General features: G+C 42.3%; 2 protein-coding genes, 2 long non-coding RNA genes and 1 gene segment (V, D, J or C); 1 reads left to right on the forward strand and 4 right to left on the reverse strand.

Annotated features, from left to right (window-relative positions):
• Positions 1–3,445, reverse strand: part of LOC143736250 (Ig kappa chain V-III region PC 3741/TEPC 111-like) — a 4,273-nt gene extending 828 nt beyond the window's left edge. Inside the window, 4 exon segments of the V gene segment in view lie at positions 179–276; positions 411–494; positions 591–920; positions 992–3,445. Coding sequence covers positions 215–276; positions 411–494; positions 591–920; positions 992–1,061 — 546 coding nt within the window.
• A 36,401-nt stretch (positions 3,446–39,846) lies between these two features.
• LOC143736247 (uncharacterized) lies at positions 39,847–108,486 on the reverse strand. Its single transcript, XM_077226969.1, has 5 exons — positions 108,413–108,486; positions 107,999–108,331; positions 41,074–41,184; positions 40,845–40,939; positions 39,847–40,380 (listed from the first exon to the last, which is right to left on the reverse strand). The coding sequence occupies exons 1-5, from the start codon at positions 108,471–108,473 to the stop codon at positions 40,285–40,287; spliced, it is 696 nt and encodes a 231-aa protein (XP_077083084.1). The 5' UTR covers positions 108,474–108,486; the 3' UTR covers positions 39,847–40,284.
• LOC143736251 (CD276 antigen homolog) lies at positions 43,189–48,912 on the reverse strand. The gene is made up of 4 exons (XM_077226973.1): positions 48,550–48,912; positions 45,352–45,392; positions 44,909–45,247; positions 43,189–44,681 (listed from the first exon to the last, which is right to left on the reverse strand). Exons 1-4 carry the CDS (start codon positions 48,612–48,614, stop codon positions 44,542–44,544), a joined length of 585 nt encoding a protein of 194 aa, XP_077083088.1. The 5' UTR covers positions 48,615–48,912; the 3' UTR covers positions 43,189–44,541.
• Positions 99,288–100,499, forward strand: LOC143735638 (uncharacterized). Its single transcript, XR_013203269.1, has 3 exons — positions 99,288–99,308; positions 100,134–100,181; positions 100,392–100,499. It is a non-coding gene; the product is annotated as an uncharacterized LOC143735638 (long non-coding RNA).
• A 33,645-nt stretch (positions 108,487–142,131) lies between the features above and the next one.
• Positions 142,132–142,960, reverse strand: LOC143735639 (uncharacterized). Its single transcript, XR_013203270.1, has 3 exons — positions 142,866–142,960; positions 142,436–142,500; positions 142,132–142,247 (listed from the first exon to the last, which is right to left on the reverse strand). It is a non-coding gene; the product is annotated as an uncharacterized LOC143735639 (long non-coding RNA).
• Between the last annotated feature and the right edge of the window lie 1,219 nt (positions 142,961–144,179).

The following is a 144,179-nucleotide window of genomic DNA, read 5'->3' on the forward strand; positions in this document are numbered from 1 at the left end:
ATTTAATGTAATACACTATCTGAAGTTGAAAAGATTTAAGTAGATTTACCACTACTTAAAGTTAACTATCATATCACGATACTAACCTTAGAGCATAGTGTAATAATAATGTGGGCAGGTTAAACTTAAATAAATTATCTTAATTATTTTTAATATATTATTTTAAGAAGTATCTTACCTGAGGATCATTTGTGTTTTGAGTTGCAGTTGTACTTTAAGGTTTCTTTGAAGTATTTTTAGATCTTCTAGTTGTGTCAATGCAGCTCTTTACTAAACCTGAAACAACAGTGAATACACATCACTGAGACACTTCTCGACAGTTTAAACTAAGAGCAGATATGATATGGCTGAATTTGTGTATTGATTAAGAGTTTGTCTCGATGTAGTTAATTCAATGAAATTTTACACACCTATCACTGCAATGGTCAGAAGCACATTCAGTAGTACAGATATGATGGTCATATTTCTCCATGGTATCTGGTGTTGTGGAGCGTCTGTAAAAAGGTTTAAGGTTTGTAAAAGGTTTGTAGTTCAATCTTTATTCAGTCTTTAACAGAATAAAAGACATATGTTATAATAAAATAACTTACCGCTGATGTAGATTTTGGTGCCGTTGTTGATCTTTAGTGGGTTAGTTTTTACACAAAAATAAACTCCTAATTCATCAATGGTAATATTTTTGATGAACAAACGACTGTTATTTTTAGAGTATATGTGTTTAGAGATGCTTTTTTCATGTTTACCTCGTCCTTCATTTGTGTTGATGTAAGAGTGTAAGATCAACACTGGAGGATCCGGTAATTTCTGTTTATACCAGTAAATCTCCTTTATACCAAGATCACAGGTTATATTCACATCAGATCCTAAAGTTACTGATATGTTTGTTAGACTCTCTGTGGCTTGATACAAGATGAACAGATCTATGACAGAAAGAAAAACACATTTATTAAGATGTAAATCAAAATAAATCTGACTCAATCAAGAAACTCACAGATCTGCAGCTCTATGATCTTCATGATCTGATCCAGATGTAGAATATCTGCTATACTGTATGTGATCATTCAAACGTCTCGTACTGTGAGCGGAAACCTCGACCACACAGACTAAAGGGGATGTCAGAGCTGGGCTTCTGTCACAGGCAGGGGCGCAAACCACCACTCGTTTCTATACTACCCTGAGGAGCAAACCGTATCCCCACAAAGAAGTCAGAACTCAACGGTTAGCTTCAAAACATTTATTTTTATTCAATTATTAAAAGAGACTTAAGGTGGGAATTGCTCCCAGGAGGACCAAACCCTCAAATGCTAGTCAATGTCAGCCCAGCAGTTCCTCAGTTAATCCAGCAGGGGGATTGGACAATGGAAAGCTAGTTAGCGTAGCAGTTTCTCGTTCTCTCCAACAGGGGGCTCTGACGAAGGAAAGCTAGTTAACATCAGTGCAGCGGGTTCTCGTTCTCTCCAGCAAAGCGGTTTAGCAGTGGAAAGCTAGTTAGCATCAGTGCAGCAGATTCTCGTTCCCTCCAGCAGGGGTCTCTCACAATGGACAGCTAGTTAGCATCAGCACAGCAAGTTCTCGTTCTCTCCAGCAGGGGTCTCTGATCATGGAAAGCTAGTTAGCATCAGCACAGCAAGTTCTCGGTCTCTCCAGCAGGGCGGTTTGACAATGGAAAGCTAGTTAGCATCAGTGCAGCAGGTTCTCGTTCTCTCCAGCAGGGGTCTCTGACAATGGAAAGCTAGTTAACATCAGCACAGCAAGTTCTCGTTCTCTCCAGCAGGGGTCTCTGACAATGGAAAGCTAGTTAGCATCAGCACAACAAGTTCTCGTTCTCTCCAGCAGGGGTCTCTGACAATGGAAAGCTAGTTAGCATCAGTGCATCAAGTTCTCATTCTCTCCAACAGGGGTCTTGGACAATGAAAGGTAGTTAGCATCAACACAGCAAGTTCTCGTTCTCTCCAGCTGGGGCTCTGGCAATGGAAAGCTAGTTAGCATCAACACAGCAACTTCTTGTTCTCTCCAACAGGGGGCTCTAGCAATGGAAAGCTAGTTAGCATCAGGTTCTCGTTCTCTCCATCAGGGATCTTGGGCAGTGGAAGGCTAGTTAGCATCAGCGCAGCAAGTTCTCGTTCTCTCCAGCAGGGAGCTCTGGCAATGGAAAGCTAGTTAGCATCCAGGCAGCCACCGTTTATAATACTCAGGGTTAACTCAAGTTATCAAAATAGCCCACCCAGGTCATAGGTGACTGATTTTCCCGGAACTGTCGTGGCCTAGGTGCAGACCAAACAATACAAAACCCGTCAAAGCACTTGTGTACACTTCAAACAAGAGACTTCCCAATGTGAACACTTCAAGGGACAAGAAACTTCAAAACTCACTGTGACCAAGGGAAACGAACTTTATCCAGGCAAACGTCTCCCTGCAGTTGGGCTGGTTAGTTGCTGTGTTGAAAGAGCAGAAGAGCAATCGAGCCAAGGGAACACCTGAGAAAGCTTTGGTTTAATTTGTTTTTACTGACGGAGAGAGTGAGGCAGAGAAAATACAATATGAGGGAAGCTCACAATGACGTGAAGATCATAGGAGTCACAAGCAGTCAATCACCTCACCACATTGAACTATGTAGTAGACATAACAACACTTAACTTGACAGGATTGGGGCTGTGTTTCCACATCAGCGGCAGCTGTGGAGATCGCGAAATCCCCTTCCGTCAGAATGCCGGTTTCGTTTTAAATCCTCATCGGCTGCACGCAAACGGGTTTGTCAGATCACCGGCCAAATGCCTTTCTTTCATGCTTTTTTCATGTTTACCTCGTCCTTCATTTGTGTTGATGTAAGAGTGTAAGATCAACACTGGAGGATCCGGTAATTTCTGTTTATACCAGTAAATCTCCTTTATATCAAGATCACAGGTTATATTCACATCAGATCCTAAAGTTACTGATATGTTTGTTAGACTCTCTGTGGCTTGATACAAGATGAACAGATCTATGACAGAAAGAAAAACACATTTATTAAGATGTAAATCAAAATAAATCTGACTCACACAAGAAACTCACAGATCTGCAGCTCTATGATCTTCATGATCTGATCCAGATGAATAATATCTGCTATACTGTATGTGATCATTCAAACATCATCTGTGGAGATCGCGAAATCCCCTTCCGTCAGAATGCCGGTTTCGTTTTAAATCCTCATCGGCTGCACGCAAACGGGTTTGTCAGATCACCGGCCAAATGCCTTTCTTTCCGGGTGCCGTCTTCTCCCCCGAATCTGCTGTGTTATACTGCCGACACCATTCTACATATAAAGCACTCCCGCCCAACACATGGGCCAATCACCAGCCTAGTTTCTTCCCGCCGAACACCTGGAGCTAGTTTGTCTAATAGATCGCTAGATTGACAACTGTTTACATCTAGACACAGGAGGCGGCCATTCCGCTGAGTGTCACATTAAAAACATTCCGATCCCATCCGATCATACAGGCGCTTGTTCTTGGCGGTGGCAGTACTTAAATGGTCAGTGACCCTTCGGTAGGTAGAAAATAAACCCCTAATGAGTTTTTTTCTTTGCCTTTATTAACAGGACAGCAGATTTATAACAGAAAATAGCAGTGAGAGACAGGGAAGTTGGATTGAAACACAAGTCAGACTATGACTTCCCTGAGCCAACCGATCTTGCATGTGTACAATCCTACACCACAACTCTGACCATGGAAACTGATGATTAAAAAGATTCATAAGGTACATTTTTAATTATTTTAAAACAATACTTCTGATTGATTACCCAAAGCAAAATTATTCCGGGTGAGGGGTCAGACTAAGAATGGTTCATAAAAGACCTTATGAAAAAGCGAGGAAGAGGAGGAGAGCCCCTGCCCCGGAGGAAGCCTGAGGCCCCCCGTCTGGAGCCAGGCTCAGAGGGAGGGCTCGCTGGCGAGCGCCTGGTGGCCAGATTTGCCACAGAGCCCGGCCGAAACAGCAACTTCGCACCCCCTTCTCCATCCTTTGGACCCACCATCCATAGGAAGATCCACGTCTGGTGCACTGCCACATGGGTTGCAGTGAAGGTCAGGGGGCTCAATGGACCAGACCCAGGCAGCAAAGGCTGGCTCTGGGGACGTAGAACGTCACCTCTCTGTGGGGGAAGGAGCCGGAACTTGTGCGGAAGATGGAGCGCTACCAGTTAGATCTGGTGGGGCTGATCTCCACACACAGTCTCGGTTCTGGAACCGTACTCCTGGATAGGGGATGGACTATTCTTCTCTGGAGTTGCCCAGGATGTGAGGCGCCGGGCGGGTGTGGGGATACTCACAAGCCCCCGGCTGAGCACCACTACGTTGGAGTTTACTCCGGTGAATGAGAGGGTCGCCTCCCTACGCCTTCGGGTTGTGGGGAGGAAAACTCTGACTGTTGTTTGTTTTCTGCTCTGAGCTCTATGAATACAAAACAAAAAATAATTTGCATACTTTTGGAAACTGTAAAAATACATTTAGCAGACATTTTCATTCAATCCAGTTTGCAAATGAAGGACACGACCAGCAAGTTATTATAAGAATACTTGTGTACATACATGTTTTTACAGTTATGTACAGTGTGTATATATTTGCACATATGTTGCTGTTCTTTTTCTAGTTAATCAGGCTGTAACAACATACCAAAAAATAATGTAGAAAAAAAATAAAACCCTGACAAAGCTTGATGGCTATCAACATGGTAACACATATCATGAGTTTTGTGCTGTGCACAACTTAACTTATCTGTCAGCTTCTTGAAACTATAAGAACTTTATACTGTCACAATTTGAAAAAGGACCCAAAAGCGAAAGCTGGTTAACAAAGGTTATTGGATAACAGAATATACGTAAACACAGGCTGTCTGCCGGTCACTGGCCGTCTCGGCGGACGCAGAACATGATAACAAAACCCAAGGACCAGGCTGTAACGAGGCAGGATGAAAGGCACAGGTAGTTGTAGTCAGGGATTGCGCCCTGGTAAGGTCGAGCACAGGCTCAAGGCAGAAACTGCAGCACAGACAATTAGGCTTGACACAGGATAGCAAAACAATAGCAAACAATAAACCGACAAAGATTCTCGGCGACGCACAGCATTCACGGGCTGATCTGAGATACAGAAAGGCCTGATGGATTTGCTGCATTACATTAAATAGACCAAATCTTTTTCACATGGAAACATGTGCTGACAATGGTAAATTACATTCGGAGGTCACACCTTTTGTGAGTAGACGACCATTTGCCTGAAAGTCACCCCCTTCTGTGTGCAAGATATTTTTAAACTCTTAAGAACTTTATTACCTTTTGGTTTACTTCTTTGGGAATGAGACATTTGTACCAGTCACACTGAGACATTTAAAATGATACCAAACATGTATAAAACTGCATGATAAGTGTTCACATTAAAACCATAAGATTCTTTTGTGAGTTTGGGTGATCTCACCCAGATTGGGAGGGAGTGGGGGTCGAGGGAAAGAGATGTAGATTAGAATGATTCTAAGGTGAGACTTGCGTCTCGAACGGTGCACGAGTGAGTTCAAATGGTAATTTCCTTTCTTTTCCCAGAGAGTAGCCCTCTCCTTCAGTTCTTCCAGTTTTTCCAGTCTTACAATATCATAAACATTTGTTCCTTGTTCATATCTCCAAAACACATAAATCTCCTCTGTCTTTAGCTTTCTTTCTTTGTATGAACATGGCAAGACGACAGAGCCTCCAACAACACCCCTGACTGGATCAGGGTCCTGCAGAGACACTGCAGACAAGAGTAACAACTTTAATAAGCAAACCATAAACAAACTGCACAGAATGTGTCACATGAACATTGGAAAACAAATTGCATCCCAGAAAGATGAGAGAATTGTTCTTTAGCCAAGTATGCATTACTTCCTGAGGAATATCTCGTGATCAACTCTTTCTAATCGTGAGAATCTGCTGTCAATAAAGATGTTTGATACACTTCGGGTTTAAGGGGATAAATAATGCCGCCTCGATAGTCATTTCCCTTTAATGCATCAGGTGGGGTTGCGAAGCACCAATTTTTTTTAAACAGCTGTTGCAAGCTTTGGATACTTCATGATGTTCAAAGCTTCAAACGTCATCAATCATGATGTCATGACAATCATACAGTGTGTGTGTAATAAGGTTCAGAGTAGTGTGGTGGGAAGAAGAAGACGGGGTCGGCGAAACTGGAACTCGTACGGCTTTTATTATTCAGAAACTTTACAAAACAAACAACAAAAAAAGGCACGCACACAGCGCATTCACCGTAGCGTGACTACAGCACAACTCAGTCCACAAAATTCTCTACACGTCGGTATCGATCAGCTTCTCTCCTGAACAGCTCTCGCACGAGTTCTAGTCCCTTCTCTCTCTCTGGCATTCTCCCACTATGTGGCTTTTATCGGTCTCCCCACGCCAATCACTGCAATCAGACACAGGTGTTCATCATCTGCACTTGACCTACTTACTCACCGCACAGCTCATTGACTCGTCTCTCACTACAGACGCCGCGAAAACCACGCCCCCCTCACCACATACCCCCACCGCCCGACTCAGGCCGGGCTCCCCGTGGCACTGTTCCGTCCACTGGACCGTATCTGGAGCGCCCTTTTTAGTTAGATCAGTCAGCGGGCTAGCGAGGTCCGAATAATTAGGCACAAACCTCCTATAATATCCCGCTAGCCCCAGGAACTGTCTAACCCCCTTCTTGGTCTTAGGACTCGGACAGGTTGCAACGGCTGCTGTCTTATCAATTTGGGGACGCACCTGTCCGTGTCCAAAGTGGAAGCCCAGATACTTTACCTCCACCCGCCCAATTGCGCACTTCTTCGGGTTGGCCGTGAGCCCTGCTCTTCTCAGCGTCTTTAGGACAGCACACAAATACTGCATATGCCTCTGCCAATCATTGCTATAGATGATAATGTCATCCAGATAAGCAGCGGCATATGCAGCATGCGGCCGGTGAATTCTGTCCATCAGACGCTGAAAAGTCGCAGGTGCCCCGAACAAACCGAAAGGAAGAGTGACGAACTGGTGTAATCCGAACGGCGTGGTGAAAGCTGTTTTTTCTTTGGACATTGGAGATAAGGGGATCTGCCAATACCCCTTCGTTAAGTCCAGTGTCGAATAAAAGCGAGCAGAACCAAGCCGATCAAGCAATACGTCAATCCTCGGCATTGGATAAGCATCGAATTTAGACACCGCGTTCACCTTCCTATAGTCCACACAGAAACGAATCGAGCCGTCAGGTTTAGGAACTAAAACTATCGGGCTCGCCCAGTCACTGTTGGACTCTTCTATTACCCCCATGTCGAGCATTGTCTCTAATTCGGTCTGAACCGTTTTCTTTTTGTGTTCAGGTAAACGATATGGGCGGCAACGCACAACGACCCCCGGATCCATCTCAACATGGTGCTGAATGAGATTCGTTCGACCAGGCAGGGGCGAGAACACATCTGCAAATTCTGCTTGTAACTTCTTAATGTCAGTGAGCTGGGAGGGTGAGGGGTGATCTCCAGCAGGAGCCAGAGCGAGTGATTGAGGTTTTATATTCGCTTCTGGCCCGAGATCCTACTCTCCGCTCACGACCGTCGCCAGCATCACTGCCTCAGCCTCAACCCATTTTTTAAGAAGGTTGATGTGATAAATCTGACGTCCCCCGCCCCGATCTGTTCGAATTACCTCATAGTTGAGATCACCAACCTGCCGTTGGACCTCAAAGGGCCCTTGCCACTTTGCGAGTAATTTCGAGCTGGACGTGGGGAGTAATACAAGTACCTTATCTCCCGGTGAGAATTGACGAAGTCTAGCCCCCCTATTATACTGCTGTCTCTGTCTGTCCTGGGCCTGTAACAAATTCTCCAAGGATAGCCGCCCCAATGTGTGGAGTTTTGTTCTCAGGTCCAGGACATACTGAATTTCATTTTTACTAGCGGACGGTCCGTCCTCCCAAGTCTCCCTCAGTACGTCTAACACCCCGCGGGGCTGACGACCGAAGAGAAGCTCGAAGGGGGAAAACCCCGTGGAGGCTTGGGGGACCTCGCGTACAGCAAACAACAGGGGTTCTAGCCATTTATCCCAATTTTTGGCGTCTTCATGAACGAACTTACGAATCATGGCTTTTAACGTACGATTAAACCGTTCCACCAGTCCGTCCGTTTGTGGGTGATAGACGCTGGTGCGAATCGATTTAATGCCCAGTAACTCATAAAGTTCGCGAACTGTTCGTGACATAAACGCGTGCCTTGGTCGGTGAGGATCTCCTTAGGGATCCCCACCCGGGAGATTAATGAAAACAGTGGGCTTGCCACACTCTTAGCCGAGATATTGCGAAGCGGGACTGCTTACGGGTATCGTGTTGCGTAATCCACTAAGACTAACGCAAAACGATGCCCTCGTGCCGACCGTTCTAATGGCCCGATGAGGTCCATGCCAATTCGTTCGAAGGGGACCTGCATCAGCGGAAGGGGGCACAAAGGTGCTTTTGGGTTGGCCGGTGGATTAACCAACTGACATTCACGACAAGACGTGCACCACCTGCGCACATTCTCGTGAATGCCCGGCCAAAAGAATCGGGCCATGAGACGGTTTAGTGTCGCCGTTTGCCCTAAATGTCCAGACATTGGATTACAATGAGCCGCCTGAAAAAGCATTTCCCGGCGGCTCTTAGGAACTAACAACTGTGTTGTATCTTCTTTTGACTGGGCGTCTTGGGTCACCCGATACAACCTGTCTTTAATCACGCAAAAATAGGGGTAAGAGAGCGGTTCACACCCTGTGAACACACCGAACCTTAACCATGCGGCTTTTATCCAATGCCCCAGACTGAATCATGCTTTGATGAATGGAGGTTTGGTTACACCCTGAATCCACCAAAGCCTGATAAGTACCCCCCTTGACACTCACAGGTATCTGGTACAGGCCAGCTTGATCGGGGGCGGCCCGTGGCGCGTCGGGGACCCGAACTAGTGTCCCCACCTCCTTCACTGGACACCAGTCAATAAAATGTCCGGGGTCTCCACAGCGCCAACAGGCCGGCCCAGGCGGGAAGCGGGCCAAGGGATTGACGTGGGGAGAGCGGCACCACCGGAGCCAGGGTGGAAAAATCCCCAGCAGGCATCCCCCTCGGAGCGGCCCTCCCGGGGGAACTGGTATCCGCTGACCATCCGGACCTCCACCTCGGCGCTGGTCTGGGCGCCAGACCTCCTCGAGACCTGGGAAGGGGAACAGGTTTGGCAGAGGGGGAAGAGAGAGAGGACGGAGATAGAGAGGGAGAGAGAGAGACAGCTGGTAGGGGCTTGCCGACCCCAGAGCACGCCACCATGTGATCTTCCGCCAGCTGGATGGCCTGGTCCAGCGACTTCGGGCGGTGGCACTGGACCCATTGTGCAGTCTTCTTGGGCAGCTTTCCAATGAACTGCTCCAGTACCACCTGGTCGATAATCTTCTCGACCTCGCTTCCCATGGCCATCTGCCATCTGAGGCAGGAGTCCCGGAGCTGTTGCGCCATCACGAAGGGCCGACCGGACTCCTCTAGGGTCAAGGACCTGAAGCGTTGCCGGTGCTGTTCAGGGGTCCGGCCGACCCGCTGAAGAATGGCGCGCCGTAGATCTTGATAGACCAGGAGTTTCGAGACTGGCAGTTGGTGGGCTGCAATCTGCGCCTCACTGGATAGCAGTGGGATGAGACGCAGGGGCCAGTCTCCTTTGGGTCACCCCCGGGCCTCGGCCGACCTTTCAAAGAGGTCCAGGAACGCCTCCGGTTCGTCTTGTGGACCCATCTTCCCCAGTGTGAGCGGCGGGGGCCGAGGCCGACTCGTGAGAGGGGGTGGCTGGAATCTCCCGGTCTAAACAGCTCCGGAACAACTCGCGGTCTTCCTGCTGGCCTTGGAGCAGCATCCGAAAGCGCTGCTCGTGCTCGTCCTTTACGCTCAGCAGGGCTTGATGTTGTTCCCTTTGAAGAGCCGCGAGTGATTGGATGATCTCCGCAAATGGCGATGCTGACGGGTTCTGCATGGCGGCGGCAGTCTCCTTCTTCCCGGGTTTTGGTACCAGTGTAATAAGGTTCAGAGTAGTGTGGTGGGAAGAAGAAGACGGGGTCGGCGAAACTGGAACTCGTACGGCTTTTATTATTCAGAAACTAAAGACACTCGTCAGCTGTGTGACTGTCTGTACTGCTTATGCTCATCACTTACCTCTTTGAAGATCTTCCAGATCGCTACAAAACTTTAAATAAAGCACTGTTACGTTAACCTCTGTGTCTCATCTCCTGTTTCTTGGCAGAAGACTAGACCGCAATAGACAACACCCACCATGGACCTTCTATTATGTTATCCAGTGAATCAGCTCTTATCCATTTTTCAAGATGGTTGTCCAATCGAGGTGTACATTGAAAAATGTCTTGAGCCCTCAAATCTGGTTCTATGGAATGATGATACCATTAAGATCATGTTTTGGTGTGGATTAGATGACCATCTTTATCACCAGATACCAGCATCAGCTATCACTTGTCCCCTTTTAGAGCTAAATTGATTTTGCTTTGGCTAAGTGGTTTATCCATCACTGTTGGCGAGGTTGAAGAAGACGATAGTTTCACTCAGTGGCTTCCTCCCCAGTCCACTCCAGCCATCCTGGGACCAAAGTCCGCTCCAGTTTGTGAGTCTAATCCAGACTCTGTTTAGGCCCCTGTTTAAGTCCCTGAGTAAAGTAGCTGTGTTTACTTGGACCCTTATAATCGGATTGAAGGCTCAATCGGATTGAAAAGCCTTCATGTAAATACCTTAATTGATCCGATTGAGCTTGATACGATTGGAATTTCAATTGGATTGAAAGAAGTGGTTTATTCCTTTTCTAATCCGATCGAGAGAACATGTAAACACTTAATCGCACTGAAAACCAAACCTGAAAGGAATGCGCATGTGCAATGACGTAGAAATGAAGTAATGACTTATGACGCACAGTTGTTGTTGAAGGGAAGATGGCTTGTGGGGAGTGAGGAGGATTTTGTCTTTCAGATCGTGCTTTCCCAGCGACTTACCATCAAATGCATCGTGATGTGCGGTGATAGCTGCAACATAAACTTTAAGGGTGGAGGGAGACAGCCTTCGCTTCAACCCATCTTGCAGGAAGGCAAGCACGGCTCTGATCGAGCAAGTTCGGGGGTTCTCCTCGTGAGAAGAACACCAGTCAATGAACAGGTTCCACTTCAACGCATAGAGGCGCCTCGTTGAGCGGGCTCTAGCGGAAGTGATGGTGTCAACTACCGCTGGAGGTAGGTCACCTAGAACCTCCGCGTCCCGTCCGGGGACCAGACATGGTCTGGAGGTCTGGACGCGGGTGCCACAGGGTGCCCCGTCTCTGAGAGAGCAGGTCCTCTCTCAGAGGAATGGGCCAGGGAGGGGCTGTCGCGAGGAGCACTAGTTCCGGGAACCAGGTCTGGTTGGGCCAATACGGCACAACTAACAAGACCTGCTCCTTGTTAGGGATGGGCGATAAATCGATTTTATCGATTAACTCGAATGTGTAGTTTACGCCGATTTTTTTGTATGAAAATCGGTTTTCTCTTTAACAACCGCCGACGCTCCCATCTGGGCTCCCGTAGTTCCGACCGGGCTCAGCGCTTGCCGTGATAGAGATACACAAACAACATGGCAAATGAGCAAGACCGCGGCAGCAGAAGCACACCCGTCGAAAACATTTAGGCTACAAGCTGAATCTGCAGGGCTGCCAACTCTCACGAGTTCACTGTGAGAGACGCAATTCTGTCACTTTTTACACGCTCTCACGCCACACATCCATTTTCGCACGCAGAGAAAAATAGCGAAGCAAAGAGGACACTGACACCGACAGACAAGACAGAGCAGCTTACTATCGATATGAAACAGATTCTCAGCTCTCAGATTCTGTCAATTTTATGACAAAATTCAAACAATAAACACCGTTTGGCGCTTGTAAATGTGACGTGAAAAACGCTGGCAGATCTCAGTTCAAGCGGCACGTGAACCAAACATCTGTTACTCTTTACTACAAACTTACTGAGATGTAATAAAATCGATCGATCAGTGTTTTTCAACCGCGGAAAGATGTCCATAAAACAGCTGGAGAACAACATATGTCACATACCGTTACATTTACCTCAGAATGCCTTTTAATGACCCATAGCACGCATGTTAGTTAGACGCATTATAAAATAAAAAAAACGCATTACATTTAATTTGAGTTGGTTTTAACCTTTAATAATACCAGCTCACAGGGCTTTCTGTATGTTTGTAGCATTAGGTGATTTTTTTAATTTATTTTTTTGGGAGAACAATTAACACATTAACGTATCTACTGTACCTATTTATCCAAAGGAATTTATATTGAATCAAGATCAGAATCAAATCATAAGAATTGAACTGAAATTGTGAAATTGGTGTTAAGCAATAATAAAAACAGTAGCATTAGTTACCAAATAATTTGACAATCACAATACACTTATTGTGATGCAAGTTTTTTGTTTTTTTACACATCCCCCCAATCCCAATCCACCCATTTTATTTTATGTTACATTTCCATTGTTTTCAAAGACCGGGCCTGTCCTCTTGTCTTTTTGGCTTGTTGTTTCTGATTGCACTTTAATCGAGATCAAATCCCAGAACGGAATATTAAAACAAAATAAAGTTAAAACTTGTTTTGAACACTTTTTTTGTCATCTGCACATTGATTTTAAGTAGGGAGAGAAAAAAATCGATTTAAATCGTAAATCGGATTTTTTGTGAAAAAATCTGGATTTTTTTTTTTTAGGCCATATCGCCCAGCCCTACTCCTTGTCCTCCCTGACCTTGTACAAGGTTTGTGCAAGAAGGCTCACTGGGGGAAACGTATACTTGCGTAGGCCCGGGGGCCAGCTGTGTGCCAGGGCATCCGTGCCGAGGGTCCCCTCAGTCAGGGAATAGAACAACTGGTAGTGAGACGTGTCCGGGGCGGCAAACAGATCTACCTTTGTGGTCCCGAAGCGCCTGAAAATCAGCTGGACCACTAGGGCACCCGCTGCCGTGAGAGCTCGTCGGCTGCACGGTTGAGCAGGCCCAGAATATAAATGGCACGAAGCGACCTCAGATGCTTCCGACTCCAAAGGAGGAGATGGCGGGCGAGTTGTGACATGCGGGCGGGAGTGTAGACCATCCTGACGGTTGATGTATGCAACAGTCGCAGTGCTGTCCATACGGACGAGTACATGGTTGCTTAGTAGCGGCATTTTGAAGCGCAAGATGTACTGCTAACAACTCGAGGCAGTTGATGTGCCAATGCAGTTGAGGCCCCGGCCACAGACCTGAAGCTGCATGCCCTTTGTACGTGGCCTCCCAGCCGGTGGCAGAGGCATCCGTGGTGACCACAGAGTGCCTGGACACTTGTTCTAGGGGGACACCTGCCCGCAGTAACAAAGGGTCCTACCACAAGCTGAGAGTTTGGCGACAGTGCGGGGTTACTTGGGCCCGGCACGAGCCACTCTGCCACGCCCATCTCGGGATTCGATCGTGGAGTCAGTGTTGGAGCGACCTCATAAGAAAAAATCCGAATGGCGTTACCGTGGCTGCAGATGCCATATGCCCCAGGAGCCTCTGAAACAGTTTAATTGGTGCCGCTGTTCTGAGTCCATCAAATAAAAATGCTGGAAAGGGCTTAAAAGTGGGTACTACAAGGTGAAATCCCAAAACAACAAAAGTGGCGAATCCCCGGCTAATTTTCCATTCTATGCCATCATGGATCAAATAATGGGAAAAACCTGGTAGGTTGTGATAATTTTAACGCAACATAACACATGCAGAGATGTACACACAAACACTACATGTACACTTATTGGTCATAGAGCTATAATTCATAATGATTTTGATATGTAGATATTGAGAGCAACTTTGAGGAAGCTGGAATGAGCAGCACTGTACACCCAGAAGAGGAGACAGCTGAAGGCAATGCCCATGCTCTATCAAGCGCTGCAAAAAAGAGTAAGTTTCATGCCAAATCATTCATTATGAGAAAAATGACTTGACTACAGTGCATTTAACTTGCTTTCATTATATGGATACGGATTTATGCATTTGACAAATGCCCTTATTAATGCATTATTAATTATTAATTCCTGTGTTGCCCAGCACCAAATCCTTAACCTTTGGCATTGCTAGAACCATGGCATTTTATAATCGAACAACAGGAACATTGAAAGGAACACGCCGACTTTTGGGGATTTTAGCTTATTCACCGTATCCCCCAGAGTTAGATAAGTCCATACATACCTTTTTCATCTCCGTGCGAGCTGTAACTCTGTTTGATGCACCCACCGCTAGCCTAGCTTAGCACAAAGACTGGATGTAAATGGCTACAGCTAGCATACTAATTCCAATAAGTGACAAAATAACGCAAACATTTTCCTATTTAAATGTTGTGATTTGTATAGTCACAGAGTATACAAATAACAAGGTCATATGAGACACAGACATCTTTTAACCGTATAAATACTGGGAACTATATTCTCAGAAGGCGAAGCACTGCTACTTGGGCGGAGTGATAACCGCAGCACCTGAGAGACGCACCGTTGTTTCTAAAGTCAACAAAACCAACGTGACTAAGTTTACCTCTAGCTCCGCTCATTTGTTACTGGGGCGATAGAGCGCGTTCGTGACAACACAATACTAACATTACAGGGGATACATGGAGCCCGGGAACAACTGAAATAGTAGTTACAACCCTATTCATATAATAGTGTCACTAACGTTACATTAGATCTAGCTAATGGCATTGTTACAGTAGGTTAGTCATCTAAAAACATAACGGAACACTTACCGCAGCCACAGGTGATCCACTTTATCCCGTCTGTGCTATCAATGGGATGGCCGTATTCTTCAGCACACGTTTCATGGTCCGTGTGGCAAATTCCATTTTCTCAAAATAGTCGTCCTCAGTGAAATGTACTGAGCAAGCACGATGGTCCTTGATGATCTCTTCAGGTGTGTTTGAAGTTTATGCCAAACCAATTTTACAATAGGCCAGTCCACTATTCTGCTAACAGTCTAACAGACCACAGTCTGCATGACCTAGGTTAGATAAGAATAAAAATTAGAAAACCTAAAAATTATATGATATGATCACAAACTTTTATGTTAGATGCAATTCACTGATTTGACAGCACTAAATAAAACAAAGACAGTCTTAGTTGTGTAGAGACAGTTGTTTAAGCTAGTTGTAAAGAAAGTAATGTAAGCCATTTTTTTGAGTTTAACAGTTTTTTTATTTTTATTTTTAAGTGTCACTTCAGTGAAGGGTTTAAGTTTAACAAAATTGTATTTGCAACTTCTCTTTTTTATTGCACTTGTTAACATTAACATTTTTGTTAAAACTCTTGCAATAAGTATTGCAATGGCACTTTTAAGAGCTACCTTGTATTTGTATGTGTGAAACTGTTTCTCATTAAAGGTAAATTTTCATCTCAGAGGTGTTTTTTAAAGGCTGCATTTAGTGGAAATGTCCTGTACGAAAGGGGGAAGTGGGTGGACATGTAACTGGTCAGAGCTATTCTTGCATTGCTACCAGTGGCATTACACTCCATATTCACTGAGTGGTTAGGTTGAGGATAGATAGCATTGAGGTCACAAGCCTCTTCCAACCACTTGCTGTTGGCATTGTCCTCCTCGGTCTGGAAAAAGTTATGTAGTTCACAGCAGGTAGCAATCACAGTTGGTGTGAAGGTGAAGTGAAAATCACTTCTTTTTAGCAGCACCCTCCACCTTGACTTCAAAACCCCGAAAGTGTTCTCAACTCCCACCCGTAATGAGCTCAGGTAGTCTTGATTAGGGGTCAAATGTGCAGAATTTATGTATCCTTTCTAGCCAATCAAGGAGGGGTATGCAGGGTCCCCAACTATTAGAAGCCTAGTGCCTTGTCCCTCGATGTTCTTAACACCCTAAAAAAAAGAATTACATAGTATTATTTAATTAATATCCCCTCACCTTTGGTAACTGGTGGGATCTTTGGAAGAGGTCAGACTGGCATGGAACATTGGCATCATGAGCACTGCCAGGCATTTTACAGCTGATGCTGATGATATATATATATTAAATCCACTTAAAGTATGTGTAGCGTTGTGGCGTACGAGAAAGAGTCTCAAGGGAACTAGGGTTTTACCACATTTCTAACAGAAATGACAATATAATACGATCGACTACGCCACCCCAGAAAACCAGGGAAATAGCCCTAAGGGCACACAGGTTTGTTTTGCGTGGAAAGACATGAGTCGTATAGAATAGAAATGTTTATTTTTGTTTGTCAAGAGAGACACCATTAATCAGCACCACATACACCTACACACACACACATTTAATTTAAAGAAACAAATTAACCAAGAGCGGGGGTGTCTGGAGGTATGGGTCAGCTGCCAAATTGGAAGACAAACCCCCCACAATAGTCCACTACAAATACCCACTACACACGTGAAGGTTAAATGCCAGAAGACACACAACACTCGATGTGAGCACACCATACAGTTGGCAGATTCACCTTCGCCCTCCAGAAACCCCCCAGCTCTTGCAACAAGAAAAATAAATAAACACAAAATAACATACACAAGTCACTGTAATCCAAGGTCAGATATTTTAAGGCTTCAACTCACTTGACCGGGTAATGACCCTCACAATACCACATAAAAGTAAATTAATCATATAAACAATTAAACTTACTTCAGTTGATAGTGATCACATAAGAAAATAAACCACAATGAACAAAGAGAAAAAAAGAAAAGAAAAAAAAGAAAAAGAAAAACAAATAATCAATCAAACATCCACACTTATGGATGAATGGGATTCATGGCAACAGCCAGTTTACACAAAGCTCGCCAAAATGCTTAAACGCACCCGTTAGTTCCAATCGGCGACGACCAGCAGAAACAGGCCTTCCACAAAGTCAAACGAATGCACAATCTTCTCAAATAGCATGCGAGAGGATTACAACAGTAGAAAGGTTACCATCATTTAGGTCGAGGCAAAACAGCGACGCAGTTGTAATTATACGCGATCACGAGTCATCAGTGATACACGGTTCCCATGATTAGCCCAAGAGACTCAGTCATGCAGGGGGGCCTGCCGAGCAGAAAGATAATGTTAGACAACAACAGCAAGTTATTAATACCCAAAACCATAATCTTACATACCACGGGGAGATACTACTCACAAACTGCTTCGTAGTCGCAGACTATAATATAATACAGCTTCTCACTCCAGTACATATAGATGACATCCTATCGTTGCTGCAGATATTAAATCACAAGTTGTCAACCGCAGCCAATTTCTTCCCATTGAACGAAAAGGCTACACATACCTGAGAGAAGTGGGCAGCAAACACACAGCAGCGGGAACAAAACAGCCTACCGTCGCAACCTGACAGCAAGAAAAATTCATATAAACCACCCGCACAAGACGAGAAAGCGCGAGTTTCCCCATACAATCACATACCTGCGGCAGCCACAGATGACGTCAAGTGGGCGATACCAAGGCGCATACAAGGTGGCCACCACACATCTCATATAGGACAAGGGGCGGGGGTGATAACAAACCCTGCTACATATGCATATAGTTTATAAAATTGTCTACATAATTGCTTACATTTATAACTATTTTAAATAATTCATGCTAAAAAATTTGGCTTACCATAATTTGTGTTCAACAACAGCTTGCAAAACGTAAGAAGGCCAGCCTTTACGGTTGACAAAATCTTTGTATCCGTCTGAAGGTGGAAGGATGGGAATATGTGTTCCGTCTATGATTCCCATTATTTGAGGGATGTTGTGCATCTTCTGAAACCTCTTGGTGATCTCCAGTGCTTCCTCCTCATTTGGCACCTGGATCAGCTGTTTTATCGGACCTCTCACCATGCCTTTGCAGAACATGTAAATTAATTTCTTGACTGTGCTTTTATGGACGCCAAATTGATTGGAGATGACATGGTATTCTGCACAGCTGGCGAGTTTATACAGTACGATTGCAACTCGCAGTGTCAATGGTATTGATGCTCTCACCGTAACTTTATCAGGTGCCATGTACCCCTCTATCATTGAATATAATGTCATAAATGACTGTCGTGTCATCCTAAAATTTTCCTTCCACTCCTCGTCCGTGAAGTGGTACAAGACAACGTTGTCCCATCAGTCCTTGCTTCGGACTTTCATCCACAAACACCTTGTTCTGGGCTCTGGCAGAGGCATTTTAAGTTTGTGAGAGAGCTTGTGACAAAGCTTGTGACATGTAAACGCCCACAGCAGCCCGATTACTTTACTTATCGTCCAAGTAAACACTGTGTTCGGATTCATTATTCGGATTGATTTCATTCCGATTGAACCATGTAAACGCATTCCTATTCTTCTGGGCAGAGACTTGGAATTAAATCTATGAAGGTATATTTGGTGCAAAACAACTGAACGCCTGTGACAGTGAAATTTGTAGTTGTAGAGAATAGCCACACATGTGTATCAGTAAATTTGAAGTCACAGAGAGAAATGTTTTAAGAGTTGCAAACTTGTAGACTTTTTTTCTCTTCCACAAACACAACACAACACATCAGTTACACCTTCTCAAATTCTTCATTGCAGGGGCACACATCCTATTCTACAAATCACAAATTAAGAAACTCATGCGCTCACATTTTTGCTACAGTTGCTGCAGTGAATATGGTGCAAAACGCATTTAAACACCCACATCAAAAAATGTGGTGTCACAGAGAAATTTTGCTTACAAATATCTTACATATTTTCTGCATAATTTACATAACTACAGCTGCTTGAATCTGCTGCAACAAATCTCAAACACTGTTTTTCGCGTTCAACTGGCAAGTTGACACCCTTTTACCCTTTTAAGTTTTTCCCTTTTACACCGTGAAATGTGGAGCAAAAGTGAGTTGTGCATCTGTAGAGGCAGTGGGCGGAGCCTACATGAATATTCACTTCGTGTAGGCCCATATAAAGCGCAGCAATATTCAACTATTCGTATAAATTGCACCTTGCAAATCTTTAAAACTGTGTCTTTTACTAATTGTTATCATTTGTTGATTGCAATAAATGCAATAAACCCTCAGAAATGTATCTGTGGGCTAACACTTTTTTTTACAAATATATCATGGTGTGATTGTTCTTAAATTCTTGTTCATTTAAATAAGCCAAATCATTTAAGACCACACACAAGCATGAATGTGTTTGGTACAACTAGGTTAGTGTAAATGAGGGGAAAAAAACACTTAAAGAGTAACTAAACACTAAAACAACTTTTTTTAGTTAATGATCTGTAAGAATGGAGCTTCATAAATGCTGTTCATTGATTCCAGTAATTTTTTGACATTTGGGTTTAAAGTGTTTTAATTCTACAATATATGGTTTAAAAACGTCTGAGTGCTGCCCCCTTCAGGTTGAAGGGTTGCTACTGCAGTTGAATTTTCCTATTGGATGTTTGCGGTGGTTCGTGACGTAGCGGTTGCAGGTGACGTAGTCAGGTTCCATACAAAGAGATGCATCTCAGGTGCACGCCCCCCTCCGCTGGGCTCTGCCCACTTTTCCAGCATTTTTCAAATATTGCCAGCAGTGTTTGGAATGACGGCGTTTAAAATAACGCCGTTAGGTAAAAACGTTGTTTTTTCAGCAAACGGGGTAATCTAATGAATTACTTTTCCCGTCGTTACAACGCTGTTAACGTTACTGGCCGTTAAATGCGGTGCGTTACCACAGGCGTCAGCTTGGTTTGAAATGTGTTGGGGACAGAGACGCATTCGGAAGTGCATTTTGAGAAGTGCTGGGTACAAACTTGTCAAACTGTGCAGCCTGTTTGCTCAACCCGTAAATAAATCCATCGATCCGCAAATTTAGTAAAGAAAAAAGTAATTCAGAAAGCATCTTAACCCTTAAAAGAGGTCTTAAGGTCAAAATTGTTAGGAGTACGGACGAGGACTTTTAAGAGGCTTAAGAGTTTCTTTATCAGAGGAGAAAATGGCAGAAAGACGAATAGGGAGAAGAAATTAGTTGCAGACAATGGATGACAGTCAGTTAATAAGACGCTATAGATTGACACCCGGCCCGAATTTTCCTTTAAGGATGGCCTTGTGTTCATCCACTAAATGGGCTAACAGTAAACACTGTTCCTCTGTCCAGTTGGGCTTTCTCGTCCTTCTTGGTCTTGATTCCATGTTTGTTACATTAAAACCAACATTCAAACCACTACTTAAATAGACATGCCAGCAATCAGTGTAATTGGAAAGAGTGGAACAATTTTTATCATTCTAAGCCAATCAAATACCTTATAGGAAATTAACAGCATGGTAAATAAAAAAAAGGATTTATATACACATATATAATGTGTGTGTGTGTGTGTGTGTGTGTGTGTGTGTGTGTGTGTGTGTGTGTGTGTGTGTGTGTGTGTGTGTGTGTGTGTGTGTGTGTGTGTGTGTGTGTGTGTGTGTGTGTGAGAATGGTCAAATAGGAAAAATTACGCATGTAATTTCAAAGTGAAGGCTTAGAATAGACCATATACTTAAAATCACTCTTTTTTCCCTTCTTGGACAACTAACCAATCACAGTCTTCAAAAGATTGTGTCATACATAGCAACGGGGTCAACCCCGCCTCCTCACTAAGATAAAAGTTTTTGTCTTTTCCTTTCTCAGAGTTGCTCTCAGATCGGTCCCGAATCACTCTTAAGCTAAGACTCCTACGTAAAAGATTTTAAGCTAAATTAAGAGTTTTCTGAGAGGATTCTTAGAATATTTATGAATACAGGCCCAGGGGTTTAGTTACCCTTTAACATTCTTTTATGGAATATAATAAGCAACCAATTCGATGTTCTAAAAAAAATAATATTTAAAAATATACATACTGGCAAAATAATGTAACACAATTTTTTTATGTTTTGTTTGCAAGGTGTGCTTGTTCTGGTTTTGATATAATAATATATACACTACTGTTCAAAAGTTTGGTATTAGTAAGGTTCTAGATAAGGTACCAAGACTACATTTATCTGAAAAACAGTAATATTGTGAAATATTTTTATCAACTGTTTTCTATTTTAATGTTTAAAAAAATATATTGTGATGGCAGAGCTCATTACTCTAGATTTCAGTGTCACACGACCCTTCAGAAATCATTCTAATACTGATTTGCTGCCCAAGAAACATTTCTGATTATGATCACAGTTGAAAATGGTTGTGCTGCTAAATGAAGTGTGGAAATCATTATGGAGCATATGTTTTCAGGATTGTTTATGAATAGCAAGTACAAAAGAACAAAATTTCTTTAAAATTATATATAAAAGTGTAATTTTTTTTTTAAATCATAGTGATTCCAAACTTTCGTCATGCAAATCTTATGATGAGAATGTCATGTTTTAACATCGATCCAGCAAAGTTTAAAGGTTTCATTTTTCAAGAGTTCAAGTCAGAAGTGCCTCTAATTGAAACCCAATTAAGAACACACATGTTTATGGAACTTAATGACTTTTAAAACATGTTGAATTAGTGTTTGTTGTGCAAAAACATCATGCATTTGTATCAATGATCATCATTGTGTATCATCCAGGCACACAGTGCAACACATAAGGTCAAAGAAAGAACATGACAAAGAGAAACATCAGTGTAGGGTGCAAAATGTTTATTAGGACACTGATGGTTGTGGAGTTATTTCCCAGAGATTATTGCCAGAGATGACACAGTTTTAAAGCTTCATAAGGTAAGGTATCAGAAGAGCTTAGCAATAAATAAATTAAATGGTAATGGTTCATGTAATTAGGAATATTCTATATCTGCTCTTCTTTTTGAAAGAAGTGTTGCTGTAAATTCCCGCTGAAACTATATTTACCTTTTTTGAAATAATCCATTAAACCTGATGAGAAACGAGGAGCGTGAACTAAAATGATCAGTTCCACACGCATACCCAGGAAACTCTTGAATATTCATGTTGGCTCCGCCCACTGCCAATACAGATGCACAACTCACTTTTGCTCCACATTTCACGGTGTAAAAGGGAGAGCGCGCGAAACTTGTCAGTTGAAAGCGGAAAACAGTGTTTGAGATTCATCGAAAAAGATTCAAGCAGTTGTAGTTATGTACTTGTGTTTGTGGTAAAACAATATACAAGATATTTGTTAGAAAATATTCTACAAGTGTGCAACTCTCATTGGATGAATTCACATACTGATTTGCGGACGAGCAAAATTTCTCCGTGACTTCACATTTTTTGATGCGGGTGTGTAAATGCGTTTTGCACCATATTCACTGCAGCAACTGTAGCAAAAATGTGAGCATACAAGTTTTTTAATTTGTGATTTGTAGAATAGGATGTGTGCCCCTGCAATGAAGAATTTGAGAAGGTGTAACTGATGTGTTGTGTTGTGTTTGTGGAAGAGAAAAAAAGTCTACAAGTTTGCAAGTCTTAAAACATTTCTCTCTGTGACTTCAAATTTACTGATACACATGTGTGGCTATTCTCTACTACTACAAATTTCACTGTCACAGGCGTTCAGTTGTTTTGCACCAAATATACCTTCATATAAATCGCACTTAAGTCGCAAGATCAAGTCGCAAGATCACGTTGCGACTTAAGTTGGTCTCGTGAACAACCGACTCGAGACTTGACATGGACTTGAAGACAGACTCGTGAAAAACATAAGCTATTTTGGTACGGCATTTCCGATTTCGTTCTCTCTTTACTACCCCTCACATTACAGCATGAAACGCAACATTTTATTATTAATTTTTACTTAATTCATTCTATATCAACATGTGCTGCCGCAAACACACCAAGCCAGTGTAATATATCGCCAAGTCTTACCTTGTGATAATCAAGTCATTTAAATGAAAAGCAATCAATTAATCCAAAGGGGAGCTGTGGTGTTGCACAGGTTCTTTGTGTTGTTTACTGTCTGTAACGCTTGTTTATACACGGGTTTTGTTACCGCCGGGGCTCACTGGACCCTCACATTACCCATCACTGCTTGAGTACTACAGCAAACTACGGCAACTCAAATAGCTCAAAGAGAAGGGAGGAGTTCTCGCAGCGTTGCTACACAATGTAGAGTTACCGCTCTCAAAAGGGAACTGATCTGTTGAGACTATCTCATCTAATAGAAAGAGAGAAAAAAAAACATTTGTGGACCTCAAGGAACAAATAATTAAATATAAAAGTAAGAAACAAACCCTTGGAATTAAACAGACTGCTTTTCCAGCTGAGCCTGTTATAAGAGAATCATGTTTGTTCAGTTTAATTTACTATAGACCATATGTGCCAAAGAAACGAGCGTTCAGCCATCTTTCGAAATTTGTATTTGAACTTCAGTTTTTGCGGTAGCTCTGTATATTTCTTTGGCATCACTGTCAAACAGTAATAAGCTGGTGAAATGGATTTACTTATTGTACAGTTAATGAAAGTTATCATGAGCTTTCTAATGTTTGAATGACGGATGTCATAACATATGTCAGTAGACCTGGATTTCACTCAAAAATCTGGAAGTTCTTACTTTCATGTTGTGGAAATACACACCGGAAGACACATCGAGCGCAGCGCTGAAAAGAAGCGGGGCTACATAAATTTGCTTGCTAAGAACAGTGATTTTACTGATAATAAACCTATACAAGACATTTTCAACGCAGTAAAATTTTACTGATAATAAACCTATACAAGACATTTTCAACGCAGTAAAATATTTCCTAAATTTAGGAAATAGACAAAGTCCACATCCTCAGATTTAGTCCTTGCACAGTACCTTGTGTTTTTAAAGCACACGCAGTGAACAAACGAAGGTTCACAACAGAACGGAATGGCAAATTTCTTTTAATTTGTACATTTATAGAGAAAGACAAATTGTTTTGCTTTATATTTTCATGTAACATTTCAGTGTTTGTGTTGAGTCTTGAGGTTGTTCGAAATTCATATCTTGAAGATTTTGTAGGTCTGTATCTTGAAACTGTTAAAAGTCGTCTCCGTTTCTTGCATGAACAAACACATTTAAAGGGGCATTCGGCAACTATTTCAGCTTAATAAAACCGTTTAGAATCATTTGGAGGGTTTAATAACCTGTTCTGGTGAGAATGGTGATTTTCCCCACTCCCCCCAACGTTCCTAGGCGGAAAACCAACCTTGCAACATGAGGATTAACGTCCAGGTATATTAGAGAAAAGAAGTCTTGTGAGAAGCGAGAACGAGCGAGAAACACAAACTGCTTTATGGCAATTCGACATAAACACACACGCAGCCCTCAATGTGTATAATGTATAACCCACCTCGGTAGACATAGCTCCACACGATAAAGTTAGCCGGCTCCGATAATAACATATATAAAATATAAAAATATATATTTATCTCTAATTCACTGCCAGCAAAATTATCCAGGACACTGAGAACAGCCCATTCTAGCCAATGATTATTAACTCATAAGTTTAGATGAGGTTTATGGTTTCTCAGCCACAAATTCACCACCATAAACAATATTTATCCTTGAGGCAAGTGAGAATGTATTTTAACTAATCTGGACTGAGTTTCTTTTTGCCTAGTACACCCTCTTTTAACTAGAAAAGAATAGGAAGTGTGAAACTTATTTCTCATATTTGTTATACAATTTATTAATCTTTGTTAAAGGTGCAAAACGCAAGTCTCTGAGTTTTTGCAGAACTACGCCCCCTCTGGCGACAAGCGAAACTGCAACCATAGTTGTGCACGCTCATGGACGAGCACGAGCTGTTCATAACTAAAGGAGCATCTGCCGCACAGATCTTTGGTGTACAGCCAAAATGTCTTCAGTGGTAATAAAGTTATAAATCTGCAAGTCATTTCAAAAATATGGAAGGAAAGACATTTGAGTAAATTACTCTTATGTGTGAGGGGAAAAATGGGGGTAGTAGAAAACTTTGTTTATGTTTTTACTGTATCCACCTATGATTGTATTGTTATGAAAACACGTTCATGAACAATATAATTGATTACTTCGCAAAAGCTCAAAATAATAATCATACCATACACAGTTGGTCAACAACGTTCACTCAAATGTCTCAAGGTAATAAACAATCAAATGTCACCATGACGTTTTCATAAAAGCCAAACAGGCTAATCCGCCGAAGACTTGCGGGGTTCAGCCTGTTATTGATCTGCTAAGTAGAATATTCCAATAAAAATACATCCTTTTTCTGTTATAATTTACTCAAAATTTCTGTCTAATTATCGGTCATTTTATCAGCATGTTATATCACACTCAAGAATCTTGAACTGTTTTGCTAATCACTAAACTACATGTAGCGCTGATTTATTTAGTAGATATTTTGACAGGGACAATACACACTGACAAACATTAATGTGAAATGTGTCAATACTTTTAGTAAATAGTTAGTCTGCTAAACAGTATGAGTAAAGTAAAAATATTTACCCCTTTACCATTGTATTTACCTTCCTGCAATGTTCAGAATAAAACATGTATTTTATCACAATACCAAAATATTTTACGTTTTCCTCGTTTTGATAGAATACGAGCTCCCACATACCTCATATATACTACATACAAAATGTACCACATTCACGGGAACAATTTACTATTTTTACCGAAAAATACAATATAGCCAATGCAACGGCGTTCTTCCTTGTTGGTCAATGACATGAACACCTTAGCATGTTAGCAATGGACACAAGGCTAACGTTACCGGTAGGCCATACACAAAAACATAGTTAGCATCTTTTATTGGATATGTTTTATGTTGTACTATTCTTCCGAATACAATTCCTAGTTTATGAAACTGTTCACTAACAATGGTAGTAAAACCAATTCTGATTGTACATGTATCTAGCTTACGCTAAAGCATTACACATTTTACGCATCGTCATTTGTTGTCATACATAGATTGGCCGTATCAAACATTAGAGACTGGGCTATATCTTACCGTTTTATCAAGAAAAAAGCCAACTTAGGATCCCGTTTGAGACCAAGAGCAGACCGGAGATCTCTCCATTTGTTGAATGCCTTCCCGAGGTAGACTCTCGTCTTACTCCGACGCCTGTCTGACTCCAATTTGGACCTTTTGGTGGCACTAGACAAAACATCTCTTTTCTTTACTTTACGTGGAGTTTGCGTTGGGGTTTGGAATGGACTACAAGCCGGTCTCTTTGAATCCATCTTCTACCTTTGACGCACGAGTTGTCTTCGCTGATGCGGAGAATGGCGGCGCCGGCGAAAACACAAACCTGCGAGACATAGCCTGGTGAGCGTGAACGCGCATGACGTCACGCCCAGTCTCAAATTCGAACCCGAATCCCTCTTATTTATTTTACTGTACAGGATTATAGAGGCAATTGCAGTGATCAGAGAAGGGCTCATTCAGTCCATCAGGCAATTGTTTATGCATGTATGGGTTAGAAAACGTGTATTTTTAACATGAATTGTTGCGCAATGCACCTTTAATGTTAGTAAAAAAAAAAACTAACATGAGAAGGGAGGGTTCGAGAAAACGAGACAAACAGCACTGTAAGGGGTGGCCGGATATAAGAAGGTTTTGAGAAGTCAGGTGACTGGTTGAGGCTTGGCCCCACTCCCGAACCTCCGTTAACTAGTCAACTCCATTTCATGTGCAAAGTCCAAGCCACAACCATAAATGTTGTAAATTATTTATTGAAGAGAGTTGGGGATGAATAGGGGAAGGATGAAGTAGAGGGGGGAAAAGGGAGGTTGATCTGGGCGTCTGGTGTTGGAGGCCTGGAGACTCAGAAGGGGGGCATCATCTCAGTTAAATGTAGGCCGAGTGATTAGGACCCCCAAAGATTGGGAAGAGCTGAGGTAAGCTTGGCTTGACAAAGGTCGTTGAGATTGTTACGAATGTAAGATCTGAAGATCAACAGCCAAGGAGTCGGATCGTCTCGTCTGAGATACCTTGTCTGGCCACTGAGGTTGTTGCTCCAATGCAGAAGGAATGTATTGAGTAGTGTTCTGAGATATGCCGGTGATACAGAAGATTGATAGAAGTGCTCGCTGAACCAGAGTCTTGTGGACAGTTTTCGGTTTCTGTGAGAAAGAGCGGATCTTGGAAGTTGCTCTGGCAATATGCCTGGAGTAAACGTATTCAGAATTAGGTTTGAATGGGCTGAGAAAGGAGTTTAAATGGAAGACATAAATAGGGTATGAAGCTCCGAATTGGTCCGTTTTGCCTCTCCGCAAAGATTGAATATGACTGTGTCTGGAATGTACATAGAAATTACAGAGATGCAGGAATGGATGTAGAGATCGAAGGTGGATGAAAATAGGGGTACATTTTTGAATGCCGTAGGAAGCCAAAAGGCAACCAGGAACATGGACTATAGGTTCAGGCGATGGCGGGGATTAAATGGGTTTATAGATAAAAATTTAATGCACACTTCTTATACTGTGTTTATTCAGCTCTTACAGTGATGTTCTGGAGTAAAACTGACGCTTTATCTTTTGTGTGATGTACAATAAACTTCATTAAACTCATCAGTATATTTTTGGCCATCATTCGGATGGGGTCCGCTATAGCAGGCTTGTATTAATAGTGGATAAAAGCAGATGACAAATAAGTTATAACCGTAATTAAACTATACCTGTTCCATCTCCATACAGTGTTTATTCTCTGGCTCTGTATACATTATTGTCCGACTCCGATCGAAATGAACACAACTACTGAGAGTTTCTGTTTTGATATTATTCTGTGAGATGAGATTTTCCTGACACTGAGCGCGAGTTAGTGAGGCTCTGCCTCCTGGGCTGGTAGCAGCAGCAGGTCATTTGCATTTAAAGGGATACACACTAAAATGGCATGTGTTTTTCTCAGCCCCAAAAAGTGACAATTTAAACATGCTGTAAAAAATGACCTGTTGGGCATTTTGAGCTTAAACTTCACATACCCACTCTGGTGACATCAGAGACTTATTTTACATCTTGTGATTTGTGGCATATTATGTGCCCTTAAAGGCTGCTTCTGCAACTGAGGGTGAGGTGTAGTAGGCGCTCTTCCAGGGGACTTCAAAGAAGCACCAGAAATCTGGGTGGATAAGCACATTTAAGATATCAGAGTAACCAGGAGCCGTATTGATCTGAACAGCAGCTAAATTTGTGAGAGTATCTGCTAAAAAGGAAGAAGGATGATGGGCAGCTGAAGCTGGCTGGGTGGCTGGCTCTGCTGTGGCTAAAGTATGGGACGTTGCTGGATGGTAGGATGTAAGGGTGTTTAGTGACAGCCCCGGTAAAACCCGAGATTTCCATGTTAAAGAACCCGTTTAAACAGTACAATTTGTATATTGTTTAATGTCATAAGTCATGATAATCAGGTATGCTGTTATTATTATTAATATCTAATATGGTGTACAGAATTTTATACAGAAACTGAAATCAAGAAGCCTAAATGCTCTCTAGACACTAACGCTACAGTAGAAATAGTATTGTAATTCTACAGTAGGAAAACATCTAACACTGGATCGCGATAGATGAGCTCATAATTATAGCTTCTTTGATAAACATTTGCCCCTCGAATCGGATTGGAGATTAAAGGGGAAAATACTCGATAATATCTCTATTTTTAATACTTTGGACTCCACCCTGACTGCTGGGGGCCTGAAATGTAGCATGACTGAACTTGTGGCCTACGTTCTTGTTCTTTCAGTAGTTCTACAGATAGCCTACTGTAAATAAACATTTTTTTTACAATGTTACAATGCTAGTTTTATTAATATTATTATTTTAAAAAATGATCATACATTCTTAGAACAAGCCAGTCACATTATAGGCTATCAAACTTGTGTGATTTGTATAGCCATTGTCATTTTAAAGGTACAATATGTAAGATTTTTTTTTTTAAATATCCCAAAAAAACTTGCACAGTGTTATATATTTTGTTCAATTGTGTACTTACAATATCCTAAATGTTTACAAGAATTTGTAAAGTCAGAGAAATTCACAATTTTAAATAGTGCCCGTCCCAAGTCACTTGTCCCCTGTCAATGACGTAATATCTGCGTTATCCCTGGTTTCCGTTTGTACATACCAGTAACATTAGGATCTGATGTGATTATAACCTGTTATCTTGATATAGAGGAGATTTACTGGTACAAACTGAATCCGGATTCAATTACTGGATCCTCCAGTGTTGATCTTAGGCTCTTACAGCAGCACATATGAAGGACCTAAAAATGAAAAAAGCATCTCTAAACAAAGTGAAAACTCTGTCCATCAAAAATATCACCATTGATGAATTAGGAGTTTATTATTGTGTGAAAACTAGTGAACCACTACAATTCAAAAACGGCACCAAAATCTACATCAGCGGTAAGTTATTTTATTATATCATGTCTTTATAAACCACATGATGGATTCCATATTGAATATACTGTATGAAGAACTAATAATAGTTTTATTGTTCTGTTAAAGACTGAAATTGAAGGATTGAACTACAAACCTTTTACAGACTTTGTCCAGAAGAATATTACAGACGCTCCACAACACCAGATATCATGGAGAAATATGACCATCATCATATCTGTCCTGCTAAATGTGCTTCTGATCATTGCATTAATAGGTTTGTAAACTTTAATTGAATTAACTATGGAATTTTTGTATTCTCGCTGGAAATGACACAAAGAGGTGACAAAATAAAGTAAGACGTTGTGTTAGAGATATTAATGAAGAATATTAGCTATTCTCCTTATTTTTTACATTTTGACAAAACATTACATGTCCACAATTACTCATACCCTTTCTCAATAATCAAAGGCAAAGTCTTTATTTTTCATCACAGCGGTCAAATGGTTTTTGTAATTGATGACAAGCTTTTTGTACATTTCCATTGGGATTTTGCACCACTCCTCTTTTGCATAGATTTCCATGTCCTTGAGTTGCTTTTACAATAATGCAAAACTGTTATTGACCACCAGAGAGTACTGACCCGCCGTATGACATTTAAATAAAAAATGTATATATATATATATATATATATATATATATATATATATATATATATATATATATTTATTATTATTTTTTGTGCCAAATGTGATGTTTTAAGAGACTCGACCAATTACATCTTTCCCTTGACTGATATGGAATATTAACAGATCCTTTATCTTTGTGAGGGGAGGAACTGTACCGTCGGAAACACAAGGAAGTGATACCTATACAAACTACGATTTGATCGACCTCTTCCCTACAGAAAGGGTTTAGCGCGGGATCTGACATGTAGGAATAGATTCCAGTGGAGGTTCGGTATGTAACAAGTCTTCACTTGTTTTATGGTTTTATATTTTAAAATATAATGTAATATTTCTAGTTATCTCCATTTTGTGTGCAGTATTAGGCTACATATGCTGTTGTATATTAGGTGGGTGGAAAATGTAAATTTTGTAGACTTGTGGAAACCTTTGAAGTGAAAAATTATGACATTAAGCTGTTTTGGGTTTGCTTCCTTTTTTTGTTATTTATTATGTTAGTGGTGCAGTTAATGAGTCAGTATTTATGACTTTGTGTGCTGTTTGGATTCAATCCATGTAATATGTATAGTGTTCTCTAGAGAATAAATGAAGACATGCAAACTTACATACCGAACCTCCACTGAGCTATTCCTTCATGTCAGATCCCGCGCTAAACACTTTCTGTAGGGAAGAGGTCGATCAAATCATAGTTTGTATTTCCACAGGTAGCCTATCACTTCCTTGTGTTTCCGACTGTACAGTTCCTCCCCTCACGAAGATAAGGGATCTGTTTACATTCCATATCAGTCAAGGGACTTTAGACTGACAGTGGAAAGATATATTAGGTTGAGTCTCTTAAAACATCACATTTGGCGCATAAAAAAAAAACTCTTTTTTTATTTAAATGTTAAACAAATAAATATGGTAGTATTTTGTACTGCATTTAATTAATGCTGATTTAAATCAGAAATAGGCCTATATTTTCTTTTATTTTGGGACACTTAATTGTATAACAAATATTTGCATTAGATGATAAACTATCAAGCCAAATGAGATTTAACGTTAAAACGGGGGAAAAGGAGGAAAACAGAAGAACTGATCGGTAAGTCGTATTTATTTGTCATACGGCGGGTCAGTGCTGTCCTCTGGTGGTCAATAACAGTTTTGCATTATTGTAAAAGCAACTCAAGGACCTATGCAAAAGAGGAGTGGTGCAAAATCCCAGTGGAAATGTGCAAAAAAAAACTATTATAAAAATCGTTTGACAGCTGTGATGAAAAATAAAGACTTTGCCATTGATTATTCAGAAAGGGTATAAGTAATTGTGGACATGTAGGCTAATGTTTTGTCAAAATGTAAAAAATAAGGAGAATAGCTAATATTCTTCATTAATATGTCTAACACTTTCTTTTGTCACCTCTTTGTGTCATTTCCAGCCAGAATGTCTATTTTTTTTAAATACAATTTCTTCATATTAAAAAATTTGGCCAGGCTACGAATAATTTTGAGCACAACATGTAAATGTATTGTCATTAGTTTTGTGTGAGGAATAGAGTTAAACAGACCGAAACTAAAGTTGTCCTCCGTAGCTCTTAAAGTTCATTTACACCTGTATTGAGTTCACAACCAACAATGCAAACAGACATGTGAGAACCAGTGGTGTCCATATGTTTGCCTTTAGCTAGCTAACAGTAATACTAGCTAACAATATATTTTGCTTAACAAGATTATATTGTTTACATTTGTGACTCTAACATTGTGCCTTTAACCTCAGATAACGATTCATTATTTTACAGTTACCTTGAATTGAACACACTTTATTTTTTTCATTCGTTTTCAAATAAAATAAAATTAAATATTAATAAACTGTCTATATACAATTCTAAATTAAGTCTGTTTTTTTATTCATCATTTATAATAGATTCTGACTATTAGCCTAAAACAAAAATAAAAATGGTGACTTTATAACATCAATTGTTGCTTTATATACAGTTGTAATTATTCAGACTTTCAGCTGGTTTCCCCAAATTCAACTGAAAATGCAACTTTTAATGACTTGTGCAGCCTCAAAATTAGTCAACCCCTTCATGACAAGCTTATTTAGTACTTAGTAGAACATCCAGCAAACAAGATGTATAACCAGACACCAGCTTCTGACAGTGTTCATTGAAATGAATTGAATTATGCCTGACACACACTACAGGAGCTTTAAAATCCTACCCGATTGTGAAATCTGGTTGCAGCACACACTTAAGCAGAATCTTTGCAGATTTTCTTCCCTCAAATATTTAACATGTACAAACTACAAGATTAGAAAATTGCAGCGCATCACACACTACAAAATGTTATTAAGATTATTGTGCCAGAGGAGGCGCCTCACATGATCTCATGCAGCAGATTGGATGAGGAAATGCGAATGTAAACAAAATAATAATAATAATAATTTGTTACATTTATATAGCGTTTTATATAGATATATAAATTAGGAGGCCATGATGGATAGAGGCCAAGGGGCAAATTTGGCCAGGATGCCGGGGTTAAACCCCTACTCTTTTTCGAAGGACATCCTGGGATTTTTAATGACCACAAAGAGTCAGGACCTCGGTTTAACGTCTCATCCGAAGGACGGTGCTCTTTGACAGTATAGTGTCCCCGTCACTACACTGGGGCGTTAGGACCAACACAGACCACAGGGTGAGCGCCCCCTGCTAGCCTCACTAACACCTCTTCCAGCACCAACCTGGTTTTCTCAGGAGGTCTCCCATCCAGGTACTAACCAGGCTCAGCCTTGCTTAGCTTCAGTGGGCAACCAGTCTTGGGCTAAAGGGTCATATGGATACTGTAACACAACAACTTGCTGTATCAATAATTATTGTTTGTTGTGAGAAAAAAACAAAAGCCGAAGATTAAACAAGTATGAATAAGAAAATGGTTGGGGAGACAGGGTCAACATGAACATTGTCAGTTCTTCAGCGAGAATTGGAGGTAAGAATTTAATTGCCCGAATTACTATCTGGTAGTGTGCTAGAATTTTTTTACCGTTATAACGCTAATGGCTGGCTAGTCGCTCCTCCATCTCCAAAGTCCGTGCTGCAGGTTTTGCGGTCGCCATTTCAAAATGTCTGTCACTTCTGTCTCCTTGTAGACTTGTTTCTAATTGGCTATTGTGACAGTACTGACGTTATCACAGTCTTGCTTATCCCGATTTAAAATCCTAAATATCAAACGTGTTTGATATGATCGGGGCGGCCTCAATTTGGGTGAGAGCAGATCAGGAGGTGCAAGATTCGATCTGTGAACGCCTCACATTAACAGATAATATTCAACCGGAACCGATCAAGGTCCTCGAAAAGATTTTTTCTCTGATTCTCTGGAGGGGAAAATCGGGGTTAAATCAGCCTAAAACTCCTGTAGTGTGAGTCAGGCATTAAGGAAAACTTTCCCACACAATTAAGTTCATACAACAAGACTGCAACAAGTCCATTTAAACAAATAATAGTTTGTTGAACAAACTTAATTATTTTAAGTTCTTGTGTCAGTAAAAATATTTGTTGAGTGAACTTAATTAAATTAAGGAAAACCTTTCCATGAAATTGAATTACATTTTTCCAATGAAAAATTATTACAGTAGGCAACATTTGAAGTGGATCAAAAAAGTTCAAAGTTGTCCTAAGACAAGAATGGGTTTTGTTTAAAATTCATGTATAACAGCGATGAAAGGTTTTGATCCACTTCAAATGTTGAATACTGTAGTTTGGACTGATTTATTAGTTTTAAATTCATTAGACAAATAGTCAGGGTGAAGCCGAAGGCCTGGAGGGCCGTGGTGGAGCTGCTGGAAAGGTGGAGGCGTGGTTTGCAGAACGGTGTGGAGACGGTGGGAGTGGGACAGTGGTGAGGGAAGCAGGAGCCCAGCAGAGCCAGAGGATGGAGGGTCAAGGCACAGCAGCTGACTCGAGAGTCTGAGGTAGAGCCAGAGAGACAATAGATCAAGGTGAAGCCAGAGAAATGAGGGAGCCCGGAGGAACCTGAGGGATGACAGTGAACGACGGAACCGAGGGAGCGTTGAGGCAAGGTGGACCCGATGTGTTAGGGGGCCGAGGTTGAGTCTTGGGTTTGGAGGCTTGAAGTGGAGCTGAGGGATTAAAGAGCCAAGGCGTAGCTGATGACTGGGAAGCACCAGGCGGATCCTTGAAGCAGAGTGAAACCACTGGAAGAGCTGAAAGGCTAAAGGGAGACAGAGAAGACGATGAACTAGGTGGCGTTGACAGTGGAGGAGGGAGAGGGAGGCTGAGCGGGACCATATACAACAAAGGACATTTGGTGCTGGACGACAAAGATGACTTGGAGCTGGGCTTAACCAGGGACAACTTGGATTACTTGGAACTGAACTCATCCTGCGATGACTTGCAATTGGATAGGACCATCTGAGAAGCAAACACCTCCTCACAAAGCTCATCACACATTAACTCAGACAACCAGCTTTGTTTATGTTCCTCAGCGAGAGTGTGGGCGGGGCTCCAATCCATCCCGGCAAACTCCACCAATATGACGACGGACGCTGTTGCCAGTTGCCAGATTTCACGTTGGGCTCAGGCTCCAGGATGAAATTGGCCTCTGGCAATCACTCTGGCTCTGTTTTAATGGTAGGTTCGGGCTCTGGGTCAGCGGTGGGCTCTGGCTTTTCTGCTGTGTGTATGGCTGACAGCAGGCTGGCCTCTGGGTCTGGAGTGGGGCTAACGATGTCCTCATCAGTGAGATATATGGTAACATGCGAGTCATTTCTAACCAGAACCCACTCCACATACTAACCAAAGCTCCCTCGTGGACCATCCCCGGGCAGGAGTGCATTCGAGGTTGTGCCATTGAACACCATTTTAGTGGTGCTGTGCTCTGTCAGGGGTTGCTTGTATAACAATCCATAACAAAGAATGGATAATGCATGGCGCAGAATGAACGAGAGTTATATAGTAATAGAATATAGTAATATAGAGCAAGAATATAATACACAATTAATGTAACATTAACACAAGACAAAAAACAGAGGATAACTGAAGGCTTAAATACACAGAGGTTGGTAAACTTTGGGTTTTCAGGCACCCAAAATGCTGTTGTCGTGTAAAAGAACGGCCAAAACGCATAAAAAGTTTTACGTTTTTAGTTGAAAACGGTGTTGTGAAAAAAGCCCCTCAGACTTAATGCCAGATTTACTAACAGCGCAAACCCCCTTTTGGTGTTAATAGAACACTGAGTTCCACCAGTGATGTTAGATTCATTGTGATGTTAGGGGGAAGTTTCATAGACCTTTGTTGGGATGGTGAGTTTGCTGGATTATTCATTAAATATAAGGAATAATTAGTGTGTGTCTGATTGGTCCAGACGCTACATTGGTAATCAAAGGAATAGGGAACAGGTGTGACACCAGTCAGAGACCATGGCAACTAATCTATGACTAAACTCAGACAAATGATGACAAAGAAAACTAATTACACGTTTACACGACAACAATATGCTTAAAACGGAGAAGTTTTTCCTTTGAATTTTCCACGTACAGACGACACCATAGTCAAAACGATCCCCATGGGGATTGGGGGGTTAGCGAGAGGGGAAAAATAGTATTTCAGTTTTTGATGGGTTGATAAGGAGGTATTGGCATGCCATCCAAGATTGGATAGCAGTCAAGCAAGCAGTTATTCGGGCAGAAAGGTCAGGAGTGAAGGAAGGGAAGGAAAAGAAAATCTGGGTATCGTCTGCAAAGAAATGGTGGGGAAAATTAAATGAAGAGATTATGGCTTCAAGAGGTGAGATGTACAGAGAAAATAGCAAGGGGCCAAGGACAGAGCCCTGGGGAACACCAACAGTCAGAGGGGAAGGGGGAGAAGTGTAGCTGTCGAAAGCAACAGCAGAGGTGAGGGAAGAAAGGTATGAGTGCAGCCAGCTAAGGGGTGTTCCAGAAATGTCAAGATTAGAAAGGGTAGAGAGTAGAATGGGATGATCGACTGTGTTAAAGGCAGAGGAAAGATCGAGTAGAATGAGAATTGAAGAGAGGCCAGCGTGAGAGGTGTTGGCCAGAGGATTCTGAACAGTGAGGAGAGCAGTCTCCGTAGAATGAGAAGGACGGAAACCAGATTGGAATCGGGGATAGAGGGAGTTGGCAGATATGTATTGTGATAGGCGTACATGAACTAGACGCCCAAGCAGTTTTGAAAAATACGGGAGAAGAGAGATTGGGCGGTAGTTGGCAGGGCAGGCAGGATCAAGAATGTTTTTTTTCAACAGAGGAATGATGATAGCTGATTTAAAAGCAGCAGGGCAGATACCGGTGGACAGGTAGGAGTTGAAGAGGGAAACTAGACAGGGGAGGATAAGAGATAGGGGAGGATACGAGGGAGTAAAGGGGGTAGGAGGGAAGTAGGGATGGGATCCAGGGGGGAAGTAGTTGGGTGGGCCTTTGAAATGATGGAGGAAAGTTCAGAATAAGATGTGGGTGGAAAGTCAGTAATGGGGGCATTAGGAGCAAGCAACGTTGGAATGGTAAGCTGGGGATGGCGGCTAGTCTGGGGGAGAGTCTGGAGGTGTAAGCAAATAGTGCTGTTTTTGTTTGCGAAGTAAAGTGAAAAATCACTCGCAGTGAGAGTTGGGAGAACTGAAGATTGCGGTAAAGAAGAAGGACGAAGTAGTTTATTTAGAGTTAAAAAAAGCTGACAGGGATGGGGAGCAAGAGCAGTGATAAGAGTTTGGAAGTAGTTATGTTTGGCTAGTTCCAAAGCAGAGATGAAATTAGAAAGTAGGGAATGATAGGTTTGGAGGGGCAGAGTCGAGGGAGATGACTTCCAGACTCGCTCCGCCCGGCGCGAAGGAGTGAGCCATGGTTGAGAAGGCCTATGTGAAGGAAAATAAGGACATAAGGGGGCTAGGGAGTTGAGGGAAGAGGATAGTGCACTAGATAGAATGATAGAGGCTAAGTCCGGGTGAAGGGGAGAGAAATCAGAAATGGAGGGAAGCAGCGAAGAGGAAAGGGAGATCAGGGAACTGGTGTCTAGAGTATGGAGGTTACGACGGAGGACAGGGAGCAAAGATAGAGGAGTGGAGGGAGAGGGGGAGGGTAGGGAGAGGGTAAGGGAAAGAAGGAAATGATCAGAGGGGGGACGGGGGCAGTTATGGTGGATGATGTTGCCTTACAGTCAGAGAGGAAGACAAGGTTGAGGGTATTACCATAGGTTTGTGTAGGGGGCGAAGGGAGAAGCGAGAGGTTAAAAGAATTGGTGAGGGGGAGAAGGGCAGAAGCAATGGGGGAGCAATGTAGATGGAGGTTGAAGTCTCCTAGGAGAATGAATGGGTGAGGGAGGGGTAAGAGGGAGGAGAGAAGGCAGTCAAGATGGTCAAAGAATGCAGAGGGAGGGCCAGAGGAACGATAGATGACAAGGAAGGTAATGTGGTGAGGGGAGGTGAAGGAGGTAAGTTGGTACTCGAAAGAGGGAAAGGTGGAAATAGTTGGGGGAGAAGGTGCAGGGGTCCAGGAACAGGGAGTAAGAAGGCCAATACCGCCACCTTTACCAACTGGGCGAGGGGTATGGTAAAAAGTCGTGACTGGGGAGGTGAGTGCAGCAGGAGTGGCCGTGTTAAGTGGTGAGATCCAAGTTTCAGTGAGCGCAAAGACATCAAGGTGGAGGGAAATGAAGGCATCTAAGGTTGCTGCGGATTTGTTGCAGACTGAACGTGCGTTCCAGAGGCCCAGTTTAAATAAGGTGGGATGGAGGGGAGGTTCAGGGATTAGAGAGGTCGGGTAATAAGGAAGGGGAGGTTTTGCTGAAGTGGAAAGGTGAATCAGGTTGGAGGGAATGGAGCGACGGAGGTTGATCACTTTGTAGCGGGGAGAGATTGGAAGGAGAGGGATGTGGAATGTAAGGAGGGTATTGGAAGGCATGAAGGGGTCTGAGGTAAGGACAGAGGAGGAGGAGTGATCAGAGTGACTCGGGTTGCCAGGGGCAGGGAAAGGTAGAACGAGGAGTAGAATGGTAAGGAAGAGGGGAGGGGAAAAGGGGTTGGGGAGGGACATGGGTGAAGGACTCGCTCTCACAGAGCCCAATAAAGTGATGAATTCCTGAATACTCTCACTTACCCTGGGGGGGGGGGGGGGGTTCAGGGAGGAGAAGTGGTGAGCCAGACTCACTCACACGGAGTCTGGGCATTGACTACAAGTTCTACACTGAAGCAAGGGGAGTAAATAAGTGAATTTATTAAACTAAAGAAATAGTCACGCATTCACTAATTTGCCCTGTTTAGTAAATATGCCCTTAAAACTAAACAAGACGATGAAATGAATATAACTGTGACAGGTGAGGAGTGAAGCTTGCGCTTAGGTTTTGGGAAGCTGTTAGTCTGACATGGCTGTACACAGAAAGCAGAAACTGCATATGGAGAAGAGCAGCACTGTTATCAACTAATCTTACTTCAAAATACAACTAATAGCTAACATGACACATGTTCATTCTTAATGTAACTTTCTAGAGAAAGTGAAGATTATGAACAAGAAGTCACTTGTCACTGCACTGATGCCAGCATAGCTACATAATGGCTCAATGATAAAAGCAACATACGTGATATTCTTAATGTTGACCCCCACAGACCCACGAGCAGTCATAACCACAACTAAGGGAAGTTGAAGTTAAATTTTCTCTGAACACACAAGCAGTTTTCTATTCCATTTGATCATATCCTGAACTAGTTATATATAATCTTTAATTGATAAGTTTTTAGAGAGCATTCAGCTAAAAGCATAATTTGAGCATGTTTTATACAGTTGTTGTCTTTTTTACTGCTGTGTGTAAATTAGTGCAGTGTTTCTGCACTGGTTTACTTCTCCACTGAGTGCAAATAGTCCCTCTTGTTGACAGAGGCTTTACTAACTCTGACCTCCATTGTGTCATTGAGTCAGACAAATTACAAATAATGCTACCGATACGAGTTTGAAGCTGCCATTTACCAAACTCAGTCTTTTCCCATCGCATATCAGCTCAGAGAGGTGTTTATTTTAAATAAAAATTAAGACATTTTTCCAAAAGTGGAAATAAAGTGCCAATAGTGGGGATACTGTGTTTAATGGGTCGGGTTAGTGGTAGGTGTAGAGCATGGATTTCCCAACCACATTCCTGGAGCCCCAAACACTGCAAGTTTTGCATGTTTGGCCGCTCCAGGATCGTGTAGAGAAGTTATGTCAACTACAAGTAATATCCCAATAAAGCAGCATCTATTTATAATTTTAATAAATATATTCATATACACTTAATACGTTGTTATTATTGTTTTATGAGGATGAATAGCATCTAAGTGCAAAGAAAATAGTGCCATTTTCACTTAGTGTAAATAAGATCTATCTCTATTTTCAGTTAGTGTAAATAGCATCTATTGCTAAGAAAATGCAGCATTGTTTTTACAGGTTTGCCTGAAATATATGGCCTATTTTTTGCATCGTAATCCAATATATTTCAGCTCAGAAGTTGCTAGAAGAATAATATCATAAATTGAATGTCATTTTCAGCAAAGCTGTCAAGTCTGTACTTCCTGATTCTACAACACAAGGGTTTGTTGGTTTTGCTGAGCTTTTCGAAATAGTCACGAGAAACTGAGTAATTAAAGGGGTTCAAGTAAAATCTGTTTATAGTGTTTTGTTTCCAGCATAAAGTAATCCACACGTCTTCACTTGATAAATGTTTAAACCACCTGTCTATATGGAAAGTTTTATGTTTGTTTCATTTATCAACTGACCAAACTAGTGGAACATTTCATTTGCACGAAACCACACTGTATGTTAACCACAGACACAGAGCAGAAGTCACCAGTTTAAGTATGTAAGAACCAAATTATTTAGAACAATTAATATGCAAGCAAAAACTATATAAATAAGATAAAAATATATATTTATTAAGCGTCGTTCATGTGATTTGCACTCTAGCTCTATATGCCAATTTCTTTAACATACAAATACACATACATAAAGTAGCTTGAATTTTCATTTGTAAAAAGTTGCTCTAATGCACAGAAACCACATTGGCCTCTGGTTTACTGCAAGCATGAACATCTCAGAGCAGCGGCAAGAAAAAAAGGAGATAAAAAGGTCTATAGAGACAATTATATCAGAGAATAGCACTGTATTAATATATACAACACTGTATATTTACATGAAACACCAGAAAAAAACACTAATTTTGTTCATTAATGGGATCTTGCTTTACATTGACATTGATTTGAGAAGCATTAAAAGTATAACAAAAACAATATATTTTAATTTTGTAAAGAAATTCGTATGCAATTTAGATTTATAATGGATAATACTTCATACAGCTTTTACGGGCTGAAGAAAAGAGTAGGTGGTCTGATCATGGCAAGGCCGGTTTCGTCTCGAGCGCTTGGCGAAATCAACTTCAGCATACTGGAAGAGGAAGATCATACAAATGAATATCCATTACAGTGTGTAAGACATAATGTACAGTCAGCCGATAGCAAAATAAACCCTAACGAAATGAAGCATAAGGGTCTTGTATCATCCTGAAGGACCAATAGAAACAGATGAAGGATGATGTGAGAGACATAAAACTAACACAATGATCAAATATAAGATTTAGCACTAATTATAAGAAAGATATTTGACCAGAATTTTGCAACTAACCAATCAGAATTGAGTATCCCAGACAGCATTTGTAATTTTCTAAAACACATTTCATATCATTAATTTAATGTAATACTGAAGTTGAAAGGATTTAAGTAGATTAACCACTTAAAGATAACTATCACATCACTAACCTTAGAGCATAGTGCAAAAATAATGTGGGCTGGTTAAGCTTTAAAATAATATATTAAAAATAATTAAGATAATTTATTTAAGAAGTATCTTACCTGCGGATCATTTGTGTTTTGAGTTGCAGTATTTTGAGGTTTCTTTGAAGTATTTTTAGATCTTCTAGTTGCATCAATGCAGCTCTTTACTAAACCTGAAACAACAGTGAATACACATCACTGAGACACTTCTCGACAGTTTAAACTAAGAGCAGATATGATATGGCTGAATTTGTGTATTGATTAAGAGTTTGTCTCTATGTAGTAAATTCAATTAAATTTTACACACCTATCACTGCAATGATCAGAAGCACATTCAGCAGAACAGATATGATGATGGTCATATTTCTCCATGATATCTGGTGTTGTGGAGCGTCTGTAATATTCTTTTGGACAAAGTCTGTAAAAGGTTTGTAGTTCAATCTTTATTCAGTTTCAGTCTTTAACAGAACAATGAAACTATTATTAGTTCTTCATACAGTATATTCAATATGGAATCCATCATGTGGTTTATAAAGACATGATATAATAAAATAACTTACCGCTGATGTAGATTTTGGTGCCGTTGTTGAATTTTAGTGGTTCACTAGTTTTCACACAATAATAAACTCCTAATTCATCAATGGTGATATTTTTGATGAACAGACGACTGTTAGTTTTCACTGAGTATTTGTGTTTAGAGATGCTGTTTTCATGTTTACCTCGTCCTTCATATGTGTTGCTGAAAGTGCGTAAGATCAACACTGGAGGATCTGGTAATTTCTGTTTATACCAGTAAATCTCCTCTATATCAAGATCACAGGTTATATTCACATCAGATCCTAAAGTTACTGGTATGTTTGTTAGACTCTCTGTGGCTTGATACAACATGAACAGATCTATGACAGAAAGAAAAACACATTTATTAAGATATAAAATCAAAATAAATCTGACTCAATCCAATGTGACATGAGAAACTCACAGATCTGCAGCTGTATGATCTTCATGATCTGATCCAGATGAATAATATCTGCTATGATCATTAAAACATCTCGTACTGTGAGTGGAAACACAAACCTCGACCACACAGACTAAAGGGGAAGTCAGAGCTGAGACCATGATAATTCGTACAATTTTGTTAAATCAACATATGTTGAAGTAAGTAATAGTTTTGTATAATATGTGTATTGTAACTATGCCAAAGCTACAAATCTTATTTCAGATTAATATTTAAGATGGCAATCTGCACAGTGTCCATTTTAAAAGCCATTTTTTAGCATGTGTGATGTCACATCCAAACCACCATAGGTGGTTAAACTGTTCAACCTCTACTGTATCTCTTTATCCCTCTCTTATTCCAGGAGATCCAGTCAGGCAAAACATATATTCTTTTCAGTTATATTAGATCTAAGGAACACTTTTATTTTCCAAGTTATTAATGTATTTGTTGTAGTTTACATAATGGAAAAAAAAACACCATTTTCCATTGGATTTAAAATAAAATTGCGTTGCAACCTTCACAAGGATATATTAATTAAAGGGGTCATATAGTGGTACATGCTTTTTTACAAGTTGACAAGTTGATTGTACTGAAATGTGTGTTGGCAGTGCCTGTACACAGCCATCATATAATGATAAAAATCCATCCAGTGTTTTTGTTTTAATCTCCTTATATGTTTATATAACAGATGTGTCCTCAGAGACTACCGCTGCCATTCTTTCTCCAAAATATACCCTCAACTGTTGTCAAGGGAACACTCCAAGTGTGTTGTGTCAAAATGCCCCACAGAAAAGAGGGGCAGAGTGAGCAAAGCTCATTATCATTTAAAGACACATGCACTTAAATGGCGTGCTGAAACAGAGCTGTTTTTGACCAGGTAAAATGAGTGTTTTCGTACAATACTAATGAGAATTTTTAATTAAAGTATATTAAAAACTTTTCATTTAGACCCTAAAGAATCATATTAACTTGTATAAAAATGGCATTATATGATCCCTTTAAACAATACTTTCCATGTATTTATTTAGTAAATACAGAGTAATAAGAATACACAGTGTGTATGTGATTGTTGTTTATTTAGTGAATCAAAGGGATTTAAATGGCATGCATCAGAGGGCTACACACTCATATTTTAACATATTTTCACTGGTGTGTGATGCTGTGAAATCTATTCCTGTGGGTTGATAGTAAGTTCTGGGTTGTAAACTGGTGACTTATATTTCACAACAGCACTTAAGCTAATTTGTATAAATATCAACCACTAAAAGATTTTTTTTTTTTTTTGCGTTTATTAAAAGGACAGCAGATATATAACAGAAAATAGCAAGAAAATAAAAATAGTGAAAAGCAAGAGAGAAAATAGTGAGAGCGAGGAGTTGGATTGAGATATGAGAAATTTTAATCAATTGAAAACAAAACTTCTGATTGATTACATCAGAATGCTGCACAATCACTTTATTTATCAGGCTTAATTTATACAGTGTAGAAAAAGGTGACTGCATGCTCTGAGCTCTATGATTACAAATCAGAAACTAATCTGCATACTTTTGAAACTATAAATATACATATAGCAGATATTTTTATCCAATCCAGCAAGCTTGCAAATGAAGGACATATCCAACAAGTTACCATGAGAACACTTGTGTACATACATGTTTTTACTGTGTGTGTATATATATAAATATATATATTTCTTTTTTTTTTTTATACATATGTTGCTGTTCTTTTTATAGTTAATCAGGCTGTAACAAAAACATACCAGAAAATAACGTAGAAAAAATAAAACCTGGACAAAGCTTGACGGCTATCAACAGATTCTGACAAATCCCCCTCGCAAGAGTTTTTTGATATACGAATACGCATGACATCAGAGCAAGGTCAATTTTGCTCAAGATCAAACACATTTCTAAGCGGCATGCATCTCGGGGTGATCGGTTCTGCACAGATTTTGCTCATCTCAAACGACTCTAGCATGTTTTAACACGTGCTCTCAAAATGGCATACATGAAACAGATAATAAAAATATTATTCTTTAAAATCTAGATTTATTTTGAAAATCACTGGTAACCAAACTATGGACAGCACCCATTGACTTCCCTAGTATGAAAAAAAAAAAAGAAGTCATTGGAAACCAGAAGCTATTGGGTTACCAACATTCTTCAAAATACCTTCTTTTGACTTCAGAAAAAAAGTAACTCATTCAGGTTTGGAACAACTTGAGGAAAGTAAATGATGACAGAATTTTAATTTTAGGGTGAACTATCCCACAAACAAACATACCAGAAAATAATGAAGAAAAATTAGAACCTGGACAAAGCTTGACGGCTATCAACATGGTAACACAGAGTTTTGTGCTGTGCACACCTTCACTTATCAGTCAGCTTCTTGAAACTATAATAACTATATACTGACTTGTGTGAAAATAATGATTATACTGATGATCTAAAGACATCAACAGAAATTCAAAGTGTACAGCTAGCAAATATTTTAAGTGCCTTCTAACTACATGAACTGCCCTTGTGTGCACTCTCAGTGCAGTGTGTCATTTCCCCATGTTACAGACCTTACCAATAAACTCAAGAATGACCTGTTCTGCTAGCAGTGTCCATAATGGCTTAAAATATGGTTCAAACTTCAAATAAATTAAAAATAATATCAAACATCCATATGCAATAATAATTTTGGACACAGTTTCATACAGCAGTCAGAACATTTTGGGTCCAGGTACAAACGATTGTAACTATCCGTTAAAGAAAGGCACTACAGCAATACAGCAGTCTAGCAAATTACTCTGATATAGTGCAAAATACAAAACAGGAAAGTTACAATCCCTTCTGGCTGTGCTCTCATGGAAGAGCTTCTTGTATTCACTGTTGATGTTGGAGTAGACATTGTAGTACGTGTTGTTGTTGGGATTGCTGTTAGACAAAAAAAAAAAAATCACAAATATGGAAACATACAGTATACTATTGAGACGAATTGTCTAAAAATGAAATAAAAGGCATACAATGCACATGCTGGATGATATTTATGGCAAAAAAGAATTTGCTAAAGCTTAAAGCTAAAATTATTTTGATGAGGCATTGCACATCCTTAAATCAAATGACTCAAACTGCCTATGTGAGTAATGACTGTTTCCACATACCTCTGACTAACAACGTTAGTTCGTGTTTGTGTTCCTTTTCCACATCTAGGATATCACAGGAGAACAGTCCTCCGTCAGTGAGTCTCAGATCGGAGAGTCTGAGAGAGAAGTTTCCATCCGCATACTCTGAGGGAAAACCTTCTATTCGACCTTTAAACATTTGATCCTGTTTTTCTGTTAAGGGCTTGCCCTTTTCAATATCATACACTTTAGTTTTTTGTTCGTATCTCCAAAACACATTCATTTCCTCCATCTTTAGCTTTCTTTCTTTGTATGAACATGGCAAGATGACAGATCCTCCAACAACACCACTGACTGGATCAGGGTCCTGCAGAGACACTGGAGACAAGAGTAACAACTTTAATAAGCAAACCATAAACAAACTGCACAGAATGTGAAGTTACATGAAAAAACATTGTAAACTGAGGTCTGTGAACACTAACCTTTGTCTAGCAGATGTAGAAATAAATATATGAACCAGTATCTGCGAAAAAAAAAAAAATTGTTATGATTCATCATGATTATTAGGCAATAGTTCTTGTCTACTCAAAGCAACATTTTTGTTTTAGATAAACTAGTTTTATTCACTTTAGCACCGGACACTGAATATCATGCCTAGAGGAGAACAAGACATGTCATATGTGGTTAGTAAGTTAGTAAGAGACATCTTTTAATTGAATAACAATGGATTAAATCAGCACGAAATGGAAGTTATGGTAGTATTTTAAAATGGCTTTGCAAAAAAAATAAAAAATTTGTAGGGTGGGACTTGATTATGTCTATGTGTAATTGATTGGATGGTTTGCTATTGGTGGATCTCGTGTGAGTGACAGGTTGCTCCGCCCTCATGTCAATAAACACATCATCAGAGAAGAGATGTCACTGGAAGAGGGAGGGAAAGTGATTGTTTAAAGATTACAGGTGTACAACAAATAATTATGCGCATGGATAAATCATTTAGAATAAATGCTGCAATATTCCATAAAAAAAAAGATTTGCCAATTTTGATATTATTCTGACTTTAACAAGATGTATCCCATTAAATCCCCATCCCCAAAAGCTCTTCCTAAAGATAGTTATTGTCCACTGCAGTCATCAAAAAATAAAATAAATTGAAGTGCTAAAAATATTTTGAACATTTATTTTATTGTTTAAATATACATAAAGGAAATAAGGTCTATTTTTAAGGCCGTTAAGATTTATGCATTGTGATAATATATCTATGCATTGTGATAATATATTCATCAACATATGAATATGAATATATATATATATATAAGAAGGTGTGTTTGTGTGTCAAGCACCTTTTAATCAACATTTTGCCTTAAATGGTTCAATTTCAATAGTCCAGCAGTGTGACAGATACATTTTTAGAAATAGAAACAGTCTATGTAATCTCTTAATTAACAAGTAAGTGCATCATAATACAATACTGTTTAAAGTTACTGTGAAATCAAAATGGACAATTCTTATTTTTTGGAGACTGAATTATAAATAAGTGTTTATTATAAATTATCTGTGCACATCATCAGTAAAAAAAAAAAAAGTGCTTTCTAAATCTTTAATCAAAAACATTATCATCCTCTCCACCTCGCAACATTAGGCTGGTTTGAGATGCGCCTGAAATGTAGACAAGAGGTGGCGCTGCAGTGAGGAGAGGAGAAGAGAAAATCTGTTGCCTTTGAAAGTAGATATAATGAACAGGACACCTACTTGTTATTTATCATTTTTACTTTAATACAGCCTAACTTTTTAGAAATATGAAAATAATCACACAACCCAGACAGAGACAAAGACGGAGAGGGAGAGAGAATATATATTTACAAATAATATATAAACAATGTGCATGATATCAGAGTTTTAAAATAAAACACAACGATACATAACGGTTATTTTAGGGTGCTTTCACACCTGTAGTTTGGTTCATTTGCTCCGGACTAAGGGCGAAAAATTATACTTTGTATCATTTTCAGGCGTTTTGGTTCCTTTTTACACCACACTGATTGCTCTGGTCCGAATCAGATGATGAGTTGATGAAACAAACCAAAATGCAGTCACGTGACAACATCCACATCACTCATTGGCCAGAGGTAACTGCACTTTGATTGGTCAGAATTAACGTGCAGGAAAATTCCAGAGCTCCCGGAATTTAACAAAGAGGAGGAAAATCCGGCAGACAGCTTTTTACTATCTAGAGACGACTGCGTGGGCTGATTGTATCCCTGGTCATAGTGTATTATATAATTTGTATAATATTAATTATATAGTTTAATAATTATATAGTTTGCTTGATGCTCCGCACCTCCTCAGAACTCCACGTTTGTCCGCGAGCTGCCATGCTAGTGCAAACTGTCAACAAACATTAGTTCTCCTCATCTCATAATGCACAGCGCAGCTGACTACGGCAGCTGGTTTAGTCCAAAAATGCGCAGTTCTTAGGCAGTTGGGTCTGTTCGAGGTCGGGTCTGCTTTTGGTGCGCACCCGAGTGCGATTGCTGCTTTCACACCTGCCCAAACAAACCGCACCAAGGGGGAAAACGAACTCTAGTGCGATTCAAACAAACTAAATGAGGCAGGTGTGAAAGCACCCTAAACCAATGAGCATTAAAGGAATAGTTCACTTCAGAATGTTCGCTTCACCATGTTTGTATTTCGCGCTACTAGGGAGAGAAGTAGAAGGAAGGTTGAACACAGGCGCGTGGACTTGGTGTTGTTGTGTGGCAGTGCTTCACATCGCCACCTAGCCGCCTAGATGGCATACTACATCGAATTTCACACACTTTTGCGTCACCATAGGCACGCAGATTTCCCCCCCATAACGCTCGTCTAAACGCAGAATAAAAAGTCAAAGCGCAACGCCACTTTTGCGTTTTCTCTTCAGATCGTTTCCGTGTAAACATAGCCTAAAAAACCATGATGAAATTGAGCCATAATCAGAAAATTAATAACTAATGATTAAAACACATTCATTAAATTCCAGATGCATTTTGAAGAATGCTGGTAACCAGACTGTTTACGGCACCCATTGACTTCCATAGTATGAAAAAAAAATATGGAAGACAATGGGGACCAGAAGCTGTTTGGTTACAAGCATTCTTCAAAATGTCTTTTTGACTTTAGCAGAAGAAAGAAAAACTCATACAAGTTTGGAACAACTTGAGGGAGAGTAGATCATGACAGACTTTAAATTTTTGGGTGAACTCTCCCTTTAAGAGACAGTGTTGACATGGCAATGTTTCCAGCCGACCCCTTGTGATGAATCATCTGTAGGCCTACTGCTGCTAATTTTAACATACTTAATTTGCAACAGCATTAAAACCTATCCACAGCCACCAAACCATCTAAGATTTTCTTACGCCTAGCTTACAAGTTGTTTTTATTCCACAGAACTAAGTTATAGAACTATACGTTATAGAACTAACAAAGTTATGTTCTAATAAACTACACTGACTTACCACAGGCGGAAGTAACATTGTTACAAAACTGTAGAATCTTGTTTTGTGTATTGTAACATGTAAACCTTAATTTTTCATATCAAATGTCTCTAAATTAAATATCGAAAATGTACACCGACCAAGCTGTATGATAGGAAAATGTAAAACCTGTCGTTATATTTCGCTACACTTGAAATTTGTACATACCTTACAAACATGACTCGCGTATTATCTGTCCATGTTGTTCGTCCTATCGTTAGGCAGGGGGACATATAGGGGAAACGAAACCGGGCGGCGCTAAATATCCGAAATCAAAAACGTTGCTGCTTCCGGGGTAAAACGAAGCTTTTGGAAACAGTTTATGACGTAAGGAAGCCTCGTTTCCTGAAAACAAGTGACTTTGGCAGTTTGATACGCTCTGAATCACTTGTTCGAAACAAATGATTCCCAAACGTTTCAAAGCTTCAGAAAGCGTGGCTGCGTTCCAGTCCACTTTCAGACACGCTCTTGCGAACTTCCCTATGCACTTCCCCTCAGGGGAATCCCTGCCGCCATTTTGTAGTGCGTTCCACTTCGTGAAGTGGACAAGGGAAGTTTATATGGACAGACCCTTGATTTTGACAGAGGGAGCGAGTCTACTTCATACACTTCAGCCAGCTCCATAACAAAAGGCAACACGATTGTGACGTCACCGCAGATCTCGCCTAATCACCACCAACTCTATGACATATTAATTATATATATATTTTTTAATTTAAAACAACCCAAACCCACATATATACATTTGTATGCTGGATTAAACAAATTCTTAAAGGGAAATCAAATGTAAATAATAAATCAACTCCATAGCTGATTCCAAGTGATCAAGGGCTTAGGACGTTCCAGTTCAGCCCATTGCAGTTTTTTTTCTTTTCTATTGAAACATTTTCAAAGAAAACAGTCACAATATAGAACAAATAAACGGGAAGAGAAAAAAAGGCCACAAGACAGGGTATAACTAATCAGAAAATATTACATATCAAAGGAAAAGATTAAAAGACTTTCATATTTCAGTTGTTTTTAAAGCCTTCTTGGTACACGAGTCAGAGATAGTCCCAAAGTAATGTTGTACTTCGGTAAGCAAAACATAGAAAAGTGATTTCTGACCTGAGAATTTACATTTATGTATATACAATTTTATCAACAGAAAAATCAGATTAAGGAGGAATATTTTGTTTTTGGGTAACTGTTCTTTTTTTCCCCCATTAACAATTCCAAACAAAACATTCTCCCAACGTAGAGAAAATTCCTTATCAATGTTCTCAATAACAAGTCGGGAAAAGTTTTTCCACAAAAATTTAGAATAATAGCAAAGCCAAAATAAATGCACTATAGTCTCTGGGTGCTGTTTACAAAAAGAACAGTTTACGTCAATATCTTTTTTGAATTTCTTTAAGAAGGTGTTAACTGGATATATGTGTAGCAATGTTCAGGGAAGAAGGAGGCGGGAACCGGCGAACAATCAAAATAAACTTTATTTAAAATAAAACAAACAAACCAAAATACCGCCAGCAGCCCCTCGCGGACGACTGCTGGCTAAAATAAAAATACAAAAACAAAACAACTAAAATACAGACCTGTTCCTCTCTCGATCATCAATGTCGTCGCTCCTCCTTTATGCTACCGCTCGTCCGTGAGAGATGCCAGACCGGTGTGCTACACAGGTGTTAGCAATCGCACCACCGGCCTCGCGCCGTTCTCTCATGTCCCTCGCCCGTCCTGTTCGCCACATACCGCCATCGCCCCTCACAAGCCGGGGGGTACCCACAAGCCTGTGCCTACAGCTTGACGCTCCTCTGCCGCCCGGTGGTAGGCGACGGATCCTCGGGTGCCTTGGGCAGTCGGCAGGAGTCCCCCGCTCCCTGCTCCTCCCCTTCACTGGTGGACGGCAGCAGGCTCCAGCCCACGGCGAGCGGCGGCGACTCCTCCTCTCCCTCCCGGATGGCAGCCGCCCCTCCAATACCCAGGCGGCCGGCAGCGAGCTCGACCGCCCAACCGGCAACTCACTCCAGCGCACCGCCTCGAGCGTCCATGGCCGCGAGTCCCCCGCTCCCTACTCCTCCCCTGCCTGGCGGATGGCAGCAGGCTCCGGCCCACGGCGAGCGGCGGCGACTCGCGCACCATGCTCGATGGCACCGCGGATTCCCCACAGCGGCGAGGACTCTCTGACAGCGCGTTCCTTCCTCTTCTCGGGTTTCGGCACCAGTGTAGAAATGTTCCGGGAAGAAGGAGGCGGGAACCGGCGAACAATCAAAATATACTTTATTTAAAATAAAACAAACAAACCAAAATACCGCCAGCTGCCCCTCGCGGACGACTGCTGGCTAAAATAAAATACAAATACAAACACAAGTAAAACACAGGTCTGTTCCTCTCTCGATCATCAACGTCGTCGCTCCTCCTTTATCCTTCCGCTCCTCCGTGAGAGATGCGAGACCGGTGTGCTTCACAGGTGCTGCTCATTAGCAATCGCACCACCGGCCTTGCGCCGTTCTCTCACGTCCCTCGGCCGTCCTTTTCGCCACAATACACGATGGACAATTCGAAAGGAAACTTCTCTTATCTTATTAGTAATTAAATATCTATTCGGAATCAGCAAAACCTTTCTCCAGACAAAATCGGGAAGAAAGCATTCCAATAAACTGTGACATTTGGAATTGATACACATTAATTCAGAAATAATTGATGTATCGATCTATTACAAGAAGTGGATGAAAAGCAATATTTCCCCACCACTGTAACATTAGGATCTAAAGGAGGTAAAGAAGAAGGGTAGGAGATATGTTGAAGCAATCTAATAACTCCAGATGGTATGGCATCAAAAACAATAGCAAATTCTTTTGGGGTAATGGGAATGTTAAATTGACTAAGAAATTCTTCATAGTTTAATAAATGGCCATTTGCATTAAATAACTGACTCACAAGCAAAATATCAACCTCAAACCAGCACTGGAAGAAAAGAGATTTGTTTTTTATAGAATATCACGGTTATTCCATATAAAATATTTATGAGGAGAAAAGTTGTGCTTGTATATCAGAGACCAGGCGAGAAGGATCTACCTATGAAATTTAGATAATTTAGCTGGTATTTTTCAACATTATCATTACAAGGCAATAAAAAATTTAAACCACCAATTTTGGAGAAAATATAATGTGGAAGTTAGTTCAAACAGAGGTTGGATTTTTGAGAAATCCTTTGGCCCAATTAATTTTAAGGGTATTATTGAATGTACAAAAGTCAAACATTTTGAGGCCACCATCTAAATAAGAATTTAAAACAACAGATTTCTTGATATAATGTATGCCATTTTTCCATATGAAATTAAATAACATTTTGTCAGTACTTTTGATAATGTTGTTATCCACATGGAGTGACTGAGCAGCGTATGAAAGTCTGGAGAAAATCTCTCTGCAGCCATAAATTAAATGTTCTTTGTTTTCTCCATAATAGGGGAAAAATTACATACACACTAATCAATTAAATTTTTACATATAGATATACCTAAATAAGATATCTTATCTTTAATTGGAATATTATTAATTATAGTTAGGTTAAAATCTTTAATTGAAAGTAGTTCACATTTAGACAAATTCAGAAAAAGACCAGAAGCTTTAGAAAATCTCTCAACAGTGCTGATTGCAATCGGTACCCAAGAGGCATCTCTTAAAAAAAGAGCCAAAAAAAAGTGTCATCTGCTAATTGGATGATCTTTTTTTCCCTTTCAGCAATGAGAATCCCTTGCAAGGCACTTTTATTAACATAATGCGAGAAAACCTGGGTGGCAAGGAGGAAAAGATAGGGTGAGATAGGGCATCCTTGCCCGATACCCCTCTGAAGACTGAATCTAGGTGACATACCAATACTACATTTCAGCGAACAGTTAGTATGTTAGTACTGTTTACTGTTAGTAAAGTGTCCTGATGGCATTATTAAAAAAAAAAAAAATCACCAAAGCCAAAATTTCCTAAGGCAACGAAAAATAAAATGATGCTCCACTGTGTGTCAAATGCCTTGTGGAAGTCTAAAAAAAAGATAAAACTTTCCTCTGAAATCAAATCAGAATAGTCAAGTAGATCTAAAATGAGTCTGATATTATTAGAATTGTGCCTATTTTTATTAATCCAGATGAGATTCATCGATTAAATAGCTCATGACCTTCTAATCTTTGAGCAAAAATTAGAGCTAGAATCTCATAATCAGTATTAAGTAAACTGATTGGACGCCAATTTTCAGTAAGAAGTGGATCCTTTTTTGGTTTTGGAATTAGAGTAATCACACCTTGTGTCAAGCTAAGAGTAAGAGATGTTCTCAGAATACTCTCTGCATAAACTTCTGCAAGGAATGGAGCTAAGGGTTCAGAGAAAGCCTTATAAAATTCGGCAGTACCATCATTACCCGGAGACTTGTTGATTTTAAGATGATTAATAGAATCAACAATTTCCTTAAGGGAAATACTGTAGGTTCGTCACACCGATTTTTGTCATCTGCCTCTATAGTAATCAGATCTAAAAATGAGGACGTATCATCCTCATCGAACCTATAGGTATATAATAACTTATAAAACTTATTGCAATTATCAGATATTGTCTTGGGTCATCCGTTATGATACCATCAACATTTAGTTTAGACAAGCTATTATAACTGGCATTAGACTTCTCTAGCCTGAAGTAGTAGGCATAATTTTGTTCTCCTTGCTCCATCTATCTCCTCCTAGATCGCACGAAGGCGCCTTCAGCTTTACATTTGTAAATATCATCAAGCTGATTTTGTAATTTACAAAGCAAAGCAGCTTCAGCATTTGAGAGATTTTCAGGGGGCCCCTGAGTAACGGCAGCAATTTCACTAACCACTGCCTCTTCCTCAGCTTTCCTAAGCTTGGAAAGCTCACTCCCAAATCTTCTCATAAATTTGCCAATATCAAATTTGAGTAACTCCCATTTATTACTAAAAGAGCGTTCCCTTACAGCTTTATTCCAATAATGACTAATGAAATAGTTTAATTTTAGCCTAACGATATTATGTGATAATAGAGAACTATTTAATTTCCAATATGATGGTTTAATAGAATTTAGAGCGCTAACAGATAGTTTAATTTTTATAAAAATAGCCTTATGGTCAGTTAGGGCTGTTGGAAGAATATCAACAAAAGTACTATGAATATCAATAGATTTAAAGATTAGATCTAAAGTCTATACGAGAGAGATGAGAAGCAGCCTTGTTGCTCCATGTAAAAGCTTTAGTATTAGGGAATTTGGTCCTCCAGACATCAATCACAACAAGTCTATCCATGAATTGAATAAACTTTGAATTAAGTGATGAGGGTTGACCAGGTGGCCATTTATCAAGAACACTGTCAATTGCAATATTGAAATCCCCACCTATAACAAGCAAAGAGTTTGGAATTTTTTTCAGCCAGTATAGACAGTAGTCAACTTTCTAATAAACTCAAGAAAACTTGCATTCTCAGACCTTGAATTAAAACCATAAATATTGGCCAAAATAATAAAAGTTGAATTGAGATCAATGACATTACACAGAAAGCGACCATATGAAATCACAGTCTGAATGTAAAATATTCCCTTTAAATGCATTCCTAAGAGTAGTAACTCCTGCGGAGCGTTCAGTTCCATGGGAAAACCAAAGGTCGTTACCCCATTGAGATCTCCAGAATTTTACATCGTTGACAGATGAATGGGATTCTTGGAAAAAACAAAAGTCAGGCTTCAGTATTTTTCCAAACAAAAATAAAGCTTTCCTTTTAACAGTTTGCCGTATACCCCTGACATTTAATGAAAACAAAGACAACAATGTCAACTAGAAATAATACAAAACAAAAAAAAAAAGATCTTAAGTTAAAAGCTTAGAGCAGAAAGGGAGCTCCCAAACTCTGCAGTTAACCAAAAGTCAATGTTAAGTGAACCAACTTTTCATATAACAACATGACAAGTTCCAAAAAAAGTTTTGAACTATAGCCTATATAAAATGATATTAAGGCACAATAACCAAAGAGCATGGATGAATCCTGGATTATTTAGCAGCAAACGTCAAACTTGAAAGATTTATTGAAGAATTATTCCTTTGCCTTCAACAAAAGCACATAGTAAGCTTTTTTCCTGCCTCTCTTGCACTTTTAACAGCAGGCCAGAGCTTCTTTCTCTGCTCTCTGTCTTACTCACAGAAATCTTCAGCAAAGCGTAACTTCTTATCACGCAGGTACGAGTTGTTTCTAGCAGCCTTCCAAACCGCGTCACAGGTGCACTCTGCTGGAGAATTGAAGAATTACAGGTCTCGGCTTGTCAGTTTGCATCCTTGATCCTAAGCGATGAACAGTATCGATCACATTTGGAAGTTTGATCCTTGCCTCGGGTAACACCTCCAGACAGATTTGAATGACTACAGCTCGTACGTTTTGATCTGCTTTCTCTGGGACTCCATATAACATCAGGTTCCATCTTCTATGGTACCCTTCCAGCTCCCGTATGCGGTTTTCGAGCATGTTGCAATGACGTTTTCTGTATGATCTCTCTGTATTAGTCACCTTTATCTTTAAGTCTTTTACCTCTGAGCAAACGAAGTCAAGTTTTTTTTAGACCTTCTATTTTCATAGCTTTGCAGTTGATCAGTTTCTCCATACCGTCCGCCCTGGAGTTAATCAGGTCAGAGAGAGAGGATATAATATCTTTGCCAGATTTTCCGAGTTTGCTGGATGGAGGCTTACTTGGAGTCACAGGCGAAGATGGACAGTCTTCAACAGCAGAGGAAAGCGATGGAGATAATTGGGAGGCATAATCATGGCAAATGTCGATCAGTAAATTGCTACCTTCAAGTGGTGTCATAAGATCATCGGAGCTAGGCGTCACTCCATCGGATGCTGCTAAACTTTTAACAGCTTGATCTAAGTCTTTCCTTTGGGACTTTGACATTTTTCCCTAACGTACACTGTGCGAATAGTAAGTACGTTAAGACAAAATCAAGATTGATAAGGGTCACTTAACTGAATAAAAAGAACAATCTGTTGCAGAGACTGGGAAGACGACTGTTCAAAGCGCCATCTTTCGAACCCCAAAAACAGCCCATTGCAGTTTCCGCCAGTAGTGGGCACTCGTGCAACGTAAGCAATGACGTACATCCGAGTGAACGAGATGGAGGGAAGTTTGCGAGTGAATGGCATGTCAATTTTGGACGGAAACGTAACCCGTTTCGAAAGCACCCAGGCCATCACTAACTGATGTCCGTTTCTGAGGACATGACAACGTCCTCGGCTCGCTTTGTGCAATGCCACTACTGGTTTTTATGAACAGCAGAAACGAAATCCTAAAAAAAGATATTATTTAAACTGAAGTAAATATGCATAGGTACTTCGATACAATTTAATTAGTAAATTATTTTTGGTTTATTCATTTACTTGCAAAAGAACAAACTTCTCCCTTAGTATTATCTAAAAGAAAATGTATAAAGAATGGTTTGAAAAGGGAATTATTTTTATTTCCGACTTATTAAATTGTAATGGTGAGATTTATAATTATCAACAATTTCTTGCTCTCTCAGGGATTGAATCTACATGTAGAGATTACCATATGGTTGTTAAAAACATCTCCATAAAATTGCTTCAGCTTGTGAAAGCGCATCTCAGTTACTCAGTCTTCCGGCAGACTCCTAAACTTGTTATTCGAGGTGTTAATATTTTGGATATGAAGTGTAATAACTCTTACATCAGAAAGTGTCTTAATCAAGATATCAGTTGTTACCCTATAACAATTCTGAAATGGAAAAAAAAAATTCTATCCCCTCTACTGAGATAATCTGGTCTGCAAGTAAAATTTTTTACTGCTAAATAAGATCAAGGAAACTCATTTCAAAATACTACACAAGTATTATCCCTGTAATGCATTGCGTAATAAGTTTAAAAAAAGACTTTTGTCAACACCACAATGTTGTTTTTGTAATCTGGAATCTGAAATTCTCATACATTTATTTTGTAATTGTAAATACTCTAAAGACTTTTGGAACCAGTATCTATATGGTTTTGATACATACAAAATAATCAGAATAGATGAGGCTATCTTTTTCTTGGATTGTAATACTGGCTCAGATATAATTGTTATCACATTAAAGTTAATAATTCTTCTTGGGAAGTTTCATATATCCTACTTAAAGCTAAAGTAATGTCTATAACACCTTCCTTTATTTTTTTTATTTTTTTTTTTTTGTGAAGATCTTCACTTTACAAGAATTCAATCACTAGAAATAAGTGCATAAAAACATCTCATATTTTGGAAAAAAATAGTTTGTAGAATTTAATGTTTTACTCTGTACAATGTAAGATCTGTTATACGTTTTCCCCAATTTAAATTTAAAATGTCACATCACCAATCTGTGTTGTAGGCTATAGCTATTGATCTTTTTTTTTTTTTTTTACATCCACCAACTGCAAATCTGGAACTAACCAAAAAATGAATTAATAAAAATAAGGATAGTCCCATTGTGGCGAATGGAATACAGTTTATAGTATGGCAAAAATAGGCATACAGTCCTTACAAGTAATTCACATGCAATGAAACAGGTTGCCATGACAGCCTCACACACTTGCTGCTGATCTATGTAGCCATATTAAATCACTTGAATTTCATGGAGTGTAAATTTATAAGTTTACTATAGAAAAACTAAAATGTGTTTAAAAGTGTGAATGACCAAATCGACTGCGGTTTGGCCCTCCCCAAGGTTAAATGTCCCGTCCATGATCTGGAGGCACCAAAACAGTATTTTTGCACTGAGGAAATACAAGCAAACAGCTTTCAGAATCCAATCAGATCTTGAAACTGCAGTGTGGATGCTTATAGAGACTCGACATGCTCTGCAGAGGAACATTAGCAAGTCTAGATCCAATATCTTTCTCTATGAATGCATCTGAGAGACTTCTGAACCCTGTCAAATTATCACCTAACAACCTGATGAATGCACTTCTATCTCCTCACTAGTTCTTCAGCCCTGTCCCAAATAGCACACCTCATATGCACTTATGGTCTTGTGGACTTACAATGGCCACCCCATGTGCATGATCTTGAAGTCCACAAAACTATAGGGTGTCCCATCTGTCATTTTAGGTTTAAAAAGGGTACTCATGAGCATTTGGGAAAGGGCTTTCCTCTTAACCTACTCTCTCTAAAGGATAAATGTGAGACTTGTGGCTTTGCGAGCGATGGGTTCATGGGGGTCTTTGAGTGTCTGGTTGTGCAGGTACTCCCCCTGCCAAGGGACTTTGGCATTGTACTTGCGCATCCCAGTGTGCCAAGCGGAGGTGTTGTTTCAGAGCCACAGTTGCTCTGTCCCAAATGGGCCATTTCATATGCATTATGGTCTTGTGGATTTACAACGGCCGCTGCATGCACGTGATCTCGAAGTCCACAAGACAGTAGGGTGTTCCATTTGGCATGTTAGGTTTCAGATGGGTGTACGCGAGCTCCTCGTTTGCAGTCGATATGCGCCCTTAATGTGCAGATTTGCCCGAGCCCACGCACTGAGACCAGCTCTGCAGCAGACTTCTACCCGACAGTCAAAGCGGAGTTACGTCATGGATGTAGGAAGACTTTAGGGTGTCATTTGGGACAGGTTACAGTAACTGATAGACCCTTAGTGAAACTCAATTGTGGTGGATTGTGGTAAAGACACAAATAAGTGAGAAAATGTTACTAGAAGTCACTAGACTGAACAATTGGGCAAAGTCAGGGTCACTGACCCCTGGTTTCACAGACAAGGCTTATCCTCGTATCTGACTAAAATGCATATTTGAGCTGTTTTAACTGAAAGCAACTTGCACTTTGTTTTGCGTCAAGATGCAAACCAGTAAAGTTTTTTTTTTTCTAAGGCATGTTTAAAAAAGCTACTTAAATGCCCTAACTGAAATCCTGGCTTAGTCTAAGCCTTGTCTGTGAAACCGGGCCTGAATGGTCTCTAATGCTGCTTGATTACAATTAAGACCAATAAATGGAAGTTCAAAGTGATGGTTTCTGTTCATTCTTATGCTAATCTACTACTAAGACTAGCACCATGCCAGCATAAAAAAGTAGTACACTTTAGCATCCTTTAAAAAAAAATAATGTAGTGTAGGAACCATAAACTGACTACGCCACCTCCTTACTTAAGGCAGGAGGAGCCCTCTACAGGTCACAATATGGATTTGGACAACAGATGTAGTTTATAAAAATATAAAATTTTTATTGTTCCAATAAAACCATCAAATGTTAAAACGTGTTGATAATAACAGTCACAAAAAAAATTAGAATTAGCTCTCCTCAAGACTGCAAGAGGGGCGGGCCTGCCCTTGTGGACCTCCTACCACCTGTAAGAGACAAGAGAAAACAGAAGAAACCCCACAGCATACACCGCAAATAAGTAGTAACCTTTAAGTCACTATTTCAGTGCCAACCTCAAGTACACACCACACAGCAGTGTCACACCACCCAAATCACACCGAAGGAGGCTTTAGTGTAGATGCAGGCCCGGCCCTGTACAAAAGTCTTTGAGCACTGGAACATACAAAAAGAGGAGAGCAGTACCAGGAAACAAAGAAAAACAATTTTTAAGATCAAAATCAATCTCGAATAACAACAACAATAAACACAATATAAATCTAAAATATACAAGAAACAGTGGCTGGTCTGCCCTTTAGCGAAAGTACAGCTGCAACACAGTTACCCAATCTCAGCTCTCAATCCCCAAACCTGATTGATAAAGGGTACAGTATTCAGCATTCCAACACGGCCGTCAGCCCATTGAAGGTACCGCAGCAATAAATGTTTGTCTGCCTCGCTTCCCAGACAGAGAATAAACCCTCTTAAATAATCAGCCTATATGAAAGGGTACAGAGACTGCACGTTGAGCGCAACAAACACACGCCAGAACAATCACCACCTGTTGCTGTAAGAACCCTTTATGCGGTCCTAATGATAGAACTAACCACCTGCACCTGAAACTGATTGCTGGCCAGTCTCCTCCCACATTCACCCCCCCTAAAAGATGTCGTCGCCTCGACGACAAGGACTAACTTATAACCAGGGTCTAAAAGGATTAGCTTGGTTTAGACCTGTGAAGGCAGCAGCCCCTACCGCCCCAACATAAATGCTCGTCACTGCAGATTGAGGCAGATGGTACGGATTTGAATGTTGACCAGCTGTTGGCCTTGAAGTACGTCGAAGGGTCAGCATCTCCTCTTGAGGCTGTGGCATCTCCTGCTGACAACTGGCTTGAGGGGAATGAGGTTGCAATGTCTCTTGCTCCAATCCATCACTGACTGGAATGACATTTCCCTGAGCGTCGGAATCTGCCTCCTGGACACTAATTCCTCTACCAGGCGTTAACACATGGTATACCCCTTCTTGAAAGCTGTCGACAGACAGAATAGACTTTTCGTTAGTAGGCCACACCGAATAATCCTCTTCACACAATCCAGCTTCTTGGGCACCCGCTTGTGGACAGGGCTGGGGTATTACTGGTTCACAGGGCTGATCTTCAAGCCGAGCTGCCCTCATCTCAGTCCTATGTATCCTGCGTGCATCACTAGCACCATCAACTGATGTAACTGTGTATGGAGCACCGGGTTTGTCTGGCACATTGACTACTTTATACAGCACTGGTGACCACACATCTTGGATCTTATGACGGCCTCGATGGCGATGGTCTTTTAAATAAATCAGTTGCCCTTTGCTAAATCCAAGATCGTGTACCTGGTTATTGTGATGCTGTTGTCGATATTCTGCTGCTTCTTCAAGATTTTTCCGTGCTAAATTACGTGCCAGCTGGAGCCGTTCCTGGTGGTGCTGAACCCACTCTTCCCCGGAGTTAATTACTCCCTGGTCAGCCTCGGAGACATCCATCCCCAAAAGGGAATCAACCGGAAGTTGCGGGGACACCCCAAACATTAAAGAATACGGTGAATGGCCAGTGGAGCGATGTGTTGTCGTATTATACGCCCAAACCAGCTGAGAGATGTACTTAGGCCACGCCCGTTTTTTCTCTGGAGGAAGGGAGCGAAGCAGTTCATGAAGAGTCCGATTGAATCTCTCACACTGCTCATTTCCCTGTGGATGGTATATTGTGGTCCTAGATTTTTCAATCCCATAGAGGCTACAGAGCTGTCGAATAAGAACACTCTCAAAGTTTCTCCCTTGATCAGAGTGTATCCTTTTAGGCACTCCAAAACGATAAAACCAGCTCTCGACCAGGGTTTTGGCTACGGTAATGGCGCTTTGATCTTTAGTAGGCACCGCCTGTGTATATTTGGAAAAGACATCAGTCATGACCAACACGTTTTCTCGCCGATCCGTACCAGGTTCCAAAAGAGTGAAATCTATTGCAAGAACCTCCAGTGGTTGGCTAGCAAGGAGAACACCTTGATATGTCTTCACTCCTGGCTGAACAGCTTTTGAGAGTATGCAACGTTGACAATGCTGGCAGTACTTCTCGATCTCAACTCCCATTCGAGGCCAATAGCACCTTTGCCTGATCAGATCAGTAGTCCTTCGCACCCCCTGATGCCCATGCCCATCATGAAGGTTATACAGAACTTCCTGGCGGAGGCAAGAAGGCAAAAGTAACTGAAAAAACTCTTCACCGTGAGATGTCATTGCCCGTCTATACAACAGGCCGTTTTTCTCAGTTATCCGATCCCATTGACGAAGCAGACACTGAAGATCTCTTGACAGTTGTACCCGTTGTTCTTTAGTTGGTAATTGCCCCAACCTCCAGAATGAGAGCAATGACTTCAACAGGGAATCTGCACCTTGTAGTGCCACCAAGTCAGCTCTGGAACGACTGGGAAACACCCCAATCTGTTGCAACATCACATCGGCACCTGCATTTTGAGTTACATCAAGGAAGCATTGATCATGAGGGTCAAATCCGTCACCACGATCCTCACTGGCCTGCTCACTGTATTGGCGAGAAAGAGAGTCAGCATTGCCATTGACACGACCTGGGCGGTACTGCACAGTAAAATCAAAAGCAGCCAATTGGGCTACCCATCGTTGTTCAGTGGCACCCAACTTAATTGACTGGAAATGGCTGAGAGGATTATTATCAGTATACACAGTGCATTTACTTCCCAGCAAGTACTCTCTGAATTTCTCCGATAAAGCCCATTTAAGTGCCAAAAGCTCCAATTTCATAGAGCTATAATTCTCCATGTTTCTCTCAGACCTTCGTAGCGACCGGCTGGCATAGGCTACTGGCTTCAACCTGCCCTGATTTTCTTGAGACAGCACAGCCCCTAAGCCCTGATGACTCGCATCAACTTCCACCACAAATGGCTTAGTAAAGTCGGCAAAGGCCAGAATAGGGGCACATGTAAGAGTCCTCTTTAATTCTCTGAAACTTTGCTCACACGCATCGGTCCACATGTTAGGCAAAAACGTACCTGGTTTAGCCTTGCCTTTCTTTGCAGTTCTAAGAACATCAGCAACCAGTTGATGGAGGGGGGCAGCTAATTGGGCAAAACCCTTCACAAAGCGACAATAGTAACTACAGAAACCCAGGAAAGACCTGACTTCCGTCACATCACGAGGCCGCCTCCAATTTGCCACAGCGGATGTTTTTTCTGGATCAGTCGCCACCCCTTCTTTGGAAACACGATGCCCCAGGTACTGCACTTCCTGTTTAAAGAAATGGCATTTACTTAACTTTGCTTTTAGCCCTTTCTTTTTCAGTCGGCTAAGAACCACCTCCAATCTCTGCAAATGCTGTTCCACAGAAGAAGAGAAGACAATAACGTCATCAAGATACAAAAGGACAGACTGCAGGCTCTGGTCACCGAATATTCTTTCCATGAGCCGTTGGAAAGTCCCTGGTGCATTACACAACCCAAATGGCATTCTCTCAAACTCAAAGAGCCCAAAAGGTGTGCAGAAGGCAGTCTTTGCTTTATCTTTTTCAGCCACAGGAACCTGGTTATAGCCACTCGCCAGATCTAGGGTAGAAAACCACTGTGCACCTGCCAGGGCATCTAAAGACTCTTCAATACGGGGAAGTGGGTAAGCATCCTTCCGTGTCTTGGCGTTCAATTGTCGATAGTCCACACACATTCTTAGCTCGCCACTCTTTTTCTGTACCAACACAATAGGGGACGTATAGGGACTACTGCTTTCTCTAATTACCTTACTTTCCAGAAGTAGCTTAATGTGATTTTTCACAGCCTGCCACTGTGTAGGAGGTATTCTCCTATATCTCTGACGAACTGGGGTATTATCAGTAAGTGGAATTTCATGTTCAATCTCATCGGTACACCCTAGGTCACCCTCACTCTTAGCAAAGACCTGATGGTACTTCTCCAATAACTCTTTTACTTGTCTTCTCTCCACAGATTTTAACCCTGGCCATTGTAATGCTGAAATGGTCTCCGATAAAGGCACATGAGATCCCATAACTGTATGGGCAGTCACTACAGTCACATGCGCAACCTCTTCACCCTCCCCAACAAAATTCAACTGCTGTCCTTCAATTCCCTCAACCTGATGTAACTTGCCCAACACCTGTTTTGCATGCACTGTGGCCCCTGTGACTCCTACATTAACCACTGGTACATAAGTCACACCATTTACCACTGTCACTAAGGATGGTGACAGCAACAAACCTGAAGCAAGATCTGAGCCCCCTGGCTCTAACAACATGTGTTTTGGGGCGGTGTAGGGAACCTTTGGGCAAGTAACTTTTACAAATTTTAGTGACCCTGCTGGTATAAAATCTCCTGCCCTTTCAAGCACACGGACCCTACCTTCACTGCTTACTGGGCAAACCTCTAATCTATGGCAATGGCGCAAAGCCTTCCCCCAGCCTGCTTTGGCCTGATCAGCATCTAACGAGCTAAACAAGACTTCCCCTTGTTGTACAAATAGCTCTCGATAACATTCTCCAGTTACATTCATTCCCAATAGTCCTGGTACTACCTATTGTTGTGAAACACCAAAGGGATCTTTCACCACTAAAACCCCCCTGCCTGGAATGTTTCTGCCTAACACCTCGACATCCAATTCCAAATAGCCTACATAAGGGATATCTAGCCCATTAGCTGCCTTCAAGGCAAGCCACCCACATGATCGAAGTCTAGGGGCGATCAGATGTTTAAATGACTCTTTAAAAAATGACTCCGTAATGGTGGTGACCATAGAGCCTGTATCCAATAGACATTTCACTTCTACCCCGCCCATCACCACATCAACAATTGGACATTTACCTATAAGAGGTGGTGGATTTTGCATGCTACTGACATTATTAATGCTTGTTTTCCCCCCATCTCCCATACCTGAATGTCCAGTAGCAGCCGGGGTGACATTCGTCTCAACAGATGGGCTAGTGGGTCGTGGTCTCGGCCCCTGGCGACACTGACGAAGAATGTGTCCAGGTTTACGGCAGCGCAGACAAATAGGCAGACCTTCTGCAGTAAACTGATAATTAGAATTAAGGGGACGGGAGGCAGACTGGTCCGAGACAGATTGTATTTTAGCTAAACTTTGTAGAATGCTATCAATTTGCAACTGCTGTCTATGAAGTTGCTCTTGTAGAGCGGACAAATTAAACCCCTTCCCAGTCTCCATTGAATTACAGGCCCCCTCAACATTACAGTCAGCTCCTTGATGGTAAAGTCCTACTCGAGCCTGTCCAAAAGGTTTCTCACCCTCTTCAGCCCATTTAATAGCCTCCTGTCGGAGTGCTAAAAATGAAATTAACGGGTTTTGTCTCACGATACTCTTTAACTCCCTGCGCAATGCCACATCACGCACGTGTTCAACAAATTGGTCTCTAACCAAGGTATCTGAATCCATTAGCTTATTTGGATAAGAACGCTGGATATTCCCCATTAAAGCCCACAGTGAGTGAGAAAACTCTTTTAATGACTCTCCATCTTTCTGTTTTCTTTCAAAGAACTGTTTTTGGAGACCAACAAAGGAAGAGGAGGAACCATACAATTCTTTTAGAATTTGAAAAACAATCTCAGGGTTTTCCCGATCTGTCAAAGAGCGAAATCTAATTTCTACTTTAGCTTCCCCCTCCAAGTGATCATAAAGGAAGAGGGCCTTCTCTCTATTAGTAATGCACCTATCCCTAAGACATGCTTCAACATTCTCAATCCAATCATAAACCGATAAGTCGGTTTGGGATTTAGAGCCAGAAAAATAAGGACACTTCCTCTCCCGCTGAATATAAACAAACCTTTCAGGTGTTGCTTGACCAGGGGGATTTGAGGCAATATTAAAAACCTCAGGTGGTCCACTGGTACTACTTGCAGCTGAACTGGCACCCCCTCCTTGATGAACCTGTGCATTAGCTACTCGCAACCTTTGTACTTCCTCACGTAGAGCAAGAAGTTCCTCCTGTTCCCCTTCAAAACTCATATTTGCAGCAAGCCAAAGTTACTGTACAACATATAAACAAAATAATGAGAGAAAAAAAGAAAAATTGGCAAGTTATTTGTAGTCACTGGCCTCTGTGTCCCCACTGGGCATCTCCGGGCAGTCGCTCCTCTTGTTATCCCGTACCAGCCACTGTTTCTATTTTAACAATCATACAATAAATAACAGTTAAGATTACATTAAGACCCTGCCGACTTACGCCAAAAATGTAGTGTAGGAACCATAAACTGACTACGCCACCTCCTTACTTAAGGCAGGAGGAGCCCTCTACAGGTCACAATATGGATTTGGACAACAGATGTAGTTTATAAAAATATAACAATTTTATTGTTCCAATAAAACCATCAAATGTTAAAACGTGTTGATAATAACAGTCACAAAAAAATTAGAATTAGCTCTCCTCAAGACTGCAAGAGGGGCGGGCCTGCCCTTGTGGACCTCCTACCACCTGTAAGAGACAAGAGAAAACAGAAGAAACCCCACAGCATACACCGCAAATAAGTAGTAACCTTTAAGTCACTATTTCAGTGCCAACCTCAAGTACACACCACACAGCAGTGTCACACCACCCAAATCACACCGAAGGAGGCTTTAGTGTAGATGCAGGCCCGGCCCTGTACAAAAGTCTTTGAGCACTGGAACATACAAAAAGAGGAGAGCAGTACCAGGAAACAAAGAAAAACAATTTTTAAGATCAAAATCAATCTCGAATAACAACAACAATAAACACAATATAAATCTAAAATATACAAGAAACAGTGGCTGGTCTGCCCTTTAGCGAAAGTACAGCTGCAACACAGTTACCCAATCTCAGCTCTCAATCCCCAAACCTGATTGATAAAGGGTACAGTATTCAGCATTCCAACACGGCCGTCAGCCCATTGAAGGTACCGCAGCAATAAATGTTTGTCTGCCTCGCTTCCCAGACAGAGAATAAACCCTCTTAAATAATCAGCCTATATGAAAGGGTACAGAGACTGCACGTTGAGCGCAACAAACACACGCCAGAACAATCACCACCTGTTGCTGTAAGAACCCTTTATGCGGTCCTAATGATAGAACTAACCACCTGCACCTGAAACTGATTGCTGGCCAGTCTCCTCCCACATTAATAAGAATACTTGTTACTGAGATAATTTACTGTATGGTATAAGAATAAAACTTGCTGGTTAAGCTAGCTTGGAGGGACACTATAACATCACAAACAAAACATATGCTGGCAACTAGCCATGCTAGAATAGGCTGTTCATCAGAGTAAATGGTAGTGTACTACAAAAATACATTGCTGAAAACATATCACCTAAATTAAAGGCAGGTCGGCAGCCATGTTATGACTGAAAATCATATATGTAACACCTGTGGTGATAAAGGATTGAAAACTGTTTGCATTTGACAAGGCAAATATTAGCACTTAGCACTCATTCACCACATTACAAAGGGTGGACAAATTGAATAATGGAGAGCAGCTGAAACATTAATGAGCCCTTTTGTTTGAGAATGTAAACAGGACTGAATTTTCCACTCTGCAAGCCTACCATATGTGCCCCAGAGAAACATGAACTCAGTGATTCTGAGCATATATATATATATATGGCTTTTGATGTAAAACCATTATATATTAAAAACAATGATATTAACATGTATTTTAAAGGACAGAAGATGCAGATGGTTGTATTTTTTAAGCGAAAAGCAATTGTGTAGACCTGCATAATTAAATAAAACAATTAGCCTGGAGTTATTTTGGTTTGTCTGTTGATCCCAAACAGTTGCCACATGGCTAGTTGCTGTTTTTAGTGCATGGACAAAGGACAATTTAAAATACTTTAGTTCATAATCTTGTATACATGGGCATTGCTTCCAGGTGGGCCTAAAAGATGTTACTAATATTTAAATAAATAAATAATTAGTAAAAAGTAAGGGGGCACAGTGAGTCACCCCAGGACCTGCTCGTGGAAAAGCCTATGTCAAAGAACAGGGCATTCATTTAATAGTTTACTAGTAAATTACCAGTGTAGACAGCAGTAATGATTATAATGGAAACCAGATGCATCACACACAAATGTGCGACACACAACAGAACCCATGACAACCGCTTGCTGCTGATCTATATAGTCATGGTAAAATCACTTGAATATGATTCATAGAGTGCACATTTGTAGATTTACTATAGAAATGTTCAAATGCGTTAAAAAATATGACTGAAAAAAAAATCAACTGGCTTAGTTTGGCCCCCTTAGTCTAGTGTCACCAGATTTTAGACTGACGGCAGAAGGTCTGCATCCATCGCAGCTTTGAATGGCCCAGGTCCACCCCAGAGGACCTCTGATTGACATGTAAAGTAACCAAACCCTGTTTGTTTTGTTCAGCGTCATGTTAAGTGGCGTGAAAAAGTAAAGTTGATGTCCCGACCAGCGTGTAAAACTCTTGTATGTTTTTTTAAAGAGTCTTTGCCATGAACTACACATACTTCTGAAAACCAAACGTTTCAGGGATCCCTATGAGCACTCATTGTCACAGTTGTAAACATGACGACTTTCTTCTTCCATGAGAGGAGTTGGCGTCATGACGGCTTTGTTTCCAGGCGGACCGTTAAAGAATTTGCACTTAATAATTGCATAATAATTGTTTCCATCAAGGGAACATAGTGAACATCGTTGCCCCATGTTTTTCACAGTGATTGTTGGACTTTAGTAAGTGAACGTTTCAGTACAATGGAAAGATTTTGCAATTGAGACAGCCCTTAAAATGGCCGACTCCCTGATCAGTGCCCTGATGACTACTGAACTAGGGAGTTGATTTAGACACATCCATAGTAAGAACATTTGTCCACTGCAGGAGCGAGAGTGGGCTTTATGAGTCAAACAGAGCACACTTCCCATGTTTCTTCATGGTTGGCAACTGCTGATCACATCAACTTCAAGGCACTGATATTTGCCTACAGAACAACAACTGTCTCTGCACATCTATCCCTAAACTCACTACTTTATACCTATGTTTCCTCCATAAGCTTGCGTTCTGCAAGTGAATGGTGCTTGTGGTGGTACCATCCCCAACTCAACCCGAGCTGCTGAGTCTTTGGCCATTTTCAAGAAACTGCTGAATACGGGTCTTTTTCATCAACACTTGACCCACTAATACTAACATTTTCAATTCTAAACAAAAAAACTAGACTAACTGGGACTAGTCACAGCACTTACATATCACTGCCCTATTGTTGGTTTGATTGCTTCTGTTCTCTTCATTTGTAAGTTGCTTTTAATAAATCCACCTGTAAATGTAACAGCTGTTTGGCACACTAGGTGTTTTTTTTTTCCACAGAGTCAATGCCTTTTTTTACATGGGTTATATGGCTAAAAGTCCATGGTGCTTTTATTGTAGCATAATGCATAAACAATAGTAGCAGTAGTGTGTATGTGCTTTATTTTAAACGGATTTCAAACCCACCTCTTTTCTCCCTGGCACAAATCGAAAAGCTTTCCCATCTGAGCCTCGCTGTATGCCATCAAGGCAGGAGAAAACAAAACGGATTTGCACAGTGATAATGTGCGATATAAAACATGACAATGCATCTGATATGTAATGTCAGCTGAAAGGGAAAAAAAACCGAGGTGTAAAGTTTGCGCTGTTCGCAGGGTCAAGAAAGAAGGATCACATCTCCTCATTCTCTATACTGGCTCCCAGTAAAATTCAGGGTAATTTTTTAAAACTCAGATTTTTATTTTAACTTCTGTTGTTTTTAAATGTGGTTTATAAATAAAGGTTGACATGACTAAAATAAAATAAAAGTCTGAACACCTCAAAATTGCAATAAATCAAGGTCGACACAACAGACTCTCAGACACTCAAGTCTCAGTTATGCCCAAGTGCTCTAAAATGGCACAAGTAAACCCAAAAACGACTCCAATATAACAGATAAATAATGTTAAGTAAAATTAAAAAGTCAACGCCTACTTGCACAGGGCTGCTGGTTAAGACTGTCCTCGCTGAAGCTTGTAGCGCTGTAACATGCTGAGAAAGCAGGCTGATGCACGGATCTAAACGCAGGGTTTTTAATTAAGTAATGCATAAAACAGATAACACAACTCAAGGAACCGAAGAAAAAAAAAAAAGCACGAGGTTCACAATCAGAAGCAGCCATTACATGTACAACAACTGACAAAGTAACAAGTGAAACAGGCTATAAATACACAGGGGCAAACAAGCTTAGGGTAATGAGGAAACAAGATACACCTGGGGAGACTAATCAACATGAAAAACTACAAAGAACTACAAAACATGGCACAAGACAAGTAACAACAAAATATCCACGAGACCGGAAGCATGACAAGCGTGATAATGATTGGAAGTCAAACAAATTCACAAACAGATAATATTAATGAAATGAAATGTGTGGTGTTTGCTTATATAGCTGAGGTTATGAGGGTGCAATGAGGTGCAGGTGTGTGTGATTAGAACCGTGATTAGGAGAGGGGGTGCGCTGTGATTGGCTGGTGCGTGCGCTGTGATTGGCTGGTGTGTGTGCTGTGATTGGCTGGTGCGTGCGCTGTGATTGGCTGGTGCGTGCGCTGTGATTGGCTGGTGCGTGTGCTGTGATTGGTTGGTGCGTGTGCTGTGATTGGCTGGTACGTGCGCTGTGATTGGCTGGTGCGTGTGCTGTGATTGGCTGTTGCATGTGCTGTGATTGGCTGGTGCGTGCGCTGTGATTGGCTGGTGCGTGTGCTGTGATTGGCTGGTGTGTGTGCTGTGATTTGCTGGTGCGTGCCCTGTGATTGGCTGGTGCGTGTGCTGTGATTGGCTGGTGCGTGCGCTGTGATTGGCTGGTGCATGTGCTGTGATTGGCTGGTGCGTGTGCTGTGATTGGCTGGTGTGTGTGTTGTGTTTGGCTGGTGCGTGTGCTGTGATTGGCTGGTGCGTTGTGATGGGTTGGTGCGTGTGCTGTGATTGGCTGGTGCGTGTGCTGTGATTGGCTGGTGTGTGTGCTGTGATTGGCTGGTGCGTGCGCTGTGATTGGCTGGTGCGTGTGCTGTGATTGGCTGGGGCGTGCGCTGTGATTGGCTGGTGCATGTGCTGTGATTGGCTGGTGCATGTGCTGTGATTGGCTGGTGCGTGTGCTGTGATTGGCTGGTGTGTGTTGTGATTGGCTGGTGCGTGTGCTGTGATTGGCTGGTGCGTTGTGATGGGTTGGTGCAGGACCCTGGCAGATCTGTGACATTTTAATTGTTGAAAATCTTTATCTTAGCAAATTAGAATTATATGAAAATCTATTTACACAAAATGGAATGGCATCTACGGGAAATTACACGACGGATAAAAACAGATAAAAAAGAGACTTTTTTTAAACTCAACTTCATCAAAGTGATGATTGTCCTAATAGCTAGTTATAGTGCAACTTCTGCATATCTATCATGGTACACAGCTAAACTTATTGATTACAGTAATACAACACTAATGTGGGCAGTGTAATTTGAGATAAAATACGAAAGCATATTCAATATTTCAAAATTGCATTCAGATTTGAAGCTGCCAGTACGGAGAAAAACTTGTTATGGCTATCAGATGAATTTAAACATTAAAGTTTTTACATTTACAGACATACATCAAGTTAAACTGCTATCTCTTAGTTTACCATTAATATATCCTGTCAAATAAAGTTACAAAGATGTCATATGTCATACAGATTTATACCAATAATGTAATTTGTGTATAATGTAATAGGTAATCGTACGCATGCGGTTTTAAACTTTCTTGACATAATCGAAACCGAGCATGCGTGTTAAAATATCAACTACGTATTTGATATGTATTTGAAGTACGTTATAGTGCTACAGGCTGCAGAGAGGACTTCTTGACAAGTTAGGTTAAAAACCCAGCAGCAACCTGCCAGTCTCTCTCTTGAAACCAACACGGAAGTGACTTAAACTGCAATTCAACAACTGGTCACTAGAGGCTAAGAGTCAACTTTACAGGAGAAAAAAATGTGTTTACAGCCTGGTGCAAGAAGTGGTTTTGGTCTATATTGCTAATTTTGCCCTTCATGACAACTGTGAGGGGGTGAACTCGTCCATTTAAACTATATTAAGCCTTAAAGTTCATCATAATTAAGGGCGTGGCCACTTGAGTGACAGGTGGATTGCCGCTGCTGTCACTAGCCGTTTGTCTGCTGTTAGCCGTCATAGACATAATAAATACATAGACGCTCTATTGGTCGCTTTGGAACGTTGCTGCGATACGTCAACGCATCCGCCATTTTGGTGAGGGCAAGATTGCGCTGTAATCAAATGCAAGTAAACGGGTGAGCTGCAGTTTTCCTGGATAAAAACAATAATAACGTTTACATTTATCAACCGATTTCAGTGGTTTGTACATGGTGTACGTTACTATTACTAATTATATAATGAGCAAATACAACCAGAAAAATATTTTCAGTCTTGTTTGTGAAAGGTAATTCCCTGAGACCTGTTTTCAATTGTGTGGCGATTTGTACAGCCACAAGCAGCACACGAAGCAGGCATTTTTCTCAATTCCCGTAATGAGAGGTATGGGAACGTTGCCCTCCGCAATATGGCGGCGCCGTTGACGTACGCTCCAGCGGCCGATAGGGCGTCTATGTATTTATTATGTCTATGTTAGCCGTCATGTCACCTCAGCTAATCCCGCCTTTTTGCTAATTTTCGTTTATCCGGAAGTGACGCGTGGTGTTACGCTACCAAGATGGCGACGTCCGGCTCTGCCCACTTTGGGCTTCAAAAATGTTCTTCAAAAAAACCTAAGGGTGACGTCAGGGAAACTACGTTCATATTTTTTTACAGTCTATGGTTAAAACGCACAAGATATAGTACATTCAGTACATTCCTAGATGGGGCCATTGCTTATTTTGTAGCAGAAATAAACGGGTGCAGAAAAAGTTATGTGCCATGCAAAATGTAAGGAGTATAGGCATTACAAATATATGGGAGTAAATACTTACTTATTCAAAATAATAACTCTCTCAAGTAGAGAGTAAAAGTTGCTAATATCTTTGACACTCAGTAAAACTACAAAGTATCCAAAAAGATACTTAAGTACAGTTTCTAATTAAATGTACCTAAAAACCTTTACACCACTGATAAAAACCAAGATTGTATGGTCAATTTTAAAAAGATTGCATATTTTATTTGTTTATCTGTATCATGTCATGTGACCATTAACTGCCATTAGAGAACTGTGAACATTCAAATGGTTTGTTAAATTACTGAAATATTTACTTAAAATGTTTTAAGTTAAGGGGTTCAGCTGAGAAAAAAAGTTTTGGAACCTCTGCTATTCTTAAAGCTGTACTTCAATGCTGGTCTTTTGTCTGCCAAAGGGGTTGAAAAGCAGCATGTACAAACATGTACCACTTTTTTTTTTAAACTATGAAGCAACACCCATATTCATTTGGACTTTTAAGGTTTTTTTGAATGTGGTAAGTTTAAATACAGACATAAACTTCATTTATTTATTTATTTATTTATTTATCTTCAGAACCTGGATTTTACATTGAACAATGTGTAGTGACCCAACACTTACCAAAATTGTAAACAACACAAATTACCATAAACTGCATGACTGTTTACCAGCTAAAACTGTGATTTACCAGCTAAACGTGTTTAAAACTCTACAGTAGTATACATTTTAAAACAATTGTAGAACTCTGATAAAACCATTTCTCCATAATAATCAAATAAAATAAGATCACGTACCTATTACTGGAATCCTACGACAACCCTAAAAGCTTCCTTTCATTCACATGGAGAAAAAATGTACCCTAGCTAAACTAGTTCCACACAGTCTGTAGCCTAAGCACTGTGGTCCTTTACTGTAGAAATAGCCCCTCCCTCACAACTATAAAATGGCATCTGTGACATCTGCATATTCTATTGAATGAATATGTAAGTCAAAGTAAAAGTGGTTAGAAGCTGAGGCTTTTGTAATTTTTTTATATTAGCCTCAGGAGTGTTTTTCATGTGGCTTCGAGTGGAAAAGGAAGTGCACGACATGCTACAATTCAACTATGATCATGGATTATCAACTAATTTACACATAGTTAACCAAATCAAAATGTATTTTCATATGGCTTGTCACGAACCGTGCCAGTATTGAGTGCACAATTCAGGAGAGTATAACAAAAACAGTATTTAATTGTTAATGTTCCAAGGGACACGCAGGAGAATAACAGAAATCCACATGAAACACAATCCCCTTCGTCGTTACACAGATCATACTATAAAAAACAGGAAACGGAGGGCTTAAATACAAAGAGGATGATTGACTGGAACAGAACAAAGGAAAAAGGGAACACAAAACAGAACATACATATAACAGATGACAGTAACAGGACAGCTTAAAATCTGCTGCAATAGTCATAATAAATATAAGGTTTGATTTTATTCATTAGATAAATAATGTGGATTTTTAGTGCTGTTAATCGATAAAAAAATAGATTGATCACATTTTTTTTTCTGTGATTATTCGTGATTAATCATAATTAAAAAAACACTTACATTTTTATACATTTTATAATGTTTGACGTTTCACCAGAAGCAAGTACAACAACGCATATTGAATTAAAAAGTTGTTTTAACTTCTGTGTCTTTCAGATTTATATTAAAACACCCTCTTTAAAATAATATCCCGGTTTACTTACAAGCTGTGGGTTTTCTTTTGTGTCCAGTGTAGTTCCCTCAATGTAGCTCTCCACATACTTCAATAACAGACGGTTAAGATCAGCCCGAAATGGAAATGGGAAGGATCTGAAATAATGGACTTTGGATCCTACAGAAATATATGAAGAGCAACAGATGCTAAACAACAGGTTCCCCATTTTATTGTAGAGAAGATTATTTCCTTATGATAATGTGAGTTTCGGTTACATTAGTTCCAACGTCATTTACTGTATGGTTACACTTTCAATAGCCCACATTTTAACAACTTTAAGTAACATTGGAACTACATGTCAACTTATTCTACTAACCCTAACTGTCAGGTTACCCTAACAATCTACCACTTCTCTAATTAGAGTTAGTTGACATGTAGTTACTATGTTAGTTAGTTACTATGTAGTTAGTTGACTACAAAGTTACTCATAGTTAGTTATATAGTTATATATATATATATATATATATATATATATATATATATATATATATATATATATATATATATATTACTTATAGTTAGTTAGTTAGTTTCTTTTCAGAGTATTTATCTCTGCAGAACACTAGTAAGTGGGCTATTGGTTTAGGTGTGTGGTTAGGGATGGGAAATAATTCATGAAAATTCGGGTAAAAGCAGTTTAAAAATACCCATCATGGTTTGAAACGCTGATTTGGAAATGCCCATTTTGGTTCGGTAGAGACATCAGTCTCATTTCCCCCCTTATAGAGGGACGAGTGACGGCAGATGAGGATGGACATTTAAAGAAACGAGAAGCACCACCTTGATGACAGTGACATTGATTATAACTGATCACCAGCATGGGATTTAGTGCTTGTCACGGTTCATGGATTCATTAGGCTTGTTCGACTTGAACCGGCGCTGCACAGACCGATCGGTTGATGACATCAGAGTACCGCGAGAGCGATTAGAGAGCAGACGGCTCCTTATGCTTTTGAATCGCTCTCGCGGTACTTTGATGTCATCAACCGATCGGTCTGCGCAGCGCCGGTTCAAGTCGAACAAGCCTATTGACTCTCTCCCGCTATGTGTGTGCGTGTTGAACGGGCGCGGTTTATCAGCACGGCTCGTTATCTGCTGATGAGCCGATCAGCGCCAGCTGTTTAGAATGAGGATGTCCTATATATTGTTTTCATTTCGTCTTGTCTTTGTCAGATGGTTGTGGAGGTTTATGTTGGTTCATTGTCATTTCTCTCGCCCCAGTTCCTGTTCTCCTCGCTGTGGACTCTGCACTGTTCTGTGGATTTGCTGGATCTGTCTCGTTGTCTGCCCACTGAGTCCTGCGTTGCCTAGCCTTGTCTTCTGCTGCCTGCCTGCCTGCCATCGGACCTGTACTACCTCTTTTGTGTGTGTTTAAATAAACACCAGTTCACTTGCTATTGAATCCTTGCTTGTTTCCTTTGTGCCGTAACAGTGCTATCCTGTGTCTATAGTCTCCCTGATTCCCTGATTACACAGCTTTCTCAAGTAATCAATCATTCATATTTCAGAATCAGTTAATTAACAAGCAGTTAATTCAGAAGTCACTCAATAAAGCATGGTTTAGGTTAGCCTACCTGATAATTTTTTTTTTTACAGTGCTGTGTTAACTGAACCATTCTTTACCAATAAATTCTATTTACATTTTTTTTTTAAATCTGATTATAATATTGCCAGGGTTCTGTCACTTCTGTCAAGTTCTTTTGTTGATTGTGTGACAGAGCACACTCCTAGTTTGTTTTGTCTTTGTCTGAGTGTGCGGTTTCGAGCGTGCTCGAGTCGTGCGCTCGCTTGTATGTGTCTTGTTTCATGTGCGGGCGTGGTGTTTGGATTCGGTTTAGTTTGGCTTCTGTTTTTTTTTTTTGTGTCAGGATTCGGACACTCATGTATTCTGTTGTGACCTGATTAATAGTTCATTTGCCCCACCTGTCCTCCCTCGTTACCTGCTTTGTTGCTCTCCCTATTTATTCTCCTTGTGTTCTGTGCTGGATCGTTGAATGTTACGTCAAAGTCCAAGCCAAGCCAAGTCTCTTGTTTTTTCCCTCTGGGTAGATTTTGTTTGTGTTTTATTCTTGTTTTTTTATTAAATAAAAGCCCGTCAACTCTGCACCTGAGTCCTCGCTGCTTTCACCATACCCATACCTGACAGATATAACATAATGTAATTCAGAATGTGAAAAGAATTAAGTAATTACTCTGAGATGGGTTTGGGACAACCTTAATGTGTTTTTGTATGGTCAATTATTGGCTACAGGCAGCATTAAACCATCCAAATTAAATGCTTATGTATTGCTTATGAATTTGCTTATGAATTTTGCAATATGAATGAATATATCAGGGGTTTTCAAACTTTTAATGGCAAGGAGCCCTAAACAATCCCCTTGTGAGATATAGTATAATTAGACTTGGGTATCGTTTGAATTGCAACGAATTACGATTCTGCCTATTGATTCCGATTCTTATTCGGCCGCCGTCACTTTAAGAGCTGGCCGGTTCCGATATACTGTTACACATGCTATAGCTCTGGGACAGACTAGACCTCTGGTTGAGGGTCCGTGGCAGGCGTAGGCACTGGCTCTGGGTACTTGGTGGTCATGGGTACTGGAACCCACTGCATGTATTTATAGAGGATCCCTTGATGACCATCACCTTGTAGATGATTCTTTACCTGCACATCGAGTCCTGCATGGTAGAATACACGCAGCGATCTATCTAGTGCAAAATGTGAGATAGATTCAGGAGTTTACATATGTGGTCCTCAAGGAATTGTTCCCTTAGCTCGGAGAAAAGGAATCCATTGCTTTTCTTTCAGTTATTCTGTAAGGGGCCGTTCACATATCGTGCCTTTTGCTCGCTCAAGTTCGTTATTTCAAATAGGCGCGCGGCAAGCACACTCATAAGCGACGCGGTCATGACAAGCTTGTTTTTTCCAGGCGCAGCGTGATGAAATTTTTTTAACTTTTCAGAATGCCGCAAGCACACCGTAGGTCATGTTTCAAGAACCAACCAATCAGCTTCACCCTTTTTTTATTTTTTTATTCAATTATATTGTGGAGAGCGCAGTTTATGGTTGCATAGCAACGACAGACACCACGGGCACAAGCGCTTTGGAAAGAAGGAGACATTAGCATAGCCTCGCCTCCCGTGAACAATACGTGAACAACCCTTAAAGGTGCAGCGTTCGGAAGAGAAAGGCAGAGTAGAAACGGGGATCTTTACAGCTGTTTTTAATTAAGAAAATTAGATAATACAACAGGCTAGGCTAGGGAGAATACAAACACTACATAAACAGCTTTGCATTTCAACAAAGACAATAAGTAACATAAAATAGAGAAGGAGAAGTATAAAAATGCAGGTTGAAGAGGAACTCAGCAAAATACAGTATATGTGAGGAACTAAATTACTGCCTATGTAAACAAATGAGAACATTAGACATGTAAACTCGTGCTCGATCTGCCCAAAGTCCGGCATCCGAGCAGCAAGGAAGATATCTGCGTGTTACTGTCTTTTCTCGTGGCTAAGTTTTTTGATTAAATGCAATACATTTTCTCATATGTATTTTCTCGTTTTTTCATCTGACTCCATAAATGAAAAAGGTTTTAATGATATCTGTGCATCATTAAGTGTGAGCGAATGTTTGACTATACCTTTAACTTTAAATGAAAATAATGTCAAAGTCAGTTAGAATAATCAAATATAACAATTTATGATGTCAGGTAACTGTATCATTACAATTTCATAATCAGTTCAAAGATAATCAATACAAAACATCAAATGCTCTGGAATAAAGAGGAGAAATGTTAACCCAACATTAGGAAATATCCTAATAAGAGTCTCGGCGACTCTCAACATTCATGGGCTGATCTGAGATACAGAAAGGCCCTGATCCTTTAACTGCATTCCATTATATAGAACCTCCTTCACGTGGTAACATGTGCTAACAATGGTAACAGAGGACCGTTTGCTTGAAAGTCCCCCCCTTCTGTGTGCAAGATACAGATCACCGCTGTATGTACCGCTGTAACCCCAAATGGGGTTCCCCCCATCCCATCCCATCCCCCGTTTCAAAGTGAGTTATAAAGAATTATCCAGCATCTCTTACATGTTCACAGTCCACTGTGCCTCAGTTCTGACAAGTGGAATCTATTTTAAAGTTATACAGTAAATTGTTCAAGTGAGATGAGATGCCTTTAAGTGTTTTACTGTGAACCATTGATGTCCTCTGGTGGGCAACGACAGTAACAATACTTGGTGGGAGGGAAAGAAGGATATTTGAGATTCTAAAAATGTAAAAATTCTACATAATAACCATATCGTAAATTCAGACTGGACAATAGAAATTAAAAAAGTTATTAAAAAGGGGATGGGATGGGGGGAACCCCATTTGTGGACCTCAATTAATTTTAATAAACAATAACTCGTTGGAATAAACAAATAAACAAATTAATAAACAAACCCTTGGAATTAAACAGACTGGTTTTCCAACTGAGCCTGCCATAAGAGATTCATGTTTGTTCAGTTTCATTTACTATAAACTATATATGCCTGATAAAACAAGCATGCAGCCATCTTTCGAAATTTGTGTTTGAACTTCAGTTTATGCCGTAGCTCTGTATATTTCTGTGGCATCGCTTCTCAGCTCTCAACTACTGTTTTAACAGCATCAAATTTCTATTTTTTGTTTGTGTATTGACGGTTTGTTAGAGGGCGAGACGTGAGTGCTTCACTGTTTTAGTCTGACTAATTCGGTCATTTGATTCGCGGTTTGGCGCTATCCCCCTCTGACAGTCACGAAAGTTGTGTCGCATGTTTGGGCTTGCAGCATGCTGAGGCAGCTTTCGTGAATGAGTCATGTTCTCATTGCGGGAAAATGGCCATCTCGGTGTTGAGATCTAGACTCGCCTTCGTCAAAAGCATTGGTGCAGTCCCTGCCTCTTGGCCCCGCCCTTGTTCTTCTTCTGGGTTACCTTCCCAGAAAAAGACTGGGGTGCCGTCCAAGCTGGGTGATCTGAGGATCACAGTGAGGGGTAATCTGCCCGGCAATGCCCCGTGGATCCCTCACTCCTCTTTCACACCGCAAACCGGTGGAGCTCCCCATTGATCCCGCTGGTCCCTCTGTAGTGGACAGGCCACCCGTGTCATGTGGGGCCCCTCCAGGGGATAGTATGTCGATCACAACATCGGAATGGGGAGCTGAACTCTGGAGATGATGACTCGACTGCACTGCCTCCTTCTGGGAGACCAGTGTTGCCTGAGGCAGATCCAGAGATGTCAGCTATGCTGAAAAAGGCCGCCGTGGCGGTAGGACTCGTGTGGAACCCTCCACCGTGTCCCGAGCCGTCTCGGTTGGATGATTGGGATATCGGGGCGGGCCGTGCTGGTTCTCAGTCCGCCACCCCGGTTCCTTTCTTTCCTGAAGTCCATAAGGAGCTTACGAGGGCATGGATGGCATCTTTTTCTGCCAGAAACCGTCTGAGTAGCTCCTTCCCCCTCACTACCCTTGATGGGGGAGCGGCGAAGGGTTACGAGGCTATCCCTCCAGTGGAGCGGTCTGTTGTGATGCAATTGTGTCCGGCAGCCGCCGCTTCCTGGAGAGGTGATCCTCGTCACCCCTCTAAAGCCTGTAAGTTCTCATCCGCTCTTACGGGCAAGGCTTACAAAGCTTGTGGGCAAGCCTCTTCCTCTCTGCATGCCATGGCGTTGCTCCAGGTCCACCAGGCCCAGGCACTCATGAACATGCACGAGGGTAGTCCGGACCGTGAGCTCATGAGTGAGCTCCGCACTGCAACTGACCTCGCCCTCCGGGCGACGAAGGTTGCAGCCTGGCAGTTGGTTCGGCGATGTCCACACTTGTGGTCCAGGAGCGCCATCTCTGGCTCAACCTGGCTGACATGAGAGAAGCGGACAAGGTTCGGTACCTGGACTCTCCCATTTCCCAGTTTGGGTTGTTTGGTGACGCTGTGGAGAACTTTGCCCAACAGTTCTCTATAGCCCAGAAGCAGAAGGAGGCCATCCGACACATCCTACCCCGGCGGGACACTGCTGCCTTCACCTGCCCGCCGAGCTCAGATCCTCAGCCTGCTCGTCGCCGAGGGCGTCCGTCTGCAGCTGCCTCAGCTCCCGCTAGACCATCACAGCAGCTTACACCCAGGTCCCGGCGTGTAGCCGGCCGCGGAAGGGGCACCCAGCCTGCTCCAGGTGGTAAGCGACAGCAGAAAAGACGCTGAACCTGGACGGACCCCCAGGGATGGAGGAGTTGCTCTTGGAGTGGTCACCGATCCACTCCCTCTGGCCGGTTGGAGGGCTGGCTGGAGCTTTTTGTTGTGTGTGTGTCTGTTCCGCCGCTGGCACGGGGTCAGCGGTACCCACATATTCAGAAAAAGAGCAAATTTCTCTATTCCTGGGTCCCAAGAGGAACAGTCTGGTGGGTGTGACCCTGTATAGCCTTACATCCCTCAGCTCTCCCTTGGTCGCCAGCAGGCAGCTTGGTGCGTTCGAAGACCTGGTCATCCGCCTTCTCTCATGCCTCCTGCCCCTAGTGGAGACAGGTAAGTGTTGCAAAGCACACTAACACCACACTCTCCTCCTTCTGCTGCCCCACCTCAGGCTCGGCTTTTTCTGATCAGGTCAGTGAAATCTATCACATTAGGTGTTGAGCAGATGTGCTTCTGGAAAGATTCAGTGATCTTTATCACACCTAGTGTTGGGCATGGCTCCTGATTTCTGCGCGTTGAATATCTTTTCCTGCTGGCGAAGGTTAAAGATAGCAGCTCCTCCAGCCAGTATGAAGACCAGTTATAAAATCAATCTTCATACTATAAGGTGGTGGGTCGTGAACATCTTGGCCCAAGATTGGTCTGCAGCTTTGACCTGATGGACGTGTGCTTCAGATCTCTTTCTTCTGCGCTGAAGGCCATCATGTGTGTTGCGCGTATGGAAGTATCAGTACAGAGTCTTTTTCCTTCGAGTGCTGTAAAGCCCTTTGGGTATTCAGGTCAACTGAGAAAAAGCAATCTCGCCCACGGGTTGAGTATCTCTTTTTCAGTTTTTGAGAGGGACTCGGTCCAACACGTCTCTCCAATGAGAGTGTGTTCAGCTGGTGTTGAAGTGAGAAAGGGTTCCACTGAAAGAATTTTCAGAGGCTCCTGGGGCATGTGGTAGATGCAGTCATTGGCTTCCTCCATATGATGACCGCTTCAGCGCTAGATTCACGATCAGGTCCCGAGGTGACCGGGGCCAAGCGCTCTCCCTGTGTGACTATAGTTCATCCCGGTCTGCTGCCAAACCCTCTTCAACTGAGGGGCCATGTACAAAGGGCGTGTTTTAACGGGGGCCTGGGCGACCCTCGACTACACGGGCATTCGTGCCTCGAGTTGTTAGACATTGCGACCGTTGCACAAGCTTCCCTTGCATGTCACAAGTCACCCGTCACCTCCTCCTTGGAGTCAGAAGCTTCTGAGGACGCTTTGTTCAACTCTTCCCACTCTACTCAATCGTGCCGCCAACGAGCCTCACGACAGTTGTAGCCAGGGCAAGTGGAGACTCCATCACCTGGGTCCAGCTGGGTCTTGACCATTCCGGGGCCGCTCAGTTGCCTCCTCAGTTTCATCTTCCTGCCAGTGCTTTTGTCCGAGCGGACTACCCTTGGACAGTCACTGCATCTCAGCTGCCCCGGGGGCCTGCAGAAATGCGTTCCCCCAGTGAGCCTCCTAAAAACGACTGCGACTCATGATCGCCTGGCGCCTGCTCAAGTCAGTGATCCATCACACTTCATGTTGAGCAGAAATACTCCTGAAACCCAGTGAAGTTCATCGCACTCATGTGCTGAGCAGTAGTGCTCCTGAAGCTCAGTGATCCTTTCACACTCAGTGCTGAGCAGAAATGCTCCTGTAGTTCAGTGAAATTCTTCGCTCAGAGAAGTTCTTTGCATTCGAGAGATGGGCAGAAATGCTCCTGTAGCTCAGTGAATTTATCACACTCACGTGTTGAGCAGGAATGCTCCTGTAGCTCAGTGAAGTTCTTCACACTCAAGTGTTGAGCAGAAATGTTCCTGGAGCTCAGTGAAGTTCTTCACACCCGAGTGTTGAGCAGAAGTGCTCCTGAAAGCTCAGTGATCTTATCTCTCTCCAGTGCTGAGCAGAAATGCTCCTGAAGCTCAGTGATCTTCACATGTAGTGTTGAGCAGTGCTCCTGTCTTTTTTTGCACTCTAAAAAAAAAAAGGTCGCTTGCACTTACAGTGCCAAGTCAGGAGGAACAGGTCTTCATAGTTGCCCCTTATTGGCCCAACTCGACCTAGTTCCCATCAACAGCCTTCCTGACTTCCCCTGAACACTTGTTTCAGGGACGGGGCGCAATGGCACCCAAGTGGCTTCAAGTTCAAGTGGCTACCATAGGAGACATGTGATAGTTGCCAGCACTTCTGCGAGCACCCCCTGAGAAAGGAGAGGTGTGCTTATGCATTAGAATTAGAACCTAGTCGTTGAGTGAGTCTCTTCTCCCTGAGGAGATCCTGACAGCTTTCGATCATTTCAGTGCTCTCTTGCCTACAAAAAGATGGGTTGGAGTAGGCTATTTTCTCCTCCCTTGAAGTGATGTTGCCTCAGTATTCTTGACGCACATCATGATGCAGAAGCGTGGAGAAGCACGTCCTGATAGTCAGGTTCCTCAGGGAGCGAGGTATGGTAAATCCTGGCGTCTCTCTTTATCCTCTTGGGCCTTATCTCTGGTGCAACTGCACGGCAGAGTCTGCCCCTGAGCCACTGCAGGCGGTGAGTTAAAAATTATGTTAAATCAGTTCTCCTGCTCACATGGTCTCTACTAAGGGTAGGGACTTGCCTGGAGTACAACCGGTAACTCCCACGAGCTGAGACCCCGGCCTGGATTGTGCCCAAGGTTCCTACCTCTCCCATAATAGGATCAGGTGGTGAGCCTGCAAGCGCTGCCTGGAGGAGGCAGACCCAGCTCTGGCTTCTCTGTCCATCCGCTTCATAGCGGTTAGACGTGTACAGAACGCAGCATTAGACCTCAGACCAGCTCTTATCTGTTAGGAATCAGCCGAGGGGGAAGGCTGTTTCCAGGCAAAGTGGCCCACGGGTGTGGTTGCCTTATTTTTCGGTGAAAGATTCCGAGATGCTCGTGTCCACTTAGGTGTTGAGCTCCTCTATGATGAGTGTTTTAAAAGCTCCGCCTGGGCGTTGACAGAGTGCTTTGCTAAACAGATTCTAGAGTTGGGGGCTGGACGACACCTAGTTGAACCGCTGCTTCCCGTGGGCTCCCTTCTCATGAAGCCAGTTTCACCGTGAGCCCGGTTCAAGTGTTGGCTTGCTGCGCCATTCCGCTCCTATGGGCTGGATATGTGCGCTTCTACTCCAGTTGAGTTCCCTTAAATCGAACCCTGTTGAGTTCCTCCATACCCCTCCAACGCCGGAGGTGCGGAACATCCTGTGTCAGGCCTACCACTCGTAAGCAGTGTGAAACCTGTGTTAGGCTGGGTCCATATGTTGCGGTCCCTACGGTGATCCCATATGTGTATTCTTCCACGATAAGGCTCCCTACGGCGAGCCCGTGTCTTCCCTCGGCAGAGTCTCTCTGCCGTCACTGTCCGGTGAGTCTCCCCCTGTCTTAGGCTGGAGTCACCCCAGTGACATTCCATATGTTGTACTGCCCGGTCATCCGCCCAGTTCATATGTGTATTCTCCATGTTACCTCCCTCCGAGTAGGATGTGGCTTCCGCAGTGTCCCTTCCTCCCAATGTACGGGGAACGCTTTTCCAGTGGTCCTGTAGGAACAGCAGTGACTTCCCTGGCCTAAGCCCTGTCCTTCCCCGCCTTAAAATTGCGGGGGCATCAGGAGGCTTTTGTCTAGGCACTGATAGATGGCAGCTTTTGTGGCATTTTCAAAGGTTATCCCCATTCAATCGACCATCGACTACGCCTGACGTTATCGACTGAAAGGGAACGTCCTGGTTGTGTATGCAACCCCCGTTCCCTGAAGGAGGGAACGGAGGACAAAGTCCCCTTGCCACTACTGCTGGACCACCGCTGACCCGGATTACGCTCGGCTCCTCAGCGAAAAGCAACGAGTGCGTGCATCCACTTCCGTATTTATACCCGCGCAGTGGGGGCGGAGTGTGTTATGCGAATCACGCATGCCAATTCCATTGGCTCGTTCAATAGTACTCGAAGATGATAAGCTCCCTGGCGTGATCCCCATTCAGTCGACCGTCGACTACGTCCTCCGTTCCCTCCTTCAGGGAACGGGGGTTGCATACGCAACCAGGACGTTCACAACACAACGGAAATGCAACTGGGTTTTATTTTGTACATTTATGGCCAATGTAGTCAATGTTTTTAATTGATTGAATGTGATAAATTTACATTTAAATTTACTCACCGTAGCAACCACTCACAACACCCTAGCAAACCCCTAGCAACACCCTAGCAACCATCCAGAATACCCTAGCAACTGCCTAGCAAAACCATAGCAACCGCCCAGAACACCGTAGCAACCGCCTAACAAAGTCATAGCAACCACCAAGAATACCCTAGCAACCACCTAGCAACGCCCTAGCAACCACCCATAATACCCTAGCAACCTCTTAGCAACACCATAGCAACCACCCAGAAAACCCTAGCAATCACCTTGCAACGCCCTAGTGACCACCCAGAACACCCTAGCATACTCCTAGCAACCCCCTAGCAACCACCAATAATACCCTAGCAACGACCTAGCAACCACCTGAACACATAAATAAGCCACATCTCAGCAACAGAACATTGTCCAGATATGGATGTTGACTCGTATGCAATCATGTACAACACCCTAGCAACCGAGTGGCGAGTTTTGTCACTGCAAGCAACCACTCACATTTCCTTCTGGAAATGTACATTCTTTTTAATTTATTGTCAGTAAAAAAAATGTATATATTTCCTGGTTTTCTTGCTCAACACTGCTGTCTTGTGGTCAGGAGGCATTTCCTTTGTGCTGTGCACCTAAAAACAGAAATCTGTTTATTTCTGTTGATTTTTTTGTTTCAACAGAAATAAACAAACTCCAAAAGCATAGAACAAAGCCAGCAGGAAACATGAAAACATTATTTCTGGTCACATATTTCTGATTCTAGGACATATTATGAAAATGAAAATCTCACATGCATAATTGGGTATTATGTTTTTTATATTACTTGCCATCAGGCCAAAGAATTCAATCTTTGTTTCATCAGACCAGAGAATTTAGTTTCTTATGGTCTGAGAGTCCTTCAGGAGCCTTTTGGCAAACTCCAGCCGGGTTGTCATGTGCCTTTTCAACACAGTTTCACTCCCTACTGAGGAGTGGCTTCCGTCTGGCCACTCTACCACACAGGCCTGATTGGTGGTCCGCTGCAGAGGTGGTTGTTCTTCTGGAAAGTTCTCATCTCTCCACAGAGCTCTGTCTGAGTGATCATCTCTTGTTCCCCTCCCTGACTAAGGCCCTTCTCCCCCGATTGCTTAGTTTGGCCGGACGACCAGCTCTAGGAAGAGTCCTGGCGGTTCCAAACTTCTTACATTTATGGATGATGGAGGCTGTGCTCATGTGCTCATTGGGACTTTCAATGCTGCAGAAACTTTTCTGTACCCTTCCCCAGATCTGTACCTCCATGCAATCCTGTCTCGTAGGTCTACAGACAATTCCTTGGACTTCATGGCTTGGCTTGAGCTCTCATGCACTGCTAACTGTGGAATCTTATATAGACAGGTGTGTGCCTTTCCAAATCATGTCCAGTCAACTGAACTTACCACAGGTGGACTCCAATCAAGCTGTAGAAACATCTCAAGGATGATCAGAGGAAACAGGATAAACCTGAGCTCAATTTTGAGTGTCATGGCAAAGGCTGTGAATACTTATGTAAATTTTTTTCTTTTCAGATTTTTAATAAATTTGCAAACAAACTTCTTTCATGTTGTCATTATGGGGTATTGTTTGTTGAATTTTGAAGAAAATAATGATTTTAATCCATTTTGGAATAAGTCTGTATCTGTAACACAACAAAATGTGGAAAAAGTGAAGCGCTGTGAATACTTTCCGGATGCATTGTATAAACCCTAGTGTTTCCTGTGTTGGTTGTCAGGTCTTGTCCTTAAAAAGTCTCAGTCCAGTTTACTGTTTTGTTTTCTAATTTTTTAGTTATTTGTATTTTGGTATTATATTAACTCTTTCTCCACTTGTGTGTTGTTGTTGTTGTTGTTGTTGTTGTTGTTGTTGTTGTTGTTGTTGTTGTTGTTGTTGTTGTTGTTGTTGTTGTTTTTAAGTTGTCAGTCAGCCACAGCATTTTTGACCATTTTCACAAAATATTCATAGTGGCCAGAATATTTTGTTGTATGGTTATATGAACATACAATATATCAAAAGAAAGAAAAGAGAAGGACATTCTTTCTTATCAACACTTAAATGTTTCTTATCGTTTTTGTCAAAGACTACCCGGACCGGATTCGAAAGATGATCAAAACAGATTGTGTAGATCAAGTCCATCAACACTCCCAAAGCTTGCGTTGTCTCTTACCACTTTGTGGGTTTGACGTTCAATTGGCTTTATGCACAGCTTCACTACTTCCTGAACTTCAGCCAGCCCTTTGTTTCCTGTCTGTCATTATTGGACAAACTGATTAATTCAGGTGTGCCTGGCCTCAGTAACAATAATCAGGCACACCTGGACTAATCAGTTTGTCCAATAATGACAGACAGGAAACAAAGGACTGGCTGAAGTTCAGGAAGTAGTGAAGCTGTGCATAAAGCCTATTTAGTAACTTTAGGAAGTTTTGATTTTTATGCTGTTTTATGTTTAAAGATCGCATTAGCTTACATGTGCGTAAGCAATGCGTCTATTGATTGTTTCTAATTCTTCTTTAATTGGATCAGGTACTATTTCAGAAAATGCGTAATAGTGCCCCCTTATGGTATGACAGTGAAAACATCGATTGCCCGAAAATTCAATCAACACGTTTTGTCATAAATTATGGTAAATTCCGTCAACCGTGGGGAAAGAGTTAATAAAACTGTATTTTGATGACAGCAGTCCCACTGCTAACTCACAGCATATCACAAGGAGAGCAGCATAAAAGGATGTAACGTTACATTGTTGGAATGCCATTATAAGAACCGTTGCAGACAGTGACATACCCTCTACCACAAACATACTTTCAGATTTATTTTAAATATCACAGGGCACATTTATATTTTGCTCACTCTTACCTAAATCAAGTCCCTTCTTAGTTTGACTTCCACTCCAGAATAATCACCTGTAACCACTGGGACCAGAGTCAACAGCACTAGAGTACATCAAGAGAGCATCATCTTCTCACAGACCTATAAGAGAGACACATGGGTATTTGGTATGACAAAATCATAATTTTTCCTTGACAGGATACAAGACACAATTAATATTTTATATGTTTTATATGTCTAAATGTTTTCTCTTGAAATCATTGGCAGACTTGTTCTTTGCATTCCACCATGAAGCATTGTTTTGACTCGTTTTGTGGTCAAAACCACATAAACTGTAGAGATTGCCTTGACAATCGACCTACTGATCGTACGTTTGGGAGCCCTTCTTGGGTGACCCGAAGCATTCCAGCAACTAGTCAGACTTCCTCCACTGGGAAGATCTGAGGACATATATCACAAGAGCCCTCACAGGGCAACATTAGTTACATTCATTGGTACTTTAGGCACACAGCCCAGTCTCAGGTGTAAGAAGAATTTGACCGCAACTGGGCAAACACTAATCAGGATGAGGCAACTGACAGTGCTAATCTCCTACTCTCTTTAGGGAGGGTAATAGCCAACAGGAATGCCATTTTGAGCGTGAAAATTTCTCAGAGCTAAAGACAATTGGTCTGAAGGGGGCCAATGACAGCCCTTCCAGAACCATAATGTTGTGTTATGCTGGGTTATGCTGGTTTAATATGCTCTGCCCACTAGGGGTCGCTACTATCCTGGAGTGTTGAGGGGAAGGGAGGATAATAAAAAGATGGAGTGTTGAGCTACTGAACGCTTGTTACTGCTGTATTTTCTTTTATTAATACAAATGTAAGATACAACACATGGTCAAATCCCAGGCCGGGACCTTCTCATAAGATGCAGGCCTCCTCCTCAAAATGCCACGCTGGAAACGAATAACCAAATGGTTGCTTATATATATATATATATTGTAAGGGGTGTACAGTTAAAGACCCAGAACCAGATATGAAGAATGAAGACCCAGAGTCAGAATTATAAAAAATTAAACAAAATATTTACTGAAGATAGTTTGCAGTTTCATCAGCAGAAGTCAGCTTCAATACTCGCACAGGAGTTCGTAGGCCGCCCCGCTTACAGTTACAAAGATCACAGCAGTTATACAATTTCCAAGGTCTAAGCTACGTCATTGCTTACAGGATGAATGATTCTCACTGGCTATGAAATAGATAAACACAGTAATTTTCCACACATAAACAGATAGACTGAAGCATATCTCCATCGATTATACAGCTGAAGTTAGGCACGTCATGACCTTCCAGGTCACAGATTTAGGTTGCTGGGCGCCAGCATGTCCAGAACAACAACTCAGTCAATCTCCAATAATGCCATTGGTTCCTTAACCTGTAACCAAGAAGACTAACACACACAACGACACACAGCTTTTCCAAGGTTGGATTTGGCCAGGCTCTCACTATAAACAGGAGAGTCCTCTCAAAACATCAAGATAATGCGTTCTTTCTCTCAAGGATAGCTAAACTTTAGTCTAAATGGAAAGAAAGGCTTTAACAAAGAAATGGCCCCTTAAACGATTGGCTTCAATGAAAGGTCTTAAACACATTGAAGACCTTTCTCAAACACAAAACAAGTCCCTATTTCATTTCTGGAAGCTGGGTTAAATAAGCAAGCACTGCATTCAGATATCAAATACAGACAACATTTCAGTAATCACACTGGTAACTTATATAAATAAAGTAAAATCTCCAGAGAAGTCATTCAACTCATTTGATCTTTAGAAGGAAAAATATTGATTAATACCTTAATTATAATCAATCATTACATATACATTGAAAGCAGCAGTGGATTCCAATCCACCCCCTTCAATATATATATATATTGTTACGATGTGGTAGAAATGAAGCGGAGAGAGAATCCAAATGCAAGCACTTTAATAAAACAAACAGGTAATCCAATAGACTCAGGACAGGAACACGGAACAGCTACCAGCAACATCAAAACAACGACCGACAAAACACAACTGAAGCACAGGGGTTTAAATACACAGGCAAACAAGATAACAAGGGGGCGGGGCTAATTAGAAACACCTGGAGAGACTAATAAACAAGAAAAACTACAAAGGACTACAAAACATGGCACAGGACAGGAAATAAAAGTCAACACAAGACAAGGAAAACATAAGACAGGAATTGTGACATAGCCCCCCACTTAAGGAGCGGATTCCATACGCTCCTCATGAACAGTCCAGAAGGGAGGTGGAGCAGAGGCGGACCCTGGGGCGGGATGGAGGGCCAGGCCCATGGAGCGGAAGAGGACCTGGAGACTGCGGCAGGACGGAAGGCCAGGGTGGAGCAGGATGTGCAGGCGGCCAGGGTGGAGCAGGCAGTTCAGGCGGCCAGGGCGAAGCAGACGACCCATCGGGCGGCCAGGGCGAAGCAGACGACCCATCGGGCGGCCAGGGCGGTGAAGACGACCCATCGGGGGGCCAGGGCGGTGAAGACGACCCATCGGGCGGCCAGGGCGGTGAAGACGACCCATCGTGCGGCCAGGGCGGTGAAGACGACCCATCGGGCGGCCAGGGCGGTGAAGACGACCCATCGGGCGGCCAGGGCGGTGAAGACGACCCCTCGGGCGGCCAGGGCGGTGAAGACGACCCCTCGGGCGGCCAGGGCGGTGAAGACGACCCCTCGGGCGGCCAGGGCGGTGACTCAGGCGCAGGAACAGCAGACACCGGCTCAGGAACAGCAGACACCGGCTCAGGAACAGCAGACACCGGCTCAGGAACAGCAGACACCGGCTCAGGAACAGCAGACACCGGCTCAGGAACAGCAGACACCGGCTCAGGAACAGCAGACACACACACTGGCTCGGGCTCAGGAACAGACAACACACACACTGGCTCTGGCTCGGGAACAGACAACACACACACTGGCTCTGGCTCGGGAACAGACAACACACACACTGGCTCTGGCTCGGGAACAGACAACACACACACTGGCTCTGGCACGGGAACAGACAACACACACACTGGCACGGGAACAGACAACACACACACTGGCTCGGGAACAGACAACACACACACTGGCTCAGGCTCAGGAACAGACAACACACACACTGGCTCAGGCTCAGGAACAGACAACACACACACTGGCTCGGGCTCAGGAACAGACAACACACACACTGGCTCGGGCTCAGGAACAGACAACACACACACTGGCTCGGGAACAGACAACACACACACTGGCTCGGGAACAGACAACACACACACTGGCTCGGGAACAGACAACACACACACTGGCTCGGGAACAGACAACACACACACTGGCTCGGGAACAGACAACACACACACTGGCTCGGGAACAGACAACACACACACTGGCTCGGGAACAGACAACACACACACTGGCTCTGGCTCGGGAACAGACAACACACACACTGGCTCTGGCTCGGGAACAGACAACACAAACACTGGCTCTGGCTCGGGAACAGACAACACAAACACTGGCTCGGGAACAGACAACACACACTCGGGCTCGGGAACAGACCACACACACTCGGGCTCGGGAACAGACCACACACACACTGGCTCGGGAACAGACAACACACACACTGGCTCGGGAACAGACAACACACAGAATGGCTCGGGAACAGACACTGGCTCCGGTTCTGGAACAGACACCAGAACAGAAACAGCCACAAGGACAGACGTAAACACAGAAACAAACATAGAGCGATCGGGAACAGACAACACACAGAATGGCTCGGGAACAGACACTGGCTCCGGTTCTGGAACAGACACCAAAACAGAAACAGCCACAAGGACAGACGTAAACACAGAAACAAACATAGAGCGATCAGGTTCAGGCGTGACTTGAACAGTCTCTGAATCGGCAGACGTGACTTGAACAGTCTCTGGATCGGCAGATGTGACTTGAACAGCCTCTGGATCGGCAGACGTGACTTGAACAGCCTCTGGATCGGCAGACGTGACTTGAACAGTCTCTGGATCGGCAGACGTGACTTGAACAGTCTCTGGATCGGCAGACGTGACTTGAACAGTCTCTGGATCGGCAGACGCGACTTGAACAGTCTCTGGATCGGCAGACGCGACTTGAACAGTCTCTGGATCGGCGCACGTGACTTGAACAGTCTCTGGATCGGCAGACGTGACTTGAACAGTCTCTGGATCGGACGGGACCAGCGGCGAGGAATCTGGGCTGACAGGAAGTACAGGGAGGACTTCAAGGCATTGCGGGACGCGGGAAGTCCTCTTCCTCTTCAGTTTCCGAGAGCGAGAGGGCGCTGGGCTGGACGGATCCAGCGATGAGGGCGCTGTGCTGTACGGGACCAGCGGTGAGGGCGCTGTGCTGGACGGGACCAGCGGTGAGGGCGCTGTGCTGGACGGGACCAGCGGTGAGGGCGCTGTGCTGGACGGGACCAGCGGTGAGGGCGCTGTGCTGGACGGGACCAGCGGTGAGGGCGCTGTGCTGGACGGGACCAGCGGTGAGGGCGCTGTGCTGGACGGGACCAGCGGTGAGGGCGCTGTGCTGGACGGGACCAGCGGTGAGGGCGCTGTGCTGGACGGGACCAGCGGTGAGGGCGCTGTGCTCGACGGGACCAGCGGTGAGGGCGCTGTGCTGGACGGGACCAGCGGTGAAGGATCTGTGCTGGACGGGACCAGCGGTGAAGGATCTGGCCGGAAGTGGTTGACGTGAAGCTCAGGCCGGACGTGGCTGACGTGAAGCTCTGGCCGGACGTGGCTGACGTGAAGCTCTGGCCGGACGTGGCTGACGTGAAGCTCTGGCCGGACGTGGCTGACGTGAAGCTCTGGCCGGACGTGGCTGACGTGAAGCTCTGGCCGGACGTGGCTGACGTGAAGCTCTGGCCGGACGTGGCTGACGTGAAGCTCTGGCCGGACGTGGCTGACGTGAAGCTCAGGCATGTCGTGGTGAAGCTCAGGCATGTCGTGGTGAAGCTCAGGCATGTCTTGGTGAACGTGAAGAACAGGTGATGACGTGGCGTGCCACGGGAGGAAGCTCTCCAGACATCTGGAGAGTGCCTCTCTCCAGTCCAGACCGGAGAGATCGGGGAGCTCCCTCGGGTCGACCTCCTTAGCCCCCAGCCGGTAAAACATCTTAATCGCCTCATCCACAAGAGAGCAGGAGGCAGCGAGGGGAACAAACCCCCAGGTGTACTGGAACAGATCAAGGCTTTCCAGGGCCAAGGCCGCGATCTGTCCAGCGAACTCCCGGTCTAGCCTGTGTAGATCAGGCGAGATCCGTGCTGCTGGATTCATATTTATGGTCGGTCGTTCTGTTACGATGTAGAAGCGGAGAGAGAATCCAAATGCAAGCACTTTAATAAAACAAACAGGTAATCCAATGGACTCAGGACAGGAACACGGAACAGCTACCAGCAACATCAAAACAACGACCGACAAAACACAACTGAAGCACAGGGGTTTAAATACACAGGCAAACAAGATAACAAGGGGGCGGGGCTAATTAGAAACACCTGGAGAGACTAATAAACAAGAAAAACTACAAAGGACTACAAAATATGGCACAGGACAGGAAATAACAAAAGTCAACACAAGACAAGGAAAACATAAGATAGGAATTGTGACATATATGTATATATATATATATATATATATATATATATATATATATATATATATATATATATATATATATATATATATACCCAGCAACAAACACAAAACGTTTTTACAACTTTTCACAACATTGTATTTTGGTTGCAATTAGGTAATGTTGTAGTACAACGTTTTAAAAACGTTTTTAAAAAGTTTTTTTTTAATGGATAAATAATGTAACCAAAATAAAACGTTTTAAAACCGTTGTGAAATTACCAAACTGGTATGTTTTCTTTAAGTAGTCAAAAAACGTACATATCACGTTTGTTTACTACTAAAAGGAAACTAGACCAAACTACAACTTTTGGGAGACGTTTTATTCAGGTGTTAAAATAACGTAGCCTAATCTCTACGTTGGAATAAGACGTTTTAAAAAACGTTAAAATACCAAACTGGTACGTTTTCTTTAGTCAAAAAACCTAGATATCACGTTTGTCTACAAAAACGAAACAAGACCAAACTAACCCAGCCAGCACCAGACGTCATTTGGACGTTGTTTTTTATTTTTTTGCTAAATCAAGTTGGCTCGTCAATAAATGAGTTATAAGCACATATCGCAAACCATAAATATCTACATGATTTGGCATGGCAGAAATCCAGCAAAAAGCGCTCCCTGGTGGTTTATATCTCGTTGAAAACACTTGTGCTGTATATTAGTAGGCTACACTTATTTCTGAACGTTTGTTCCCTTTCGAACGGTCACTTCGTATTGCGTAGCTATACGCAGTGGGGAAACTGCTTTTCCTCGATTTACTGAAGCCTTTATGTAAAGCGCATTTGCAGCTGCACAGCTAGAACATGAGCGTCTGGCTCGCTCATAGGCTGCGCTGCGGCAACTGCACATCCAATGGTGCGGGCCCGCCAAGGGGGCGTGACCTCAGTCTATAATAGTCCCCGAATTCGCCATTATAGCAGATTTTACTCCTTCAGCGGCAAACTTCACGTCTCTGACCATTTATTGAGCCTTCGCCGTCGAACAAGCCTTCAGCCTGAGAGAGCTACAGTTCAGCAGACGACACATTCAACCATGTTTCTCCTGACGCCGTCTCTCCTGTGGCTATCCGGCGAATATCCTTTTCATTATTCTTTGCATTTCTGTGTGTTTTATCTGTACGAGCATTGTTTCAAATGCCTCGTGTCAAGACCTGCGCCACGTGCGGATGCAAGCTGCACGAGGCGGACGAACACGCGGACTGCATTCCTTGCCTGGGACTTCACCACACGGAGAATGCTCTGTCGGCCGGCGGATGTGCGGCCTGCGAGAGCATGCCCATCTCCGTGCTGCGAACTCGGCTAGCCCTCTCCCGTGATGGCGACGCCGCCTCATCCACGCTTCCCTCTCCGGCCCCCCTTCAGACGAAGAAGAAGCGCCGCAGCCAACGGCTACCGGAAAGCATGGATGTTAGTGAACGCACGCCGGCCACGTCCCCGCGTGCCTCACTCTCTCCAGCTCCTTCATCTCCGGTCCTGGTCGAGGGAGATGAGCGCCCCCCCCCCCCCCCCCCCACGTGGCGGGCCTTGTCTCCTTCGGTGGGCCCAGCTAGCACGACGATAGCCTGTCCATCGCCGCATCTGAGGAAGAATGTCCGGGCTCTTTCGACCCCGTCATGGCTTCCCAGCCGACGCCCAGCGCCTCTGTTACCGGGACTAATTCCGTCGCGGAAATGCTTCGGATCCGGACGCAGGCCGTAGCGGACCTCGAGCTCGAGTGGGCCGCGCCCGCTGAACCCCCTCGAAGTCGGCTGGATGGCTGGTTTCTGCCGGGTCATCAACAGGCCCCTCGTCACAAGCCAGCGCCATTTTTTCCAGAGGTACACGAGGAGCTCACCAAAGCCTGGCGCACTCCTTACTCTACACGAGGCCCCGCAGTGTCCGCGACGCTCTCCTCCATGGCCGGAGCAGCGGAAAAAGGCTATGAGTCGTTGCCACCCCTTGAAGAGGCATTGGCCGCTCATCTCTGCCCGAACACAGCTGCTAGCTGGCGAACTAGAGCTGTTCATCCTGAAAAGCCATGCCGTAGCACTTCAGCCCTCGCTGGACGCGCGTATTCCGCCTCCGGTCAGGCTGCATCGGCCCTGCACACGATGTCCGTGCTGCAGGTTTACCAGGCCAAACTCCTCCGGTCAATGGACGAGGCTGGCCCGGACCCTGAGGCCTTTCGGGACCTTCGAAGCGCCACGGACTTGGCCTTGAGAGCTACCATGGCCACAGTGCAGGCTATCGGGAGGAATATGGCGAGTTTGGTCGTGCTCGACTGCCACCTCTGGCTTACCCTCACTGACATTAAGGACGCGGAGAGAACGAGGTTCCTCGACGCCCCAGTATCCAGCACCGGCCTCTTCGGCCCGGCAGTGAAGGGGTTCTCGGGGAGATACAACGAGGCACAGAAAGCGTCCCAGGCCATGCGTCACTTCTTGCCTAAGCGCTCTAGCTTGGCGTCGAGTGCTCACAAGCGAGCCCCGTCAACGCCTCGGCCGACAAAGCCCGCGAAACAGGCCTCTCAGCCCCGCCCTGCGGCTGAAGCCCAGCGCCAGCCCAGAGCAAACAAGCGCTTCCCGTTTCCCCAACGCCAAGGCCCGAGACCAAGCGCCGCGCCCCACTCAGCGCTGCCGAAGTCGTCCTAGCATGCAGGGGAAAGAGAGAGGGCACGGGTCCCGCACTCGCTGGACCACCCTGGAAGAAGCCAAGAAAACTTCCCACAGCCCCCTGTTCAGTTCAGGCGGCTGGGGATTTTATTACTGCAAACAGGCCCGCAACAGTAAGCGCATTCTTGCAAACAAACGCCGTTTTCACGGCGACCCAAATAAAGCACAAAAAGAGCATGTTTCACAATCACAACACATGGGTTCACGGTCCCCCTTCATCAGGCGGCCCCTCCCCGGTTGTAATACTGACTTCCCAACACGCAAATGCTTGTACAGTCAGTCCAATACTCAATATGTGCACAAATCACAAAATAAGGGTATCAGGTCCCCCTTCACTAGGCGGCCCCTCTCTTGTTGTAACACTGACTCCCCCACATGCGAATGCTGGTATAGTCAATCCAATACTCAATGTGTGCAAAAATCACAATAGAAGGGTATCAGGTCCCCCTGCGTTAGGCGACCAGCCCCAATCTGTGTGTCAAGCCCTAGCCACACGGGTTCTAGCCTGGCAAGCTATCCCCGGTGTGTCGAGTTGGGTCATAAACACTATAAAACGAGGTTACTCGCTCCAATTCGCTCGCAGACCCCCAAAATTTCAGGCGGTTCTCAAGACCTCGGTGAGAAGCAACGTGGGTCACGTGCTTCGCACTGAAGTACATAAACTTTTAGCCAAAGGGGCGATAGAGTTAGTCCCCCCCGAGCTAAAACAAATGGGTTTTTACAGTCGCTATTTTCTGATTCTGAAAAAAGACGGCGGTCTCAGACCCATTCTGGATCTGAGACATTTGAGCAAAGCTCTCATGAGGCGGCCGTTCAAAATGTTAACTATCAAACATATCCTCGCCCAAGTGCGCCCGGGGGATTGGTTTGTCACAATGGATCTGAAAGATGCTTACTTTCACATTCAAATAAATCCTCATCACAGGCCATTCTTGAGATTCGCCTTCGAGGGCCAGGCTTATCAATACACCGTAATGCCGTTCGGTCTATCTTTTGCACCCCGCACATTCACTAAGTGTGTGGATGCAGTGCTTTCTCCTCTGAGACATCAGGGAGTGCGCGTGTTAAATTATCTCGACGACTGGCTGGTGCTGGCACAGTCGAGAATCGAGCTATTAGCTCACAGGGATTTGATTCTCGGCCATCTAAAATGCCTGGGTTTCACAATCAATGTTTCAAAAAGCAAACTAACCCCCCAGCCAGAGCGTAATCTTTCTGGGCACAGTTTTAGACTCGAGAGCTATGACAGCGCGACTCACACTAGAGCGCGCGCGCTCAGTGTGAGCGCTTGCGGGCACTTTCAGAGCGCGCGAGCGCGCACCAATGAAGAAATTTCAGAAACTGCTTGGTCTAATGGTAGCAGCATCGCCAGTACTCCGCTTGGGATTACTGCGCATGCGCCCGCTGCAGCATTGGCTGAAACGCCTTGTGCCAACACACGCATGGCAGTCAGGCAACTTGCGCGTTATAGTGAATCACGGTTGTTTAAGAACCCTGATTCCCTTTCCCCCCGTTTCAATGATTCCACAAGTCATCAAACGGGTCAGAGAGAGCAGGTGCCCAGTCCTTCTGGTGGCCCCTCTCTGGAAAGCCAGACGTGGTTCCCAGAACTGGTTCAGTTATCGGACACAATCCCATGGCCTGTTCCTCTGAGGAAAGACCTCCTCACGCAGGCGAACGGGACATTGTGGCATCCGAGACCCGATTTATGGGCCCTCCATGTTTGGCCCCTCAACGGGTACCCAAGGACCTTCCTGGAAGGTCTTAAGCACCATATCTGAAGCCAGGGCCCCGTCGACTCGGCGCCTTTATGCTTCGAAATGGTCGGGTTTTTCCAGCTGGTGCTTGAAAAATCAGGCTGACCCGGAGTCATGTGAGATATCTGTGGTTCTCTCATTCTTACAGGAGCTGCTGGATGCGGGTCGCTCCCCGTCCACGCTCAAAGTGTATGTGGCAGCCACAGCAGCACATCATGTTCTGGTGGCTGGCCAGTCACTGGAAGAAACAACCTGGTCGTGAGATTCCTTAAAGGATGTTAGGAGAATGAACCCCTCCGGACCTCCGTCTGTGCCGTCTTGGGACCTCTCCATGGTCCTGAGGGCTCTGAAAGGTCCGCCTTTTGAACCGCTCCAATCGGTTGATCTAAAACCTCTCTCGCTGAAAACCGCTCTCCTTATGGCGTTGGCATCTATCAAGCGAGTGGGAGATCTGCAGGCGCTCTCTGTGAGCCCTGCATGTTTGGAGTTGGGTCCGGATGACTCCAGAGTCATCCTCAAGCCCAGACACGGTTACGTTCCTAAAGTGCTCTCAACACCGTTCAGAGCACAGGTGGTGACGTTATTAGCCCTCCCTCCTTCTGGGTGTTAAGATAAGCAATGCTCCCATCTTCAGGTTTTTCATTATGGCCCAAACGAGTTTTTGCACTTTGCATGTCTTTGCATATTTGCATGCTGTATCTACAATCCATGTAAATCAAGTAATTTAATTTAAACGGTTATTGCCAAAAGTTTGTACAGGAATTTGTATTGGTTGGGTTGGTGAGATAAGCCCTGCTCCTGTCTTCATGTATTTTGTATTTCGGGTTTCAGTAGCTTGCGCTCAGTATCTTGTGAAGTGTTCAAGTTAAAAAGCTTATGAAGCTTAATGAAAAATGAAAACTATCTAAATTTTCACTTTCATATTTCTTTAGAATTTTTTTATTGCTTTGGCGTAATTTTCACAAGAAATTGGTACATTTTCAAAACTCTTATTACTAATATCACAATTGATCATCAAAAGTGCACTTTTTTCCAAACATTTCAGCATATTTTCAATTGTGTTAGTACAATACACAAAATCACAAGTATCTTTTCACAACATAAAATAAGTGTTTAATCGAAATGTTTCATTCACAATAACTGCCTTTCATAAAGCTCTTACTATAAAATTTTTCATTTGCATCTCTTCTCGTTCAGTTTAATACATTTGTCTATTATTGAATCCAATTAAACTTAATCAATGAATCATTTGGTAGCTATAGGTGGGTCAACAATGAGACGACACCATTTTGGTGTCAAATAAAATTTACAAAAATCTATTTATATACATTAAAAAAACATGCAAGTAAAGTGTCTACTTTAATATTTCAAATAAAATGTCAACATATAGGGGTTGTTACGTATGTAACAGTACCTAACCTGAGCTCCCTGAAAAGGGAACGAACGAGGGAACGCCTCTGTGTGATTGTGTTGTGAAGCACGTATGGAATCAGTCCAAAGGCGTGACAGAACGTCATAGTGACATCATCAACCAGGAAACTAAAAAGCGCACGTAAAAAAACAATGTCAGCTTCTCATAGCTTCTCATTTTTGAATGAAAAAAGTGTTCATAGATTTTGCAAAATTTGGTCATTGAATGCATTTTGTGTGAAAGCAATGAAAAATTATTCCAAAATGTGAGTTCCTTTCAAACGATGGAAGCTGTGGGACCTCTCTGCATGATTGCGTAGCAAAAGCATGAGTGAAATCAGTCCAATGGAGTGACAAGGCGTCAGAGGAGGGTGACGTCACCAACAAAGCCTGTCCAAACAGTGTAACGCTAGCTTCTGAGTCTTCAGCAAGCACTTTATGTAAATTGTGTGTCTTATATAGTGTTGTCTGTCTCCCATATATATATCATGGCAAGAAAACAGCAGTTTAAATTGTGTCAGTGGGGATTTCTTTAAGCCTGCAAGAGAAGCTCGGCTTCCCCTATAATGTAAAAAAATGAATGGTCAAATATGTACTATTGTGTTAACATTTTATTGACTAAAAATGCGTTAGAAGTTAGAACACGTTCTTCTCGAAGACGAGTTTGTTCAGAATCAGCTACATATAGCAGACTCGATTTCCTTCTCATACATTCCTGTAGCGTCACAGTGCTTTTCCCTGTTGAAGCCCAGCGTCCATTGACTCCAGTGGTGCTGCTTTGAACAGTTTTTTTCAGTGCTTCGAAACTTGACGGTCATTGAATAAATCTGCGATTATGGCTGCACTGTTAACTGTCGCTGTAGATTTAGCAGCACAGTACTGTAAAAACCTACAGTACAATACTGCATTTCTATATTACAGTAAAATAACATAATTTGCATTACATTCTGGGCAATTTTGTTTTAGCGGGAACATTTTACAGTACATTTTAGTGTTGCTGTAACCTAGCTGTAACCTAGCTGTAATATGCCAGGCAATAATACAGGGTTGCTGTAAACAGAGAGCCCGCGCGCCGCCTAACTGACGTCAGAGCACAACTGCGTTCAGTTCACTCACTGGATGGAGATCTTACTCTGCGGATATCTGGAAATTTGGTAAGTTAATTTTTACCTTTATAATAAGGTTTTCGGATTTTACGCTATAGTGTACATGGCTTTTAATGTGAAATGTCAGTGGAAGTTTAGCTAGTGACGCTTGCAAGAACACAATCTGCTCTTTTACCCCGCTGCTTGTGCTGACATTTTCAAATCTAACTCCGTGAATTAACATTACCTTACGGTTGATTTCGACCACAACAGACTTGATGATTGTTGTAACGGTGGAAAGACAAATCGAGTGGGTCTTTTGAGAGTTTTATTTAGTTTCTGTCGAGTTTTAATTAAATGTGTTTTACGATGGTCTGCGAGATAACATTGCTGCATTTGACATAACTTTAGCCTATACGGAGGCTAACAAAAATATCTAACTGTTATCTAGGGATGCTTTCCATAACATCCTTTCCATAACATCCTTTCCATAACATCCGTGAAAATAAGGCTTAAAAATACTGCACTTTCCTCTGCAACGCAAAATGAGCGATTTGGGCTTAGAGAGATTGGCTATTGGTACCAGTTTAGCCTTTTACTTCATTTCTATTTAGGCGGGAGACACAGTTATAATTATTATTATAATAGGGCCTAATTAAAAATATGAATAAAGGTGTAAATTGTTGAAAAACTTTATCAGAGTTAATGATCTATTAGGCCACAAAGACACGTAAAATGCATGCCAAAAAAAGCAAGTTATATAGAGAGGTCAAGCGAAGCTTATTTTTTTATTAACCTAACTTAGATGTATTGTAAGCAGATTTATGAGATATATGTCCTCAACAAGCAACACATAACAGTTAACTGAATAATATATTTTTAAATTTCTTACAGCTCTACAGTGTGGGGCAATTTTATTTGCAGCCTGGGAAGGAGTTTTCTGTAAGTATTAGCCATGTTAATACAATGGTTTAAACTTAAAGTTTTAAAATCTAAAGGTTAATTTTTTTTTTATTATTAAATTGGCTGTTTTTGTTATTTCTACGGAATTTTCTTTTACAATTTCTCTCTCCCAATGTCTGTCTGCTCATCTTTGGTGCTGTGGCTAACAGGCTTTGTCATATGTGTTTTTGTGTGTCATGTCTTTTTCAGTTTTGGTCATCAGTCCAATTTTCACCAGGTTCCAGTACCACTTCAAAGTCCCAGCCAACCCTTGCTCTTTTAAGAATTTTCAAACTTTTAAGTCACATGTATCGACACCATGGCAAGGCAAGACTAATTTATTTGTCTAAACCAATCCTGAAGTTCACCCAAAAATGAAAGTTGTCATCACTTACTCACCCTCAAGTTGTTCCAAACCTGTATGAGTTTCTTTCTTCTGCTGAACACAAAAGAAGATATTTTGAAAGAATGTTGGTAATCAAACAGTTGATGGTAGTAGTTGACTTCCATAGTATTTTTTTTCCTACTATGGAAGTCAATAGCAACTTTCAATTGTTTGATTACCTATTTTCTTTAAAATATCTTCTTTTATTTAGTTCACCTCAAAATTAAAATTTCCTAATAATTTACTCACCCCAATGCCATTCAAGATATCCATGTCTTTCTTTCCTCAGTGGAAGAGAAATTAAGTTTTTTGAGGAAAACATTTCTGGATTTTTCTTCAAATAATGGACTTCAATGACAACCAGCGTTTTGAAGTCAAAATCAATGCAGTATCAGAGGTCTTTGAAGTGCTTGAAACGGCTGTGCACGATCGCAGCTGAGGAGCACAAAACCACAACCCCTTAAGATCAGGAGCCTCCAAGATTCCACGTCTAGATCCCAAAGCCCAAATTCTGCTTCTTCTCGTAAGAGACCTCATTCAGGCACACAAGGTGCTGGAGGAATGCAACAGACCACAACATGCTCCCTTTGCACAGAGGTTGGCCCTTGGGTGGGTGATAGTTGGAGATGTATGCCTTTACGGAGCTCAAAAGTCTTTATTAAAAATGGGCACTCTAGCTACTCGAGTCCATGTCCAAACAGTATTCATGTGAAGCAGGGGCTGAGCTACGTGGTGGCCAGGGGGGGGCCACGGCCACCACTGGTCAAGGCTCGGCCCCCCCAACCTCACAGCCCCAATCCCAGTCTGAGGAGAGGGGAAATACATTTAATAAAAAAAAACAACAACTCCTGAACAGAAATGGTATAAAGGAAGGTGAAATGTATGCATTGTTTTTTTTTATCAAGTCATTTGTCACTTACGCTACAATTACCGACATGTTGGGTCACGCCCCCATCAACAGTGCAAGACATTATGTGCCTGCATTCTGACAGCGGAGACTAGCAGCTTAATGGAGACTAGCAGCTAACCACTTGATACACAAAGCATAATTGAAATGATAAGATCATATAGTTATCTTCTCACTCACTTTAATGTGTAAGAATGTGTCGACATAGAGGAAGGGCGGCAGAGTGAGTTGAGTTTGGCTGCTGCTGTTATTTTTGCAAACTTGTATGATTATCTCTGGCTAGCGAGCTAGCGCTAGCTAGTTAGCTTAAGTCAATTCCAATGTGTAACTTAGGGGTAAGCTACACAAGGCACGTAACTGAAGGGTTCCGTTCGCGACGCGTAAAATCCATTTAAAATCCATTAAAATCCACGCGCCGCTATCACGTCTGCTGTAGCCTAGCTACTACTACCATTGATTATAGTGGAAACTAATTGTTGCAGCAGACACAAAGCGAACATGTTTACACTGTTCGATCGCGCCCGCGCCCCTCTCTCTCTCTCTCTCTCACTCACACACACACACACACACACACACACACACACACACACACACACACACACACACACACACACACACACACACACACACACACACACACACACACACACACACACACACAAGCAAAGAGTGACCCTTCTAGACCTGGTTTGTCAGTGTGTCAGAGCTGTCTTCAGCTGTCTGCAACCCATAAACCACCAGTGCTGTGTTATCATTCTGCATCAATCTCTTTGTTATATCACTCTCATCAATATCACTATGCAGTAAGCTAGTGATTATGTTCATTGTTTGTGATACTGTTGTAGTCTACTACTGTTTAGTGATACTGTTCACTTTATATTGTTCGTATTATTGATTTTTTTCTTCTAGTTTTTCTCGCCTACCTAGAGTGTATTATGGGGCATGAGCCTGCAATGTTATTAAAGTGTAACTAAACCCCTGGTCAGAGCCTGACTCCACCCACTGGCAATATTTGAAAAATGCTGGAAAAGTGGGCAGAGCCCAGCGGAGATAGGGGGGGCGAACCAAGGGTAGGGCTAAGCGGGGGGCGTGCACCTGAGACCCGCAGAGACGGATTAATTGACAGCTGCTGTCAGACTCTAAAATGGAGAGAGACCGGAGTGACGCAAGTAGCTTTGCAACAGAGTTGTCATTTTAAGTCGAGGATGTTGAATTTTCTGTGGACACAGGTCCAGAGCCATATCAATTCGAGCCGCTGGCTCAAACTGCGGTCTTAACTCCCGCATCACGATTGGCATCCGATGAGTTTCATCGAGTTGATGTCAATAGCGCGCGCTCTCTGTAGGCATATTCATGTTTTGCCGCTATTCGAAAAAATCCAGCAAAATGCAAATGTTGGTCGACCTCCGATTAACTTTAGCCTAACCATAAATTGTGATTAAAATATATATGATCACTCACCTCAAGACGCCGCTGCAAAGTAGAGTTTGGGGGTGTAGTCTAATATGTAGTCATTGTTCATTGCCGAAGTATTTTTTGGCACACAGTGCCGCGACAAATCAATCACTCCTTTAGACTGCCTGCACATTCATTCACTGAGCTCGCGGCTGCTGCAACTTGTGCTCTCTTCACGACTCAACCTCCACAGACAGTTTTTAATGTTTATCAGACAATAACTAGGCCTACTCAAGATTTTGCTTTAGAATAATTTTCGGGACAATCAGGGCAGGATTCGGGATTTGGGACAACAGCTTAGATTTCGGGACTGTCGAAACAGTGGTTTTGACGAAACAAGATGGTTTTTATACTGCCAAGGGAGTGGTAGCTCGTACCAAGGGCGTGGTGAGCTGGAACCTGCTTACGTCACGTACCACCCCAAACATCCAATAGGAAAATTCAACTGCAGTAGCCACTGTTCAACCTGAAGAGGGCAGCACTCAGACTTTTTTACACCATATATAGAATTAAAACACTTTAAACCCAAATGTCAAAAAATTTACTCGAATCAATGAACAGCACTAATAAAGCCCCATTCTTACAGATCATTAACTAAAAAAAGTTGGTTTAGGGTTTAGTTACCCTTTAAATGTGTGTTCTATTTAGACATACTATCTGCTCTTATTTATTTGTGATGTAATGTTTTTTTTTTCTTTTCTCTCTCTCTCTCTCTTTAAATATGCTATATTATCACAAATAAATTGAATATTGCACTTAAAATGCTATGGTTTACCTAAATAAATTATCGCCTAAAATGACAATTCATATTGTGTCTTTCTGTCATTTGCACTAAAAACATCCCCGTCTCATGTTAAGGTCTCTAACCCCTCACATAATCATGACACATCGCACTCGCACATTATCTAAGCACTGTAGTTGACATTTTAATAGTCATTGATCCCAAACAGGTATCATAAGAGAAAGAACCTATTCAATGTATAAAAGTATATGTGTGTACGTGCTTGTGCGTGACGTTTCAGGAACATATGGGACATGACCTCTGACCTTAGAGACGGTCAGTTTGGCCAGTTTATTTCAGTACCAGTTTGTGTCTTTAAGTAGAAACTGAACAGCAGTAAGGACCTTATCTGGGTGGGTGAAAGGTACAGCGGGTGAGGAGGAACCTTGAAAAGAGTATAAAGGCTGTCTCATATCTTCCTGTTGTGTGTCACTCTCTTGCACAGCGTAACTTCTGTGTACTAGACTGAACCTATTCTTGCAAGAATAAATACTTTTCTTTTTATTAATTTGACTCTTAGTGTCTCTTACGCAGTGATGATGTTTAACAGAATTTTTGCCACAACAGCACCCATCCCAATAACATGGATTATCAATAAGACATTATTAGTGTCCATAAGGGAGTTCAATCCATTGTTTATGGCCTGACAAGCCGCAGGAAAACCGCTGAGTGACGCGGCGCGTGAGTTTTAAAATAGTAGTTTTTGACAATCAAGTGCCACCCCAAATAAAAGAGGCCCAAGCTGGCCCCCCCAGAAATAATGTCCTGGCTACGCCCCTGATGTGAAGGACTGTTTCAACTGTCATGATGAGCCTAAGAGATCCTCCACCCTGATCCTTGAAGATTATGGAAAGTGACTTCCATCAGGATGAGTCAAACAGCTGGGTTTCTACCGCTCAGAATTGACACTTCTGAATGACTGGCCCATGGGAATGGTGTTTAAGACAAGTTCAGGTCAGGAAGGAAAGTTGAGGTCAGGGTGGTCAAAGAGGGATCATCTAAGGTGTTTCTGCGACCTATATCAGATATTGTCTTACTGTTGTCTCCTGAGACTTAATAAACAAGTTTGTTTGAGCCCTCCAATCACTCTCGGAGCGGTTCCTCTCAGAGTGGTTCCTTGTATATGTGAACAAACCAAGTGATCTCAGACCCCCTAAAAGGTCCCAAAAGCGAACTATCGCGCTACAGTGCATTCTATATTTTGTATTGTACAGCTCAACATACATTCACTTTACATTTTAAACCAGTTATGCACACATGACAATGCAGTTATCCGCAGTCAGGAATGTTTATAATTTGCACGCATTTAAAGGCTTGCCAGTAAAACATTTCATTCGCCAGCTGTTCTGAGCGCATACACCCGCAGCGCACGCTCACTAAAAGCCTGCAGTGCAGAGTAGTTAACTAAATTATCTTTCACGTCTTATTTGGCTAAAACTGTCAAATGCACATGAGGTAGACAGTTGGGAGAAAAAAGTTGCAGGAATCTAATATTATAAACAGGCTGCTGCTAGTCCTTAATGTTAATAAAACAACAAAAGAGAAAAAAAAACTCACTGCTCTTCACTGAAAAACTTTAGTAGCTTAAATAAGCATCAATGTATAATTTATAAGTAAAGTTTACGTGGTGTTTTATTTTTTACATTTCTTTATTCAATAGGCCTACACCTACTGTGCTGAAAAAAATAAATCAATGTTTATTCAATTTGTATATTATGTTGTGTATTTGTAATGAGCATCTTTGTTCTTATTTTTAATAAAAAAGATAAAATAACGAAATTCTATTTTATAATTCTATTTATATTATTATTTTGTTACCTTTCAAGGCTACATTTTTAAAATAGGGTAATTAGTTTGCCTGTACTGCTTTGTCACTTGCAAAATAGTAAAAAAAAAGATACCTTTTTGTGCTGTGAACAAGAAAGGGTCTGAGATCACTTCAGAGCTGAAGAGGACAAAAAAAAAAGAACCGGGTTCTCTTTTGAGTCCACTATATTATGAACACCAAAAAGACTGAGATCACTTTCGGCTGTTTCCCTTTCTGGTTCACTTTATGTGAAGTGTAAGTATTAGGTTTATAAGAAGCTTGTTTCCATCATATGTTTGGAATTGGTCAACAAGCAAACTATTACAGTTTTTAATGTACAGTCTCTTTAGAAACTTGTTATTCCCCATTTTCTGTACTTTACTCTGTTCCACTTGTATTGGAAGTGGTGGTGCTAATAAATCCATGCTTCAATTCAACTTTCTTGTGGAAGGAGTATCTGTCTGCCTAGTTAAAGAAGAGGAACTATTTTACTATTTTACGAGGTCAGAATAGTGAAGCTGGACAATCTTCATGATGTTAAAACACGTGTTTCTTTCACAAGGCTGTAGAGATGTAACTTTACCTCAGAGCTTTCAAACGAATAGGGTGGTTTTTAACACAGTCAAGAGGAAGTTAAAGGCACGTTTGCTCTGGCCACATGTTTCTATGTTTTAAGTATTTTTTTTTCTTTTCTATTTGTTCAAAATTCAACCATTGGCCTATATATAATCTCTTGTCTTTTTAAAAAATATACTTATCTCTAATTCACTGGCAGCAAAATGACACAAGACACTGAGAACAGTCCAGTTAACTAAAATGAATAAATGCTCTAGAAGTTTTTTTTTTCTTTTTTTTTTTAGTGGAGTTAACTTATGTTAACAAATGGAAAATAATTGTAAAGTGTTATCATGGTGTTTTATGACATTCACTTGGTTAAAGTTTAAACCACTTGATGTATGCAAGTGTATATCATCAAGTGACCAAACCAGTGGAACAGTTTGCATGAAACCATGCTTGTGTTAACCACAAAAAAGAAAACTGTGCAAAAGTTAAAAGTTTTTAAATATGTGCAAAATATTAAAAACAATTAATATGCATGCCAAAAAAATATCTTTAGATTTATTGACTTTTGTTTTCTTGACTTCAAGCTTTGTCAAATCTCTGTAAAACATCACTCATGTGATGTGTAATTTAATATCAAGAATAACTAAAATTGTTACAGAGATAAAAAAGCTCATTTGTCATGTAGTTTACAACTTTTACTGCTGAACATCTCAGCGCACTTATAATTATATAACTGATAATCGGCAAAAAAAAAAAGATTATATTACTATATATAAGCAAGATCTCCACTCAAAACAGTACCAGCAGAAAGTTTTACTATCATATCACACTGCATAACGGAAACTATATATGGAAATCATAAATTAAAATTAACACACATAAAACATAATAACAATACATTTTAGTTTGTAAAAAAAAAAGCAAATGTAGGGACACTTTGTATTCATAATGTGTATCACATCCTACATTGGCTGTAGACAGTAGTGCTCTGCTCCTGACTAGACCTGGTGTTATTGGAGCACATGAAGAAATCAACTTCAGCACACTGAAAGAGAACATATTATATATGAATGGACATATACAGTATTTTAGACATAATGTACAGTCAGCTGGTCATAAACATTTCAGATCATTTAATGAATCTTGTGCATGCAGCTTGAAGTTGCACTGTAAGAATCACCAGGATAATAGAAGACAAAATAAGATAACATATATTAATATTGAAGATCTTACCTGTGGATTATTTGAGTTTTGAGCTGCAGATTTTCCAGTTGCATCAATGAAGCTCTTCACCATACCTGAAACAACACTGAATATGAAACATCACTGAATACACACATTGTAACAGTTTAAGAGCTGATTCACAGAGAATGTGTTTTACTGTGAAAAATGTGAGATGCAGAAAAAAGTGTCGAGAGAGATGTGGTTTTTTAAAGTTTTTAGGCATTTTTATAATGACATGTCTCGCACGAGACGCTGAAAAAGAAGACAGACGTGAGCGCAGCGGTTAAACAAGTTTAGTGTGTGTTTACATAAAAAATAAAAACACAAAAGTATCGCAGCGGAATAGAAAAACACGTTCTGTGTGAACCGGATACATTCTGTAGATCTAGAGTTTGTCTCCTTGTAGTTCACTGACACTTTTACTGTAGTAAAACAAGAACAAACCTATTAATGCAATGATCAGAAGCACATTCAGCAGGACAGATATGATGATGGTCATATTTCTCCATGATATCTGGTGTTGTGGAGCGTCTGTAATATTCTTCTGGACAAAGTCTGTAAAAGGTTTGCAGTTCAATCTTTCAATTTCAGTCTTTAACAGAACAATAAAACTATAATTAGTTCTTCATACAGTATATTCAATATGGAATCCATCATGTGGTTTATAAAGACATGATATAATAAAATAACTTACCGCTGATGTAGATTTTGGTGCCGTTGTTGAATTTTAGTGGTTCACTAGTTTTCACACAATAATAAACTCCTAATTCATCAATGGTGATATTTTTGATGAACAGACGACTGTTAGTTTTCACTGAGTATTTGTGTATAAAGCTGCTGTTTTCATGTTTACCTCCTTCATATGTGCTGCTGAAAGTACGTAAGATAAACACTGGAGGATCCGGTAATTTCTGTTTGTACCAGTAAATCTCCTCTATATCAAGATCACAGGTTATATTCACATCAGATCCTAAAGTTACTGGTATGTTTTTTAGACTCTCTGTGGCTTGATACAACATGAACAGATCTATGACAGAAAGAAAAACACATTGATTAAGACATAAAATCAAAATAAATCTGACTCAATCATTGTGAATGAGAAACTCACAGATCTGCAGCTGTATGATCTTCATGATCTGATCCAGATGAATAATATCTGCTATGATCATTCAAGCATCTCGTACTGTGAGCGGAAACACAAACCTCGACCACACAGAGTAAAGGGGAAGTCAGAGCTGCTTCTCTGAGAACATCATCATTCTTAGTGCTTTAAATCAACAAGTATAGAAGATACAGTGTGTGTAAATATGCCAGTGTGTTTTATTTGAATATGCAGATGTGTGAATGTTGATTTACTCCTCAAAAAATACATAACTTTCATATAAATATATCAAATTGTATGCATTTATGTATTGCTATACCAGCACCACAGGGCTGTTCCATAAAACAAGATTAGGATACAAGCCAGGCTTATTTTGGTTAGTCAGACTTATTGTCAGTTGATTCTGTTTCATAAAGCAAACTTAAAATAGTTCAAACTCAGTTACTCTGGCAATTTATGGTGGGAAACTAACCTGGTCCAGGACAGGCTAACTGCCTGTTACACAGATCCTCTAACACTGACCAACAGGAACACAATGATATTACCACTGACACGCTGTCATACCATTATTGGACTTTAACCACTAGTCCAAAAATAAATACACAGTATACAGAAAATCAACTTAAATGAGGCTACGAAGGTAAATGAGACAATACACACCTACAAGCGTATTAAATTATGTTTTTTATTAAATGTTTGTTAATGTTGATATAGTTTTTTACATAAACAATTGACCCTTCGCAAAGACCCGCCCCCCTTAGTTACTGTCGCTATGTCCGACAAGCTACGCCGCTCTCACGCAGAAACACAATGTTCTCACGCAGTGAAAAATACATCGCGGATCAGAGAGGAGACTGACAATACGCTGACAGACAGGACAGACCAGGTTATTTTTCGGTTACTTTTGATATTAAACATATTAAACAAAGTCTCACATTTCAAATTTGGTCATTTTTAAAAAGAAATTCAAACAATAAATACCGTTTTGTGGCTCTTTAATGTGTCGTGACAGATCGCTGTGGAGCCTCAGTTAAAGCTGCTCGTGAACCGATCATCTCTTCCTTCTAGTTCATTTATAGCATCAAACAAACATGAATGAACATAAGAAGGAATGTTGTTTTAACCGCGGAAAGGCGTCAGTATATTCAGTTTTTCAAGTTCAAATCCTCCCATGTTAATCTACGGACAAAATGGCAGATGGCGAAGTATGATTGGTCAGATCACCTGTCAATCAAGCTCCCTGCGAAGGGTCAATTGATAGTATACAATATAATTTAACACGTTTGTAGGTCTTGTATCATTTATCATTGTAGCCTATATGTGTATGTAATATATATACATATATCCTACAGGTTTTCTTTTCTTACTGGCTAAATGTTTTGTGCGCAAGTTTTAAAGACTTATGAATACATTTCTCTCTGGTTTTGTTTGGCTGCTGTATAATTACAAAATAATTACAATAATTACAAAAGCACAGTATACATTTTAACTGGTAAGATGAATCTGAGCTTAGTAATTGGCCTACAGTATATAAGCCTACATTTGATTTACCCCAATACAATAGTCCCTTTTGTAACGCTTCTGGACTGTAGAAAGCACAAGACGAAGGATACGGAGAAAAAACAGGTATTTAATAGAAACCCCTGAGTTTCATCCACGTTCACACAAACAATAGTCGACACTGAATACTAACAAGAAAGGTTCATATTGTCTTCGTTTCCTGTTTACAAATCTTGGCTTTGGGGTCCATATGACCCCAACAATTGATAGAGTAATTGTACAAAAAATATACATTTTTAATCATACAAATAATATATCTTTTTTTTGTTTACTTCTCATCTATTCATTAATGCTGTGTTTTGGGGGATATGAAGTACTTTTTTACCTATTTACTGCAGAATCCCTCCACTACACCATTAGCATATGTATGAAATATTAATTTTTTATGAAAAAAACACATTAATGATGATCAAATTTAAATAGGAATTGTTTCTGGATATTGATCTAGGTGTTAATGCATAATTCTGCCATCTGCTGGTTAGCTGTTTTTTTGTAGATAATATATTTTTAGCCTTAAAGTGTAATTACCATATACTTCCAGCAGAGGCCCCATAGAGATCCATTAATTTTGCTGGATGTGACTTACTGCTCTTATAACAGCTTTTGGTAATGATATATATATGTAAACCTTTAAAATACATTAAATCAGTATTTTGTCAAAGTTTAGAATTATTTTTGTTGTTGTTTTGGGGTCTTTTGAAGTATCTTGTTATTGCAAAAATGCTATATAAATTTGCAGTAATGCCAAATAAATTTGCAATAATGCCACATAAGTTACCACTAAAAGAAAATACTTGATTGCAATTACACATTATTTCAATAATCAAAATGTACAAAATTATTAACTTTAGAATAAGAAATTATTTTTTAAAAAGTAAATAAAAACAAAAAACAAACAGCTATAGGCAGATATAAACAGGAGTGAAGAGTAAACACACCTGTGTGTCTGTGTGTGTTGTGTGTGTGTGCATGTGTGTGTGTGTAATCATGCTCATTCCACATTGTTTTTTTCTCTAATGCCAGGCCTTCATTTATGTGTGAACATTTTTAGATTCATGCTGGAATTATTGGTTTTATTTCCCAATTTCTATAAAAATGCTCTCTTTTGCTGTCACACCTGTTTGTTTGTTTGTTTGTGTGTTTCTCTGTGTGTATGTGATCTGTGTGTAGTCATGTTCTTTCCATATTGCATTTGTGCTCTCATACCATACCCTCATTTGTGTGTGAATATTTTTAGATTTATGCAGAAATTATTGATTTTATTTCCCAATTTCTATAAAAATGCTCTCTATTGCAGTCACACCTCTCTCTATCTGTGTGTGTATTTGTGTCTGTGTGTGTGTGTAGGCGCACATGTGTGTGTGATAATGTTCATTCCACATTGTATTAGTGTTCTAGTACCAGGCCTTCATTTATGTGTGAGAATTTTCAGATTTATGCAGGAATTATTGATTTTATTTGCCAATTTCAATAAAAATGCTTTCTATTGGAGTCACACCTGTGTGTGTGTTTGTGTGCGTGTGCGCGTGTGTGTGCAAGTGATCATGTTCGTTCCACATTGCATTTGTGCTCTAGTACCAGGACTTCATTGCGGTATGAAATTTTTCAGATTTATTCTGGATTTATTAATTTTTTTTGACAAATGCAAAATAAAAATCATTTTTTTTCGATTTTCCCATTCATTTCAATGTGGGGTCATATTGACCCCGAAGACAAGAAGTGTAACATTTTTTTTTTTACATGCCTATAGAACAACCGAATCAAGCCCAGTTTTTTTGTGTGTGTATAGATAGATAATGTAGGAAAAGTCACAAAATCTTATTCCACTGAGATGAAGGGAACCATTTTTTTTTTTACTAAGGAAAAGTCGATTGGGGTCATATAGACCCCACTTCAAAATTGAGAGTTAAATACACAGAGGAATGATGAGGACAACAGCTGAAGACGGTGAGTGGTGATGATGTTGTTGGCAGGTGCGAGTAATGGTGAAGGAGGTGCAGGTGTGGGCCAAGGAGGATACTGGGAACTGTAGTGCAGACTGGGACTAACACAAGACAGTGACGATGACAGTGACAGACAATGACAGTGACAGTGACGATGACCATTAGGTGTTGACTGTGACATAACTCCCCCCTCCCGGTAGGCGCGTCCTCGCACTGTAGATGGTGCAACCAGGGATGGAGGGGGCCGGCCTTCAGCGTGATAAATTGCGCTGACATCAGCGGTGGATCTGTCACGCTGGACATCATTCCTGGGAGCCCATAGACCGATCCATTGGCAGGCCTGATGGCTGGCTTGACGTGAAGACCAGGCGGTGATACGGTGTACTGGGGGATGAAGCTCTCCAGACAAATGGAGAAGGCCTCTCTCCAGTCCAGACCGGAGAGGTCTGGGAGTTTCCTCGGATCCACGAGTTTTGGTAACATCCGGTAACAGGCCTTGATTGCTTCATCCTTTAACCCCCTGGGGTCGTCTCGCTTTTTTTCTTATCAGTGCAAAAGAAACTCAAATAACTCCGTCGATTTTTGTCATACAGGCAAGTGTTATACATCATTAAAAACTGTTAAATGTCTTCTTTTTTTGTGTACACTAATAATAAAAACAAAAAGTTGTGTTGTTTGTAAAATAAAGAAAAAAAAACATGATGCACGTTCTGTCTTCTCTCTCAATGTGAAGTTCATTCTGAAACGCAACAGAAAATGATCTGTAACTCAGCCAATACTTGCCACCCACGAAAGTAATGTCTTTACAAAGCTTGAAGTCTCCTTTTTTAAATGAAGTAAATCATATCAAAAACAAATATTCTCGGTTTAAGAAATCCGTATGAAAGCAACGACATGTAGTTCCCTTTCGTAGTCACTCCGAGTTACGTCGGATGACGACGAATGGGGGTTTCGCCTAGAAAGCCAATCATCTTCGTGTATTATAAAACGAGCCAATGGCGATGAAATGCCATGGGTCTGCGGAATTTGCATAGCGTAACTCCGCCCCACCTCGTGGGTATAAAAGGAGGACGCTCGGCAACATGCAGATATGTTTTCGCTTCGGAGCCAAGAGCTTCTCTTCACTCCACAAGCCAATCCTGACTTCATCTTCTGTGACGAGCGAACTCTCCGGTGTTGGTGTGACGGCGGTACCCAGCGAGTTCACATTGCCTGCGATCTGAGCAGTGATCTGCCAGTCTGTGTGTTTCTCCCTGGTCGCCTCAGCATCGCTGAGTTTTTTCTCTAAAAGAGCTGCACGTGGCACGTCTTTTTAAAGATGTCTCGCCCGTGTTCTTCTGGGTGCGGTCGTTTCCTGTCTTCCTTTGATGGGCACAATCGCTGCTTTGCGTGTTTGGGCTTAGAGCACGCTAAAGCAGCGCTTGTGGATGACTCATGTTCCTTCTGTGGGAACATGGCCATCGCAACACTGAGGTCTAGACTCAATGATCTCATTCGGGAGAGAGTCCCCTCATCCACACCCCGATCTACATCCTCCACGAGAGGCTGTACTTCGGCTGGTGGACAGGGTGATCTGAGGGTTACGGTGTGGGACAATCCGACGATGCGTCCTCGGACCACGCCCCCCTCTACAGTGTTGCAACCCGCGAGTGCCGCGGTGATTCTACCGGGTTCATCCTTCGATGCCCCGCGTGTTTCATTCGGCGCTCCAGAGGAAGACTCGATGTCGATCGCGGCATCACAAGGCGGGCAAGAGTCATCGGGAAGTGACGATGCGGCTGCGTTGCCTCCTTCTGGAGCTCCAGCGTTGCCCGTATCAGATCCCGAGATGACGGCCATGCTCTCCCGGGCCGCCGCGAGCATCGGGCTTGAGTGGAACCCTCCGCCCTGCCCTGAGCGCTCGCGGTTGGATGATTGGTTTTTGGGTGCGGCTGCCGCCTCACGGCCACAGCCAACCCCAATGCCATTCTTCCCGGAGGTGCATGAGGAGTTGACGAAATCATGGAAGGCTCCCTTGACCTCCCGTGTACGTTCGTCAGCTTTCTCCGCTTTTCCTCCCCTCGATGGGGCAGCCGCCCATGGGTACACTGGGATTCCCCCGGTTGAACGCTCTGTTGCCATGCAACTATGTCCTCAGAGTGCTTCATCTCGTGGTAATCCTAAGCACCCGTCCAAGGCCTGTAGATTCTCGTCCACCTTAGTGGCGAGGTCTCACAGAGCTGCAGGACAGGCGGCTGCCGCTCTGCATGCGATGAGCACCTTGCAGATCTACCAGGCCCAGCTGCTCAGAGATATGCACGAGGCGGGGACTGACCCAGGGCTCTTCAATGAGCTGCGTGCCGCCACTGACCTCGCTCTCCGAGCGACGAAAGTGGCCTCATGCTCCCTGGGTCAGGTGATGGCCACCTCTGTGGTCCAGGAGCGTCACCTATGGCTGAACCTGGCTGATATGCGGGACGCCGAGCGTACCCGTCTGCTCGACGCCCCCATATCCCAGGCCGGCCTCTTCGGCGGAGCGGTTGAGGACTTTGCCCAGCAGTTCTCAACCGCACAGAAGCAGTCTGAGGCGATTAAACATATTCTGCCCCGACGGCCTGCTGCTGCCTCCACCCAGCCGTCGGTACAGACACCTCAGACTGCTCGCCGCCGAGGGCGCCCTCCTGTGGCTCCCTCCCCTCCCGCACGGCCCCAGCAGCAGCCTTCACCCGGGCCGCGTCGTGGAGGAGGCCGCAGGAAGGCGCCACAGCCCTCTCCAGCCCCGCGCCCCGCTAAACGCCAGGCTAAGCGGCGCTCCTGAGACGGGCTGCTCAGTGATGGTGTCGGTTTTTTCCCAGGAGGTGGTTGCAGGCCCCCTCCTTCCCCCGGCGGAGGGCCGGGGGAGAATCTTTTGTTCTCCCGCTGCCCACCCACGGGTGGGCAGTACCCTATTATGGTCAAAGAAAGAATCAATACACCCATCACTGAGCACACAGAGCCGGTTGACAGTGCGCGACGCCCCCGGGCCTCGCCGCTCTCATCCCCCTCTGTCACAGAGTTCTCGGACCGCAGTGTGTGCCGCCTCCGGGCCTCGCCACTCCCGTCCCCCTCTGTCCCGGAGGGTGCGGGCGACAGTGTGTGCCGTCTCCGGACCTCACCACTCTCGTCCCCCTCTATCGCCAGACCCCTGGCAGAGCAGACCCCCGTGGAACGCTGGTCCTTCCCTGGTCTCCTCTGTCAGGACGCGGAGCATGACCGCGCCCCCGCTCCGGGCCGCTTTGCCACCCTCGCCTGGGCTGGTCACTCCGCTTCGCTGCCCCTCCGGGGGGACGCCTGTGGTTCGTATGACCCCGCTGGTTCAGTATCTGACAGCTTGGTTGGAGCTTCCCAGCCTTTCTCGCTGGGTCGCCAGAACTATCAGGCTCGGCTATGCGATTCAGTTCGCACGGTCTCCTCCCCGCTTCAGGGGAGTTCGCTTCACTATGGTCGGTGGCAATGCCCCTATCATGAGAGCGGAGGTTGCTACCCTGCTGGCGAAGGGTGCAATCGAGACTGTCCCTCCAGCCGAGATGAGGTCAGGGTTTTACAGCCCGTACTTCATTGTCCCCAAGAAATCCGGTGGGTTACGGCCGATCCTGGATCTGCGCGTCTTGAACCGCTCCCTTCACAGGCTGCCGTTCAAGATGCTCACGGCCAAACGCATTTTCGAATGTGTGCGGCCACGGGATTGGTTTGCAGCCATAGACCTGAAGGACGCCTACTTTCATGTCTCCATCTTACCTCGACACAGACCGTTCCTACGGTTTGCTTTCGAGGGGCAGGCATACCAGTACGCGGTTCTCCCCTTCGGGCTAGCCCTGTCTCCTCGCGTCTTCACGAAGATCGTCGAGGCTGCCCTTGTTCCCCTTCGGGAACACGGGGTTCGCATCCTGAACTATCTCGACGACTGGCTGATCCTAGCTCACTCTCGAGACCAGGTTTGCGAACACAGGGATCTTGTGCTTCGGCACCTAGCCCGTCTGGGCCTTCGGGTCAACTGGGAGAAGAGCAAACTCTGCCCCGTGCAGAGGATCTCTTTTCTCGGTATGGAGATCGACTCGGTCGCCATGTCCGCGCAGCTTACGAGCGAGCGCGCACACTCGCTGCTGACTTGCCTTCGACAGTTCGATGGCAAGAGTGCGGTCCCACTGAAATTGTTTCAGAGGCTCCTGGGGCATATGGCATCCGCAGCCGCAGCAACGCCGCTCGGATTGCTTCATATGAGACCGCTTCAGCTGTGGCTTCGCGATCGAGTCCCGAGGTGGGCATGGCATCACGGCACGTTCCGAGTCCCAGTGACTCCGACCTGCCGTCAGTCCTTCACTCCGTGGAGGAACCTCAGCTTTCTACGGGCCGGAGTTCCCCTAGAACGAGTTTCCAGGCATGTTGTTGTCTCCACAGATGCCTCTTCCACGGGTTGGGGCGCCATGTGCAACGGACATGCTGCCGCGGGCTCCTGGACAGGACCCCAGCGCCTTTTGCACGTCAATTGCCTCGAGTTGCTGGCAGTACGCCTTGCCCTGCACCGTTTCCTCACGTTGCTCAGGGGTCAACACGTACTAGTCCGTTCAGACAATACCGCGACTGTAGCGTACATCAACCGTCAGGGTGGTCTACGCTCCCGCCGTATGTCGCAACTCGCACGCCACCTCCTCTTATGGAGTCAGAAGCACCTGAGGTCCCTTCGTGCTATCTACATTCCGGGAGATCGGAACTTTGCAGCCGACGAGCTGTCACGGTTTCGGCCCATCTCCGGCGAATGGAGACTCCATCCCCAGTCGGTTCAGCTGATTTGGGACCAGTTCGGGGACGCACAGATAGATCTGTTTGCCTCTCACGACTCGACCCATTGCGCCCTGTTCTATTCCCTGACCGAGGGCTCTCTCGGCACGGATGCACTGGCGCACAGCTGGCCGCGGGGCCTACGCAAGTATGCGTTTCCCCCAGTGAGCCTTCTCGCACAGACCTTGTGCAAGATCAAGGAGGACGAGGAGCAGCTCATTCTGGTTGCGCCGTATTGGCCCACCCGGACCTGGTTCTCCGAACTGGTGCTCCTCGCGACAGCACCTCCTTGGCCAATTCCTCTGAGGAAGGATCTCCTTTCTCAGAGACGGGGCACCCTTTGGCACCCTCGACCCGATCTCTGGAGGCTCCACGTGTGGCTCCTGGACGGGACGAGGCAGGTTTGAGTACCCTGCCACCAGCGGTGGCGGCTACCATCACTTCCGCTAGAGCATCGTCCACGAGACATGTCTATGCATTGAAGTGGAACCTCTTCGTCAACTGGTGCTCTTCTCGTCGAGAAGACCCCAGGAGGTGCTCGATCTCTGTCGTGCTTTCCTTCCTGCAAGAGGGGTTGGAGCGAAGGCTGTCTCCCTCCACCCTGAAGGTGTATGTGGCCGCTATCGCCGCATATCACGAAGCAGTTCAAGGTAAGTCTCTGGGGAAGCACGACCTGATCGTCAGGTTCCTGAGAGGAGCGAGGAGACTAAATCCTCCTCGTCCTCCTCTCGTTCCCTCTTGGGACCTCTCAGTGGTCTTAAATGCCCTGCAGAGGGCTCCCTTTGAGCCTCTGCAATCAGTGGAGCTTAAGTTCCTGTCTATGAAGACAGCGCTCCTGGTTGCATTGGCCTCCATCAAGAGGGTAGGGGACCTGCACGCATTCTCCGTTGACGAAGCGTGCCTGGAATTCGGGCCCGGTCACTCTCACGTGATCCTGAGACCCCGGCCTGGATATGTGCCCAAGGTTCCCACCACTCCCTTCCGGGACCAGGTGGTGAACCTGCAAGCGCTGCCCCGGGAGGAGGCAGACCCAGCCTTGGCACTGCTCTGTCCAGTACGCGCTCTCCGCGCTTACGTAGACAGAACGCAGTGTTTCAGGACCTCAGACCAGCTCTTTGTCTGTTATGGTGGGAGACTGAAGGGAAAGGCTCTCTCAAAGCAGAGGTTGTCTCACTGGATAGTGGACGCCATTGCTTTGGCTTACCAACAGCAAGGCCGACCGTGCCCCCTTGGTGTGACAGCCCACTCCACCCGGAGTGTGGCTTCCTCTTGGGCTCTAGCGCATGGCGCCTCGCTGGCAGACATTTGTAGAGCTGCAGGCTGGGCGACACCCAACACATTCGCCAGATTCTATAATCTCCGAGTGGAGCCTGTGTCCTCTCGTGTACTCGCTTCAGTCAGCTAGTACTGGACCCGCTCAGGTGTCTTCGCTTGCTCGCCTTTCCACTCCACGGACTGGATACGTGCGATTATTCCTCAGGTGAGCCTTCCTCTCTGAAGCCCTGAGTTCCTCCAGCACTGTTGATGCTGGCGCCAGTGTCTATTGCCTGGGCGTCGGCTAGGTGCCTCCGTGTGCATGGTTCCTCCCTGAGTAACCCCCACATGTGTATTTCCACTGTAAGCCTCCTTGAGCATGTGTCTTTCCCTTGGCAAGCCATCTTGCCCTCCTGGAGTTGAAAGTTGCCACCCCTCGGGCTGGTCACTCCAGTGTTCCTCCATATGTAGCCCTCCGGCCATATGTGTATCTTAAGTCCTCCCTACGGGTAGGCATGCTGCGGCATATCTCCTCTGAGATATGCTTCCCAGTGTACCTTGGTATTCCTGTGTTAAGTAGGACTCCTTCGTCTGTGCCAGTATCACGACAGGGAGATCAGACTTTTCGCAGGGCACTGGAAGACAGCTGTGAAGGTGGCGTGATTTCACGGGGACCCCCATTCGTCGTCATCCGACGTAACTCGGAGTGACTACGAAAGGGAACGTCTCGGTTACATATGTAACCCTCGTTCCCTGAGTAGGGAACGGAGACGTTACGTCTCCCTGCCACTTCCGCTGTACCGCTGGGTAGACGCCTGAGTTCAGTCTCGGCTCCTCAGCGAAGACATATCTGCATGTTGCCGAGCGTCCTCCTTTTATACCCACGAGGTGGGGCGGAGTTACGCTATGCAAATTCCGCAGACCCATGGCATTTCATCGCCATTGGCTCGTTTTATAATACACGAAGATGATTGGCTTTCTAGGCGAAACCCCCATTCGTCGTCATCCGACGTAACGTCTCCGTTCCCTACTCAGGGAACGAGGGTTACATATGTAACCGAGACGTTTCTCCAGCCCGAGCTCATTAACTTTAATGTGACCACAAGTGTAATAAATTACACTTTACTATATATTTACATAGAAAACAGCTGATTTACATTGAAATATTATTTCACAATATTACCGGGTTTGTTTTGTTTTGTGTGTGTGTGTGTGTGTGTGTGTGTGTGTGTGTGTGTGTGTGTGTGTGTGTGTGTGTGTGTGTGTGTGTGTGTGTCGCGCGCAGCCCTATAGTTTGTCTTGATATTAACATGTTTACAGGTGTTTATTTATTTATTTTTTAGAAAGGGATCAGGGGCCTGTACCATGATGGTAGTTGAACAAACTCAGGGTTACAGGATTAGTTTAGAGTTGACAAAACCAAACCAGTCCAACCAGGCTTTGTTGGTACCATGATGCTGATCATCAACTTTCTCTGTCAACTCAGGCTTTGATCCTGAGTTTAGGAGTTTAAGTGTGACATCAGTAGCGAACAACCAATCACATGTTGAGAGAGAGTGAAACTGAGATTAATTTAGAGAAGCAGCGCAATTCACTTATTAAATAAAAGTATAAAAATATTTAGAATTTAAACAAATTTACACAGCAAGAAGAAAACAGCTGTCTATGAAAGAGGACAACTAAAAGAAAAAGTCTCGCTATTGTATATCAGTGCAAGTAAAAGTTCTGAAGTTATTTTATACAGTTGATAAAGGTATAGAGAGAATTGAACATTTAAGCTCACATGTAGTCATTTTATTGCTTCATCTATTGATGCTAAAGTGTATTTATATTACCTTTATATATTTATTCATTTAAACTGCGTAATAATAATTGATGAACTAAAATTGTACATGTGTGATTGATAAAGGGTATAATAATTGCATAAATAATATCTAAATCATACAAATGTATTATTCTAAATAAGCATCACTAAAAACCAGACGATATTGTCTGTAAAAATAATTTGCTATGTAGTGACCTTTAATTTGGAGTAGAAACAGGTGGAGTGACTTTATCGCATCAGACATGTGTCACTTTGCTCACAGCTGATTGGTCCAAGTTCGGTTTGCAACCTCTTACCTGGAACATAACCTGCCCCGGACCAGGTTAGCCGTGGAGCGTAAGTTACTATGGCGATGAACACTGCTAAAAGCCAAACCACTTCCATGCTCCCTAAAACCCAGGTTGATACAAATTAAACTGAAACATAGCTGGCTAGCCACCTAAACCTGCTTCATGGTATAGGCCCCAGATGCCACTGGATGAGTCCTGCTGACATCAACATTCACATGAGTCTCTGTACATGAACATGGTAAAATGAAAAGTCAAACACCTTGGACATGACAGGTATGTAGGCTACTGTGTTTCAGGAATGGCACAAAGGTGTGTGACTGTTTAAGTCTTTTTCTTTAGATCAGTGTGTTTACTAATGTGCTTTTTGTCCTTTGTTGTGTATCTTTGGATTATGTTGTGTTGTAAATAAATCCAGACAATCTAAAAGCCATTATTTTTTTAATTTCTCCTCGTTCTTTGTGCAAGCCTCCTCATAATGATCGGGCCTGATAGCACCTGATAGGGCCATTAGGGGAGGGTCTTCGTCTTTCTCAGGTGTAAAATGTATTCATATTAATGAGAGATCACGCCTCCTCGCATAAAGCTTTCTCACACAAAACACGTCATACAAATTTTAAATCAATATATTGTCTTCTCTAAATGTGTATGCAGGATGATTTTCACATAGTTTTGCAAATATTCTAGGCTACGTGATACAATTTTCAAAAGTCTTGTGAAGAAATACTCACTATGGGTTTTATGACCTTAGTTCAGTGACATTTGTTTTTTTGTTTTTTCACAAACCATGCATAAACATTATTATCTTAAAACTCCAAACTTTTACATACATGCTGCTTACATATTACAGTAGCAGAGTTTGTGCTGAAATGTGAGAGCATGTCAGAACACCTCCAGGACCCAGAAAACACCTCAGACCCCAGAGGGTTAAGGTGCTGGTGACAGCGAGATGATAAAACCCCTCTGTATATTCGAACAGATCGCAGCTACCTTGAGCCACCGCCGCGATCTGTCCAGTGAGGTCCCAACACTCCATGGGTTTCTGCATGGGGTCTGGTCTTCTGTTCATTTTAAAGGTAGATTATTCGGTAACGCTTCTGGGCTGTAGAACACACACGACGACAGATATGGAGGAAAAAACAGGTATTTAATAGAAAACTCAGGAATAATATCCACGTTCACACAAAAAATTATCGACACTGAATACTGACAAGAGAGGAACTTAAATACACAGAGGAATGATGAGGACAACAGCTGAAGACGGTGAGTGGTGATGATGTTGTTGGCAGGTGCGAGTAATGGTGAAGGAGGTGCAGGTGTGGGCCAAGGAGGATACTGGGAACTGTAGTGCAGACTGGGACTAACACAAGACAGTTGCTGCGTTCCAAACCGCATACTTCCCTACTATTTAGTATGGGAAAAGAGTAGGCGAGCGAAAAAGTATGTATTAATCCAAAAGAGTAGGTGAGAATTACCTGGGTGACGTACCAATTATCGCGAGATTTGGACTTAAGTGCGTTCGAATGTGCCTACTTTCCTACTATATAGTAGGCGAAAACAGTACGTGAAGGAAGCAGTACGTTCGAAACATCAGTATTCATAAAAGAGTAGGGGAGAAGTTCCCGGATGGCTTACTGCTTCCGGCCCGATTTTTGAGTGCTCAACCGATGGATCCTCTTCTATCCCAGGAGGCCACGCGAGAGCATACGTCATTATCAAACATCACGGAGATCAGCGACGCCGGGGGTTTTCAAATGTGAGTAAACACGGTTCCTTATGTGTTAAACTACAATAGAGTGGACGTTTTAACTGTTGAAGGTGTAAAGTAGTTAGACAGTATAGTATAGTTGTGATTTTGCTGTAAAAACATGTTTTGTATAGCTAGCTAACAGGGGAGCTCTAAGCACACGTAACGTCTCTAAAGTGGATTTACATAACCATATACATCTTAAACACGCTTATTTAAAATGTCTATTTACATCTGAAAGGAAAATATTGTAAGTATTGACATATTGCAGATGAGCACATCACAACATGAAAAAGACATCTGAGTGATGTATGTGTGGCATTATCATAGGATAGGATAACGTGAATTCACTGTTGTCAACACTGTTGACATTAGACTAATGTGCTGTAAATAAGGCAAATAAACAAATCTATAAAGTAACTAAACATGTTTTTATTCAGACTGGTGTGAGCACTGAGGATGAGGAGCCCAGAGCTGAATCCTGGAAACGGTGCCATGGATGAGACTGTCATAAGATCTCTCCATCTGCCCTTATCGCCTCAGATTGTGAAGCGCAGCGCAGCAACAAGCTCCGGCACGAAGGCACGGTCACCTCTGGTGAATTCATCAGAATAAAGCCGCAGAATGGGAACCGCTGTGTTGAGATGGCAGTAGGATGTGGGCTTCAGCGCCCAAATACATGCTTGTAGTTTGAATAAAGATTTGTTTCATGTGCATGCATTTGTTTATTGTGTGATGGTTACTTTTATTTGTTCTTTTACTCATTTACTCATGTTTCTTATTGTTGTCAGTATATAAAATATAATTATTTAATGTATGCATTAATTCATTGCTTGACTGACAATTGAGATGTTCACGTGTATTCATCCATAACTCATATGACAAAACAAATTACATTTTGCTTGTTTTATTAAATTATATCATTTTTAGTATATAAAAAAAAAGTAATATAATTAAGTATTGGTCAGCATTTAATATTATTTTGTTTAAGTTTTGGGGTGGGCTAACAATGCAATTCATTCTGAGGTAATATTATTTTTTATGAGCGATACTTGCATTTTTCGAGTATAAAGTCAACAGTTTCTCCAAAGGAGATCTTCGAGCAGCGGCCCGTCTCCTTGTGCACTGCAGACAGTAAACGCAGAGGAAAACTGTTCTAGGTTGTGCTGTCGAGTTACTGATGTTATGAAGTGTTAGTGCACCTGTCGCTCATATAATTTAAACTTATTACATAAAGATCATGGAAAGATACTAGTTGTATCTAACAATGAAAAATCATAATGACAAAACAGAAAACATAAAGATCATTGGTTTGTGTACATCATAATATGATATTTATACACAGTAAAAAAGAACAATAACAAGGCTAAATATCTTTAAATATAAATAGTTCTTCATAATACATTAAAAAATAGTTGTGTTGTTATTGTCTGAGGGATGAAACGAGAGGTAAATTCATCAAGAAAAGAGGAAAACTTGAAGGAGAAACTTTTTGGGTATAAAATAAAGAAATTAACAACATATTCAAGAGATAACGATTTTGGGGTTTCTTAAAAAATCGTTATAAGGAACTGTGGGTCACATTAGAAGGGTTTAAAATATAACAACTTAAATCAACCCTAAATGTATTCACAAAATAAATTGGCAGCTGTTTCTTCAACAATACCACAAATTGAGCAAGTTTCATCAATATCAAGATATTTACAGATAGATGAATTAAACGTGTCGTTCATCTTTTAAGTTGTTGCGCTTGTGATAACGCGTCGTAGGTCACATGATAACGTCAACATGGCGGATGATGTCCGGATCGCATTCATACTCAACGAGATTTGGCTATAAAGTACCTACTCTTTTAGCGCTCGTTAAGTAAGTACTCATTGAAATTAAGTACCTACTCATTGAGTATGCGGTTTGGAACGCAGCCCCTGTGTATTTGTTGCTCTCTCTATCTCTCTCTTTTTTGTCCTACCCTTTTCTTTCACAGGATTGGCTGAGAACAAAGTGTTCTCCAGATGTGATTGGTGCTAATGGGGCCAAAGGGGCAATAAAATGATCTGGAGTGCCTGAAGAGGGAGGTCTGCTCAACCTGCGATTTCCTGTTGTTCAATTGTACATGTGCTATTGTGTGTTTGCTACAGTTAGTGGTGGGCAGATCGAGGCTTTGTGAAACAATGAAACAGTTGAAGCAAATGTCCCATATTGTGTCGAGGCTTCGAAACAATCCGACACCCGTCTCAACGGTGACACCTAGTGGTCACTTGCGGTGTTGATCTGAAACAACCTTGACAACGAGCCATAAAAAAAATGTTGTTTTTTTATTATTGTATTTTTCTAATATGTGAAGCTTGTAACCTGTAGGCTCCTCACTGTGCATAATGTTATTTTGGTCATGAAAAATGAATATTAATAAAAGAAATCAAGCCACAATGTCTCAATTTTTTTATAGATTTTTATTCAAAAATATTAATTTCTCTGCTGTCGAAGGACTTAGCCTACTTGGACTCCAGCCTTTGAAAAAATCCTCTCACAAGGGACACTTGTTGCTGGCATGCAAAGCTATTTTCAGCAAGGACATACAAATGAGGAAAGATTACTGCTCTCTCTTTCCAGTAGCCTAAGTTAGGGGATCATTAGTTGTGGGCAAAAACGCATCTTTGAGGTATTTTTTCACCGCCACTGTGGCATGAGCTGTAGCATTGTGTATCGTCTGGGTTTCACGGATGCGATTATCAAAAAGTTCCTATAAACTGTCCTGTGTTTTTACTGGTGTTGATGTTGATGATGGGCCTGGGAACAATCTACAGTACCCTACACTTGACTATATATGCATCTATTAATCTATCTGTCTATATATATATATTTCTATCTATGCATCTATTAGGCTAATTTGTCACTATATGTAGTATACTCTGTCCGTCTCTATAGTCAATGTGTAAATTTAAATGTAAGCCTAAATATAACTAAACAAATCTCACTATAAATGTCACTATATCACCAAAAATCCGCTATCTCAAAATCATACTCCTCTCACAAAAACCCACGAGGTCAATATGTGTTGACTTCACTTTTATACAGATGTGTGATTGTGTTGTCTGTTCTGTTCCCGACCCTGTCAATCAAACGCTGATTCGGCGGACCATGCCACCTGTCGAAACACTTGTGAAACACTCCGAAGCTTCATTTCGCCGTAGTCACGTGACATGGGTGTTTTGAATCACGCTTCAGATCAGTGTTTCGAAACATCTGCACTTCGGGATCTCGAAAAGCTTCGGAACGTAAGTTTCGCGTCAGCCATCCCTCGCTACAGTGTGTTGTTACTGCTAGCTTGCTTGTTGATCTGCCTGTTGTGTGCAGTGTGAATCTTGGCTTTGAGTTGATAAGTGGCTGTCAATCTCATTTCCTTTTTTGTAGGCTATATTTTGTAAAGTATTGTAAATATTTGGGCTGCTCCTGTATCAGCAGAGGTGGTATCCATGGTAGCGAGGGAGAGTGACAGTCGCCCCAGCCAATCATTTCTTTCGTCCCGAATGGAATAATGAGCTGTTTTTATTACAGTCCTGAGAGGACTACAGACACTCGATTTTTATAACTTCTTTTCCAGAGTACATTTGTACTTTGAGTACATTGTAATGTTTCCTTACATTTTAATTATGCATTGATATATAAAGACAGTTTAAACAAATTTGGAAAAAAGTATTTTTGGGGAAAATAATTTTCTACCTACCCTGCCTTTAAATCAGAAATAGGCCTATATTTTCTTTTATTTTGGGGTAAACACATTAGGACACTTAATTGTATGACTTTATATTTGCATTAGATGATAAACTATCAAGTCAAATGAGATTTAACGTTAAAAAAGAAAAAAGGAAGAAATCACAAGAACCGATCAGTAAGTCATATTTATTTGGCATAAGGAGGGTGAGTACTGTCCTCTGGTGGTCAATAACAGTATTGCAATATTGTAAAAGCAACTCAAGGACATGGACATCTATGCAAAAGAGGAGTGGTCCAAAATCCCAATGGAAATGAGCAAAAAACTTGTCATCAATTATAAAAACCATTTGACCGCTGTGATGAAAAATAAAGACTTTGCCAATGATTATTGAGAAAGTGTATGAGTAATTGTGGACATGTAATGTTTTGTCAAAATGTAAAAAATAAGGAGAATAGCTAATATTCTTCATTAATATCTCTAACACAATGGGCCCTATTTTAACGATCTGAAACGCAAGTGTCAAAGCGCAAAGCGCAATTAACTTTGTGGGCGGATCCCGGCGCTGTTGCTATTTTCCCGGCGGGATAAATGCCTCTTGCGCCTGGCGCAAATCTAAAAGGGGTTGGTCTGAAGTAGCTTCATTATTCATAGGTGTGGTTTGGGCGTAACGGGAAACAAACCAATAAGAGCTTTATATCACATTCCCTTTAAGAGCATGATGAACGAGGTGCGCTTGTTCCATGGCGCAATACTATTATAACGGCGCATTTACCAGGCGCGCTTCAGAATCGGTTCACAGCCGCGGAGATCGATGTTGTCGTCAGGGCCGTAAAAGAAAGAGAAGTGACATTCGGGATGGGACAAACCCACCCAAATTAGCTTCGGTTAAACATGCATATAATAATTTGGGTAAATGTGTAAGCTTTATGCCTATTTTCCCCATCATCATGGACACAACAATTATTTCCCTCGTGTTTTAATATTTTTCCTTATAATAATGTATCATTTGCAAAAAGTTAAATGCATCTGTGTAGATGAGAGAATCATCTACATTGTATGTGCGTTGTTCACACTCTGTATTATGGCCAAGCATGCACGCTTAAAATAGCATCTGAATGTACGCGTAACACGCCATTGACTTTAGACTAATTTATAGAACAGTAAAATAGCATGAGGAAAAGTTTGCGCCGGAACACGCCTCCTCTTTGCGCTGAACCGCCCCGGGGAGCGCAACTGTATTTCTTAGTTAACCGACGTGTGTCTGTGGAGGGAAAAGTCCGCTTTGCAAAATAGGAATGACACATGCGTCAGTGTACAAAGTCATTTGCGCCGGGTGCAAGATAGGGCCCAAGGTCTTACTTTCTTTTGTCACCTCTTTGTGTCATTTCCAGCCAGAATGCCTATTTTTTAAATACAATTTCTCCATATTTAAAAATTCGGCCTGGGTATGAATAATATTGAGCACAACATGTACATGTATTGTCATTAGTTTTGTGTGAGGAATAGAGTTAAACGGACCGAAACTAAACTTGTCCTCCATAGCTCTTAAAGTTAATTTACACTTGTATTGAGTTCACAACCAACAATGCAAACAGACATGTGAGAACGACACTCGGTTACTAACGTAACCTCGGTTCTCTCTAGATGGGGGAACAAGTGTTGCGTAAGCTAGCTTACGGGAAAACCTCTTTTCTCGAGAATCCTGAAGCCAAAAATGATCCTTAATTTTGCATTCATTTAAAACGCATTGCTGCACAGAGCAGACCTAGGCAATACAGCTCGCGCGCCTATTGGTTGCTCTGCGGCAACTGCTGCAGCCTATCGATGGACTATTCGTGACGTAAGCACCAATGAGGGCGCAGGCGTCCTCGCGCGTCACGTCCCGCCAGAATGGGCGTGGCTTATGTCTATATAAGCTGAGTCCAGATAGGATGTTCTTTGGTTTTTCACACTGAAGCGAAACCAGAACGTAGCACAAGCACGGCAGGGTTACGCAACACTCGTTCCCTCATCTAGAGAGAACCGAGGTTACGTTAGTAACCGAGTGTCGTTCTCTTACGAGAGTACTCTTGTGTTGTGTAAGCTAGCTTTACGCTACGGGAACCCAATGCAAAACGCCGTGCGTGCTGAAGTGCCCATACATGGCCCCGAGGGTGTGCACCCAGGGAACCATACTAGTGAGTGATATTCAGACCAACGAGTAGTGGGCCTAAAATATATCATAATCCTATAGTTATAGGAACAAGTACTTAGCACATAATGACAGACAGTAGGGACCTAAGTCGGCCTGAACTGTATTGCAACTGACTATTATAGCCTGTAAGTCAAGCATTAGACAGAAAATAGCTTAGCCTGCAGCGGAGGAACTTCCAGGTTGTAAAACCTTATAAATGTAGACGGGGAGGACCAGCCTGCCGCCATACAAATATCCTGGAGTGGAACCCCACTGGACCAGGCCCATGAAGGGGCCACGCCTCTGGTAGGATGGGCACTGATGCTTAAGGGGCATTGAAGGCCCTTAGACCTATAAGCCAGCGTGATAGTGTCACCTATCCACCTGGAAAGTCTCTGTTTTGAGGTGGCTAGCCCTTTGGTACGGCCACCAAATGAAACAAAGAGCTGTTCTGACTGCCTGAACGCAGCAGACCGCTCGACGTATATCCTCAACGCCCTGACCGGGCAGAGGAGATTAACGTCGCTTTCGCCGTCAGACCCAGGTAGGGCTGACAGGGAGATGACTTGCGCTCTGAACGGAGTGGAGAGCACTTTGGGGACATAGCCGTGTCTTGGTTTGAGGACGACTTTAGCATTGTTAGGCCCAAACTCAATGCACTAGGTTCCGCCATCCTTTTTGGGAACACGGAAATATCTTCTGTAGAAACCCGAAGCAATCTATGTCAGAGGGACGGTTTCTATAGCTCCCTTTCCCAGCAGTTTCACTATCTTGGCACGAAGTAGATGTGCTACTTTGTTTTTTACTGTAGTTTCAACCCTGGCCAGAAAGCGTGGGGGTCTGCAAGCGAACTGCAGCAAATAGCCTCGCTTTATAGTGTTCAGTACCCACTGTGACACGCCCGGGATCATTTCCCATGCTTTCATACTTAAAGCTATGGGGGAGAATATATCTGGGCTCTGGCCACTGCATGTGTGACACATAGCATGCGGTGTTTGCATGTGGGCACGCGTACACACACTACAGGAGGTTTAAAATCCTAATCGGTTGTGAAATCTGGTTGCAGCACACACTTCAGGAGAATCTTTGCAGATTTTCTTCCCTCAAATATTAAACATGCACACACTACAAGATTTGAAAATGGCAGCGCATCACGCACTGCAAAATGTTATTAAGATTATTGTGCCAGAGGATGCGTGATCTCACGCAGCAGATCGGAAGCTGAAAAGCAGATGTAAACAAAATGGATACTGAAACACGACAACTTGCTGTATCAATATTTATTGTTTGTTGTGAGAAAAAACAAAAACGGAAGATTGAAGTGTGAATAAGAAAATGGTTGGGGAGACAGGATCAACATGGATTATCAGTTCCCTTACGAAGGGAACTCAACGATGCGTCCATCGACGCCATGGGAACGCCCCCAGCGTGACTGCGTCTGAAGTATCTATGTCAACTAGTCCAATGGAAAGAATGAGCGTCACGGGCGGGTGACGTCATGACCAGGATATGATAAAAGCACATCCGGTGCAAACCGGCATTAGCTTCTGTTGCCTCAGCAAGCGATCTGTGTCAAACTGTCTGTTATATTTACTGTTGTCTGTCTGATATATATATTTATGGAAACTAAACAATTGCACAAACTCTGTGTTCTCCCTGCTCGCGCTATTTAACGAGTAGGGACACACACGAGCTTTGTGTGATGGGTTTGGGAGTAGAGCATGCGGTATCAGCCTCCGAGGGGGCTGATTGCCAACATTGTGAGAAGCTTTCGCTTCGCATGCTCCGCTCCCGCCTGTCACTTTTCGAGGAAAGTGGCCGGGCTCGCAATTCTCAGGGTGACAGGTCCCGCGTCTGCCGAGGCAGCGCGGAGAATGCATTCCTGTGGATCGCGAATAGGATCTCTTTACGGGGTTGGAGACGGGTCCGCGGATCTTATCTCCTCCCTTTCCACGAGGGATCCAGTGCTCTCTCGCCGGTCTCGGAAGCCCGCGCTGCGGTCTCTTCCGCCCGGGGAGAGAGAGAAATCAATGCTTCAGTGCTCTACCTCCGAGGAGGTAGATGTGCTGGGCATTGAAAGTGACACAATCATGGGGGAAGTGAATTTGCCATCTCTTTCCCCAGCGTATGAGAAATATATATAACCTATATATATATATATATATGATAGTTTATATATTATATATAAAATAAAGTGAATATATATAAAATATATATATAAAAATAATAAGCTGGTGGAAGTGTTTACTAAGGCTGTAGATAAATTAAATATTTATGGCCAGCAGAAATAAGGGGGCACTCGTCCTAAAAATAAAATAGATTAAACGAGTTTCCTTCCCTCTGTTTTTCCACCTCCATCACGGGGCCTTCCATTTTTCCCGATCTGCACAGCGAGCTGTCTAGATCATGGAAAAAGCCTTACTCCTCTTGTCTTTTAGCCCCCACATTCATGTATATTCAGATATTTGGGGGTTAAGAGGGTATGGCTATGGGGCAATACCCCGGGTAGAACAGACGCTTGCGAGCTATCTGTCTCCCGGTTCAGTATTGTACCTGAAGGCGTCGGCTTCTCTCACTAAACCATTAAAGAAAACTATTTTTTAATCTAGTGGGAAAAGCATATATGGCAGTGGGTCTAGCATGGGCCTGCTTGCACACCATAGCAGTGCTACAAGCATATCAGGCTGACCTGCTGCGGTATTTGGACAGAAGTGAGGGAGTTTGGCCCGATGGGGTTTGAGAACTCCGTCGGGCCACAGATTTATCTCTCAGGGATGGCAGCCCTTGTGGTCACTGAGAGACACCTCTGGCTCAATTTGATGGGAATCATAGAGAAAGATACAAGATAATCTCTCCCTCGCTATGTCCAACCCCCTGGGGCTGCTGGGCGTGAGCAGCTCCAGCCGTCTAGTTTCTCATACACAACACAGCAGCCAAAGCCTTCAAAGCAGAAGCCGGATCCGAGGACCGTTCTTCACGCTGAGAAGGCTGCGGCTCAAAAGAAAAAAAGGTCCTGATGTTCACGCATCAGGCCTGTGAGGACAGCCCCGACCGAAGTGGAGCGGTGTACACCTCATTTTACGGTGCCCGTTCCATTTCGGGGTCCTCACGAGACCGTTCTGCCAACCCTGCCACCCTCGGTGCTTCAGGGCGCAGCGGTCTCCAGCGAGTCGCTGATGCTATGCTGCGGCACAGCATCGGTTTCGCGCCCTCTGAGGGGGGCCTTAGAGCGGCCAGTTCAGGTAGTTCCTGCCATTATGTTTCAGGCTCCGGAATTGGCTGTCTCGATAACACCAGAGACCAGCCTCGAGAGGCTGGTTCCCTTAGTAAATTTTCTGGCAGCGTGGAAGCTTCTGCCGAATATTTCTCATTGGGTCCTGCAGATTGTAGAGAAAGGATACAGAATCCAGTTTGGTTCTCGTCCTCCTCGTTACAACGGGGTGCTGCCCACAGTGGTGCATCCCGAGCAGGCTCTGGTAATGGAGCAAGAGGTAAAGGCCCTGTTAGCAAAGGAAGCTATAGAGCAGGTGTACTCACCCGACATTGCGTCGGGTCTTTACAGTCGTTATCTCATTGTTCCAAAAAAGGATGGAGAGCTGCGTCACATACTAGATCTTCGTCTGTTGGAGTGTTTGGTGCTGGAACTCAATTCCAAAATGCTGACACTCAAACAGATCGTGACTCAAATCAGATCCGAGGACTGGTTTGTCACGATAGATCTAAAAGACGCATACTTCCATATCTCCATCCTCCCTCAGCACAGGAGGTTCCTGAGGTTTTCTTTGGGGCAAAGAACACCAGTATCAGGCACTTCCTTTCGGTCTAGCTCTATCACCCCGCACATTCACGAAGCGTGTAGACGCAGCTCTGGCCCCGCCAGGCTGCAGTGCATATGCATTATGAATTGCATAGATGACTGGCTGATTCTAGCGGAATCAGAACAGTTAGCGGTTCGGCACCGAGGTGTCGTTCTCGCTCCTATGCAGATGTTGGGGTTGAGGCTCAATGCCAAGAAGAGTGTGCTTTCTCCAGTACAGAGAACCACTTTCCTTGGTGTGGTATGGGATTCAGTGACGATGCGGGCCACTCTGTCGCCCGTTCGTGTAGCTGCTATCCTAACAGCCACAAAAGAGCTGAGGCTAGGCCAGTCACGCACTGTAAAACAGTTAGAGAGACTGTTGGGTCTTGTGACAGCAGCGTTCAACGTGATAACTTTTGGCCTGCTGTACATGAGACCTTTACAGTGGTGGCTCAGGACCAGAGGGTTCTCCCCGAGGGGAAACCCACTTCGTATGATCAAGATCACGCGGCGGTGTCTCCGCACCTTGGTTATATGGAGGAAACACTGGTTCTTAACCCAGGGTCCGGTGTTGGGAGCTCTTTGCCATCGAGTTGTGATCTCGACAGATGCTTCCCTCACCGGCTGGGGAGCGGTATTGGAAGGCCGCTCAGCTCAGGGCTTGTGGAGGAGTCATCATCTCTCTTGGCACATGAATTGCCTAGAGATGATGGTCGTCTTCAATGCGTTGAGACATCTCCTCCCAGACCTGAGGGGCCATCATGTGTTGTTCTGGTGACTGTTAGGCCTCAGGGCAGCAGCGTCCAATGTGATACCCTTTGACCTGCTGTACGTGAGACCTTTACAGAGGTGGCTCAGGACCAGAGGGTTCTCCCTGAGGGGAAACCCACTCCTTACGATCAAGATCACGCGGCAGTATCCCCGCGCCTTGGTTATATGGAGGAAACTCTGGTTCTTGACCCACAGACAACACGTTGGTGGCCTCTTATTTTGGTCCCTCAAGAAATTACGCTGTCTGAGGGCAGTGTATATTCCGGGGGGGGCCAGAATATTGGAGCAGACACCCTGTCGAGGCAGGGGCTGAGGCCAGGGGACTCCACCCCGAGGCGGTGGAGCAAATATGGGAGTTTTACGGCCAGGCAGAAGTGGATTTGTTCTCGTCTCAGCATACGACGCACTGTCCACTCTGGTTATCCCTCACTCAACCAGTCCCCTCGGGGCTGGATGCTATGGTGCAGACGTGGCCGAGGCTACGTCTGTACGCATTTCCCTCCGTTGCTCTGCTCCCAGGAGTTCTGGAGTGAATCCGCCAGGATGGAATAAGCCTATTTAGTAGCACCACCCTGGCCGAGCTGAATTTGGTTTGCGGACCTAATTTTTCTCCTCGACGGACCTCCCTTGGAGGTCCCGATCAGGAGAGACCTTCTGTCTCAGGCAGGGGATGCAATATTGCACCCCCGGCAGGGGATTTGGGAACTGTGGGTTTGGCCTCTGAGGGGGCCCAACTCATAGAGAGTGGTCTCTCAACCGAGGTTGTTTAGACCATTCTAAGCTCCAGAGCTCCCGCTACGAGGAAACTATATTCACTATTTCGAGAGTTTTTCACTTCTTGGTGTTACCAGCGTCAGTGGGATCCGGTTAACTGTTCAGTAAACACAGTATTCGAGTTTCTGCAAGAACGCTTTGTATCAGGTCTATGTCCTTCCACGCTTAAGGTATAATATGTGTGGCGGCCATTGCGGCTTTCCACGCCCTGGTGGGTAGTACATTTTTGGGTCGAGACCCCCTGATCACTCGTTTCCTTCGTGGCACTTTGAGGCTGAGGCATGCAACTTGCACTAAGGTGCTGGCTTGGGACCTTGCAATAGTTCTAGAAGGCCTATCTGGGGCTCCCTTCGAGCCCTTAGATTTGGTCTCAGAGAAGTTCCTTTCTTTTAAGACTATTTTCTGCTAGCTATTTCGTCCCTATAAGAGTCAGACCTTCAGGCCCTTTCGGTCCCCACCTGCCTTGAGTGCACCGGGATGGCCAAGGCAATCTTACCCGAAACATGGATATGTTCCAAAGGTGCCTACCATTATTCCGAGGCCTATTGTGCTGCAGGTTTCTGTCCTCCCCCATTTTTCGGACCAGGAAAAGCTGAACCTCTTGTGCCAGTGCGAGCACTGGACACTTATGTTCATCGGACTTCTCTGTCGAGAAAATCCAACCTATTGAGCATATAGATAGTCGAGACTATTCTTCTTGCTTGTGAGTCTTCTGGCCAACCATTTGGTGGTCAGGGCTCATTCCACTAGGAGTATGGCTTCTAAGCGTATTATCTGGAGTTCTCTCCAAGACGTTTGTGATGCGGCGGGCTGGTCCTCACCGCTCACATTCATGAGGTTTTACAGCTTGGACCTGGATGCTGCCCCAGGATCCCAGGTGCTTGGTGCAGTGTGACAACAGGCTGACACTCAGGCATTTGAAAGTCTGGCGCTTTGGGTATTCTCGTTCCCATGGCGTCGATGGACGCATCGTTGAGTTCCCTTCGTAAGGGAACGTCTCAGGTTACTATTGTAACCATAGTTCCCTGAGAACAGGGAACGAGACGATGCGTCACCCTGCCATACTTCCTGCATCCCTGTGATCGGCTTGCTTCGGCAATTTTCGAAGCTAATGCCGGTTTGCACCGGATGTGCTTTTATCATATCCTGGTCATGACGTCACCCGCCCGTGACGCTCATTCTTTCCATTGGACTAGTTGACATAGATGCTTCAGACGCAGTCACGCTGGGGGCGTTCCCATGGCGTCGATGGACGCATCGTCTCGTTCCCTGTTCTCAGGGAACTATGGTTACAATAGTAACCTGAGACGTTCTTCAGCGAGAATTGGAGGTAAGAATTTAATTGCCTGTATTTCTATCTGGTAGTGTGCTAGAATTATTTTTCCCATTATAACGCTAATGGCTGTCTAGTCACTCGTCCATATTGCAATTTTAAATTCATTAGCCAAATAGTCAGGGTGATACTGAAGGCCTGGCGTGGGCTTTGCAGAGCGGTGTGGATACGGTGGGAGTGGGACAGTGGTGAGGGAAGCAGGAGCCCAGCAGAGCCAGAGGGTGGAGGGTCGAGGCACAGCAGCTGACTCGAAAGTCTGAGGCTGAGCCAGAGCGACACTAGATCAAGGTGAAGCCAGAGAAATGAGGGAGCCCGGAGGAACCTGAGGGATGACAGTCAACGGTGGAACCGAGGGAGCGTTGAGGCAAGGTGGACCCGATGGGTTAGAGGCCGAGGTTGAGTCTTGGGTTTGGAGGCTTTACGGGAGCTGAGGGATTAAAGAGCCAAGGCGTAGCTGATGACTGGGAAGCACCAGGCGGATCCGTGTAGCAGAGTGAAACCACTGGAAGAGCTGAGGGGCTAAAGGGATACAGCGAAGGCAATGAACCAGATGGCTCTGACAGTGGAGGAGGGAGAGGGAGGCTGGGCAGGACCATATACAACAAAGGAGATTTTGGTTCTGGACGACAAAGACGACTTGTAACTGAACTCATCCCCACTATCACTTGCAATCGGATAGGACCATCTGAGAAGCAAACACCTCCTCATACAGCTCATCACACATTAATTCAAATTATTCCCAATAGTCCATTCTCTTAATCTCACAGCTTTTCTCTTGGTTGCGCTGCTTCCAGTAGTGTATATTTATTTTAGCACTTTTATCCAATTATATTTCAGCCATCATTTGTTGCCAGGGTAAAATAAATCTGCCTTGAGGCCCTTCAGAATCAATAGTGCAGGCGGCTGTAGCTTAAAATGAATGGAAATGAAACCGTTGCTTTAACCAATCAAATAATCAGTCAGATTTAATCAGCCAATCAGATATCGATTTGACTGCACTGGGGTCATCTAGCAGGCGTACAATAACGTTGGCATTTTCTCATGCTTTGATTGGGTGGTCAGAGCGCAGTAAGCGTATTACTGTATTCAAAGCTTGCTAACCACATCTGTAGCGAACTGCATAAACTAAAATACATTCCTGTAGATTTAATAGTTTTTCAACCCACAAATTAATATTTCTTTCCCTCCTCGACCCCCAGCAGGTTCAATACTACTGAAAAAAATCCCTTATTCAGCCTTATTAGGATGGATTTTGTGTAAAACATAATCAATAGTTTTAGTGAGTATAATGCTGTTTTTTCAAACATTCAAACTATTGTAACGTCTGACAAGGGACTATTGTAACCCTCGAAGGACAAGATAAGGGAGGCTCCGTTTCTGAACTTATAATCGGAAAGCAAGAACCACTGTACACTAACGCACACGCCAAACTCACTCGTTTCTCTCTACCCGGCCTTTTCCCAACTCACCGGATTAACCTTATAACTGCCGGTGCAAAATAAAAACAGCAATTTCACAACAATTATATAGAGTCAGTGTGCTGCAACGCTATTAAAACTTATTAATTCACTGAAGGCCTATGTGTGAAATGCATGGCCCGCCACTGTGTTTGCACCATTATTTACCGCCTGGAAATTCTGGAAATTTTTTTATGGCATCTGTGTACTTTAATCTGTGGGCCGTCAGTAAATCACACGCAGAACTTTCCACTCCCATCTCCGCTGTTTTGGAATTGCGCTCTCACGCTAATTTGCCCTGTTTAGTAAATATGCCCTTAAAACTAAACAAGACGATGAAATGAATATAACTGTAACAGGTGAGGAGTGAAGCTTGCGCTTAGGTTGTGGGAAGCTGTTAGTCTGATATGTCTGTACACGCAGAAACTGCATATGGAGGAGAGCAGCACTGTTATCAACTCTTACTTCAAGTTACAACTAATAGCTAACATGACACATGTTCATTCTTAATGTAACTTTCTAGAGAAAGTGAAGATTATGAAAAAAGAAGTTACTTGTCACTGCACTGATGCCAGATTAGCTACATGGCTCAATGATATTCTTAATGTTGACCCCCACAGACCCACGAGCAGACATAACCACAATCAAGGGAAGTTGAAGTTAAATTTTCTCTGAACACACAAGCAGTTTCTATTCCATTTGATCATATCATGAACTAGTTATATATAATCTTTAATTGTTAAGTTTTTAGGGAGCATTCAGCTAAAAGCATTATGTGAGCATGTTTTATACAGTTGTTGTCTTTTTTACTGCTGTGTGTAAATAAGTGCAGTGTTTCTCCACTGGTTTACTTCTCCACTAAGTGCAAATAGTCCCTCTTGTTGACAGAGGCTTTACTAACTCTGACCTCCATTGTGTCATTGAGTCAGACAAATTACAAATAATGCTACCAATACGAGTTTGAAGCTGCCATTTACCAAACTCAGTCTTTTCCCATCGCATATCAGCTCAGAGAGGTGTTTATTTTAAATACAAATTCCACAAAAGTGGAAATAAAGTGCCAATAGTGGAGATACTGTGTTTAATGGGTCGGGTTAGTGGTAGGTGTAGAGCAGGGATTTCCCAACCACATTCCTGGAGCCCCAAACACTGCATGTTTTGCATGTTTAACGGCCTCAGGAACGTGGTTGGGAACCCCTGGTGTAAAGAAAGTAATGCCAACTACAAGTAATATCCCAATAAAGCAGCATCTATTTATGAGTTTAATAAATATATTCATATACACTTAATACGTTGTTATTATTGTTTTATGAGTATGAATAGCATCTAAGTGCAAAGAATATACTGCCATTTTCACTTAGTGTAAATAAGATCTATCTCTATTTTCAGTTAGTGTAAATAAGATCTATCTCAATTTTCAGTTAGTGTAAATAGCATCTATTGCTAAGAAAATGCAGCATTGTTTTTACAGGTTTGCCAAGAAATATATATTCTATTTTAGGTCAGAAGTTGCTAGAAGAAAACTATAATTTTCAGCAAAGCTGTCAAGTCTGTACTTCCTGATTCTACAACACAAGGGTTTGATGGTTTTGCTGAGCTTTTCGAAATGGTCACGAGAAACTGAGTAATTAAAGGGGTTCAAGTAAAATCTGTTTATAGTGTTTAGTTTCCGGCATAAAGTAATCCACACGTCTTCACTTGATAAATGTTTAAACCACCTGTCTATATGGAAAGTTTTATGTTTGTTTCGTTTATCAACTGACCAAACTAGTGGAACATTTGCACGAAACCACACTGTATGTTAACCACAGACACAGAGCAGAAGTCACCAGTTTTAATATGTAAGAACCGAATTATTTAGAACAATTAATATGCAAGCAAAAACTATATAAATAAAATAAAAATATATATTTATAAATCGTTGTTCATGTGATTTGCACTCTAGTTCTATATGCCAATTTCTTTAACATACAAATACACACACACATAAATTAGCTCAAATTTTCATTTGTAAAAAGTTGCTCTAATGTACAGAAACCACATTGGCCTCTGGTTTACTGCAAGCATGAACATCTCAGAGCAGCGGCAAGAAAAAAAAGAGATAAAAAGGTCTATAGAGACAATTATATCAGAGAATAGCACTGTATTAATATATACAACACTGTATATATTTACATGAAGCACCAGAAAAAAACACTAATTTTGTTCATTAATGGGATCTTGCTTTACATTGGCATTGATTTGAGAAGCATTAAAAGTATAACAAAAACAATTTATTTTAGTTTAATAAATAAATTCATATGCAATTTTGATTTATAATGGATAATACTTCATACAGCTTTTACGGGCTGAAGAAAAGAGTAGGTGGTCTGATCCTGGCAAGGCCGGTTTCGTCTCGAGCGCTAAAATAATGTGGGTTAGTGCAGGTTAAACTTATATAAAATAATATATTAAAAATAATTAAGATAATTTATTTAAGAAGTATCTTTCCTGCGAATCATTTGTGTTTTGAGTTGCAGTATTTTGAGGTTTCTTTGAAGTATTTTTAGATCTTCTAGTTGTGTCAATGCAGCTCTTTACTAAACCTGAAACAACAGTGAATACACATCACTGAGACACTTCTCGACAGTTTAAACTAAGAGCAGATATGATATGGCTGAATTTGTGTATTGATTAAGAGTTTGTCTCTGTAGTAAATTCAATTAAATTGTACACACCTATCACTGCAATGATCAGAAGCACATTCAGCAGAACAGATATGATGATGGTCATATTTCTCCATGATATCTGGTGTTGTGGAGCGTCTGTAATATTCTTTTGGACAAAGTCTGTAAAAGGTTTGTAGTTCAATCATTATTCAGTGTCAGTCTTTAACAGAACAATAAAACTATTATTAGTTCTTCATTCAGTATATTCAATATGGAATCCATCATGTGGTTTATAAAGACATGATATAATAAAATAACTTACCGCTGATGTAGATTTTGGTGCCGTTGTTGAATTTTAGTGGTTCACTAGTTTTCACACAATAATAAACTCCTAATTCATCAATGGTGATATTTTTGATGAACAGACGACTGTTAGTTTTCACTGAGTATTTGTGTTTAAAGCTGCTGTTTTCATATTTACCTACTTCATATTGAGCTCCTTCATTAGTATGTGTATGTGTTCCTTTTTCACATCTGGGAAGCCAGAAGTTTACTGAGAGTGACAGTTCTCCCCTTATTAGACATTCTCTGATAGTATTTACCTTGTGTTTTTAAAGCACACGCAGTGAACAAACAAGGTTCACAACACAACGGAAATGCAACTGGGTTTTATTCTGTACATTTATGGCCAATGAAGTCAATATAGTCTATGTTTTTACATTATTGTCAGTAAAAGTTTTTTTTACATCCAGGTTTTCTTGCTCAACACTGCTCTCTTGTGGTCAGGAGGCATTTCCTTTGTGCTGTGGATTCATTTCTTTGTTTCAACAGAAGTAAAAAGAATTCCAAAATCATAGAACAAAGCCAGCAGGAAACATGAAAACATTATTTCTGGACACATATTTCTGATTCTAGGACATATTATGAAAATGATAATCTCACATGCATAATTGGGTATTATGTTTTTTTTATATTAATTGCCCCTAAACAGCACATGATGAATAAATCAATATCAAGCTCTCAGTCACACTGTTTGCCTGAATATCAGCACATACTCACAATTATAAGCATATTTATAAGCTTTATACATTAACCTAGTGGAAGACATGTTGTGTTACTTTATATTTTCATGTAACATATCAGTGTTTGTGTTGAGTCTTGAGGTTGTTCGAAATCCATATCTTGAAGATTTTGTAGGTCTGTACGTTGAAGTCGTCTCCGTTTCTTGCATGAACAAACACCTTTAATAGTCCTTAAAAGTGAAATCAGATTAAATTAGTAATTCAGACAAAAACATTATTTTATTCACCCACATTTCATGGTTTTGTTATTTCTGTAACATAACAATTGTAGTCACTATAAAGAGCTGTAACTGCAAGAGCTGTTAAAATATTCTTTAAAAAATGTAAAATAGCATACAGATATTATAGTGAGAATTCAAGAGCACAATGTCTACATTTGGAGACATACATGTATAATTTCAGCAAAGAGCGCACCTATCGTGATGATGATCAGAACAGCATTCAAGAGCAGATATGAAGATAATAATCTGCCGATGTGTCTGATTCTTCTCAATGTTCTTCACCGCTTTATGATTCTGGATCTCTGGAGTCGGTACTGTGTAATCATTGAAGGGGTTTAATATTAATATTTCATATTTATTTGTCTAACAGTGATTAAGTGTTTAGCTTGATGATCACCGAATGTTCACTCACCAATGATGTGTAGTCTGGTGCCGTCGCTGTATTTTGGAGGAACTTCTGTGGTCATACACTAATAATCTCCTAACTCATCAATAGTGACATTATTTATGAACAGGCGATGATTACTTTGCACTGAATATTTCTGCCTAAAAGCTTTACTGTAGTGAAAAGTAGCTGAAGTTGTGGAAGAGAATAATATCAGAACCGGAGAATCTGGAAGTTTCAGTAAAAACCAATAAACCTCCTTTACACCAAAATCACAGTTTATAGTCACATTTTGACCCAAATCTGTTAGTTGATCTGTTAAAGTCTCCGCAGCTTCACACCATATGAGCAGATCTGTGAAATAAACACCACACACACATAATATGGATTATTATTATGTCATTAAACATTATAAATGATCTTACACAGAACAATAAAATTTTCATAAAGTACAATTAACTCACAGAGGTAAAGCTGCACAATCTTCATGATGTTAAAACACGTGTTTCTTTCACACGACTGTAGAGATGTAACTTTACCTCAGAGCTTTCAGAAGAATAGGGTGATGTAACCAGTCAAGAGGAAGTTAAAGGCAGGTTTGCTCTGGCCACACGTTTACTTTTATTGTTTATTTATTTAATATTCAACCATTGACCTATACATCATTTCTTGTCTTTAAAACAAAATATTTATCTCTAATTCACTGCAGCAAAATTACCCAAGACACAGATAAAAGCCCAGTTTTCTTTTTTTCAGTGTCAAACACAAATATGATGTTTTCTTCAACTGTATTCTCGTTGTAACTCATGATTATTAACTCATAAGTTTAGATGAGGTTTTTAGTTTCTATCTCTTGACACCATAAACAATATTTATCCTCGAGGCGAGTGAGTACTCTATGTATTTAAATTAATCTGGATTGAATTTCTTTTTGTCTAGTACTTAGTACTTCTTTTAAACTAGAGAAGAGTAGGAAGTGTGAAACTTATTTCTAACATTTGTGATACAATTTATTAATCTTTGTTATACAATTTATAATATTGTAATTAAAGTTAATACAAATTCAGCTGTTCATTGTTAGTTCATGTTAGCTCAGGTTCATTAAATAATATTAACAGATACAGATTGTGTTTTTAATAATGTAATTCAATAAACTTCAATAAAAATTAAATTAACATGAACTAAAATTAATAACTGCTGTAGAAGTATTTCTTTTTTTATTGTTAGTTCATGATAAGTATGAGGTTAACGTTAACAAATGATCATAATTGTAAAGTGGTATCATGATGTTTCATGTCATGTTCACTTGGTTAAAGTTTAAACCACTTGATGCATGCGAGTGTGTGTGAGTGTGTGTGATCGTGTTCTTCATCAAGTGACTAAACCAGTGGAACATTCATTTGCACAAAACCACGCTTGTGTTAACCACAAAAAAAAAACTGTGCAGAAGTTAGATGTTTTTAAATATGTGAAAAAATATTTAAAACAATTAATATGCATGCAAAAAATATCTTTAGATTTATTGACTTTTTTTTACTTTAAGCTTTGTCAAATCTCTGTAAAAATAAATAAACTAGCAGAAAATGTAATGATTTAAAAAAAAGTTTTATGTGACGTGTGATTTAATATCAAGAATAACTACATTTTTTGCTGATAAAAAAAAAGCTGCTTCAGCCCCAAGAAAGCTCATTTGTCATGTGGTTAACAACTTTTACTGCTGAACATGTCAGCGCACTTATAACAGAGAGAGAGAAAAAAAACATTATATTACTATATATAAGCAAGATCTCCACTTAAAACAGTACAAGCAGAAAGTGTTACTTTAATACAAAGCAGCAAACCCTGCTAAAACGCATATTAATACAAATTATATATGGAAATTATAAATTAAAATTAACACATATAAAACATAATAACAATCCATTTTATTTTGTCAATAAAAAAAGCATATGTAGGGACACTTTGTATTCATAATGAGTATCACATCCTACATTGGCTGTAGACAGTAGTGCTCTGCTCCTGACTAGACCTGGTGTTACTGGAGCACATGAAGAAATCAACTTCAGCACACTGAAAGAGGACATATTATATATGAATGGACATATACAGTATGTTAGACATAATGTACAGTCAGCTGGTCATAAACATTTCAGATCATTTAATGAATCTTGTGCATGCAGATTGAAGTTGCACTGTAAGAATCACCAGGATAATAGAGGACAAAATAAGATAACATATATTAATATTGAAGATCTTACCTGTGGATTATTTGAGTTTTGAGCTGCAGATTTTCCAGTTGCATCAATGAAGCTCTTCACCATACCTGAAACAACACTGAATATGAAACATCTCTGAATACACACATTGTAACAGTTTAAGAGCTGACTCACAGAGAATGTGTTTTACTGTGAAAAATGTGAGATGCAGAAAAAAGTGTCTAGAGAGATGTGGTTTTTTAAAGTTTTTAGGCATTTTTATAACGCCATGTCTCGCACGAGACGCTGAAAAAGAAGACAGACGTGAGCGCAGCGGTTAAACACGTTTAGTGTGTGTTTACATTAAAAAACACAATAGTATCGCAGCGGAATAGAAAAACACGTTCTGTGTGAACCGGATACATTCTGTAGATCTAGAGTTTGTCTCCTTGTAGTTCACTGACACTTTTACTGTAGTAAAACAAGAACAAACCTATTAATGCAATGATCAGAAGCACATTCAGCAGGACAGATATGATGATGGTCATATTTCTCCATGATATCTGGTGTTGTGGAGCGTCTGTAATATTCTTTTGGACAAAGTCTGTAAAAGGTTTGCAGTTCAATCTTTCAATTTCAGTCTTTAACAGAACAATAAAACTATTATTAGTTCTTCATACAGTATATTCAATATGGAATCCATCATGTGGTTTATAAAGACATGATATAATAAAATAACTTACCGCTGATGTAGATTTTGGTGCCGTTGTTGAATTTTAGTGGTTCACTAGTTTTCACACAATAATAAACTCCTAATTCATCAATGGTGATATTTTTGATGAACAGACGACTGTTAGTTTTCACTGAGTATTTGTGTTTAAAGATGCTGTTTTCATGTTTACCTCCTTCATATGTGCTGCTGTAAGAGCGTAAGATAAACACTGGAGGATCCGGTAATTTCTGTTTGTACCAGTAAATCTCCTCTATATCAAGATCACAGGTTATATTCACATCAGATCCTAAAGTTACTGGTATGTTTGTTAGACTCTCTGTGGCTTGATACAACATGAACAGATCTATGACAGAAAGAAAAACACATTGATTAAGATATAAAATCAAAATAAATCTGACTCAATCAAATGTGAATGAGAAACTCACAGATCTGCAGCTGTATGATCTTCATGATCTGATCCAGATGAATAATATCTGCTATGATCATTCAAACATCTCGTACTGTGAGCGGAAACACAAACCTCGACCACACAGACTAAAGGGGAAGTCAGAGCTGCTTCTCTGAGAACATCATCATTCTTAGTGCTTTAAATCAACAAGTATAGAAGATACAGTGTGTGTAAATATGCCAGTGTGTTTTATTTGAATATGCAGATGTGTGAATGTTGATTTACTCCTCAAAAAATACATAACTTTCATATAAATATATCAAATTGTATGCATTTATGTATTGCTATACCAGCACCACAGGGCTGTTCCATAAAACAAGATTAGGATACAAGCCAGGCTTATTTTGGTTAGTCAGACTTATTGTCAGTTGATTCTGTTTCATAAAGCAAACTTAAAATAGTTCAAACTCAGTTACTCTGGCAATTTATGCTGGGAAACTAACCTGGTCCAGGACAGGCTAACTGCCAGGCTAAGCCTGAGTTGTTACACAGATCCTCTAACACTGACCAACAGGAACACAATGATATTACCACTGACACGCTGTCATACCATTATTGGACTTTAACCACTAGTCCAAAAATAAATACACAGTATACAGAAATCAACTTAAATGAGGCTACGAAGG

This window comes from Siphateles boraxobius, unplaced genomic scaffold (assembly GCF_051911475.1).
Source record: "Siphateles boraxobius isolate OS27281-9 unplaced genomic scaffold, OSU_SipBor_1 13, whole genome shotgun sequence".
NCBI lineage: Eukaryota > Metazoa > Chordata > Actinopteri > Cypriniformes > Leuciscidae > Siphateles > Siphateles boraxobius.

Bases quoted from the DNA above. Each gene is read 5' to 3' on its own strand.
- LOC143736251 (XM_077226973.1), bottom strand. From the start codon at position 48,614: ATGTCCCCCTGCCTAACGATAGGACGAACAACATGGACAGATAATACG. The intron at 45,248-45,351 runs GTTAGTGTTCAC...TCTTGTCTCCAG, and splicing joins TCTACATCTGCTAGACAAAG to TGTCTCTGCAGGACCCTGAT. The intron at 44,682-44,908 runs GTATGTGGAAAC...TTTGTCTAACAG, and splicing joins ACTAACGTTGTTAGTCAGAG to CAATCCCAACAACAACACGT.
- LOC143736247 (XM_077226969.1), bottom strand. From the start codon at position 108,473: ATGATCATAGCAGATATTATTCATCTGGATCAGATCATGAAGATCATA. The intron at 108,332-108,412 runs GTGAGTTTCTCA...TTTCTGTCATAG, and splicing joins GATCATACAGCTGCAGATCT to ATCTGTTCATGTTGTATCAA. The intron at 40,940-41,073 runs GTGTGTAAAATT...CTGTTGTTTCAG, and splicing joins TCTGATCATTGCAGTGATAG to GTTTAGTAAAGAGCTGCATT.